The 140,135-nt window shown below is 46.6% G+C and overlaps 8 protein-coding genes and 1 long non-coding RNA gene across 12 annotated transcripts; 3 read left to right on the forward strand and 6 right to left on the reverse strand.

Annotated features, from left to right (window-relative positions):
• Positions 1-4,229: 4,229 nt before the first annotated feature.
• On the reverse strand, positions 4,230-32,324 carry USP39 (ubiquitin specific peptidase 39). The gene is made up of 13 exons (XM_045978947.1): positions 32,025-32,324; positions 29,837-29,906; positions 28,274-28,368; positions 26,765-26,901; positions 25,439-25,591; positions 20,198-20,423; positions 18,627-18,704; positions 17,404-17,471; positions 16,727-16,915; positions 11,535-11,677; positions 7,304-7,439; positions 6,055-6,141; positions 4,230-4,741 (listed from the first exon to the last, which is right to left on the reverse strand). The coding sequence occupies exons 1-13, from the start codon at positions 32,290-32,292 to the stop codon at positions 4,694-4,696; spliced, it is 1,698 nt and encodes a 565-aa protein (XP_045834903.1). The 5' UTR covers positions 32,293-32,324; the 3' UTR covers positions 4,230-4,693.
• Positions 32,325-33,976: 1,652 nt separating this feature from the next.
• On the forward strand, positions 33,977-39,427 carry C15H2orf68 (chromosome 15 C2orf68 homolog). Its single transcript, XM_045978977.1, has 4 exons — positions 33,977-34,172; positions 34,248-34,366; positions 35,261-35,412; positions 35,778-39,427. The coding sequence occupies exons 1-4, from the start codon at positions 34,066-34,068 to the stop codon at positions 35,898-35,900; spliced, it is 501 nt and encodes a 166-aa protein (XP_045834933.1). The 5' UTR covers positions 33,977-34,065; the 3' UTR covers positions 35,901-39,427.
• A 2,062-nt stretch (positions 39,428-41,489) lies between these two features.
• On the forward strand, positions 41,490-45,771 carry TMEM150A (transmembrane protein 150A). The gene is made up of 8 exons (XM_045978974.1): positions 41,490-41,629; positions 42,112-42,292; positions 42,750-42,797; positions 43,140-43,226; positions 43,824-43,891; positions 44,214-44,341; positions 44,548-44,725; positions 44,995-45,771. The coding sequence occupies exons 2-8, from the start codon at positions 42,228-42,230 to the stop codon at positions 45,234-45,236; spliced, it is 816 nt and encodes a 271-aa protein (XP_045834930.1). The 5' UTR covers positions 41,490-41,629; positions 42,112-42,227; the 3' UTR covers positions 45,237-45,771.
• Positions 45,772-46,447: 676 nt separating this feature from the next.
• On the reverse strand, positions 46,448-48,319 carry RNF181 (ring finger protein 181). Its single transcript, XM_045978979.1, has 5 exons — positions 48,168-48,319; positions 47,403-47,533; positions 47,114-47,223; positions 46,857-46,931; positions 46,448-46,583 (listed from the first exon to the last, which is right to left on the reverse strand). The coding sequence occupies exons 1-5, from the start codon at positions 48,251-48,253 to the stop codon at positions 46,524-46,526; spliced, it is 462 nt and encodes a 153-aa protein (XP_045834935.1). The 5' UTR covers positions 48,254-48,319; the 3' UTR covers positions 46,448-46,523.
• Positions 48,320-50,832: 2,513 nt separating this feature from the next.
• VAMP5 (vesicle associated membrane protein 5) lies at positions 50,833-58,612 on the reverse strand. The gene is made up of 3 exons (XM_045978975.1): positions 58,233-58,612; positions 51,746-51,883; positions 50,833-51,284 (listed from the first exon to the last, which is right to left on the reverse strand). Exons 1-3 carry the CDS (start codon positions 58,551-58,553, stop codon positions 51,075-51,077), a joined length of 669 nt encoding a protein of 222 aa, XP_045834931.1. The 5' UTR covers positions 58,554-58,612; the 3' UTR covers positions 50,833-51,074.
• A 1,802-nt stretch (positions 58,613-60,414) lies between these two features.
• VAMP8 (vesicle associated membrane protein 8) lies at positions 60,415-63,654 on the reverse strand. Its single transcript, XM_045978980.1, has 3 exons — positions 63,500-63,654; positions 61,994-62,152; positions 60,415-60,698 (listed from the first exon to the last, which is right to left on the reverse strand). Exons 1-3 carry the CDS (start codon positions 63,500-63,502, stop codon positions 60,555-60,557), a joined length of 306 nt encoding a protein of 101 aa, XP_045834936.1. The 5' UTR covers positions 63,503-63,654; the 3' UTR covers positions 60,415-60,554.
• A 9,192-nt stretch (positions 63,655-72,846) lies between these two features.
• Positions 72,847-85,247, forward strand: GGCX (gamma-glutamyl carboxylase). Its single transcript, XM_045978942.1, has 15 exons — positions 72,847-73,171; positions 73,568-73,738; positions 75,109-75,267; positions 75,593-75,758; positions 77,170-77,248; positions 77,687-77,793; positions 78,618-78,781; positions 79,104-79,369; positions 79,516-79,647; positions 80,028-80,179; positions 80,597-80,766; positions 80,982-81,112; positions 81,404-81,551; positions 81,712-81,907; positions 82,328-85,247. Exons 1-15 carry the CDS (start codon positions 72,847-72,849, stop codon positions 82,518-82,520), a joined length of 2,559 nt encoding a protein of 852 aa, XP_045834898.1. The 3' UTR covers positions 82,521-85,247.
• A 539-nt stretch (positions 85,248-85,786) lies between these two features.
• On the reverse strand, positions 85,787-93,108 carry MAT2A (methionine adenosyltransferase 2A). Its single transcript, XM_045978950.1, has 9 exons — positions 92,898-93,108; positions 90,313-90,390; positions 90,088-90,210; positions 89,475-89,587; positions 89,247-89,390; positions 88,860-89,078; positions 88,403-88,585; positions 88,118-88,251; positions 85,787-87,413 (listed from the first exon to the last, which is right to left on the reverse strand). The coding sequence occupies exons 1-9, from the start codon at positions 92,986-92,988 to the stop codon at positions 87,311-87,313; spliced, it is 1,188 nt and encodes a 395-aa protein (XP_045834906.1). The 5' UTR covers positions 92,989-93,108; the 3' UTR covers positions 85,787-87,310.
• An 11,781-nt stretch (positions 93,109-104,889) lies between these two features.
• On the reverse strand, positions 104,890-113,504 carry LOC123925605. 4 transcript variants are annotated; one of them, XR_006815047.1, is made up of 6 exons: positions 113,289-113,387; positions 109,780-110,284; positions 109,051-109,138; positions 108,267-108,454; positions 107,381-107,552; positions 104,890-104,943 (listed from the first exon to the last, which is right to left on the reverse strand). It is a non-coding gene; the product is annotated as an uncharacterized LOC123925605 (long non-coding RNA). The 4 variants fall into 4 exon arrangements; XR_006815046.1 differs by lacking the exon at positions 113,289-113,387 and adding an exon at positions 113,445-113,504 and having other exon boundaries at positions 107,381-108,454; XR_006815048.1 differs by having other exon boundaries at positions 107,381-108,454; positions 109,987-110,284.
• Positions 113,505-140,135: the final 26,631 nt, after the last annotated feature.

Below are 140,135 nucleotides of genomic sequence, written 5' to 3' on the forward strand. Positions count from 1 at the left end.
AGCCTGGGATCATGACCTGGGCTGAAGGCAGATGCTTAACTGACTGAGTCACCCTGCTTGTGAGCCCCAGGAGTATTCTCTTTTTTATCGATAAAAATATATTAGGTATATTCTTTACTGACCTATAAGTTGTAAACTCATCCTGTCATGTCTTTCACCTTTAGGTTATGTGTTCCATGTATCTCTCTTTCCCTTTGTGATTTCTGGCTAAGAAGATACAAATCTCACTTCTTTCTCATGTACGGGTCAGACCAGCCAGAGCCTGAGGTCTCCAAACCAGAAGCCTCCGCTGTGATCACAGCCATAGAGACATGTGACCCCGGTTCAGACAGCAGTGGTGGAAGCGCATGTCACTCACAAAGGCCCTAAAGCTTCTGCACACAGAGTCAGCTCCGAGCAGTGGTTCTAAACATTTCAGGCAATAGTGTCTATTGTCAATATCTTGGGTGGGTTTAAAGCAACAAAATCTGGGCACCTGGGTGGCTCAGTTAAGTGTCCGCCTTTGGCTCAGGTCATGATCTCAGGGGCCTGGGATCAAGCCCCACATTGGGCTCTGTGCTCAATAAGGAGTCTGCTTCTCCCTCTGCCCCTTCCCTCACTCATGTTCTCTCTTCCTCGCAAATAAATAGATGAATAAATAAATAAAATCTTAAAAAAAAATAGACAAAATCTGATCTTGGAGTCCCAGGATCAAGTCCAACATTGGGTACCCTACTCAGCAGGGAGCCTACTTCTCCCTTTGATGCTCCCCCCTTAAGGTTCCCCACTCTCTCAAATAATCTAAAAAAAAAAAAAAAGACAAAAAATCATTTGTGCAAAACAAGGCTACAGAGAACACAGACTTAGCACTACATAACTTGCCCCATGAACATTAAGTTAGCACCTGAGTTTTAAGCACTAAGCATTTATGTAGGGCTGGGCACAAAAAAACAGTTCCTGTCTGCCCTTTGGGAACTTAGAGCCTAGTTGGGAAGATAGACATCAATCACAGAATCACAGCAGGAAAAAAAAAGGAATACCTCAGGTATGATGTCACCACACAGAGACACACATGGTACTGAGGAGGTGTGAGAGGTCAGAGAGGCAAAGGAAGAGCAAGTTAAAAGGGAGAGAGCATCCCTAGCAGAGGAAGCAGATGGCAGAAAGGCCTGCATCTTATGGCCCATCTGAGCAATGGAAGGAAAGACAGGGAGCCTGGGACTGACGACCCACCAGGAGAAACTTCCCAAGTCCTGAGGCTGAGAGGCTAAGGATTTCTATCTAAGAGCCAACAAAGCGTCTTCAGTGGGAAATCAGGGTATGCGGGAGAAATAACTTGGTTAGGCGTGTGCTTTAAAGAATTGGTCTGGCCAAAGTGTGAATGAATAGGAAGAAGCGGGACACAAGAAGGGGCGGAGACCTGTTAGGAGACCATTGTAAACAGAAGTTAGTGATAGCTTAAACTAGGATGAGAGTGGCAGAGGGCCTGTGCTGAAGTCACATGGATCCTGGAGAATAGCATCAGACTATGGTAAATGTAATCAGATGGCGGCTCCAGCTGAAGCTGTTGTCCCAGATGTAGCGTCTTTACTGATGATACAGCACAGTCCTTGGTCCTTGGCCTGCAGCTTTAGCTCTTTTTTCTCCATATCAATTCATAAAGATCACAAGAAATAGTTAGCTTTTACCTGGCAGGACACCTTCACAGTGTTGTCTCAGGACAATGTCAATTCTCCCCCTACCATCATACTGTTCAGATATCTTGGTCATCCTGACATTCCACAAAACATCACACTTATCTGCTACACTGATGACAGTATGATGATGCTAGCCAATGAACAGGAAGTGATGAGTACTTTTTTTTTTAAGATTTTATTCGAGAGAGAGAGAGAGGGAAGAGCGAGCATGAGTGTGGGAAGAGCAGAGTGGGAGGGAGAGGGACAAGCAGACTCCTTGCTGAGTGTGGACTCCGATGTGGGGCTCGATCCCAGAATCCAAACCAAGTGTCAGTCAACAGTCACCCAGGCACCCCATGACAAGTACTTTAGATGTCTTAGTAAGACATAAGCAAACAAGAGGGTGGGATTTAACCCTGGAACAATTCAGAGGCCTGCCACCTTAGACGTTTCTGGGGATCTAGTGTGGTCTAGAGTACGTCAAAGTATCCCCTCCTTCGTGAAAGACAAGCTGCTATACCTCTTAACACTTACCACCTGCCCCACCTGCTTGGGCAGGTCCAAAGAAAAAGGGCACAGTGGATGGTAGTCTTTTTTAGCTTTTGGAGATACATATACGTTAGGGTGTGCTACTTTAACTCAGCTAGAGACTGCTGTAGAGCTACTAGTTTCAAAGGGAGGCCAGGACAAGAAGTTTCCAAAGCTCAAGCAGTAAGACCGCTCTACTCCTTGCACCTAAGGATCTAGGCTGGCCGACATTTTGAAGTGTCCTTGGCAAATGGGAACACTGAATGGAGCCTCTGGCAAGAACCACCAGGAGAATCACAGAGCAGAATTTCAGGATTTGGGGACAAGTCTATGCCCTCATCTTCTGAAGATACCTATTCTCCTTCTGAGAAACAGCTGCTGGCTAACTACTGGGCCATAACAGACTGTGCACCTAAACCCAGGCTAACAGGTGACCATGCACACTGCATCTCCTACACTCATGAACCTGCTGTGGTCTGACTCAATGAGCCCTAATGTTGGCCAAGTGCGGCTGCAAGCTACCATTAAATGGGTAGTCTATTGAACCGACCTCAGGCAGGGCCAAAAGGCACAAGTTACATGAGCAGGTGGCCCACATTCCTTTAAGACCAACTCCTGTTGCATTGCCTCCCCGGGCGTTCCTTAAGACCAGCTGACCAAGGAAGATGAAACGCAAGCCTGGTGTACAGATGGATTTGTACAAAATGCTGGTCCAGCCTGCAAGTGGACAGCTGCAGTACTTCGTCCCCACTCAGGGTGACAGTGAAGGACAGTGGTGAAGGGAAATCCTCTAGTGGGCTTAACTGCAAACAGTATACTGGGTTGCTTACTATGTTTGGAGCATGAGACAGCCAGAAGTTCAGACCTCAACTAATTCATGGGCAGTTGTCAACGGCTGAGTTGGATGGTCAGGGATTCAGAATGAGCAGGATTATAAAACTGGTGAAAAGGAAGTCTGGGGAAGAGGTGTAAGGACAGACTCCTTGAATATACTATATAGATCTCTTACACTACACTGTATATACTATATACCATATATATGCTACATGTATTACTATAGTAACATAATAAACATACTATGCAAGTACTTGTTTTGCATCTGAACGGCTCCAAAAGGCATCTGCTGCAGAGGAGACCCTTCATAATGAGGTTTACACGAGTGACGTGACCTGTGGAATGCCAGCCAACAGCCTTTCTCCGGTGCTTGCCCAGTGAGCTCCTGAGTCACTGTGGCAGCAACAGAGGCTCCACGTGGGCTCAACAACCTGGACTTCCCCATACCCTGACCTGAGCAGTACTTCTGCCGAACAGCTGATCTGCCAACAGCAGGAATGAACAGTGAGTGCCCAGTACGGCACTATTCCTTGTGAGCATCGGCCGGCTATGCGATGGAGGCAGATGACATCATCTATTCTGGAGGCAGAGATCTGACCTCAGAGGACACAGGCCTAGCACTGAGTCCTGAGGAATCTCAACTTTTAACAGCCAGAGAGAGGAAGAGGAGTCAGCAAGGGACATCCTGAAGCTGTCAAAGAGGTAAAAGCAAACAGCGACAGCACTGACTTCCAGAAGTCAAGGGTGGCAGCCACAGACATGCAGGGTTCCTACCTCCCTTTAAGAGACCTCGCTCTGGGTGACTGACTGCCACCGGCAGCTGTGTCTTTACATCGCCCACATTTTCAGCCCTGCCACAGTGCTTGGGCTGAGGCCACACTTTCTCCAGGCTGGTCCTCATCAACAGCTGAGCTTGAAGAAAGCCATTACTGCTTGATTCTTCTCATCAGCAAGCTTTGCTCTGTGCCCCCCACTGGTCTGGCTGAGACTCTCAGAATTGTGCTGCAGTCCAAGATCCCTCCTGCCTGCCTTCCCTCACACGGCCCTGCACCTCAGCCTGAAGCCGCCGCCCACCTCCACACTTGTAGTTAAGCACAGGAATTTATTGCTTTAGTCAGATATTTTGTTACCTGGAGACAAAATGCATCCCAAATGACACACCACCCACAAGCTGACAATAGCCTAAGAGAAGGATATAAAACAAGAGGCTGGTTTAAAAACAGGAAAACATTTAATCCACTCCAATACACATCAGAAAATGAAATGAACCACAGGAAAAATGCCTATGATGGAAGAAGGACATTACTGGCTTCATGCTTATTCCTAGAACCCTGAGGCTCTGATACGGAGAAGACATTATCTTGTCCTTCAGATACTCCCAGAAGCCCAGAAAGAAATTACACACATCTGTTACAGAGTTCTGGCCTACTGAAGCTAGAGGGGAGCTAGACAGGAAGGAGAAAGGATCATTAATCTATAATCAACTGATCAGAGAACAGCTGGGTGACGGTGCAGAGCCATCCCAGGCGTGTGGGCCCCTCTGATGCCCTAGGGTGAATCTGAACCCACAAAACGGGTTAGCTCAGGGAATGTGCCAGTCAGCCCATGGTCAGCTATAGTTTTGGTATTATTATACCTTCAGCCAAAGTCCTGGGGGAGCAAAACCCAAAACTCCTTCAAGCCCCCTGCTGGTTGGTTTCATCATTATCTCGCCTCTTCCAAATCTGTAAGAAATGAATACAACAGACTTGTAGGAGCTGGCACTCAAACCACACGCATTTACCACGTACCTGTTCTACCCTAGGCGAGGGACAGCCCCTTGCTCCACATCCATATTTTGGCTGTCCCCTGACAAGAACCCCAACCTCCTTCAGAAAATACCCCTTTATTTGATTTTTATCTTTCTACCCATCCCCCTCTCCTTACCTTCTATGCCAAACTAGCTTTCTAAAAAAGAACACCTAGTGAAGACTAGACATAGACAAATAGAAAAAGTCATAGGCCACAGACAAAGTCACTAGAGTTATCTCTAGAATGGGAAGTGTCTCCATTCGTTTTTATGAAGCTATAGCTTTTTGACACCAGGGAACAAGGTCGTGAAAAGAGCAGGACGTGGTGTGGCGCTGCCTTTTCTACCGTCTTGGATCTCTGTGCTTTTTGCAGAACTTCCAACAGCCCTTGGTTGGGACAGAGCAGCCCAAGGTGTGCAAGCTCTGTGCCCCGGAGGAGCCCCTGTGAAGAGGACCCAGGGATACAACTGCTATTTTCAGTGGAACGCAAGTGGCAGTTATTAATTATGATGACTGTACTTTGGATTTGCTGCAACTTTTTTTATAGTAAGATACCAAATGCTTAATAAGGATGTTTTATTTAACCCACTAAGCAGATATCAAAGGGAGCATTTTAAAGAGAATTCCGCCTCTTTGAAAAATGGATCAAATTCTTGAATTTGATTTTAAGTATTATTTATTGTAAGTAAACTTACGGTGTGACAAGACAAAACAAAGCTATAGGTTTTTCTTCATCTCTGTCTTCCTTCTTTGCCAGGTACCAGGGCAGTTACAAAGAGAAACAGAGATACTCTGCTCCACAAGCTCTCAATCCAATAGAGAGAACATTAAAATACTAAGGTTGGTGCTCTGGTAAAGGCATGCAGAAAGCACTCGGAGGTCACAAAGAGCGCTAACTTGGCCTGGGATGCTAGGGAAAGCTTCAGAGCCAACTCCTAGTTAGGGTCCTGATGATTCTGGGCTCTCCCTCCTTAAAACCTCTGCAAAAGTAACCTGGCCACACATATAACCTCCTTGCTCATCCATAAACCTTCCACACTTCCCAGCCCTTCTCTTTTCTAGCAATCACCCCTGGGCTCTCAGGGCCATATAATTTGGCCCCATCTCACTCCTCCGAGCATCCCAACAGGTACCCAGCCTAACCAAGGGTTTAACTCCATCCCACTTCCTGCCTTCACCCACATCATTCCTCTCACTGGCCCCATACCCTCTCTGTTCAGCGCACACCAAGTTCGTGGCTAACCCACCTGAATGTAAGCCTCTGAAAGCGTGATCATCTGGGGAAGGATGTCAGTCACCTGCAGGTCTTGTAATTCATACCATTTGCCCGTCCCCTGCAAAAAGTATGAAGGGATGGGTTAGTGTGCTCCCTAAAACCAAAAGGTGTAGGAGAGGACTGCAGCAAAAAATGAGAAAAATCAGAATAGCCATTAGACCACCACTCGACAAGAGTCATAATTAAGAGGGTGCATGGCTTCTGCTTGGCATTATTTGATTTAAAGAGCTTTTGGGGTGCTGACTCTTGGTTTCTGCTCAGGTCATGATCTCCCGATGATGAGATCAAGCCCTGTGTTGGGCTCTGCACTTAGCACATAGTCTGTTTAGGATTCTCTCTGCACCCCTCCTCATCTCTCAAATAAATACATTTTCTTAAAAAAGATACAAATGAGCTGAACACACATTAAGCAGTTGGCATACTTTCTAGCACACAGTGAAATGCTGGATAAACAGAACTAGTTATTACACAGTCCCAGAAGACTCGTCAAATTAAAACAATCTGTGCTAATAATCTGTGTGATACCAAATATAACTTAAGTACATGTTTCATCCATTTTTAGCTTGAGACAAATTCAGAAGTGTTTTTAGCTAAAAGAAACCTTTAGAGCAGTGCTTCATAAACTTTAATTATATACTGGAGGGTCTTGTTTAAAATGCGGATTCTGATTCAGGAGGTTTGGGTGGGGCCTAAGATTCTGCATTCCTGGCAAGTTCTCCTGTATCAATGCTGCTAGCTGGAGAATGCCACTTCAGGTGGTAAGGCTCTAGTCTGGGACAGCGGTGCTCAACCTTAGCTGCACAGTGGAATCTCCTGGATAATTTAACACTATGCTGCCTGCTTCCCACCTCCAGATAATCTAATGCAATCTCTCAAGTCTGACTGACACCTTGAGCCAGATAATTCTTCATTATGGGGCTGCCTGGGCACTACAGGATATTTAGCAGCAGCCCCAACCTCTATTCCAGGTGAAACCCAACAGGCACAAATTACACTGTTCTAACCTAACTGGCTTGGAATGGCCCAGGTGTCAGGATTTAAAAATCTCCCCAAGTGAGTATAACATGCAGCCGAAATTGAGAACCACTGCCTGAAACTAACCACTGACGACTGACAGCTGTATTACTTGAAGAACAGCAAAGTCAAGGCCAAGACCGGGCAAACTGAAGAGAGCTGCCCACTGAAATGGCAAAGGCACAAGCACCATTTCTGCCACTCACGTGATGAAGCACATGGATCCGGTAGGAGCCCTCCGAGGGCTTGCCGTCATGGACAATGTTGGCAATGAGGTCGTACGTGGTATTCTTGTGCACTGCTTGTACTTCCTCAGACAGGTACTCTCTCAGATCCACATTTCTAGTGATGACGACAATAAAGCCACAAGATCAGACAAAGGCTATGGAGGTCAGGGAAACAGTCCTACATCAATGGATCACAGAGCTACTGAACCCTATTTCAAGAGCCCAGATCTAGGTAGGCCTGCAGAGCCTTAGAAGCCCAGGCTGGTGGAAATTCACATCATTTACCACAAGCATGAGACAAACTAGAAAGACTGGCTCTATGGGGAAAGCACACTAAAAAAGGGCGTCTGGCCATCAAAGATGCGGGGCCTCACGTCATTCAGATTAGAAGTGGAATGAGGGCTTCTGCCGCTTCAGAGATACATGGGAATCTAAGCAGGTTACAAAGCCTAAGGCTCTTTGAGGATATGAAAAGAGTGTCACCATCTCCTCTAAGATGGTAAGGATTAAGGCAGACATGACTAACATGCTGCCCTCTCTCGGAATACCATGGCCACAGTGTTCATTTGATGCTGGGTCCCTAGCCTCTGGCTATGGAAGGTCTGACCGCACGATTCTGTGAGTTGCCACTGTATACAATCATTTTCACAATTTCAACATGGCAAAATGGGCAAACGAGTAGCTTCAGCACGGAAGGGGAATTTACTCAAGGTAAAGAAGAAAAGCAGCTAGAACCAGGCCCTGGAGAAGCAGCTAGATCCAAGGGACCTGCATGACCTCTTTTCTGTTTCTGACACTGATTTTGTTTTTCCCCCTCTTTTGACAGCCCCATTTTCTCTTCTTTAGGTGACCCGCCCTGGCTACTCTATAGCTTCCCAATTTTTCAGTTCTGGTTGCCAAAAGAAACTACTGACTACGTTCCTGCAACTGGGACTGCAAAATATCTATTTTATTTTGAATACCTTAACATTCCCTTTCAAATACAGAGAAGCACGCTTGAATTGGAATAAATCTCCTTTCGTGTTTTATGTGTTGGATTCTAACCATCAGTTGAAGCATAAACGTATATACCAGTTACTGCAAAAACAAGTGCTATAGTAAATGTCAACTATGAAAATGGGACAAAGACAATTGTGATGAAATTTCCTACAGTTAAAACTATACAACAGAAACAGAGTGACCGTGCACATGCATAAGAGAGTTTATCATATTTCTAATCTCTCTAGAACTGACATGCCATCTCATGTACTACCACTCAAGACATGAACTCCAATAATGTCATCCATGAAGGAGTCACAGGAAATGCTAACAGCAGTCATGGCCATGGTCACTTCCAGATGGATATCTCCCTCTGAATTATAGACTGTGAATACATTACCTGTCCAAAAATACAAAAACTCTTCTATGTAAACCATGTAGTAATAAACACGTAACTTTGTTCTAATTACATCAGGGAGATTTCTACGTGTTAGGAATAGCTATTTATTTCTGCAGATAACAGAGTACCATATAGATTGCAAGGCAACATTTATTGTTAAAGATAATCTGGACAGGAGTTGAAGGAAATCCATGTGAGTTCCAGAGTTCCCCTCTGCTTTAACAACAGCTGTCCAGACTTGTTTATTCGAACAAGTCCTAGAGAATCTTCAGGAGTATTAATACTCATGTTTTCATGACTAAACCAAAACCATTTAGTGATAAAAGGGAATGAATACATGTTAAATCATTTTGTTTTACAAAATAGCCAAAGGCTCCCACTACACTCTTCTCCCAATCAGAACAGTCCAATTCAGAGAACACCTACCTAGCTGAAAGTGCAGCTCTAATCCTGTGCTCCAGAAACCCTTCCCCCGGATGAGCAAAGGGCACCTAATCACTGCAAGTGCGATTAGTCTCTAATAAAAAGATGTATTATGAATAAAACACAGAAGAAAAATTATGTAGGAAAAGATTCCTTTTCGAAAAGTGGAGACTTCAGGGGCGCCTGGGTGGCTCAGTCGGTTGAGCATCTGACTCTTGGTTTTGGCTCAAGTCATGATCTCATGGGTCATGAGGAGCCCACATCAGGCTCCTTGCTCAGTGTGCAGTCTGCTTGGGATTCTTTCCCTCTTCCTCTCCCTCCCCCTCTGCCCCTCTTCCCGCTCGCACATGTGCTTGCTCAATCACTCTCTTTCTCGCCTATATACTCTCTCTCTAAAATAAATAAATCTTTAAAAAAAAAAAAAAAGAGAGAGTGGAGACTTTAGCTAATCTAGAACCATATTACTCCAAAAGTAATTATAGTGCACAAAGCATTTAAAATGCAGGTTTCCGGAATTCGTCTAGCTAGTCCGGATGACAAGCTAAGAATTAATCTTTTTCTCAACTTCTCCAAAGTCAGCTTTCCAAAGAACAAACTAATGAAGTCAGTTACCAAAACCTAAATGCAACAAGTAGCCCAAATAAACATACTCCAGGTGCAACATAAAAGAAACCAACGAGACTCACTGGGGTGCCTGGGTGGCTCAGTGGATTAAGCCGCTGCCTTCGGCTCAGGTCATGATCTCAGGGTCCTGAGATCGAGCCCCACGTCGGGCTCTCTGCTCTGCAGGGAGCCTGCTTCCTCCTCTCTCTCTGCCTGCCTCTCTGCCTACTTGTGATCTCCCTCTCTGTCAAATAAATAAAATCTTAAAAAAAAAAAAAAAGAAACCAACGAGAGAGGCCATTTCTGTGGTGACTGAGCAGGAACTATCATCGATGCATAGTCCTCCTTCCTCCGGAACTGCCCTCCAGTCAAGAGCACTCCCTCCTCCCAGGAACACACTAGTGACTGTGGCAATTCACAAGAGTCCAGTTCTGAAAGAGAACCCCACTACATGGACTTCCAAGGAAAGGTTCTCTGTGGTCTCACTCAAGGTAGCACAGAGCTGGCTTTCATGTCCCCTAATTTCACTCTGTTCCACAGACAAGATGCTAGTGAAGAACAGGAAAGAAAGTGTGGGAAAAGCAAGTAAGAGATTCTCCTGTAATGCTAACTACAAAGGTGTCCTCTCCTCACCCCCTCAACTGTTCTGATCATGAAAACAGGAAAAATAAAATGTTAATCTTGGAAGGACCCTGAGGGTTCCCTAGTCCAAGCCTCTCATTTTATCCATGTCAGAATAACTCCAGAAGATATGCCAACAACCTGCCCAAAGTCACACAGCTAGAATAGCACAGCACTCAGGCCTCTTTACTTTCAGATACCACCCTCTTAAACACTACCCAGAATTAAGAATGGGAACCATTCAAAGGAGAAAACTGGCAGTGCTGGTGTGGTTTGGGCAACTGAGAAATGGAGAGGGATGGAGAGAGAGGGGAAGGAAGGGATGAGCATTTACACATTACAGCTCCCAAACTACTCTGTGAGAGTTTAGGGGGAAAAAACACAACAGACAAAAAATCTTACTGAGCTAAACATCAAGTTAATCCCATCACAGATCCACCCAAATCCTTCTTGACAAGAAGCTGCCTTGGGGTTCCACTCTCACCTAAACGCCAGCAAAGAGACCATCACTCCTCCTGCCAGTCCTACCATCAGGTTTCTCCATGTTCTCAGAGACATCTTCTTCAGAGCATGAAAAACCGTGTCTCCTAAGAACTGAAAACCAACTGTCTACCCCCAAAAACAGGAGCTGAGTTAGAAAGTAGTAAAATGAAAGCATCTGGTACAACTCCTCCAAATTTACATTAAAACATTCATAGAAGTTCATAAATAGACAACTACATGATAAACTAAAAATAAGGCCATATATCAAAATTTATCTTTCTCACCAATAGGCAAGACAAAGATGGCAAGACAAATGTGGAACCTCCCCATTGTCTGTGCCTAACTACAGATGCAAAGACCGGCAAACAGACGAAAAGACCCTAACTGCTCGGGATCACCTTTGAAGCCAGGCAGAATCCTACCTGCTCTGCCCTACTTCCATCAACTGTTTTTCCTACAGTGAAAGACTACCCTGCCCAGCAAGCAACAGGAGAAAAGGTAAAAGGACTGCCTCAAGGTAAACTTCTAACTTTGAATCCCTGAAATATTTGTATCCCTCCAACAACCCTTAACTAACATAGTATAGGTAGGCTCTGTTCCCAGCAACCTCTAAGACAGTCCCAAATGATTAACAATACAAAAATATGAAAAGAGATTCAGGCTCACTCCCCCTAAGAGGAAGTGAAGCAGGTTAATACTCACGTAATGGGGAAGTTGACAATAGTTGGATTCTTCTCCACAAAGAAATTGTTTTTAGTGAATCTCTTAATACAGAAGATGAGATATGGAGGCAGCTTGGTAAGCTGGAAGCGTTTTAGAAAGTTCTCCTTGTAGGTCTTATATTCCTAGACAAAGTGAGAAGGAAATTATCAAATTAGTGCTGGAGTATTGAGGTAGGGGTGTGAGTTTTGTTTTGGTTGGATTTTTAAATATAATTCTGCCTTGCACTTAAGAATTCAGAAGACGGGGCACCTGGGTGGCTCAGATGGTTAAGCGTCTGCCTTCAGCTTGGGTCATGGTCCCGGGGTCCCATGATTGATCCCCTCTTGGGCTTCCAGCTCAGCAGGGAGTCTGCTTCCCCCTCTGTCATTCCCTGCTGCTCCTGTACTCTCTCTTGCTCTCACTCTCCCTCTCTCAAATAAATAAATAATCTTAAACAAACAAAAAAAAGAATTCAGAAGACACCTGGTCCCTGAAGCCATGTGAAGGCTTAGGGACAGCCATTAACACTGCCTAAAAGACAACCTGCAGGCCGTGTTTATGCCGGCACCTGAGCACACTGCTGAACTCCACCTACAGCAATGTGGTTATCTGTTTCTACAGGGAAAACAAAAATGTCAGATGAAAAAGAGGTTTGTTAAAAACTACAGAATTAAAACCACAAAAATCTTGGGATGCCCGGGTGGCCCAGTAGGCTAAGTGTCTGCTTTCAGCTCAGGTCATGCTCCCCAATATCGGGCTCCCTGCTCTGTGTGGACTCTGCTTCTCCCTCCCCCTCTGTCCCTTCCCCAACGCATGCTGTCACTCTACCTCTCTCTCAAATATACAAAGAAAATCTTTTCAAAAAATTAAAATGAAATAAAACCACAAAAGTCTCACTGAATTCAAAATAGGGAAGACCCTCCTGACCACAAGAGGTACACACCCACAGAACAAGTAATTCGTTTTTTGTTTTTTTTTTAAGATTTTATTTATTTGACAGAGAGAGATCACAAGTAGGCAGAGAGATGGGCAGAGAGAGGAGGAAGCAGGCTCCCTGCTGAGCAGACAGCCCGATTCGGGACTCGATCCCAGGACCCTGAGACCATGACCTGAGCTGGAAGCAGAGGATTAACCCACTGAGCCACCCAGGTGCCCCAGAATGAGTACTTCTGAAGCAGTGAGGGGCTCTGCACTACTGAGGGTACCCCAGCAGATGTAAGAGATAAAACTACAGAAGTCTTAGAAGAAAACATAAGGGTAAATTTTCACGATCTGGGATTTGACAATGGATTCTTACGTACGAAAACAAAAGCATACACTTCAAAAGAACATCTAGACAGTAATTCACCAAACTTAAAACTTCTGTGCTTCAAACGATACCATCAAGAGAGTGAAGATGCAGTCTACAGAAGAGGAGAAAATGTTTGCAAAATCAGATATCTGATAAAGGACTGGAATCTAGATTATATAAAGCACTCCTACAACTCAAAAATAAAAAGATAACCCAGTTAAAATATATCCAAAGGACCTGAACAGTTCTCTAAAGGTCCAACAAGCACATGAAAAGATACTTAACAGCATTAGTCACCAGGGAAATATAGCTCAAAAGCGCACTATGCTACTATGGCACACAGATTAGGGTGCCTCTCACCCAGAACACGAACAGTACCGAGTGACAGTGAAGACGCAGACAAAGTGGAACACGCATACACTGCTGACGGGGACACAACACGGTACAGCTGCCTCGGAAAACAGCCCGGCAGCTCCTCACTTGGCTAAATGGAAGAGTGACCACAGCCCAGCAATTCCGCTTCGTAATTACCACCCAAGAGAAATGAAAATGCATTCACAGAACAGCCTGTAGACTACTATCTATGGCAGCGTGATTCACAGTAGCCAAAAGGCAGCAACAATCCCCAATGTCTATCAGCTGATGACTGGATAAAAATACGGTGTGACCACACAATGGGGTATTATTCGGCCACAAAAATGAAGGAGTGACACATGCTACAACACGGATGAACACTGGAAACATTTCACTAAGTGAAAGAAGCAAATCACAGAAGACCACATATTACAAGCTTCCACTTAGATGAAACGTCCAGAATAGACAAATCCTGAAAGACAGAAAGTAGATTAGAAGCTGCCTACAGCTGGGGGAGATGGGGCTGAGAAGGTAACTAAAGGGCGATGAAAACATGAATGATGAAAGTGTTCTAAAACTGACTCTGTGGACAGAGTAAAAACCATCCAGTTATAAACTTTAAATGGGCTCACTGTCTGGTATGTGAGTTTTATCACAATAAAGTGGTTATTATCTTTTTTTAAATCAAGTTCCCCGTCACATGATGAGAAACCTAAGAACGGTGGAAAAATAAGCTTTCCATCTCTACTGCACACATCACAGGCACACCTTTCTGGTAAATTTTTGATCATCGATAGGTATAAGCACTACTGGAAAAAGTATCTTTTTGTTGGATCAAGTAACTTCTGTGTGGCTGAAATAACATACTGTACTGAAAGCAAAAAAAAATTTCCTTAAGGTTTTAATTTTTTTTTTTTAATTTATTCATTTGAGAGAGAGCATGAAAGAGTGAGCCAGAGCATGAGCGGGGCGGGGGGTGTCAGAGAGAAAAGCGGACTCCGCACTGAGCAGGGAGCCCAACTCAGAGCTCAATCCCAGGATCCTGAGATCACGACCTGGGCGGAAAGTAGACGCTTAACCGACTGAGCCACACAGATGCCCCTAAGGGTTTTTAAGTAAGCTCTACACCAAACATGGGGTTCACACTCACAACTCCGAGATCAAGAGTTGCATGTTCCCCTGCCTGAACCAGCCAGGCACCCTCCCTTCACCTCGGCCTCCCCCCGAAAATGTTTTTAATCAGGTAAATGCTAAGAAATTTCACTGCCTACATCTGAATCTGTAAACAAGGGGACACAAGAAGCATTCATTTTAATCATCTCAGACTACGGAAGGACTTAACAAATAAATGATTATCACAGCCTAACATTTTCTGGAGCTCAGAAGCTCCAGAAAACGGAGGGGAAGAATTTCACCATGGACAGCAGTACCACAATCAGACAGCAAGGAACAATTTAACTATACATCACATTGTAACAGCACTGCTGATCAATTTCATTAGTTTTAAAGTTTTGCTTGCATAACTTAGAAATGTGTTATAATTTCATACTTGCTTAAAAGCTATAGGTATAATGAGCTTATAGGTATAATGAGCTTACACCAAAGTTTACATTTATACCAATTCAAGTATTATTATAGTAAAAATAAATGCAAATCAATACTGACGACTCAAGGGAATCTTAATATTACTTAAGTTTGAACAAACAGAGATAACAGGGACCAAGAATGGCATGACTGAAAAAGCCAGATGAAAAATCAGAGTTTAGATTCTCAGCTCTGTCACTTTAAACCATAAAATATAGAAACTGAGCTACTCGAACCCTAAGGTCTCTCTTTCACCTCCCTAAAATGAAACAAGTCTAAATAGATTAGACATCTTAGGTATCACTGTACCAATCTCTGTGTGTGTGTGTGTGTGTGTGTGTGTGTGTGAGTGAGAGAGAGAGAGAGAGAGACAGGCAGCTGCCACTGTCCATGGATATCCAGGGCTTGTGCAAAATAAACTTGTTTACAGTACCTGACAATGGACTTGGACATTGGATGGAAACAGTGATAGAGGTCAGGGGAGGCATGTTTTAGAGTGCTGGAGTAGCTGCCTAGTTCACAATTCAGCCTTTTCAAGGAAAAGACCCTGTTCACCGGGTCCTTGAACAGAAAGGAAACCTGATTCAAGAGGGCCTTTCGACTCCCTCCAGGGAACCTAGAGTAGCATGGCAGACGCTGGGTCTTGGAAATAAGGTAACAGCAGTCTGTACAAGAGATAATCAACAGGCCGCCACTTCTGACAAGCCCCTCGCTCTCATTCCGTCCTTCCCAAGTCCTGCTCAGTTCAAGTCTCCCTAAGATCCTAAGGAGATGCTTACCAATAATGTTTTTCTTTTAATGAGCTTTTCATTGGTATTTAGTATCTGAAAACAAGAGACTCTTAGCTAATGAAGAGAAAAGGCAGAAAGGGTTTGGAAGGAGACATTAAGTTAAAAAAATTCTCCCAGTAAAAAACCAAAAGGATTAAAATTTGTCTAGCATGAAGAAAGGAATTAAACCAAGAAACAGTTAATTCAGTAGATAAAAAGACACTTTTAACTTCATAAGAAGTAATATTACAGGGGCGCCTGGTGGTCAGTCAGTTAAGTGACCAGGTCTTGATTTTGGCTCAGGTCATGATCTCAGGGTCCTAGGATTGAGCCCTGCACTGGGTTCCATGCTCAGCGAGCAGTCTGCTTTTCCCTCTCCCTCTGCCACTCCCCCAACCTGCTCATGCTCTAATAAATAAATATAACATAAAAAAAAAAAAAAAAAAGAGTCATGTACAGTTCTTAACAAGACTTACCATCTCCAGGAACCACTGTTCCCTCTGCTCCTCCCCACCCCTCACGCAGCTTGCGGGCCTGAATATACATGCGCACGCATGCGCGTGCGCTCTCTCTCTCTCAAATAAATAGTCAATCTTAAAAAAGAAAAGTAATGTGACAGTAAGAATAAATGATTTCATTTTATTTATATTTTAGCTCTATTTTTTCCACTTTAATACTGACACTACATTTTTTTAAAAGATTTTGACAGAGAGAGAGAGAGATCAAAAGTAGGCAGAGAGGCAGGCAGAGGGGTGGGGAAGCAGGCTCCCTACAGAGCAGAGAGCCCAATGTGGGGCTCGATCCCAGGACCCTGAGATCATGGCTTGAGCTGAACGCAAAGGCTTAACCCACTGAGCCACCCAGGCCCCCTTGACACTGTATTTTTTAAAAGATGGGAGTTTTTCCTACTTTTCTGAGTTTATACTGTCCTAAATGGCCTCTCCTTTCTCCAACCTACCCAGAGGCAGATGGTTTAAAGGAGCATAAGAGAAGTACAAGAGAGGGCAGAGCAAATCAAGTTAAGAGTTGGGGTGACCAGCTAGAAGCAACAACAGAGTCTGGGAGGCTCACGACAGACAATATGCTCTATGGTAAATGCATTCCACACATGTGATGACTTTAAAGTATAAAAAGAAACTCAGAACGTCAAGAGAGAAAGAAGCATCAGCAGGGGAGCTGTGCAAATGGGCTACCTTCTCTGTGATGCCGTTGAACTTGGCCAGGATATTGAAGAGCGGCACCTGAGGGATGATGAGCTGCTCCTTCTCGTCCTTGTAGAGGGGAGCAGTAGGGAGATCCAGCGTCAGGTACATGAAGGTGGACTCCACCATTGTCTCCTGGTACTCGTCATTATGCAGCAGCTGCTCTTTTTCTTCTGCTGGCTAGAGATGAGGGAGAGGAGAAAGGAGGGAAGGACTGTGAGCAGTACAGAGACTACCACACACACACACACACACACACACACACGGAAAGAAACCATGTTTTTTTATATTTACTTCATTTTGTTTGAACTGAATGAAGAGGGGGCCCGAGAGACTGGGCATTTCATGGGCGGCAGCAGCGTCACTTGCTCAGGGTAATGCAAAAACTGATGGGTTTCCATCTTCAGAGAGATTTTATTTAAATACCAGACTATTTAAAACGTTTTTAGATGACCTAGAAAGCTCACCTGAGCTTTCTGAAAAATCAGGCCAGCACCACCCAGTGCCCAGCACACCCTCCCGTAACTCCCACACTTTGCACACTGGCATAACAGGAGCCTAAGGAAACTGTCCCTTGGCCAGTGCTTCATAGCACCTCATCCTGGGGCAGAGGCCTTGATAGATCTCTAAGCCTCTCTTTGTCCAAGAGTCGGGTTTGACCCACTCACCAGATCAGGGTGAGGAAGCTTTTTAGTGAAGATCCTCATGGACCCCTGGAAAACATCAGTCACAATAGCTGTACAAACAGAGATCAAAATGTAAATTCTGTCAGATTGGAAAAGTGTTTCCAAAATACAGTCCTAACTTCTAAATTTCTGAAATAAACCAGCATCTTCCAGCATAAGACCCAAAGGTCTCACTAAACACAGAAATACCTTTATAACATATACTGCCACAGTACCTCCATTATTATTTGTGTAAATAATTATTTTATGTCTGTCTTCTCCAGAAGATGCCCTTTGACCCTCCAGCACAGGGCCTGGCCCATAAGAGAAAAATTAAGTGTGCCTGAAATGAATGAATGATTTATAAAGCCTAGAGACTTATGAATCACACAGAATTCACAAACAAGACAAGTCCAAAGAATTTCCGATAACCATATGCTATGTGCAAAGAGAGAGTCCACCTTGCGCTAGACATGACAGAAACAAGCAGACTGAGGGACGGAGCCAAAGAGAACCAAAGGAAAGAGAGAAAGCACAACAGGGTTCTAGAATCCTGAAAGGACATGAGTTACAGAACTCAGAGGCTGTGCACAGCTTGAAGACATCTGGTAGAGAACAGCACCAGCACACAATTCCACAGGAGTAAACACCAACACCAGCAGAACAGAGAAAAAGGACAAGAAAAAAACTGCATTCGGTCTCCAAAATCATTCATCTAGCTCAGCAGTCTCTAAGCTGAGAGTTTTTTCTGGCATTCGAGAAAACCAACTACTGATATGCAAACATGGATGTTAAGGGACACAGGACTTGAACCAAGAACCTGTATGGACCCAGCCTCTCAATTCCCCAAGTACAGGCCCAGGGGAACAAACTAGCTTTCACTCTGCTCGACCAGTTAACTGAGAAGCCAGGCGAACACTCAGTGAGCTCCTGCACTACCAGACCAGCAGCTCATAACATGCTGCCCAGACCCTCAGTGTGGAACTGGGTCAGGGTTTGCAGACCACAATTCTATCCATTTCCATGTATTAAGCGTGTCACTGGATTAACCATATCTAATTATTTTTAATGGGGAAGAATCTATTCAGGAATAGAATCTAGTTCGTGTGTACATAAACACTACCCTAACACAAAAAAATCAACAGTTAAGGATAGGAAGTTGCAGAGTACCTGTAAAAGGAAACAAACAAAAAAAGAGTTCTCTTTTATAAAAGAACATGACATACTTTTCTTTTTCTTCTTTGTGCCCCCCAGCGCTGAGTGTAGAGCATTCAGAAACCAGGACAGAAAGTCAACTCCATCCCCTGGAAAAGAAAGAACGGTGGAGCATGTCAAAGCTGGAAATCAGTTTAACCCAAACCATGCCCTGGTTGGTATGACGCCACACTCCTGGTTTTCCTCCTTCCTTTCAGGCCACACCATCTGGTCCCCGGGGCATCCTCTTCTATTTGGCCTTTAAATGCTGGCACTCCTCATGATCAAGCTCTTAGTCTTCCAATCTCTACTCTCTCCCTGGTCTCTCTGACCCAACCAGGACATTCGATTATCAGCTCACTTCAAACCTCTCAACATCCACCAAAAGCCAGTATTGAATGTCCTCTCTAAATCACTCCTCAGCTAGAATCATATTTTTTAAAACATGAGTCTGATGTCACATCTTGGCTTAAAAGCCTTCACTGACTCCCCACTGCTGTCAGGATATAACCCAACCTCCTTCTAGTGGCATAAACCCAATGATCCAGTCCCTCCCACCTCCGCCCTCACACTGTCCCCTGGACTCCAAGCGCCTGGCTACTGGCAGTCTTCCGTCTGTCCCAGGGACGTCTGCACTGCTGGCAGTATCCTCTCTACCTGGAGTGCCCAGCCCCAACCAATCTCCACAGTGCCTGAAACTCAACTAACTCTTCTTCCGTCCCGACCCCAGCCGACCACCAGTGTGCTCAGAGGGGGCTCCTTGTTCCACGCTCCCTCCCAGAGCATACTTCACTTCCTCTACCATAGCACTCACACCCTGCAGTCGCCTTTTTACACACTGATCTTCTCCACTAGAATGGGAGCTCCTGGAAGAAAACAACTGTGCTGCTTATCCCCGTAGCTCTAAAACCTACTAGAGCAGCAGGAAGCCGTGGTGAATACACGGACAGGAGGCAAGAGGACACTGCCTGAGATCCAGGTGCTAAGAGCTCCAAAGTGTCCACTGTACTCATATGGCAGTAACTACTGAGTGGGACTTAGAGGGATGAAAAGAGTCAGAATAAGTCATCAGAATATCTGGTCTGCAACATGACAAATTGAGAAGCAAAGGTAACAAGCCCTTCAGGATTAGTGCCTTTCCCAGCCTCCTAGTTTTTCCCAGAACCATATGGTTTAGTTTACCAAATAAGACAGCCTTTCTATCCAGCTGAGGTCTCAACTCTGAGCAGGGGAGGCTGATGAAAGAGGAGTGAGGAAATCAATCACACTATCAACTAAACACTCATCCAGTTAGTATAAGGTTCACTGCAAGCACAAGTAAATTTGTTCATCAAACTGGTTTTGTTGCCCTATCATAAGAAAAGATGAATGGGGGTGCCTGGGTGGCTCAGTTATTAAGTGTCTGCCTTTGGCTCAAGTCATGATCCCAGCGTCCTGGGGCTGAGCCCCATATCGGAATCCCCACTCAGCGGGGTGTCTGCTTCTCCCTCTCCAGCTCCCCTGTGCTTGTTTTCCCTCTCTCACGATTGGTCATAAAGAAATAAAATCTTAAAAAAAGAAAGAAAGAAAGAAAGAAAGAAAAGATAAATGACTCATTCCTTACCCTGCTTGGTGATTTGGAAGGTCTTCTTGCTGCAAAGGACAACAGCTTGCAGCATCTCATGGGGAGAGACATGTGCCTTGAAATTTCGAGGGTTCCAGAGCTTTCTCATCAGTTCTCCAAAACGCTGGACCAACAGGAACATGATATCCCCTGGAGGACGCTTTATGTTCTTATAATTGTCTTCTTCCAGGAAGTAGTTCCGGAGAGGAGGAACATTAGACAAAGCCTGGAAGTCAAATACTCCAATTAATCCAGAGCCCCTGGGCCTAACCCTGGGGACAAGCTCTTCTACTAGAACTGGGCCTGTAATGGCCTTCAGGAGTCAGAAGGAAATGCTCAGGATTAAAGTTCAAGTTATAGAAACATCCTCTGTACTAAGTTTCAAATAAAGTCCAGTTCTGCAGACACTATACTGACATAGACATGACGAACTTTTGTTTTAAGTTTTCTTTTTGAATCTGACCTTTTATTTTTTAAGATTTTATTTTTTATTTGTCAGAAAGGTGGGGAAGCACATAAGCAGCAGGAGTGGCAGGCAGAGGGAGAAGCAGACTCCCCAGTGAGCAAGGAACCTGCTGCAGGACTCAATCCCAGAACTCTGGGATCATGACCCGAGTCAAAGGCACTCAACTGACTGAGACACCCACACATCTCAAGATTTTACTTTTTTTTAAGCAATCTCAACCCCTAACATGGAACTCAAACTCACAATCCCAAGATCCAGGGTCACATGCTCCACCAATTAAGCCAGCCAGGTGCCTCAAGGAAGTTTAAAAAAAAAAAAAAGTATTCAAGTCCCTATCCACTGATCAACTTTTTTTTTTTTTTTTAAGATTTTAATTCCCAGACTCTTAATCGACTGGCCACCAAGGTGCCCACACTGACCAACTTTCTTAAAAATAGTATCTTTTATTTACTCTAATTAGGCCCGCAACTATGTTAAAATTTGGTGTTTTCCCCAAAATGTGGTATTTATGGAGAGAAGGATAATAAATATAAACAAAATGAAAGAAAAATGAATTATACATATAAATGACACAAAATGAATATGTATAAAAAAATGATTAATTCTATTAGGATTGAAGGGTGCTTGGGTGGCTCAGTCAGTTAAGCATCTGCCTTCAGCTCAGGTCATGATCCCGGGGTCCCAATATCAAGCCCCACATTGGGCTCCCTGCGCAGTGGGGAGCCAGCTTCTCCCTCTCTCTCTACTCCTCCCCCCAGCTAGATGCTTGCTCTCTCTCTCTCTCAAATAAATAAATCTTAAAAAAAAATTTTGTTAGGGTTGAAGTGGTCAAAAGATTTAGGAAAACAAAAATACATTTTACCTCACTAAGCAAAAAGATAGTCTAGCCATGTCGGTTCAGGAAGAAATATGTGCTCATTAGTGTGAGCTACAAAACTGGGAGAAACTATTTCTGACCACAGAACAGACCCTAAATAAATGCAGTTTCTCCACAGGCCCCTCCTGATGGGTTTGTGAATCCTTACCAACACTGTGCTTAATAGAAGCACCACTTTCTCTGGTGAGGTAATCCACTTAGAAAGGAGGATTGAGGTTTCTGCTAAACACAGTAAACCCAAGCATCTTCAAGGAAGGCAACTCAGGGCACAGGGAGCACCACAACAACAGACATGATTAGGAAAGCCCCTACAAGTTTAGCTCAGCTAAACAAGGACTTCATGCTTAAGAGAATAATTATTTAAAAAATGAGTTACTGGGGCACCTGGGTGGCTCAGTCGTTAAGCGTCTGCCTTCAGCTCATGTCATGATCCCAGGTTGCTGGGACTGAGCCCCACATCAGGCTCCTTGCTCAGCGGGAAGCCTGCTTCTCCCTCTCCCACTTCCCCTGCTGTGTTCCCTCTCTTGCTGTGTCTGTCAAATAAATAAATAAAATCTTAAAAAAAAAAAAAAAAAGAGAGAGTTACTATTTAAAGGAAAGGAGTATGGATGAAGTTCTTCCTGGTTCTCAGTCATCCAGCTGCTCTCGGGCTTCAGAAACAATACAAAAATTATCAGAGAGAAATTAGTCAGCCTCCAGATGGAGTACTTCATCCATTCAATCCCATTCTAGTGGCAATATCACAGAGAGTTTGTTCACCTACTTATTTTATAAATAAAAACTTCTTATGGAACTAACTAGAAGAAAATATTTACAACATACACCAAAAGAAGGCTGGTATGTATCTCTTAGAGCTCAGTGAAATAAAGCACCAATAGAAAAATGAGCACATACAGCGCAATACTGCATGAAAAAAATCTAAGTAATCAACTTCAGAAGTGAATTTAAAAAGGTACATTAAACATATCAAAATGGGGAAAAAATTAACAGGGTAACAGAGACAGTGCAAAGTGAAGAACCCTCTTTTGTTTTGTTGATGGGTTTGTGAGTTGCTACAAACACCCTACAGCCTAGAATCTAGGGCCTAGATACATTAAATCAAGAGGTGATGAATAAGTTGTAATTCATCCACTGAAGAGATTAACATTTAATGATTAACATCATTAAAGATGCTGCACAAGAACAGGTACAGGCCAATTTCAGAGGTATTACATGTTCAGATTCAAACCACCACAATAAAGCTAATGCTGCAAAAAAGAGTCAAATGAGTTTTGGGGGTGTCCCAATGCATTCATAAAGGTTATGTTTACACTATATGGTAGTCTATTAAGTATGCAATAGCTTATGTCTAAAAAAAACAACGTACAGACCTTAATTTAAAAATACTTTGTTGCTAAAAAATGATAACCAGCATCTGAGCTTTCAATGAGACTATCTTTTTGCTGGTGGAGGGTCTTGCCTCCATGCTGATGGTTACTGACAGATCCGTTGTTGAAGGCTACAGTGCCTGTGTCAGTTTATTAAAATAAGACAACAATGAACTCTGCTGTATCAATTGATTCTTCCTTTCATGAACAATTTCTCTGTGGCATGTGATGCTTTTGACAGCATTTTACCCACAGCACAACTTTCAAAATTGGAGTCAACCCTCTACAACCTTGCTACTGCTTCATCAACTAAGTTTATGTACTATACCAAATCCTTTGATGTCATTTTTATGATCCTCACAGCATCTTTTTTTTTTCTTTAAGATTTTTTTTATTTGACAGAGAGAGCCAGCACAAGTAGGGAAAGTGGCAGGGAGAGGGAGAAGCAGGCTCCCCGCTGGGCAAGGAGCCGATGTGGGGCAACATCCCAGGACCCTGGCATCATGCCCTGAGCCAAGGGCAGATGCTTAACCAACTGGCAGAGCCACCCAGGCGCCCCAGATCCTCACAGCATCTTCACCCTTCCATATCAGGAAACCACTTTCTTGGCTCATCCATAAGAAGCAACTTCTCATTCACTAACGTTTTATGAGACTGAAGCTATTCAAATATAATAATTAACTGAGGGAATTATCAAAATGTGACAACCATGAAGTGATCGGAAATTGGTGCTGAAGGACTTCCTCAACACAGGGTTGCCACAAACCTTCAATCTGTAAAAAGCGCAGTATTTGGGAGGTACAATAAAGTAAGAGCACAATAAAATGAAGTATGCTTGTAATGATTTCATAATATACCTTTGTAAGATTTTATTTTAGAGGGAGAAAAAGAGAGCAGGGCGGGGGGCGGGGGGCAGAGGGAGAGAGAGAATCCCAAGCAGACTCCGCACTGAGCAGCCAGCCTGAGGTGGGGCTCAATCTCACAACCTTAAGATCATGACCTGATCCAAAATCAAGACTTGGATGCTCAACCAACCAAGTTGAGCCATCCAGGCACCCCTTTCATATTATGCTTTAAAGCCAGCCCAGGACAGAGGACTAGAGAAAGGAGAGAATGACGCCTTCACTTTATACTTTCTACATCTCCCAACCACCCCATTAAGTGTTTATGTTTATAAATCTTTTTAATTTTGGGGGGGCAATCAAGCAAGATTATTAATTTTCTTAATTGTATTTACTAACATTTTCTACTTTTTCTATAATGTGTGTGTATTACTAATATTTATTTATTTATGTATTTATTTTTAAAGATTTTTTATGATTTTATTTACTTATTTGACAGACACAGATCACAAGTATGTGGAGACACAGGCAGAGAGAGAGGAAGCAGCAGGTTCCCTGCTGAGCAGAGTGCCTGATGTAGGGCCCGATCCCAGGACTCTGGGATCATGACCTGGGCCGAAGGCAGAGGCTTAACCCACTGAGCCACCCAGGTGCCCCTGTATTACTAGTATTTAAAAAAAAAACTTAATTGCAGGGGCACCTGGGTGGCTCAGTGGGTTAAGCCCCTGCCTTCAGCTCAGGTCATGATCTCAGGGTCCTGGGATCGAGCCCCACATTGGGCTCTCTGCTCAGCGGGAAGCCTGCTTCCTCCTCTCTCTCTGCCTGCCTCTGCTTACTCGTGATCTCTCTCTGTCAAATAAATAAATCTTAAAAAAAAAAAAAACTTAATTGCAAATAGGACAACTCTGGCTTTCTGCATTCACCACTTTGGGGCTTACACACAAGAGCAGGATCAAGACATGAGAAAACCAGCACAAGGAACATCTGCATTATTTAAAAAAAAAAAAAAAAAAAAAGAGGCCCCTGGGTGGCTCAGCTGGTTAAGCAACTACTTTCAGCTCAGGTCATGATCCTGGGGTCCTGGGATTGAGCCCCACATCGTGCTCCTTGCTCAGCGGGGATCCTGTTTCTCCCTTACTCTCTCCCTGCTACTCCGCCTGCTTGTGCATGCGCACGCTCTCTCTCTCTCAAATAAATAAATAAATAAGCATCATCTCCCACATGTGTTTCTTATTTGGTACTACCAGACCACACACACATTCTATCCCTCATTCCCTAAAAACTCGAGAGGCCATGAGTCCGGAGGCTAGGAAAGGCCTCACTATTTGGCAGCAGCCCTTGAGCAGACATAGGAATGTTGTTTGGTGAACAGTCAAGTACAAAGGTGCCTGGGTGGCTGAGTTGGTTAAGCATCTGCCTTCAGCTCAGCTCAGGATCTCAGGGCCCTAGAATCGAGCCCCACGTCAGGCTCTCTGCTCAGCAGGTAGTCTGCTTCTCCCTCTTCCTCACTAAATAAATCCCCTCTAATAAATAAAACCTTAAAAAAAAAAAAGAGAGTCAAATACAGTTCTCAGCAAGACTTGGTGTTTCCAAGAACCACTGACTATACCAGAAGGGAGTTATTTCTTAGCTCACCTTCGTAGTGTTCCCAGATTACCTCCTCCCCCGCTGTTCCCATCCTGATCCTACCTGAAGGACAGCGTTGGCATAGTCGTTGGCCTTTATGTTATTCAGGCCCACGATGCCTGGCAGGTAAGTGGTACCATCATACGCCCGCGACAACTTGGCTTGCTTGTCCAAGTTTGCAATCTGCTGCTTTGTGAAAGTGGGTTTCAACACATACTGTAAAACAAAAGAAAATTCCAAATTGTTGTAGGTCTGTCTACAGAGTTCATAAGATATATCTGAAATAGCAATTTCTGCCAAAAACAAAAAACACTGCTGATGAATGTCTCACCACACACAACAATAGGTATAAAGGCTGAGGTAACAAATAGGCCCAGTCCACATTACTAATCCAGAAGAGGATCTCTGTGTTTAACCCAAAATCACTGAATCCCAGGTCTTTCCTCAGACCTTAGGTCTGTCCAACTCCACGATAAAGGACTGTCAGAAACTGGAAGACACTCAAGTCTCTGCAGGTGAGTCTCAGGTGGGACCTCACACAGAGCCAGCACGGACGCAGCGTGGGCGCAGGAACGTCTCCCCGGCTCTGCAAACCTGAGATCTCACGAACTCCCTGTGGCTGGAGGGGCAGGAAGAGAGTTTTCCCCAGTCCTGGAGCTGCAAGGATCATCACATAAAGGATTGAACAGAGGTCTCTAACAACTCACTTTGAAACCTTGCATTTACTTCAGTTTCTCTCTCCAAATACTAGAACTACTTTAACCTCAACCATCCATAGGTCTATAAAACTTGAAAAAGCAACATAAATGTTCCAAACACTTGGAACACCAAATTTTCCTTAAGAATGAACAGAGCATTCAGCATGAATATATAAACACTTGCTAAGAAGGAAAATAACAATCAATAGTTCCAACATTAATGAAACCCAAGACTTTTCAAGCTCTCCACTGAAGTACTATGACTCTGGGCCCATATCATACACCAGAGAACGCAGCTGGGATGCACAAGCCACTCTGGCCACATCACAGCAAATGCAGCCAGGAGCTAGTATGCAGCCTGGCATCCACGGTCCTACACCAGGCCCAATTCACATCCCTACTCCAGAGTGTGCAAGGGAATATATTTCACAAAAATGCTTTCACCCCTATTTCTCTAGTCCTAACTCTCAACATTAAAAGCAAAAATAACAGCTAGGCTTCAGACCACAGACCACAATTACGAATCCTGACCTTCTTACTCACATCTCCCTGGTTCCTCCCAAAGGAGAAGCAGCCTCTCCAAGCCTAAAGGACTGAAATTCTTCCCTAACCTCATATGATGCAGGTCCCCAGGAGACCCGGGATGGCTCCCAAAAGAACTAGTTCCAAACCAGCCCTCCTGGACACATACTGTGATATCCTCCAGCGAGGAATCGATGATCTCGTAGTTGTCTGGAAGGCAGTAGAACTTGAGGGTGTGGAGGTTGAGGAAGACATGGTGGCTAAACTGGACGCTATGAATGTAGGCATGAGACTTCAAACCCCGGCCTGTAGGGAAGGATGAAAGGCTGTGAGAGTAGATGCCAGAGAGGCACAAATCAGATTTGATTTTCCTGTCAAAATTTTGTACTGGGAAATGTCAATACCAGCAAAAACAAAGTGCTGTGCCATCTGTGCAATGAGTCTCTCACATGGACTCTTCTTATCACAAAAATAAGCAAGGAAGAATAGCACATTAGTACTTTATTCCCTGGATGGCATAAAACATTGGTTACGGAAAAAAAATCTCATACACATAAATATGAAATGTGCGTGTGCATGTGGCTGTGTATGAGTTAGTTCCACGTTATCTAAAATTATCTATGCACACACCATGTATAACACATGCACACACATACACAGATATGCACATACACACATATAAATATCTCATGACAGTCCACCACCAATCAGTCCTGAATTTCCAAACACTCGCATTCAAGACAATCCTACACCTACACACCTTTGTTCACATTGCCACTCCTTTCTAGAATCTCTCTCCCTTACCTCGTTCAAACCCTCTATGTCCTGCCAGTTCAAGTCCCACCTGACCTCCTCTGTGAATGGAACGCAAACATTCCAGCTAACGCTGATCTTCGCATATTTCAATTCCTATAGTCCTTATCCATACTCAGTGCCACATAATCCAGCAGTAATCCCTACAGTCTTCTAGAGTCTGCTGTTTTATGTGTTAACCTTGACTATGAGCTCTTTGTAAGTGCAATGAATGTAGTTTACGTTTCTTTTCAATCCTCCAGTACACTGTGTACACAGTATTTGCTTGGTCTGAATGAATTAATAAACTTCCAGAGGAGAACAAAATGAAAAAGCCCTCAGAGCAAAAGGATTTTCAAAAAAAGACATGAGGGACGCCTGGGTGGCTCTGTCGTTAAGTGTCTGCCTTCGGCTCAGGTCATGATCCCAAGGTCCTGGGATCAAACCCCGCATCAGGGTCCCTGCTTGGTGGGAAGCCTGCTTCTCTCTCTCCCACCTACCCCGCTTGTGTTCCCTCTCTCACTGTCTCTATGTCAAAAAATAAACAAAATCTTAAAAAAAAAAAAAAAAAGACATGAGTACAGAAAACATCAGAGATTCAAAATCCCACAGACTTTGAGGTCTCTTACATAGCCTCAACTAGTTCTTTCTCCCTTTTATATGTATATAGACTCTAACCAGAGAATCTCCTATTGATTTCTTAAGAGTATCCCAATTTCCTGGGAACAGAAAGAGGGATTCTCAGATGTGACTCCTGACAGCAACTTACTTTCTTTAAAAGAGAAAAGAAAAAAGAAAAAAAAAAAAACCACAAAAAAACCTTCTGGAGCAGACCTGTAGCTGGCACTAAAATTTAGCAAGTTTATAATACACAACATTTACTTACCCTGAAAGTATTTGCCACACACAAGACAGGCATATGCATTGATATGTGAGAGGGAGATGGAACACAATTTCTCAAAGTCAAAGTCCAGCACACTCCTAAAAGAACCAAACAAAAGAAAAAACAATTAATAGGGAGAGATGCCTAGGAAAGCACCCAAGTGAAGCAGCACTGGCTCCACATCCCACAACGTCACATAGCATCCTTCAGAGACAGTTCAACGACTATACGTATATAAACTGTGGGAGACATTAACTATTCCTCCCCTAGACATTTAATGTCTAGCTTTAAAAGGGATAAAGATGTGCACCCCTACCCACCAAGCCCTAAAGCAGTGTCAAGGTATCTCTACCAGACACACAATGCTATGTCCCTCTCTTTTTAAAATTTACAACCAACAGAAAACCTTCCATTGCAGTTGCTTTCTCTGGAGGAAAAGCTAAAAGCAGGACTAACGTAACAGGACCAAAATGGCATTCCAGATTAAAAGACTGGGGATGAGGGCACCTGTTGGCTCAGTCAGTTAAGTGTCCAACTCTTGATTTTAGCTCAGGTCACGATCTCAGGGTTGTGAGATCTAACCCCATGTCAGGCTCTGTGCTGGGCATGGAACCTGCTCAAGACTCTCCCCCTCTCTAGGAAAAATAAGACAGGTAATGGAAGGAAATCAAAAGAGTGAACAAACCCTTTTATAAGAGAAAAATCTATTTTTGTCCATAAAAATAAATGGAAAGTCTGAATATTAGGCGAATACCTACAAATAGATTACTTATTCACTGCAAAGTAATGTTATGCGGGCAGGTTATGGGACAAAAAGCTTTACTTCCACTGAATCCACAAGTGACAAAGAGATTTCTCCTCAAATATTAACTATAATTAATTGGTAATGGTCCCGATAAAGATACAATATTCATTAAAGGACAAAATAGCTACATGTGGATACTGACATTTAAATTTAAAATAATTAAAATCTGAAACTGGGTTCCTCAAGCCATGTTTCAAGTCCTCTCTAGCCATAAATGGCTTGAGCCTGTCACAATGGATGCCTATATAAAGAGTAATTCCACTACTGAGAGAAGTTCTGTATCTAATCTATATACTGGACAGTACTATCTTAGAGCGTAAGTTGAAACGCATTCAAAGATGCCAACAGGGACCAGGGAAAAGAAACAAGGATGAGGTAGCTACTTCTGCTTTAGGACATATGTTTATCTTTCTCCTTTCTCTGTTGAATTCTGGCCATGTAAAGTAGTATCTAGTACATATGAATACTCAAAAGATATTTAAATTTGCTACTGTCATCTAAGAACACCATGTACCCTGTTATACTATCAAGAAAATTCAAGATAAACTAAAAGCTCTTTATGCACATGCCCACCCTAAAAAAAATTGGCCCTCTGACATTTTATATTAAAAAGCAAAGACTAATAAATATGACAAGAAATACAATTTTCTTGCAGAAAGCTTTAAAAGGGATAAAGATGTGAACCTGTCAATGTACAGTTTAAGAATTTTCTGCATAGATTCCATTGTGTTTTCTGCCCTCAGCATCCCTGTTCTACTAACCTGTTAATGGTATCCAGGTAGGGGCAATGGCGACTCCTCCGGTCCTCAGAATCCACACGGCCATTCTTTGCTGAAAGGAAAATCATCACAGGCTGTGAAAATGGGAAACGTACTCAGGGTCAACTACTAGTACAAACAAATGAGAAAAGCCCAACAGGATGGGCCCCTCCACAGGTGGCCAGAAATACACCAAACTGGAGAGCATATTTGAAACACATATAACCAACAAACGATTCATTTGCAGATTACATAAATCTGGTGAAGCGATAAGAAAAAGACAAACAACCCAACAGAATATTAGGACTATAACCCTCATCAACATTCAAGAAAATGCCAATTTCCTTGCACAACAATATACCACTTCACACCTACCACAGGAAAAAATAAAACCAGAAAACTCCGAGTGTTGACAAATACAGAGAGCAATGGAAATGCTCATGTACTGCTGGTGAGAGTGTAAACTGTTACAACCTTCTGGAAAATAGTACAGCAAGATCAAAGCTGAAAATATGCAGACCTCTGACCCAGCAATCTACTTATAAACCAGAGAGAAACTTCTGCACAGATACAATGGGAGTGCTTTACTAAAGATATTTATAGCAGCGATAGTTAAAAGGGCCAACATGGAAAGAAACCAAATATCCACCACAAATAAATGGATAAACAACATTCGGGTATACCATCAATACAACACTACACAGCCATAAACATCTATTTAGAGAAACCTCAAACATATGGCTAGCAAAAAAAAACCCAAAACAAAACCAACAGACAAATCAGAAGGTTACATATAGTATGATTCCATTTATAACAAACACAAAGTAAAACAGTACTACTTAGGGATACATATATGAGGTAAAACTAAAACTAAAAATAGACATGCTTAGAAAAAAAATTTCAAATTAGTGAATTCTTAAACAAGGAAGGAAAGTAGATACAACTGGGAAGGGGCCTATGGGAGCTTCTAAGGTACTGGTTATGTGCCACTTCTAATGCTGAATAGCATTAGGAGACGATCCTCCATGGGTGTCTCATATCTCTGCCCATATTGTGACCAGAGGCACTGTCTGCCTCCAGACTACCCTGACAAGGATATTTATACAGTAAACGGCAATGGGGTTGGGGGGGGGGGTCTCCCTACAGGCAAAGGGGAGTCAAGTTCACAGACCACAAAAAAGATCCACATTCTGTAAGCCCAGAGTTCCTCTCCTGGAAAGCCACCCACTGTGAGTTCTCTTTCAAACTGCACTGTGGAAAATGATGCTACAGGAACTTGTCCTGTCTTCATCAGCATCCAGAAAACTGGCAGGCTAACTAGGCAGCTTGCAAATAAAATCTTAAGCCCTTCACAGTTCTTAACAAGTGGTGTACTTCCACTCTTCTTTAAACTATACTTGTGCATTATATTCAGTCCATCTTAGTTCCTGTGATCTATTTCATCATAAAAATGAAAGGGAAAAAATAAACAGACAAAAGACAAGCCAGAGCAGCAAGTGGGATCCTAGTGTGTCTCAGAGGAAAAACCTCCTTATCACAATGACGCAAGATACCTAAGAAACAACTTCTCTTCCAAAGGGGAAACCTGAACCTGACAAGGTACTTAAGAAAAATAAAGAATACCCTGAAATTATCAATTATTCAAAGAATATTTATCAAACACTTTCTATGACCAAAGTGCTATCCTGGACTGTAATACAAAAAAATATGTCAGAGAACCCTAAGCAAGAAAATTTAATATTACAGTAAAATCATACACAGATAACCAGGACCAGAAACAAAATTATAAAGCCTCAGAGAATTAGTACTGTCCTCAGTACAATGCAGTCGAGTCTGGTCGCGGACACTAGGAGTGTGAATCCCCCAACCCCACGCCCACCTCCACTCCCAGGGAAAGTTTAAAAGAGAAAAAGGAGGGGCGCCTGGGTGGCTCAGTGGATTAAGCCGCTGCCTTCGGCTCAGGTCATGATCTCAGGGTCCTGGGATCGAGCCCCGCATCAGGCTCTCTGCTCTGCAGGGAGACTGCTTCCTCCTCTCTCTCTCTTTGCCTGCCTCTCTGCCTACTTGTGATCTCTCTCTCTGTCAAATAAATAAATAAAATCTTTAAATTAAAAAAAAAAGAGAGAAAAAGGAGAACGTGAAGAGTTGAGCTCGAGCCCGCCCCGGCCCGGCCCAGGCCAGCCCCGCGCACCTCGCACCTCCCGCTCAGGCTCAGAGTCCTCGTCAGCCTCGCGCTCCCGCTTCACCCGCACAGCTGGGACTACGGGCGCCGGGACCTCCCGCGCGCTCACCGGCTCGACCTCCCGCTTCACACGCACTGGGCTACCCCGGAAGCTCGGCGCCTCGGCCTCCCGCTCCCGGTCTCGCTCCCGCTTAACGCGACCCGAGCTGCCCCGCGACTCGGACACGCGCTTCCCGCGGGTAGAACCACGAGATTCACGCTTGGACCGGCCGGACATCGCCACTACGAGTCGAGTTGCTCTGCGCAGGCTCAAGGCACGCAGGAGCGCGCGGCAGATAGCCAATCAGGAGCGGAGCTGTTATGGAAAGCTGGGCTCTCTACGAGTCGGGGTGGAGGACACATTATGCCGCGAGAAACTTCTGGGAAGTACTGCGCCTCCTGTGGCCCCTTAGTGTCTGTCTGCGTGTACACCTGGGAAAAGACTGCGGGCCTACTGCCACCTTACCCATAATTTTCTGGATTAAAAGAAAGTTGTCTTTGGGCCCCTGATTTCTTTGTGCCCGGGAAACAGAATCGGGAGGTCGTCTCCACAGTCACCGGGCACCAGAGAACTAGGCTACATCCCCAAACCATCCCCCCATGGAGCGACCTGGCTACTCTATTCCGCATTTAGAGAATTGTTCTTGGCATCACAGGAAAATGCAAACGTCAGGCAGAGACAACCTTGACGCTAATAAAGCTCAGACTTCGGGGCCTGTGACCTTCACGACCCCGTCCACGGCCCTGAACTAGTTTGTTTGTATAGTTTTACCTAGAGGAAATTGACATGCAATCAAATGCATGATTGAAGTGTACAATTTGGGGCGCCTGGGTGGCTCAATGAGTTAAAGCCTCTGCCTTCGGCTCAGGTCATGATCTCAGGGTGGTGGGATCCAGCTCTGCATCGGGCTCTCTGCTCAGCAGAGAGCCTGCTTCCCCGTCTCCCTCTGCCTGCGTCTCTGCCTACTTGTGATCTCTGTCCCTCAAACAAATAAATAAACTCTTTAAAAAATGTGCAATTTGCTAAATACTGACGGATGGGTGTATACCCTCTGAAGTCATCACCACAATCAAGATAAGAAACCTACCCACCAGCCTCAAAATTGTCCTTCTTCAAACATCTGCCTTCTGTCACTCCAGAGCAATTTTATATAAATGGAAGCCCACGGCGTGTCCTCTTTTTTGCCTGGTGCCTTTGGCTAGGATAATTTATTTTGAGATTCCTCCACGCGCTTCCGTCTTATCAACAACTTGTTCCTTTTGATTGCTCAGCGGTATTCTATCGTGTGGATGTACCAGTATGTCGCTGTACTAACCACCAATTTCTAATTTTGTCATTTTTTAAAAGAGGACTCCCAAACTACACACTCAGATTCTGAAAAGCGCTGGGTCCTTCCGAGGGGACAGTTGAGATGTGGATCGGGTGGGCTCGGGCTCGGGCTCTGGACCGGCTAGAAGGGGCGCCCCAGTCGCCAGCAGCCTTCGCAGGGCTGTGCGGCCAGGGTGCTGCTGTGTGCCCTGCCCGAGCACTCGCCTCCTCACAACCTCTTTTGAGGCAAATGCACTCAATGGCCTCGTTTATGGATGAGGACAGTGAGGCTCCCCGGGCTTCAATGGTCAGCCGAGGTCACACAACCCGGGATGGGAGTTCTACAGCATTTTCTCACCACAAAAAGGAAAGGAAGACTCCACACCCATCGCTGAGTGGTGTAATGGGTGCTTTGTGTTTTTCTGAATTTTCTGATGTATCAGCTGTAAGCCTAAATCCTGTTTCTTAGTACTAACGTGACAAAGAAAAGCCCCGACGGGGAGTGAAAGCCGCGCATGCCCCATTCCAGGACCGGCGTCTGGAACTCCGGGCGCCGCGACGCTCGGCCCGGCAGGCTCTTTCGGGGCGGGACGTCAGGGCGCGGGGCCGGAAGTCGGACGAGGGGCGGTGCGGTACTCGTCCGGCGGGAGAGCGGCCGTTGGGGCTGCTGAGTTGGCGGAGGCTGCCAGCACAAGGCTCCAGATGGAAGCGGCGCCAGATCCCGGGCCGGGCCTCTGCTGCAAGCCTGGCGGGCGGCTGGACATGAGCCACGGCTTTGTGCACCACATCCGACGGAACCAGCTCGCCCGGTACCGCCCCTCCCCGCCGCCGCCCCCAGCCTAGCTTGGCCCGGCGGTCCCTGACTCCCGCTCGGCTCCCCGCAGGGACGACTATGACAAGAAGGTGAAGCAGGCGGCCAAGGAGAAGGCGAGGAGGCGGCACACGCCCGCGCCGACGCGGCCCCGAAAGCCCGACCTGCAGGTGTACCTGCCGCGACACAGAGGTGAGGCCGCCCACCCCGCCTACCTCCTCCATCCCTCGCGCTCTTTCAGCCCCCAGCTCTCTCTCTAGCGCTGCTTTCTCTACGTGGAAAAAGCCACTTATTAACCCCTAAGGCTCAGTTCATGTCGTTCCTTCCCGGAACCCCTACCTCGACGCTCCTCATTTGCTCACTGATTCTCTCTGAGAACAGAGAAGGCTCGTGGCCCCCAGTTAAGCATCACTATTAACAGGAAATACCTGGGAGCCGGCAAGTCGTGGTTTGTCTACTGGTTTGCCCACCATCCTGTGCTTTAGGGTTCTCACTAGCTGACGGAGAGCTTGGCAAAGCTATAGCTGACCAGAACATAGGTGTGGAATGAAACTCAAACTCAGTATTTAAAACGGCCTTTTCTCCAACTTCCCAGGGACATAGAGATCACAATAGCTAGGGTGACACTAAACTTGTTTGGTGTTACTTAAAAGTGTTTCAGATCTTGGGTATGTTAATTCATTTAATTTTCAATGGATCCCATAAGACGGAAATTCCTGTCACTTGTTTCATAGAAAACAGATACAGAGAGGTTAACTTGCCCAAGGTCTCTCATAGCTAATAAATGACAGCCTGGATTTGAACCCAGGTAGGACTCTGGCCACCTCTCCACTACCTTGCAAACTTATTCACTAGATGAAGGTGTATTGTGTATCTACCGCATGATAGGATTGTGCTGGCCCCAGAGCAGGGATACAAAGGTAAATGAAACTATTGATTGGCTGCGCACTTAACACATAACACACACGCACAGAGCCCGTGAGAAGATCGGGACTTTCTTTGTGCTATGTTTTCATGTGTTCTCCGTGTGGACAGGGGCTCCAGCAGCCTTCCCCTCTTCCCTCTCACTGTGATTCATCCTTCCAGATGGCTCGACCCACCTAAGCAACCCAGACTGTGAGGAGTCCAGTGAAAGCAGCAGTAGTGGCGGCTCCGAGCCAGAACCTTCTGGCCATCAGCTCTTCTGTTTAGAATATGAGGCAGACAGCGGAGAGGTCACCTCAGTTATCGTGTATCAGGTATGCCTCATGGAAACAGCTGCAGCCTGAAGGTCCTTGGCCGTGCTAGAAATCACTGCCAGAGCCTGAGCCACTGTTTTCCTCAGGGCCAGTGGGAAGTGTCGGCTCCACATAGGAGAATAGACTGCTGGGTGATGGTTTTGAGCACAACTCACCCCTGTCACACAGTGATCCTCCGCAGGCCCCTGGGAGGGCATGTGGCCCCCAGCTGAAAATCACTATCATGGGGGAAACCTGGGAAATGGCAGGCACTGGCAAGAAGCCGTGAATCAAATGGAGTTCTGTGAGAGTATTGTCTAGGGACAGGGCAGGTCGCCTTTCCAGAAGACGCTAGCCCTGAGCTTCTTGACTCTTCCTCCACGTAGGATGATGATCCAGGAAGGGTGAGTGAGGAGGTGTCCGCACACACACCTCTGGATCCACCAATGCGAGAGGCCCTCAAGTTGCGCATCCAGGAGGAGATCGCAAAGCGCCAGAGCCGACACTGACCAGGCTGAAGGCATTCTCACCAGGCTGGATTCACTGCCCAGGGAGCTTACTCCTAGTTTGGGGGTGTCAGGACCACTCTGAGCTGGTCTTCACACACACACACACACACCTCAACATCCATAGGAATCAAGTGTTACAGGGACAAACCTGCTTTGCAGGCCATTCTTTCTTGTATGTTGGCCCATTTGACCAGCTTAGTATTCTGGAATTTGAGAATTTTGTTTGGCTAACTTGGTGTTCTAGAAGCAGAGATTCCAGGGAGAGCTGAGGTTTATGAAACCCTATGCCAGCATGCTGCTTTCTTACTGAGGTCACATGCTGTGGGACAACTACCCACTGCTGCTCCTCCCAACTTAATGAACCATGTTTGTGTTTTACAGCTCCTTTGTTCCTTGCTTTTGCTCACTTCCACCCATGTTTTCCTAGACCTTTTTTTCAGCTGTTTCTTTGTTCTTTCCATTCCCTCATCTTTGTCTCAGAACCCATCAGTTCCACCCCACCTCCTGAGGTGACTGTGGACCTCCCAACTGCTCAGGACTTTGGAGGTGGGGAGTTCTGGGGGGTCTACCTTTCTGACAAGCTCTCCCAGTTATTCCGATACCAGTAACATGGGAGATTTTCATTTTTGAGACTGTCTTGCAAGCACGTCTCCCTATCCTTCCAAGGCTTTTGCAAGTTTCTCTCACATTGCTCTGCTTTGCACTGTCTAGATAGAGAGACCTAGGAAGATGATGCCAGAACTCAACTGCAAGGATTTCTTGCAGCAAAACCTCCCTTGGTTAGGGCTATAAAATTCCAGTTTCAACCTCATTCCTAGCTCTGAACATACCATCCTTTGCTCAGGTTAAAGGGGAATTATCAAAACAAGCTTGAAACTGACTCTCCAAATGTGATTTAACAGTCTCGAATGTACATACAAAGGGAAAGTCAACATGAGCAATAATTGCCTATTTGGAGCCCTAGTTGGGGAAAAAAAGAAAAAGGCCCATATAATGGGCTGTGAAATGAGCCTCTCTTATCTGCCCTGCCCCTGCCCCATTCTTTCTCCTTTCCTATCTACCAAGAGTATATAGATCCTAGGAATATCACTGTCTTCAACTCAGTGACCTGTTTCCCTAATGCAGGGCCAGGCTAAGGTCTGAGACATCCACAAGACATCCTATGCACCGCAGTTCCAACCCCCTGCAGATTTCCAGCAATTGACTTAACCTCAGTGACTTGAAGTATGGGGTTTAAATGAGCCCGTGGACACTAAGACTTCTTGAAACCAAAGTCCCTCTGCCCCAGGGTTTTTTCTACATCAGGGTCTCAAGATCAGTCTGGCTGTTTCCATCTCAGCGGCTTTTCTCTTAAAGGACACCTGAGGGCACTGTTGGTTTGTGCCCTACACCCCTGAAAATCTACCACCTCAGAAATGGGGCAAGGCAGCTACTTCAACTACATCATTAGAATCCATTAAGCCACAGCTTGCAGTGCCAGAGGAATTCTGGGAAAGTGAGTGAGGTAGATAAGTTGAGATGGGCCTGGTGGTGAAGGGAGCCAGGGACCAGAGTGTTCCTGACCCACAGAGCTGGCCCAAGGTTAAATGCCTTAAATTTGCCAGTCGTGGGCTCATTTCTACTTTCAGAGGAGAAAGTCTGCCCTCCACTTACTCAGCCAGGCTAGAAGTGCCTTTTGACTTGAAATGTTAACTACCCTCCAGAGTCTCCAGGTCAAGGAGGCTGTGCCATACTCTCTCCCCAAGCTTCCGGCATCTCAGAGGACTTGGGATTTTAGTTTTCCAGCTCTTCAACCGCTCTTCTGACTTGGACATAGGATTTCACTGGAACTCTTAGGCTTCCTAGTCTGGAAATACTTTTTTGAGTCTGTCTTCTCACAACTGGACGGCCTGTTTCGTGGACTTATTACAGGATTAGAAACAAGACCAGAAGAGGAGGTTGGGGGCATGGCACCTGAAATCTTAGCCTCCATTCCTTTTTTGTGAGAAGGAAGGTGTGTACCTAATACAACCTTTTCTGTCTGTCGTAACCCTCACACTCTCAGGTAAGAGACTGATAGAAACTCCTTATTGGTAAACTTTTTTTCTTGAGGCATTTTGCTTACCAAGTGCGTATAAAATATTTTCCACCCAGGAAAGCATCCTCATTCTTAGCTCATTTAAGCAGTAGGACTATAGAAAGCACTAGGCCTGGTACTTAAATGAGAGGTTGTCCTTCCGGGGAGGCCTGTTGGTGGTTTTGCTTCCACTACTCAGGATGTGCCTGAAATGCTTCTCTGGTGGTGGCCCTTGGCCAGCTGGCAGCCTTAGAGCTCAGGGTCACTGCTTATGGCCGCCCCTCCTCTGGGGTCCACGATGGTACTGCTACTGTTCAGTTTATTCACCAGATTTGCCTCCAGACATCTTCCAGCTGTTTTCAAAACTCAGTGCTTTGCCATCAAGGAGCATGTTACAGAGCATTACCCACAGGCTCTGGACATGTCACAGAGGACTGCCCCATGCTGTTGGGTACCGTGGAGACTTCAGGCAGGCTGCTTCAGAACCAACACTCATTTGACTAGATCTAGTCTTGGTGGTCCAAAAAAAAAAAAAAGAAAGAAAGAAAATTCTGGTAGTCTCGTAGACCTATCTCATGCCCATGAATGTTCTTCACTTACTGAGAGAAGGCCTTGGATTTTTAGACTTTCAGTTTCCTGGTTCTCCATGGGTGATACTATAAATAGAAGGAATCTGGGGGTTTTAGTGGCTTTGGGCTATGTAAACACTGAAGCTTGAATTCTAGCAGTTCACAAGCCTAGAAATCTTTGAAGAATGTAATGCAAGGAGAAAGAAGAATGTAAAGCTTTTTCTACTGAGGGTAGGAGTCTATGATGCATGGCCAGCTAATAGGGCCAACGTGGGTAGTAACAAATGCTTCGCCCTGTGGATGAGGCTCTAAAAGGGGCACTTCACCTCCACCGTCCACTCTGAGGGGTGCTGCCAACTAGAGATTAGGCCATGGGGCTGGAAGAAACCCTCTGGGTTGGTGAGTCTCCAGCCTGCTGTGCATTTGCTAGGATGCATGGATAGTAGGATAGTGGATCCCCAGCTGGTTCACAAGCATAAATGAGACCTTTGCATATAGAAAGAGGGATGAGGACAGATTGTTTTCCTACCTTCAAGGCTTTGGGGAGAATCAGCATGGAATGTTAACAATTATTTGGAACATTTTCAGCTCCCTCGTTGAATTTCCTATTTTATCCCTGAGGACTCAGATGGTCAAGAAGCCGTAGGCACCCACCCCAATCTCCAGTAGTTACAACCTTGAGTATATGGCTCCTTTGCCTTCCTAGAGCCTCCAGGATGAGAGTTTGGTTGCACTGGTTAAATTGTGTTAAATGTATAACAAGCCATATATTCTTACTGTTTTTTCATTTCCAATGTTTCTGCTATGTGAATGAATGAACTGTGCAAATTATTTGAAAATATTGGAAGGGGGTACTTTTCGAAAACAGTATTCTTTTTAAGCAATAAACTATTTTTACAGCACTGTTTTTGCCAAGGGTTTTGAAATCACTTGTGTACATAAGAAAAGTGAAGATTAAATGCCTGCCCTAAAGTCATTCAGCACCACAGAATCAGCACTTGAAATCTCATCTCTTGCTTTGCCTTGACTATTTTAAGAACCGTCCTGGTTAGAGCATAACAACTAGACTCACATAGCATTAGAGCTGGAAGGGACTATTAAAGATGTCTGCTCCCACTCATCTGATAAGTGACTCCACCCTACCAAGTACCATGAAGAGTCCTTCCGTATTAGGGAGTTTTATCCTGGGGTAATTCTACTTTAGGGACTGCTGAGATTATCCTATTAAACCAAATTTGCCTCTTCACTCTGGAGTGCCCATCTTACCCTCACTTTATGTTAGAATGGCTGGTTTCAGACCTAAGTAGCTTCTCAGGTCTTCCTCATGATAACATTGGGACAGGAACCCAAACCTAGTTCAGCAGGATATACTAAGTGCTGACTAAGACTTGCAAAGCTTCCAATGAGAGAGGAAATGCTGAGGGTTCACAACACCATTGGGCAGGTGAGGAAAAGGTGCCTGCTCCAAATGGGAACACCTGGGCAGAAAGATGGTGCTTCTCTGTGAATTAGAAAGCGACACCTCTGTGTCCTGGGACACAGAGCATGGCTGGCAAAAAGCGGACTGGATTTTATACCCAACTGATCCTTCAGCCAGGTATTGTACAGTGATCACTCTGCACGACCATCCTTTTTTTTTTTTTTTTTTTTAAGATTTTATTTGACAGAAATTGAGGGCACAGTTGGGGGGGGGGGTCAAGGAGAGGGAGAAGCAGGCGCCCCACTGAGCAAGGAGCCCTACACAGGGCTCAATCCCAGGACCCTGGGATCATGACCTGGGCTGAAGGCAGATGCTTATGTAACCAACTGAGCCCCCCAGGAGCCCCTGCTCAGCCATACTTCTTGGCCCTGCTTTATCTATTTGTCCTGAAGTGATTGAGGAAAGTGCTCTCCAAAAGATTTTTGGTTTCCGTTTTTACTTTCCATTGGGTCCAAAAAAAGGTTGCTCCTTCAAGCCCTTGTGCAGTTTATCTGCTCCATTTTTTCCTCACAATACATGGCCCCCTGATTCTGCACATTACCTCTGACTCTCCAATGCTGCCAGACCTAAGCTTCCCCTGCTCCTGGCTGTCTGGGTCCATGTTCCCTTCAGATAACCATCTGTCAGCCCAGGTGTTGTCTGACAGGGGTGCCAGCGCCTGCTGGGCTTCTTATAGTGCCAGACACACTTTTAGTATGTGAAGAGTATTCCCACCCTTTTTATCAATGCCCTAGGAGGCACCCTTGACCTGTACATTTGGGTGAAGCCGGTGGTAATTTATTCCCACACTATTCTGTTTCCTATTCCCAAATTACTCAGGATCTCCAATCTGCCTTTCCTCTCTTGCTTACCAATACCTGGCCATGTGTGACCATGGGTATCCATTGGTCTCTGTGGCCTTGAAGTGTTCATCAGCCAGGAAACATGTTTTGGACACTGACTTCTGGACAATATTCTGTGTCCTTGGACACTTGAAAATAAGTATCTGATGAAAGCAGCCCTCCTCCAGAGTTTGCCGAGCCTAGGGAAACATAAGCCAAATCCAGAGCGCCTGAATTTAACAGCCAAGGCTTTGTCCTCCCTTCTTCGCGGACCCGCCTCGCCTAGAACAGGCAGACACCGGGAGCCGCGTTGAGAGAGGTTCCCCCAAGTCTCACTGTCGGCCAGTCCCGACTGCAAAGATGTGCCCAGCGGCGGAGGGAGGCTTCCTCCAGGCTTGTGCGCCAATCACAGCCGCGCAGCCCCAGAGCTTCCCGCTCCCCCGAAGCTCCCACCTCAGAAACAAGGTAGGGGGACTCTGGGCACCTCGGAGTCGGAGCCTCCGCCCGAGTCCCAATCCACAGCGCTCAGGACCCCCGAGTCGGGGCGCCGCCCAGGCTTCCACCGTCCTCGGGCGCGGGGGCTCGGGAGTTGTAGTCTCCTGCCGAGCGCGGGTGCGGGGGCCGGGGCAGCGCGGACTCCACGTCCCGGCGGGCGGCGCGGCGCGGCTGGGGCGCTAGGGGCGGGGCCGCTCGGCCCTTTAAACCTTCCAGGGCCGCTCCGAGGGCCGCAGCCAGAGACGGCGCCACGAGGGGCAGAGCAGGGCGCGGCGGCGGCGGCGGCGGCGGCGGGGCGCTCCGGGGAGGTGCGTACTGGGCCCCTTCGTGTACCCGGCCCTTGGGGGTTCGCTGGGGAGGCTCCCGTCCCCAGCTCCCGGGGGGCCCCGTGCGCCCCGCCGGGCTGGGGTTCCTGCGCTAACGCGCCTCACCCCCGGCCACCGGCGGTCAGGTGGTTGCCTGCGCGCGGCCGCCGCTCCGCCGGGGCCGGCACCCGCCCGAAGGCTCTCCTTGGCGCGGCCCGCCGGGACTGCCTTGAGTGCAGTCCTTCCCCCGGCCCGGTCCCTCTGGCTTGGGAACGGGACACCCTCCCCAGATGTTACGGCCGGGCCGCACCGATGCCATGCGGGTGGAACGTGGATACCCACGGCGGAGGCCACAAGGTGTCCACGTTCTGGCGCGGGCTCAGCCCCAAATGTGGGCGCTGTGAATCCGGTGCTGGCCACCTTCTCCCCGCACCGGCTGCAGCCAGACACTGGACCCTGGACTTTGACCTGTCTCTCTCCACCAGGCCTGGGCCGCTGATGGTTTTGGTGAAGTATCTTAAGGCAGCTGGGCCGGCCCCCTCTTTCCCACCTACCTCTTGTACTTACCCCCACACCACCACCACCCTGGCTCCCCTCCCTCATGACCGCCTGGATCCTCCTTCCTGTCAGCTTGTCAGCATTCTCCATCACGGGCCTATGGACTGTGTGAGTAAAGAGGGGGAGGGGAAGGGAGAGAACAACCAAGGCACAAAACGGGCCGAGGCCGAGGAGGGCTGGGGTCCAGCCAGGACCCAACAGGAGCTCAATGGCACACACAGAGTCCCTTGTCCTGCTGTGGGCTCCAGGGTGGTACCCAGGATCACTCTAGCTGTCTCCAGAGCCTGGCCTGGTGCCTGGGCATACAGCCCCTCTGGACAAGCTGGCACCACTGCTGTCCAGTAGTGTGACCCTGACAGACCTGCTAGCCAGGGCCACTTCCAGAGGTCCTCGAGTTTGGACCATGCTGTGGGTTCTCGTGTGGTATCAAGCTTCAGGGCCGCCTCAACTTGAGTCCCCAGCCAGTACAAAGGCTGATAGGGGCCAGAATGGGGAGAAGAGAGTCTGTGGCGGAAAGCTGGGCTGGGAGGGCCATGGGTGTGAGGTGACAGCTCTGCTCCCGCAGGTATGCCATGGCCGTGATGAACCGCCACGCGTGCCCTGTGGAGAACTGGTATGGCGCACTCTGCAGACAGCCTCCCTCTAAAGCTCCCTTCATCTCTGTTTCCTCTCGGGTCAGGGCAGCTACAAGCCAGACGGAGACCGTGGGCCTCACTGCTCTTAACTGACACTGGCAACGCCTGCCCCTCCCCAGGCACGGCTCCAACGCTTGTCTCCCTGTTTCCCACTGCCCCTTCACCCCTTTGGTTTCTGCCTCAGGCCGGTTCTGGGGGGTGGGCTCTTCTGTCCCTGCCAGCAGAAGTCTGGGAGGGCGGTCCCCAAGAGGGCCCGAGGCTGCGGGCCCGAGAACCTGGAAGAGCCCCTTTTCCCCAGGCTACTCTGTCCTGCCTGCCAGGTCCTACAATGAATCCTGCTCTCCTGACCCTGCCGAACACGGGGGCCCCAAGACCTGCTGCACCTTGGACGACATCCCGCTCATCAGGTAGAGCCGGAAACCGGCAGGTCAGGGGGACCCAGGCCCTCGGGCAAGACCTGTACCACAGTCTCAGCAATAAGGAGAGGATTGAGATTACTTGTAACAGCCCTCCGTGCGGTCACTGTGTGCCAGAGGTGGTGCGGAACGCACTTGGTGCACAGTGCCATTCAGTCCTGCCCGCATCGGGGCAGCTACCATTCCTCGGTCTTGTAGGCAAGAGAACAGACTGAGGCATGTCCCCGTCCCGGTCACACAGCTGGGAAGTGGAGGCACCTGGACTGAAGCGCAAGCCCTCCAATTGCACAGCCGCAGTTCTGGCTCAAGGGAAGCCAGACTGGCTGCAGGCCCTGACAATCTCAGGGAGTCCAAGGAGTTCCTGAGGGTGAGAGAGGCATTCTCTCACCCATTGCACACATGAGCTCTGCTTTGGGGGAGGGCCTAGCCTGGGGGCAGCTGTGCGTGATACACAACTGGCCCATCTCATAAATCAGTGGCTTTGCCTGCTAAGGAACAGGCACAGATAAAGCAAGAGACAGATGGGCCAGAATGGGGGTGCTAGTGCTCCTGCCCCTCTCTCACTCTGTCCTTGCCCCCCACCCCCAGCAAGTGTGGCACATATCCCCCAGAGAGCTGCCTCTTCAGCCTCATTGGCAACATGGGTGCTTTCATGGGTGAGTTGTGCCCTCAGCCCCCGAGCCAGCCCAGTCCAACCCACTTCCCCACCCCCACCCCAGAAAGGCCCACGAAACTCTTGTTCAGTGTAGCCCACACCACCAAGGGCTAAAGCAAGAGGGACCATTTGTCTCCCGTTCCTTTAACAAGGGCCAAAGGCTCCCACACAGCCACCCTGCTGGCCAGAGCCTGAGGAAACCCAGTTCACTACCTGCCCTTTATTCCCTTTCAGCCCTCAAGAGTGTCTGGGGGGCGGGGGAGGTGGGTAGTTGGTGGGAGGAGGGCGCCAGCGCTGGCCCCACCTGTGCTCTCTTCCCCCAGTGGTCCTGATCTGTCTGCTGCTGTATGGGCAGCTCCTGGAGCAGAGTCGTCATTCCTGGGTTAACACCACGACACTCATCACAGGCTGCACCAATGCCGCGGGCCTCGTGGTGGTTGGCAACTTCCAGGTGTGCCCACCTGCCTGCCTCTTGAACTTTCACTAGCGGGGCCTGGCTGTCTGCAGCTGCTCTCAGTCCCCTGAAGACTGACACCAGGGGCAGAGCTAGCCCTTTGAAGCTGAGGGTGGGGAGAGAAGGGCTGGAGGGGGGATGGGGGTAAGAGGGGTGCTGGAGGTGGGGCTGCTTCACAGACCAGCCCCTCTCTCTGGGCCCAGGTGGATCACGCGAAGTCTCTGCACTACATCGGAACTGGTGTGGCTTTCCCCGCCGGGCTGCTCTTCGTCTGCCTGCACTGTGCCCTCTCCTACCATGGGGCCACTGCCCCCCAGGACCTGGCTATGGCCTACCTGCGGATTGTGCTGGCAGCCATCGCCTTTGTCACCCTAATCCTCAGTATCCTTCCAGGACAGCCGGGAATTCCTCTAACCCAGCCTTCCCCCCACCACACACACAAGCCCCAGGGGGTGGGGGTGGAGGGAGGGATGAGGGGTGGGGGAAGAGCTCGGCATACATATAGCCAGAAAATACTGCCCAGTGCGGTTTCCTTCTTCCCCTCCCAGGTTGTGAGAGGTGGCTCTTTGCCCCATCTTAGCTCACTGGGAAGATAGGAGTGTCACTAGCTCCCACGTGTCCTACCGAACACTTCCTTAGCCCCATTCCAGGTGGTGTCTTCTTTATGCACGAGAGCTCTCAGCTGCAACATGGGGCAGCCCTGTGCGAATGGGTGTTTGTGATTGACATCCTGATTTTCTACGGCACCTTCAGCTATGAGTTCGGGGCAGTGTCCTCAGAGACGCTGGTGGCGGCCCTGCAGCCTGCCCCTGGCCGGGCCTGCAAGTCCTCTGGGAGCAGCAGCACCTCCACTCGCCTCAACTGTGCTCCTGAAAGCATCGCCATGATCTGAGGTCTGGGGAGGGTGACTAGCCCAGCCTCAGCAGCTCCCCACCTCATTAACTTTGCATTTATTTTGTACCAAAAACGATTTTGAGAAAGTATTCTGCTGGGATATAGGGTTCCTTGCTGCTGAAGGAACTGTCATCCCACACCCACCTGTGCCACAGCGGAGCGGGCCAGGCAGCTGCGTGGGCTGCACACAAGCTACTCCCCGACTCTGCAGTGTTGTTTTTATGAAAGGTCACATATCCTCACTCACCCAGCCAGCCCTTCAGGTGCCTTCTACTCCCCAGTGCTGAGGCCACGCCACTGGGGTTTCCTGCTGCAGGAATTGGGGGCTGGGAACAGCAAGAGGGATAGAAGTCAGGGAGTGGAGGGGGGAGCACTAGTTAGTCTGTGGGAAGGCCCTCTTTCGGGCCCACTGAGCTGCACTGGAATTCTTCACTCTGCCCTTTACTTTCTTTTGAGCAAATAATACAGCAGAACCACATGGGTATTTTAGTACTTTTTTTTTTTTTTATCTATTAAAAGAATTCTAATTTGCATGTTTGTAGTCTGTTCAATAGAATCAAGCAAGGGCCTAAGCCAGGACAGCTTTCCCTAGGCAAAGGATAGGAGGAAACCCCTGCCCTCAGGGAGAGTCCTGGGTGCCCACTGCTCTTTTGAGAGCTGGGCTGCCAAGAATAAAGGATGCCTCGTGCCATCCAAATACCCCTCAAGGGCTTGAAACCCTTTCCAGACCTTTAAACAGTCTGAAGAACTGACGTGATCCTTCCCCCAATCAAAGTGTGGTTTGAAGTTTGCTTCCTTAGTAAGGGATATGGGAGGTGGCAGAGGGTACGGGTCACCCATAGAGCAACTTTAAAATGGTAGAAGCAATTTTCATAATGAAGCTGAAGAAAGCCTGTGGGATTCCAAGGTTGACTAAAAATTGCAGGGAAGAGAGATGTAGGCTAATTTTTCTTTATCACCTGTTAGTAGCCAGTGGATGCCAGACCCTGACATGATTTCTTTCCAACAATGAGCTCATAGGGCCAGCCAGCTCATGGCTCACTGGCTCCAGTGGCCAGGTTCTTAATCCAGGCTCCACTGCTCTCAGGCCAGTGGGCTGGCAGGAAGGGACACATAGCCTAGTGCTTTCTGTGGTTCAGGCCCATCTTCTCCAACAGCATTTAGGGGTACAGAGCCCCTACCCAGGCCTCTGAGCAATGCAATGCAGGGTGGGTAAAGAAATCTTTAATGAGGATTCAAGGTACAAGAGGAAGATGTGAAGGACGGGTGGTCAGCCCCAGGCAGCTCATGTGTACATGGCTCCATGAAGGTTCTCAAGTCGATGCTTTTGCTGCTGCTTGCGAGCCTGAAGGAAAGAGGGCACACTGGGCATGGGCCATACTTGTAGGCCTGTGGGCGATGGAACAACTATCATGGGGCTGCCTATCACTGTTTTCAGGCCCCTAGCAGGTACACTACCAAGGCTCCTGTCCCTTGCCAAAGTCACCAGGAAGACAACCAGAGCCAGCGGCCCTGAGGCTTACCCAGGTCTGCTAAGGTAGGGAATGAAAACACTAAGGACAGGGCCTGAGGGGGTCCCCATTACCACCCAACCTCTCCACTTACCACCAGCCCCTACCTTATCTCGTCTGTGCTCCTCATAAGTGTCATCATCAGTGGGCAGCTCATGGCGGCACAGGGGGCAGGAATTTGTCTGAGAAAAGGAGGGCAGTGTTTCAGCCCAGGTATGGTCTTCATAAGCTAACACCTGTCTCCTGCTCCCAGTTCCCACCCCTACCCCTGTCCCTTCCCTGATCCCCTAAAAGTCCATAAATAGGAAGAGGCTTGAGAACTGGGCTCAGGGCAGGGTGAGGGGTGAGAGAAAGGAAGCAGTACCTTGCTTAGCCATGGTAGAATGCAGTTGGAATGGAAGATGTGATGGCAAGGCATCTCAATGGCAGTCTCCTCCTCCTCAAATTCCAAAAGACACACGGGGCACTTGAGCTCTTTAGGAGGGAGTGCTGATCAGGAGAGCTGCTACAGGCCTTACCTCCCAGCTCCCACTCCTGAAGGACATTCTTGCCCCAACCTGACCTGGAAAACTGAAGGGCTAGACCAGTCTAGCTTGGGAGAGGGTGGGTCTGGAAAGCCTGCCCCGAACAGCAGCAAGAATGAATGTTCTTACCAGCCTGAGAGCCCCGGATGACTGTCCTGGGAAGGTTCTCAACCACAGTCTTGGCAGCAGGTGGAGGCAGGTGGTGATCCCAATCTACTACCAACCCCAAGTCTTCAAAGTCCATCCTATTGAAAAGTGACCTGGGAAGAACAACGCATGTTCAGAACCAAAGAAAACCATACTTTCTCTTTTCCCCCACAATCCACTAAGTATTAACAGATAAATATACCCTGAACAGCTACTACTAACAGTTACCCCGCAAATTGCTCGGTAGATAAAAAGCACAGTGAAAAATGGCTTCCAGTTGCTATAAGACACCCCAAGCATGCAAGCTGTTTAGTACCATTTTTACACATGAGGCAACAGGCTCAGAGAAGTTACTCGGGCCATGCAAAAATCACCTGGTAAAGCCAGATTCCAAGTGGCAGTGCTGACTTCCCTGCCTGCTCCTAACGAACGCACCTACTCACACTCACAAGGCCCCTCCCCTGGCCCCATGACCCGTCTTCTGCCGTACCTACTAGAACCGGCTGCCCTCCCGCTCCTGACTCCCCACAGTTCACCAGCTCCAGTCTTTCCTACAATCCCCTTGCCCGGCCCAACCACGGATGACCCAAATGATCGACTTTCGTCGAATCTCATCCCCGGACTAACTCTCCAGATTATTCATCCGTCCTCCCCAGACTCTCTGCCCCATGTAATCCGCATTCTCCAGTCAGCCCCAGACCAGAAACCTGCCACCTGGGCGCCCACCTCCTAGCATCCCGCACCCACCTTGCAAGCTCCAGCAGCATATTTGTTCGGGCCTCCTGCTCGGAATCCAACGGCTCGCAGTCGTGTTCATCAAAATAGGACGCCATGGCAGCCGGGGTGTCTAACACACCCCTCGAACCCTGATGGACTGCGGCCCCGCGGCACTGGCCAATAAGCTGCAGGTTTAGAGAGGAAGACCAATCAGAACATCCGAAAGGCGGGCACAGAGACTCATTAGGGGCCGAAAGCGGAAGTATTAATTCTGCTGCCTCTCGTTGGCTCAAATGAATCAGGTGACTAAACGCTAAAGCCAATGGCAGGGGATGAGGCTAGTCAGACAACTCGGTTTTGGACTCCGAACCTAGGGTAAGCGAGGTGGGAGTGACGTGAGATTTTCGTCCACAGCGTCCTGGAAAGCCAAGTGTCGGGGCTTTAGGAGTCGTCAGTCCGTTCTGCGGCTCAGAGGGGCTATGACGTGCAGGTGCTAGAGGCCCTCCAGAGAGCGAGGCGCTGGCTCAGGGGATCCGGATACTAAGAACCCGGAATCACAGCCTTTCTCGCTGCTCCGCCTGATGCCCGCCGAGTACTTCTGCACCTGCTGCTGCATTCTGGGTGGTTCAGGAGTCCGCTCTTGATTCCCCTCTGACCCACAAAACAAAAATGCTCTGCTTATCTCTTCTGTGTTAGGAACAATAAAGAGTGGGGCAAAACTCCCCCACCGAGAGAGGGAAGATCCCTGCTGGGGAATCTGGGGCCTTACCCGCAGGGGGAACTCTGTGTGTGACCTTCAGCCCATTGCGCAGCCTCTCCCCCTAGCTTCTGTGAAATTAGCGGCTTGAATTCAATAAGTAAATTAGTGGCTTGAATTCAAAAAGTTTGCATCCCTGACGACCCATGACTATCCTGGAGAAAGAACTGAGAGGTTGCAGCAGGGGGAAATAACCCTGCGTCAGATACTACCCTCAGAGTCTGATTTAACTGATCTAGTCCCCATAAGGCAGTTGTGTAGGCTTATGTAGGTTAATGTGTGGTGCCCAGGCATCCCGCAGAATTGGATTTAAATCTTAGCTTTGGTACTCACTGATCTAGGCCTGGGGCTGGTATTTTTAGAAGTTCTACTGATAATTCTAATGTGAGGCAGGGTTGAGAACTACTGCAGTAAATGATTTGGGTGATAGCTACCATTTATTTGGCATCTAGAACCATTACATCCATGGATGTTTTACACACAATATAAATAACCCTCACAATTGTTCTGGAAGTTAAGTATGTCCCTTTTTACATATGTGAAACCCAAGCCTCAGAAGTGGCTTGCCCAAATTCAGATGACCTCTAAATGATGTTGCTGACCAAGTAGGGCGCCAAGTGTTTTTCTCCATCTTTCCAAAATGAAGATGGTCATGAGCCCATTGGAAGTAACAAGCTCTATGAGAGGTAAAGCTCCACACAACTCTCAGCTTTCTTGTTTCTCTGTCAGTAGCCCTCACTTTACCTAACAAGGAGTTGCTTCTGTTACACACTTGACCCTGAATTCCTCTCCACCCACACTTGAGTTTGAGGTGCAGTCAAGTAGCCCAGGCAGAGACTACCCAGATCCTGCAGTCCTGGTAGGGCTTTCTTTCCTTCTTCCATGGCCTTACCCAGTCATCTTTCCTGTGACCCTGAAGCCCTGCCAGCTTAGCCCTGTGTGGCCCTGGAACTTTGAAAAGACCAAATTCTTTCCTACAGGGCAAGCTCCAGGCTATTCTTTGTGATGGTGCATTACAGGACCAGAGAAGTCCTTCCCATTTTCACTGCTATCTGCCTCATCTGTAATCAGGTGTAAAGCTTGAGGAAGAACGTAGGAGAGAAATTGAGGATGGAGTATAGAGAAAGGGAAAAGTCTATTCAAAAATGAGAGCCTTAAAAAAAAATGAAACCCTTGGGACACCTGGGTGGCTCAGTCATAGTTATGCATCTGCCTTCAGCTCAGGTCACGATCCCAGGGTCCTGGGATAGAGCCTGCACTGGGCCCCCTGAATCTCCCTCTCCCTTTGCCCCTCTCCCCTGCTTGTGCTTGCCCTCTCTCTCTTTTGCTCTCCCTTGAATAAATAAAATCTTTAAAAAGAAAAAAAAAAAGTAAGAGCATTATGAGATTAAAAACCTTTGAGGTGCTTTCCTCTTCTGGAGTCCTATTCTGAGCATTCTCAAGACATCAGAAAAAGAACAGATTTCATTCTGAGAGAAACAGGCTCAGAAGGCCCTGGTTGAAGGGTCTGGTTTGGGAGCCACTCTGTCTTTGCACCTGCACCCCAGAAGGATCTGTCTAGGTAGGTTTGGATCAAGTACAGAAGGAAGAGGAGGGATGCCTGGGTGGCTCAGTCGGTTAAGCGTCTGCCTTCGGCTCAGGTCATGATCCCAGACTCCTGGGATCAAGTCTCATGTAAGGCTCCCTGCTCAGTGGGGAGCCTGCTTCTCCCTCTACTTGCCAATCCCCCTGCTTGTTCTCTATCTCTCTCTCTCTCTCCTCTCTCTCTGGCAAATAAATAAATAAAATCTTTAAAAAAAAAAAAGAGAGAGAGAGAGGAGGAGAAGAGGAAAGGGGCCACCTTCCAGGGCTGAAGTTCTTCCACTGACTCTTTAAACAACCCCAGGAGTGGAGGCAGAGAAGGATGAACCAACTTGAAGAACTTTGCGAACACACACACTAGGTTTTAACCAAACAGCAGCTTTTACTGAGCTCCAGGTGGGGCTGGCCTGGCATGGCCAAGTGCAGCAGGCTGCCCTCAAGGGCCAGTCAGTGGGGTGATAGGAGATACACAGGTGCATACATCAGGGTTGCTCTTCGGCGCTCAGTTGGGTGGCTCAGATGTGAGCAAACACTGGGGTTTTCTGGAGACCAGGACCAGCCAGTGTGGCCACTTGGCCTCTCCTCCAGGCCCAGCTGGGTCAGTCCCCAGGCCCCGAGGCAGCACCTGTGTCCTGGGCCTGTGGGGCACTGCTGCCCTTACTGCTCTGTGGGAGAAAGATGGCCAGCAGCACGATCAGGAGGATGAGCAGGCAACCGCCCAACACCAGCCCCAAGTAGATCCGGCAACGCATGTTCTCCCAGCGCTTTTGCTGGGCCACGGTCTTGGTTGTCTTGCTGAAGGCAGAGCTCTGTGGACATCCCCAGACACAGGTTGGGAGTTAGTGGTTTCCCTGGAGCCCCAGGGCCAGATTCTCCCAATCCTCCTTCCCTCCCTGCCCCCCAGCAAGACCTAATCTCCAGCATCTTCCCAGCCTGTCTGCTCCCATTCTCTATACAGCCTGCCCTGGGACCCTCCCAGCTGGACTCCTGGTCACAGACGCTGGTGTAACCTTTGACTCACACCCCTATGGGCTCACACCCGGCTAACAATACCAACCCTCAGCCTTTAGGAAGGTCCACAGCTTCAAACCAAGGACTTCCTGCTTCATGAGGCCTGCCTGGAGCTTATCTAGGCTATAAACCTATAGGCCCCACACTGGCCCTCAGGCCCCTGCAAGGGCCTGGAGGCCCTGAGCACAGCCTGAGGACTCTCTCTGAGGATGCCCCGTGGCCTCTCCCACCCCCACCGCTGCTTCTCCAGGCCTCACACCATGTCCAGGAGTTGGTCCGAACGCTGCTCCAGCTCCGCCAGCTTCCCATCGCGCTCCAGGACCTTGTCGAAATTGTTGAGCATGATCTCTGTCACCTCATCCGCCTGCCGCTGGCACCGTTCCAACTCTGTCCCTGCCTGGGCACCAAGCCCAAGGAGAGAACTGCATGAGGCCCCCAGCTGGCCCTCCTCTGATCCTGAGAACTAGCGACTTCCTTGCCCCCACTGTGGGGGGGGGTATGGGGGGATAGGGGGAATAGCAGCTTTCAGGTAAGGGTATGACATGTATAGAGTGAAGGACTGGTCTCCTGAGTGTGTCTGGCTTGCCTCTGATCTCACAGGTTCCTCTTCAAGCCCATCAAGGCAGGTCCGAGGTCAGCCTTGGCTACAGCATCTCAGCTTCCTCTGAGATGCCCCAGGATGGAAACTTCCCAGGACCTCACCCTCCCACAAAGCAGAAACTCTGCTCACCTGCTCTCGGATGGCCTCTACCCAATATGGGCCCTGGGGCTTCCTACTGGCCTAAAGAAGCAGCGAAGAGCAGGGAACCGAGCTACATGGTTAGAAGTCAGACAGGGAGGAGATCCACCCCGTAGAACTAGAAAGGTAATTTTGGACCACCACATGTCATAACCTCTACCTAACCCCATAGACACACACACACACACAGAAACAAACTGAAAAGATCAGACCTCTCTCTGACTGACTAGGCCAGTTCTGCCTCCTGGCATGATCCTACTCTCGCATCAGTGCTCAGAATGATTCCCTGTCTGCCTGGAAACCTCAGCCTCCTTGGCCTCTGGCCTCAGCCTTCCAGCTACCCGGGATCTTCACTGGGGTCCAACTCACAGACACGAAACCAACTCTTCGACCTCTCAGCTTAAGCAGCAACCACCACCCGACAAAAGAACCCAGCTCATTTCAGAGGACTAAGCAGGGAGGTGCAGGGCTCAAACGTGGGAGTGCTGAGAGAACAGGGGAGAGAAGAGAGAGTGTGTCACAAGCAAGAAATGGGGCTGGGCTTTGGGCACATGCGACCAAGAGAGACCCAGGGTAGGAGGCCCCAGTAAGAGCTGAAGTCCAGGAGCAGGTCCAGGGTGTGTCAGGGAGCTGAATCCCAGCAGATTCACAAACCACAGCAGCTCCCTCCTGCCAGTCTAGTCCCCGACAGCCCATCCCTGTTCTCATCTCCTCTCCACAGAGCACTGGCCAAGCTCCCTTTCCTGCCAGACCACATTGCCCATTGTCTGCAACTGACATTTTGGCACTTGACTGAATTCCACTTAAAACCAGAGAAAGGAGAAGTATCTGGTGGTCACAGAGGGCCACTCCTACTCAGGCAAGAATTCACATTCAGGATCCTTGCAGCGGCCTTGCACATGACCTCCAAGCATTCCCAGTATATGAGTCCTATCTTCCCAAATGGACCACGAGCCGCAGAAGAAGGGACTACCTTTGTCTGCTCCCATCTCAATGGCCCAGAAGACCAGCACAGCACTGACCACTACAAAGACTCAATCACTACAAAGAGTGATCACATTATAGCGTCTCCAAAAGCAACTCTTATTTTTTTAAAGGATGTTATCCTAGTGTGTTTATCCAGCCCAGCAGGAGTTTAGAGGGACAGGCATCTGAACCCAAGTAGGTCAATATTTACCCATGAGCTAGAAAAGCAGCCTGCTTGGAGAGGGGGCAGGCAAACCATGCCAGAGGTGTGCCCTCACAGGCATGGGGAGCAGTGACTGGGGAAAAGGGAGCAATAATGCAGACAGCAGGGCGGCTGCCCACATCTATACCTCTTCCTTGGTCAGCCATCGTCGACACTATTCTTCCTACCATGGTAGTCAACAAGCTCACACAGCCCGTGTTCACACAGTCCCAGGCATCCCCACCTTCCTAACAGTCCAAGGCCAAAACCTGAGAATGGGCAAAGATTCAAAATGATAGTCACAGCTAGAGGTTATGTGCCTGCTGCATATTATGTTTTCCGCTATGAAAACTACAGCTGTTGTTCTCTGATGCTCCAACACAAGGTGATATTGGGTCACGTTCTCCAAGAGAGTGGGCTGTGCTTCCCACTGCAAAGCCAGGTCTGTCCGGGCCCAGGTGGGACCAGGCCTAAATGAACACATTTGCTCCGGGGAACACAGAGGCCTCAGGCTTAACTTCCTGGCCCTCCTTGGCCCTCCCCGAACCAGAGGAAAAAGGACACTGTATGCACAGGTCTCCCTTGCTGGCATGGGGAGAAATAAGGAACTACAGGATATGGATGGAGGTAAGGAACCAGGGGACAGGGCCACACTCCCTCCAGCCATGGTGCCAGGAACACACACAGTGGACACGGGGAGAAAACATTTCCGAATGAATCGTGCCTGTTCTTAAGAGGCTCACTATGCGCTGGGGGAAAGAGACATATGTGACCCCCTTAGGGAAGAGGTTGTGCTGTGAGGTACAAACACTAAGTGCTGGAGCCCCCTTCAGAGAGTGGACTCCTGCATACTGAGACAGCCCAGGTGGACAATGCCCCAGGTGGAGCTGGGGCATTCGGGCAGACACAGACCAGGCAGAGGGTAAGGGCGAGGGGCAGGGTGGGAGCAGAGAAGACACAGAGTGAAAGTCCAGAAGAGGACACTCACTTAGAGGGAAGACTGGAACCAGACCTAGTGTAGATTTCTGAGCCAAGGGGGAGGGAGGTTTCAGAGTAATGTCTCTAGGGGTGCCTGGGTGCCTCAGTCGGTTAGGCATCTGCCTTTGACTCAGGTCATGATCCCAGGGTCCTGGGATCAAGCCCGGGTCCAGCTTCCTGCTCAGTGGGGAGCCTGCTTCTCTCTCCCTCTGCTTCTCCCCCTGCCCATGCTCCCTCTCTCTTTCTCTCTGTGTCAAATAAATAAATAAACAAAGAAGAAGAAGGAAGAGGAGAAGGAGGAGGAGAAAGAAGAGGAAGAAGGAGGGGAAGGAGGAGAAGAAGGAGGAAAGGAGGAGGAAGAAGAAGAAGAAGAAGGAGAGGAGGAGGAGAAGAAGGAGGAGGAGGAAGAAGCAGCAGAAGGAAAAGAAGCAGAATGAGGAGGAGGAGGAGGAGGAAGAAAGAATAAGAATAAGAATAAGAATGGGGCGCCTGGTTGGCTCAGTGGGTTAAACCTCTGCCTTCAGCTCAGGTCATGATCTCAGGGTCCTGCGATCAATCCCCACATTGGGCTCTCTGCTCAGCAGGGAGCCTGCTTCCTCCCCTCTCTCTCTCTGCCTACTTGTGATCTCTCCCTCAAATAAATTTTTTAAAACTTTAAAAAAATAACAACAGGGGTGCCTGGGTGGCTCAGTGGGTTAAAGCCTCTGCCTTCGGCTCAGGTCATGATCCCAGGGTCCTGGAATCGAGCCCCACATCAGGCTCTCTACTCCGCGGGTTGCCTGCTTCCTCCTCTCTCTCTGCCTGCCTCTCTGCCTAGTTGTGATTTCTCTCTGTCAAATAAATAAAATATTTTTTAAAAAACAATATTTAGAAGAAGAAGAAGGAGAAGGAGAAGAAGGAAAAGAAGAAGACGACGACGAAGAAGGAGAAGAATTGGAATTTCTGCATTCGTGGTAGACTGGTATGGATGGCAGCGGGAAAACTCCGGGCTGGGGGTGGGGGGGGGTAGTCAGCCAGAAGGGGTGGAAACATGCCACCAGCAAGGGTGTGAAGGGTCGCCAGTCTCGTGGGGAGCAGAGAGTGTAGAAAGGAAGGGTGGGTGGGAGGGATGCTTCCCAGCCCTGCCGGGGTCTGCGTGGTTGGCAGACGGGGGGTGGCAGTTACACAGGAAATGTTCTCCACAGACTGTTACCCTCTGTACAGAATATCCTGCCTACAACCCTCAAATATCTCAGGTGTTTCAAAGGCCAAATACCCTTGGTTCCTTTCCAAACCCCCTGTTCTAACTCTCCTGTCTCCCTTCTCTCACAGTGAGTGCTGAAGAAACCCTATTCCAGCTGTCACCACTGTCCTTGTCAGAGGACCGGGGCAACGAAGGGCTGCAGCAGCACCTTCCTAGGTCAGCATGCCCCTGAGCTCAGAGCTAAGGGCCAGGGCTCTGCATCGCAGCCCTGGGTTCCCTCAAATCTTGCCTTTGCCCCTCACCCACTGTGCAAACTTGCCGACCCTCCACTTCCTCATCTGTAAAGTGGCGACAAGAATGGTATCTACCATGTCAGCTAACGCATGTGACATGTTACAAAGTGCTTATCACAATACTTGACACATTCTGAATGCTCGATAAATAATAGCAATTATTATGGACAGAGTCTGAGTTTCCCTCACTGATTTTTTTTTAAGCAGATCTCAAGAACTCTACCATACCTGTGGTCAATAAAATCTCTTAAATAATTTTACAAAATACAAAGCCAAGCAAGCTCGTCCTTGTTGCAAACGTGTGCACTTACTTGTCTCGCAACTAAATACAGAACATCACCTGGGTCTTCACTAACCTGCATGGAGTTCATTTCCACCAGGCCCTGTAGGCCATTGAGAAGGTTTTATGTCTTGACGGTGAAAACAGCCACTGTTCAACAGGCATGTACTCTGAGCTAATACGCACTTTTCTCACCTGATCTCATTTATTCCCTGCCACAATCCACTGAAGGCATACTATTATCCCAGTTTTGTAAGAAACTGAGGGTCAGAGGGGTGGAGTCCTCTGTCCAAGGTCATACAGCCAGTAAATAGACGATCCGGGAGTACAACCCATGTAGACTCCAAGAATCACATTTTTACCATGGTGCTAAAGTGAATGCAGGTAAAGCAGGGGCTCAAACACTTTAGCTGGCTGGCCAAAGACTCCCCAGAGTTCTTAATGCGGCCAAGTCAACCTGTGTGCCTATGAGGGAAGCCCGTGGCTCAAAACCCACATTCACTGGACCATGCCTGAGAGAGGACCATCTGTAGGATGAATGAATTCAAACGCTTACCCATTCAGATTTCATCTTTCCCATCACTGTTCTGCTCTGTTCCCTATATCTGTCACCACATATGGCACCAAGGAAATGCCCAAGAAGTGCTTGTTCACTGAATGAATCAGAGGAGAGGACAAAGAAGAAAAACCAGGCAGGGAAAGGGGTGGGAAGAAGAAAGGCAAAGAGCTGGGGCCAGAGAAAGGGAAAGGTGTGAAAGATACAGAGGGATGGGGCTAGGAGCTGGGAGGGGAGAAAGATCAAGGTATACACCCCCCTCCCCACCACCAGGCTCTGATCCACTGTTGGCCTCAGATGAACCTGTGAGAGGGCCAGAGTTTTCCAGTAACCCCCCCCCCCCCAATAAATTATCCTGGCCTCAGCCTTCATTTCAGGAGTTTCCTCTTCTCCCCAAGTGCTCAAGGCCAACTGGAAGCCCACCCCTAGCCCTGCCTGATCCCTTGCCCTGCATGCTGGGAAGTGGGCTCCAAGCTTTGTCCCATTCTTGGAGCCTCCTTCAGTTTCCTGGCGTGGCCTTAGAGCTCAGTGCAACCTTCCTGCCCAGCTTCCTCTTCCTGCCTCTGGTTCCCTAGAGATGAGGCCATCCAGACATCTCGACCCCCAGCCAGGCCACATCCCTCACACCTCTGCCAGCTTCACCAGGGCAGAAGCTTAAAGTCCCAAGCCTGCTTCCTGCCCAGCCCATCTTCCCAGGAGTCCAGGGGATGGAGGAAAGCTACCGGCACCACCTGTTCCTGACACCTTTGCCTTAGAGATGGCAAGTGGGGACACAGGCCAGAGTCTGCAGCAGGAGTGGGGTATGACTCACTTCAAGAATGTGTCCCTGGGTAGAGGTTAGGAGAGAGCCAGGACTGTGCCACAGTTTGCTAACTTCAGGGGAACCTTTAGGGTAAACATCTTCCTTTATCTTTCAGCAGAGGAAGGAGGGTGCCCTCCAGTACCCTGCCATGGGGCTGGCAAGCCCTCTCCCACCCTATCTGCTCAGGTTTCCAACTCCCGGGCCACACTTGGCTTCTCACAGCTCCAGGAAGGGTTGAAGAGGTCATCGCATTACCTACCACTCCTCAGGAGCGGGTTCTGAGCGCCAGGCACGGCTCTGGCACTGCCTCTCCCTTCACCTCGCAAAGACCCAGTAAGGCAGGCATTGCTGACCCCACTTCACAGATGCGGAAAAGAAGTCTCGGGAAGGTTAAGTGACTGGCCCAGGGTCACAGAGACAGCAAGTGGCCACCACCAGGATCTCAGCCCGGAGTCTGACTCCGAAGCCCGACGCCTAGGTTTGTAACCCCTTGGCTCAGGGAGGAGGGAAGCTGGAGTCCTGCACACTGCGCGCCGGCGGCCAAACTTTCCCTTCCCAGCCTGCGCGCCCCCAGTGGAGGCGCTGGCTCCCAGCCGGCTCCCGGCCACGGCCACCTCACTTTGGGGAGGGGGGTGGCGGCGCGGGTCCCGGACGACACCCCCACCCTCGGACTTCATCCTCCGGCCGCCCACCCCCATCGCCCTCTGCCCCCACGGCCCGCCGGCTCCGCCCCGCCCGGCCCCTCACCATAGCTGCAGCCGCCGCCTCGCCAGCTCGGGCTCCTCTGTCGCCCGGCGGCCGCGGTGCCAGATACCCGGGAGGAAGCGGAGGGGCGGGGCCGCGGCCGGCGGGGGCGGGGGGCGCGCCTGCCCGGAGCCCGGAGCCCGGAGCGGGACCGAGGGAAAGCGAAAGCTGCCCGCACCCGGCCCAGCCTCCGGAACTGGGGGCCTCGCGCCTGAGCAGCCTGGTGCTCGAGCTGCACGCTGGCCGCACGTCGGGGTCCCAAGCTGTGACCCGGGCACAGTGGAGTGGGCTCTGGAGCCGAGGTAGCGCTCGTTGCACAAGCATCTGTATCCGTGCCAAGGCTGGGCACGGCGCTAGAGACGCCTCCAACAGCTAGCCGGGCCGGGTCTCTGCCACCTTGGGTGAGTGCGTTCGCCCGTAACCAAAACCCGACTCCCGGAAAAGTTTAAAACGAAAGAAACTTTATTCACAATCAACATTGTGAATGCACTACCTGCAGCTGAACTGTGTATTTCAGAACGCTACCGCTGTCTGTTACAACTATATGCACACTTACACAACGCATGTTGTGCGAATTTCTCCTCAATTCAAAAAGAAAACAGATCCCCAGGGAGAAGGTGCTAGTTCTGGCGTTTCTGTATTTCCCTCTTCACCACAAGGGCAGCTGCTGCCCTGCCCTCATGTGACCCTGCTCCTCAGTGGGAGGGGGGATGGGCGAAGCCACCCTCCAGAATCTTCCTGAGCTGAATCTACCCTTTCTCCTTCTCTCCTTTCAAGGCTTGGGGGGGGGCGGGGGGGGGGGTCAGAGACACCTGCTCTCCTGCCCACCCCAGCCACCCCCAGCCTCTCAGCTGTGGCCCCTCTTGAGGAAGGGGGTTGAGCCTGCGTGAGTACAGCCCATATTCCCACCCTGGGCAATCTGGATCCCAAGGAAGAGGTTTCACCCCAGTTCTGTGGACTCTGAGTCCAGGAATGACCTGAGGAGAGAGGATGGCCACAGGTTTATCATAGGAGGGCAAAGACTGTCCTGAGGGCTTTTCTGTGCTTTTTTTTCCTCCCTGGTTTCCAGAGTACAATTCCAGAAGCTGATTTGGCAGGAGGAGTCCCAAATCCTGTCTCCCAACCCTGACCCTTCTACACTCCCTCCCCAAAACAGGTTGTTTTCAATACTGGAAAGTTGTAAAGTCCATGGGAGAAACAGGAACAGGGATGGCAAGAACCTTTCCCCAAACCAAGACAGAGGAAAGAGTGACAATGAGGTGGAACCTGGCGGGGAGGAGGGAAGGCCAAAGACAAAGAGGCCCATTGTACATGGAGGGGAAAGAGGGCCATAGGCCCTGTCCTGTGACACTGACTGGGTCCGGCCACGAGACATGGGGAGAGATGCTCGCCCCCTCAGCTGAGACCCGGAGGCCCTGCTAAGTCCCAAAAGGGCAGGGGCAGACAGAAGACAAATAGAACTTCACAGAACCATGGGCGCCTGGCTGGCTCAGTTGGAAGAGCACATGACTCTTCATTCCAGGGTCGTGAGTTCAAGGTCCATGTTGGGTTAAGAGATTACTTAATTAAAAACAAACAAACAAACAAACAAAAACAACTTTGCAGAACAAAAAAGAAGGAAAAGTGGCCCAGTTCCTCCAATCCCTTACTCTAGACTGCAATAGGGCCACACAAGAGATAGAAGGAGGCCCTCACCTGTCTCGGCTAATACTTCCAGCAAAGAAGTAATAAAAGGGACACGGCAAGACCCCAGGGGGACACACTTAGGAGTCTTGCATACCACCCTAAAGTGGTTTTGAATTTTCCACATGTGAAGAGCCTCAGAAAATTCTGGTTCTTGAGACCTTTGACCAAGAATGGAAATAAGAGAAGGACTGGAAGACTCCATCATTCTTCTCCAAACATACACTCTCTACCCCTCCAACCATGGGCCTCAGATAGGTGAATCTCAGGCAGAGGGTGTCCCCAGAGAGAAAAGAAATAGAAGAGCCAAAGGCAAAATGGAAGGGGAGAAATTACCTCAAATGTGTAGGGATACCGAAAGGTCTTTATTGCCCACCGGCCACCATCCGTTTCCCAGCCACAGGCTGGGCTTTCTGGGTGTCTCTCCAACCAACTCGGGGGCCTATGAAACACAGCCACAGTCCAGCTTTCTCCTTCTGGGGGGACAAGGAGCCTGGGGCAGACAGTGTGGTAGAGGGGCCCCTGAGTGAGGGGCGGGAGGACGCAGCAGCACTCCCTGCGGGCAAGGATGGGAGAGAGGACCCTTCTTGGCACCCGCTGTGGAGGGTTGCCCCGAAGAGGAGGGCGGGGGCGAGGGGCTCCCTAAGTTGGGATGGCATGGGTGGCAAAAAGCACGATGAAGAGGATGATGATAAAAACAATCACGCAGATAAGGACAATCATCTTCACGTTCTTCCACCAGAACTTCCGAGCCACCTTCTGCGATGTGGTCTTGAAGTGCTCCGACTGTTGGGGACAAGGCAGAGTGAACCAGGGCCTCCTTCCACCGGAACAAGAGGACAAACAGAGGCCCACAGGCTAGCCATCTAAATATTTACGTGAGCAGTGGATGGAACAGACTGTCACACAAAAAAAGTGCAGTCCTCCTACCTTGACAGATACACCTTCATGACACTCTGATGGACCAGGCTCAAATTTAGAATTCTTGGGCTCCCCTTGACCCCTGCCACCCCCCTTCTCTCCTTACCACTACACTGTCACACACATGGAGGGGTCTTTTACATATGCTCACACCCAGGGATGCGACACTGTCTGTACAATCTGCCTTGGGAGGGCACACATGGGCTGAGGGGTGCGAGCTCTAGGAGGCTCCACAACTCCTTGCCCCATGGGAACCGCTGAAGCTGGAGGACAGGGCCAGGGCAGCAGGGAGCTTGGAGGTGAGAGAAACTGTTCTTCCTCCTCAACACGAGTTGCAGAAATTACATTTCCCTGGGCCGTGCTCCCCAGACTAGGCTGTGGGAAGAAATACAAAGTCCGGGGAGACTAGACCCAAGACTACATTCTGGACTTGGAAAGCCACAGCCAGTCTCTCCCTGTGGACGTGGAACCTTAGACTCCAACCTTTGTTGCAGTATTTTGTTAGTTACTCCCTCCCTGAGCAGCTGGCTTCAGCCCCTGGCTAGAGAAAGAGACAGAGAGGAATGAGATCTAGCAAGATATGTGGGAGATATTATTCTAGCCTTCAGCTAGCAGAGGACCCTTGGATCAAAGAATTTCACTGCTTTTCCCAGCTTCCTTTTAAAGCAGACTCAGCAAAACCCTAGCAGTTTTCCGCCCCCTGCCTAGTAACTCCTAGAGAAGGCCAAAGGCCCTGGGAGGAATTTTCAAGAGCCAATATTTTTGCCCTGGGAAGGTCAGGCCCAAATGATTGTCAAGCGCAGCCTTCAAAGGGAAAAATCAGTTTCAAGGGAGAGAAGTCTAAGAATGCGAGGGCTGACTGGGCCATCTTATCTGTCTCAGAAAATGTCTCCAAGAGTCAACTCTACCCATTCCCCCCGACCACCACCAAGTAACTGGAGGCATTCCCTGGACCCCAGTACCAATCAGTGGAGTAGACCACAGTCAGAATTGGGGACTTGCTTGTCAATTCCCCCAAACAAGTGAAAAGGCAGACTTCCCTCATATTCATTTTGCCCCCAACACCACCAACCCCCCAAACGCAACAATCCTCCCTCCCTCTCTTCCTCTACCCTACCCTCCCCCCAACCCCCTCCCCGGGGGTGGGCTCCCCATCTCACTGTGGCTTCCAGATCCTCTGTCTTGTTGCGGAGATGTTCCAGGTTTTCTCCTCGGGCCAGGATCCGCTCCACATTCTGGGTCATAATATTCTTGACGCCCTCCACCTCACTCTGCAGGTTCCGCACATGATCATGTCCCCCACCTCCACTGGCCTCCTCCTGGGCAGCAACACAGGGGTTAATTAGACCAAGTGGTGGAGGAACTGAGAGTCAGCCTCAGAGGCCAGGGGAGGGGAAGGCCTGAAGTGGACTTTAGCTTTTTTTAATGCCTCAACTGTTTACAAAGAGAATGTTTTCATGTATTACTCATGTAATCAAAAACAAATGCATTTTGAAGCCCCAGAAGGTGAGCGCTGATGCTAGATAGACTAGATCGAGTTTCTTTTCAGGTTCTCAAGGCTCCTGACAAGGAAAAGAAACACAGCAATAAATCCCACTCCATGGTTGCCTTGCTCTTCTGATGTGGTCAGAGGACCTGGCATCTCATGACGGGGAAACCCACCACTATTTATCAAAGGGTCCTCATTAAAAAATATGTGTGCTGGCCGGCAGAATACCCTCAGGGGGCACAAACCCCCTCTCACTGCAAGACAGTAGCTGAAGAGGGGTTTGGGCCCCAGGCCACCCTGCAGCCTCCTTGCCACGACCCAGAGCAAGAGCAACCAGGCTCCAAGGCCCCCACCAGGCCGCCTGAGGGACAGCCATTGCGCCATGAACTTCTGCTTTGCCCACCGCATAGCACCATGTGCAGGCACCCAAGCCACCACCGCCTGCTTAAGCGGATATTAAATAAAAACAGCAGCCTGGGTGTTGAGGGAAATGGAGGGCAAGTCCTCCCCGGCTGATGATAAGGCTTTTTTGGACAGGGAGGGAAAAACAGTCTTAGGCTCCTCCCTCCCCGACCCACTCAACCTCTGAAACAGGCCGGGAAGCGGGAGTCCAAACTAGACGGGTTATCACAGAGAACCAATTTCTGGTTCTTTTAGAAACCCTTAGCTTTCTTCATCATGTTTAGAGAGAGGGGGCCGCCGATTCCTTAGACTCCGCAGGGGATACAGATTCTTGGAGTTTCTACATGGGGATAGGGTAAAAGGCAGCCGGGCAGAGCTCCCGCCGCGGGGCTGGAATCTAACCCCGAGAACTTCGGAGGTGCCGCCCGAGGCTGTCACAACCCCCGGCTGGCGGGCGGGCTGGAGGAGGAGATGCCGGGCCTCTCAGCAACTCCCCGCCTGGAATTCGGAACCCCCCCAACCCCCACCGAAACCCTGCTCCAGGCCAGCAGCGAGGTCAGGGCAGGGAGGGAGTGGACGAGGAGCAGGAATACCCGCCCAGGCGGCTGCGAGCTTTCCGCAGCCAAGTTGTCAAAGAAGAGCGGCCGCAGCCAGCGCTGGCCCGGCGCTCTGCCTTTGCCACCAGCTCCCCCGATCCCCGGGCCCCCCACCCCGCCCCCAGCCCACACTGGCTCCTTTTTGAATCAACCCCCTTTCTGGTTCCCAGCGCGCTCACCATGTCTCCCAGCGGCTCGGGCCTGTCCGCGACCGGACTCGCCTAGTCTGTTTCCTCCCGGGCGGCCCTCGCTTCACTTCCTGCTTGCTCCAACTTTCAGCCTGCCCCCGCCCGCCTCGCATCCCGAGACGCGCCAGCCTCACCTCGAGCAGGTTCCCCCAGGTAGGCGGGCACCCTCCGTCGCCCTCCCAGTCTCCTCCCAAACCAGGGCTCAGGCTTAAAGCCACAGGGCTCCCGGGCACCAGAGATTGTCTAACCCGCCAGGAGCAAGAGGAGAAAGATCAAGCAGCCCTCCTAGGTTTCTTGAGGCTGGCCTCCTGGTCTAGATAAGGAGACTGTCTCCTTTTTCTTTTTTCTTTTTGTTATGTCCTGAATATCTGATCCCAAATCTTAGAGACTGAAGTCAACCGTAAGTACCCCGCCAGGGGTAATTCACATGGAAACAGAACGCAGAAATGAAAATTTCTTCCTGGCAACTGCTGTTCCCATGTTGTTGCGTAGGCAGAGAGTATTAAAATCCCCCAAGTCTGGACTGCTGTGATCCTGGGCTATGGTGTCAGAAAGCTCTGGGTTACTAGTTGTGTGACCCTGAGTGAATCTCTTCACCTCTCTGGAGTTTGCAGGTGCTAATGCTGACCTCAGATGACAGTGGGGAGGTGTAAAAGGACAGCACAGGGGCGCCTGGGTGGCTCAGTGGATTAAGCCACTGCCTTCGGCTCAGGTCATGATCTCAGGGTCCTGGGATCGAGCCCCGCATCGGGCTCTCTGCTCCGCGGGGAGCCTGCTTCCTCCTCTCTCTCTCTGCCTGCCTCTCTGCCTGCTTGTGATCTCTCTCTGTCAAATAAATAAAAAAAAAAAAAAAAAAAAAAAAAAGGACAGCACAGGCAGCGTGCCCCACACGGTGTCCAGAAGGAAGACCTGTCCACTGTCAGAACCAGGAAATGCTGGCTTACCAATCCCTTCTTTCTTTCCAGAGTGCAACAGTCCCTTCAGGAGCCACAAAGAGGGGTTGGTGAGTCCCATCAGGAATGGTCAGAGGCCTGCCCTATGGACAGAGAAGGGCCCCAGGGCAAAGGATTTTTCCACCACCTGGTTCCACTCTAGCCTTCCTGGATGGTGTTTATCAAGACAGAACAATAAGAGGGACTATGCAAGAGGGAACAAACATTCCTGTCCCATCCCAGAAGTATCAGTGTCACTTCTAAGAGGGAAATTTCAGCTTCTCTAACACATACTTTTTTAAAGGAATTAACAAATTTTGGACCTCTGTTTTGAGATGCATTATTCTACTGTATAATGAAATTTTATCTCCAATTAGATGAGATTGTTGTATTTTGCAAATCTGAAATTTGGTGGATAGTACCAGCCTGCTTTCACAGAGAATGTGGCTGTCCCACTTCTCACTATCCTTAGAGGTAGGTCAGAATCCTTGATCTGTCCTTGCACTGCCCAGTACAGTGGCCACTGACCACATGTGGCTGGTGAGCACTTGAACTGTGGCTAGTCTGAATTGAGAAGTGACATAAGAGTACACACCATATTTCTTTTTTTTCCTTAGGATTTATTTATTTGAGAGAGAAAGTAAGAGAGCGCACACTTAAGGAGGGGAGGGGAAGAGGGAGAGATAATCTCAAGCAGACTCCCCTGTGAGTGCAGAGACCTACACCTAGGGGCTCAGTCTCCCTCCCAACCCTGAGATCAGGACCTGAGCCAAAATCAAGAGTAGGACACTTGACAGAGCCACCCAGGTGCCCCAAGTACTTCAAAGACTTATTACCCAAAGAAGAATGCAAATATCTCATCAGTAATTTTACATACTGATGACTGCTGAAATAATGCTGTAGGTATATTGAGTTAAATTTAAAAGTTGGTAACATTAAGTAACATTAATTTTGCCCGTTTCTTCTATGAATTTGGCCAGTAGAAAATGTAAAAGTACAAATGTGGCTCAATTTATATTTCTGTTAGACACACTGTTCTACACCTCAATATTTGTGTGACCTTGTACAGACTGATGGGACATCTGTGACCCTCAGTTACCTCACTGTCTGCTCCTGGTGCTGAAACAAGCCGCAGTACATGGTGGCTATTATAATTACTATGATTAAGAATTTCAGATGCTAATATGCGGTGGTTGGTAGGGAAACAAGAAAGGTGCCAAGTAACAAAGGACCAGAGTCAGATGGCTAAGGAGAGCAGAAACACATGGAGGAGAATTTCCAGGGTGGAAATCAGGGTTACAGCCGTTGAGGAATTACCAGAGTCTAGTATGCCACTGCCGGCCTGGGACATACATTGGTGTCCCTGAGGGAGCTGAGCCTTGGCCTAAACCCAGCACCCATTAGGGAGATTCTCCAGCACCCACAGTTGGGAATGCAGCCTGGTCACCCTCTTCACTGTGTGGAATTCCTGCGGGCTTGGCCTCACCTGTACACATCACAATGCTTCCCTTTGTCAAAAGACCACCTTGCTAGCGCCCTCACAAGATGAGCCATTCAGTAAGGCACGAAACAGTGCACTATGAGCAGAAATGGTAATATGGCCGGGAGGTGTGGGGAGTGGTGCCTGGCTGCCTCAGTCAGAGGAGCATGCAACTATTGATCTTCGGGTCATGAGTTCAAGCCATGTTGGGTTTAGAGCCTACTTTAAAAGAAAAGGAAAGGAAAGAGAAGAAAAAAGAAAAGAGAAGGTACTATGGGCAGGGTGCAAGAAGAGAAACAAGTCATTGATTCCTTTACAGACAGGGAAAGCTCTATTCCAGGAGATGTGGAGTGTAGGTCACTTTGCAAAGAAAAATGCTAGGTGGTGGGCATTGTAGCCAAGGAAGCAGTCATGGTGTGAATGAAGAGTGTTCTCGGTCCCTGTGTGATCAGAAGGTTTGGGTCTCAGCTCTACTACTCCCTGGCTGTGTAGTCTTGGGCAAGCCACTTCTCTCTTGGAACTCTAGATTCCTCATCTGCAAAATGGGAAGAAGTATGAAAGCTGTTTTGTGGGGTCATTATTAGGATTAAATAATCCGGATATATATTTCTGTATTTCTGTTAAAGCACTTTACAAAAGAAAAGGGAGACTAATAGAGGAAACAGAAAGAGAAAATAGTGAAAGAGGAACATTAACAGCCTGCAAAACAACGAGGCAGACTTCGGGGGTGCACTGACATCTATCCCAATTGTCTTATTTATGGCCCAAGTGGCAGTTTACACCTGTACCTCTCTGGGGAAAGGCTGGAAAACAAGGAAAAGGCACATTCAGGAGGTGTAACTGGCATTGTTCCCTGAAGGATCATAAAGCTCTCACCACCGCCAAGGCTCTTTTGTCTCCAAACTCCTTTGTAGGCTGTTACACTGCTGGCCACCCCATCTGTGACAGTCACCCCCATCACTCTCAATGTCTCTTCCCCCTTCTTACTGTGCTCTTAGAGCCAGAAGGTTCCACCCGTGGCCATCTTCCCTTTGGACGCCCCACTCTGCTGGAGCAATAGTCCTCTCTGAGGTGAGGCTGATTTTGCCCTCCAAGGGACATGTGACAACATGTGGAGGCATTTTCGGTTGTCACAGCTAGGGGGATGTGCTCCTGCTATCCAGTGGGTAGAGGCCAAGGGTGCTAAATTTCCTACGTCCAAAGGCAGCCCACCCCAAACAAAGAATTATTCAGACCAAAATATCAATAATGCCGAGGTTGAAACCCTGGTCCGTAGGGAAGTGCAATGCATTATGGTTTCGGCAGCCATTTATGGATGAGTCGCAAATCTATGGATGAGTTGCAAATCTGTGTCTCCAGCCCTGACCTTGCTCTCATTTGCCTCTCCAGTGCTCTCTCCACAGATGCCACCAACAGCCAAACCAAACCCTTTATCTTTTCCCCATGTTCCTCCTGCTGGGTAGTACTCCCGTTCCACCAGTTTCCCAAGCTAGGAATCCCTAAGCACTTTTTTTTTTTTTAAGATTTTATTTATTTATTTGACACAGAGAGAGATTACAAGTAGGCAGAGAGGCAGGCAGAGAGGGAGAGAGGAGGAAGCAGGCTCCCCACTGAGCAGAGAGCCCGATGCAGGGCTCAATTCCAGGACCCTGAGATCATGACCTGAGTCGAAGGCCGAGACTTTAACCCACTGAGCCACCCAGGCACCCCTCCCTAAGCACGTTTTATCTTTTATAGAATGTGTAATATGCTTTGCCATTAGCTGCATACACATTGACACCTTCGAGACTCTAACTTCTGTGAAGGCAGGGGCTATGTCTTTATTTTGGCACCGCTTGTTGAAAATGACATACACCATGTGCACAGTACTCAATCACTAAATGTTTGAGGTATTGAACTGAGAGATCTGAAAGAGGGCTTTTTTCTCTGCAGTGCAGATAAAAAGATAATTTTTATTTATTTATTTATTCGGCAGACAGAGATCACAAGTAGGAGAGAGGTAGGCAGAGAGAGAGGAAGGGAAACAGGCTCCCTGCTGAACAGAGAGCCCGATGTGGGGCTCGATCCTAGGACCCTGGGATCATGACCTGAGCCAAAGGCAGAGGCTTTTAACCCACTGAGGCACCCAGGTGCCCTAATAATTTTTTTTAGAAAAGACCCATGCATGGGGCACCTCATTGGCTCAGTCATTAAGACTTTGGCTTAAGTCATAATCTCAGTGTCCTGGGATCAAGCCCCACATTGGGTACCCCATTCAGTAGGGAGTCTGCTTCTCCTTCTCCCTCTCTCCCTGCCCCTCACCCCAACTCATGCTCTCTCTCTCAAATAAATAAATAAAATCTTTTAAAAAATAAAATGAAAGGAGCTATGAAGAAATCTCTTTCCTAAATATTAGACCATTTTATGGATAAATGAATACAAAGTGGTGTGGGTCTTTGTATGCTGGTCCTGAAAAGATAAACTGGAAATCAACCCCCTCAACAAAAACAAATTAAGTCATGGGGTGAAGAGGTGCTGAGTTAGCACAGTTCATTTTTACCAGCTGTACTTCTCTTACCCAGAATGCTCTCTGGTCACCCAAGACTATACTAATAATTTTTTTTTAAAGATTTTATTTATTTACTTGACAGAGAGAGACACAGCGAGCGAGAGAACACAAGCAGGGGGAGCGGGAGAGGGAGAAGTAGGCTTCCCGCTGAACAGGGAGCCTGATGCGTGGGCCCGATCCCAGGACCCCAGGATCACGACCCACCTGAGCCAAAGGCAGACGCTCATCCACTGAGCCACCCAGGCGCCCCTACTAAGAACTTTTGATTTCCCTCTCTCCTCTCAAAATGATACTCATCCTTCAAAGCCCAGTGCCAAGTTTTCAGAAAACCTTCCTGAATTCTCCAGTCGTGATTCATTTCCTCTTCAGTGCTCCCACAGCACTTTGAATCTCATTTAATACTTAGGATTTTGTACATTCTATTATCATTCTATTATTTCCATATTCTTTTATTATGTTTCCTTATCCTTTAACTCCTATAGGACGGAGGTGACAGCTTAATAATTTGTTTCTCTATAACCTGTCCAGTTCTGGCACATAACAGACTATAAATGCTTAATTTATTTTTTATATGTTTTTTAAAGATTTTATTTATTTGACAGAGACAGTGAGAGGGGAAGCACAAGCAGGGGGAGTGGGAAAGGGAGAAGAAGGCTTCCCACTGAGCAAGGAGACTGGGCTCCATCCCAGGACCCTGGGATCATGACCTGAACTGAAGGCAGACACTTAACGACTAAGCCACCCAGACACCCCATAAATGCTGAATTTAATGGAACCATCTAATTTTGAATGGTCTTAGAAGAGCTAGCCCAACGTTTCCAACCCATATTGGATTCATTTGGACTGGGGTTTGACAGCAGATTAAGACATTCATCCCCTAAATAGATCTATGGCTTCTACAGTGAGTTGGCCTACCTTGCCTGTTAGGATAACCTAGAAGAGGGCCAGACCTTCAGTAGCAGGAACACTGTTAACCCCACGATTCTACCTGCCAAACACATCTGTCCCTAGAAATCACTACTTTTACATCTACTCCAGACATTCTTTTCCTGTAGGATGGTGTTCTCAGCACATGAACCCCTGGGGTCTTCAAGAACAAAACTATTTCTATAATAAAACTGATATGTTATTCATCTTTTTAACTATGTTGCCATTTGCACTGATGATACAAAAGCAACTGTGGGTAATAAAATTACTGGCAAGTTAGCAGGAACGAGACAGTGGCACCAAATCACAGTAATAGTCCTTGTATTCCTCCTGGCTGCACATTTGCATTTTCAAAAAATGCCATTTTCAACATCCCTAATGAAGCAGTACAAATTATTAATTTTATTAATTCTTGACACGGAAGTACACACCCTTAACTATTATTTTTAAAGATTTTATTTTTTTATTTGACAGACAGAGATTACCAGTAGGCAGAGAGGCAGGCAGAGAGAGGCGGAAGTAGGCTCCCTGCTGAGCAGAGAGCCCGATGTAGGGCTCGATGCGGGGCTCGATGCGGGGACCCTGGGATCTTGACCTGAGCCAAAGGCAGAGGCTTTAACCCACTGAGCCACCCAGGTGCCTCCACCCCCTTAACTATTTTATGGGAAATACCCACACAGCACTTTGCATACCCAAGTATGATGGCTGTCTCCCAGTTGTTCCGAGAAAAAGCACTTGTGTAGTTAAACTGTGAGCTGAAGTATGTTTTTAGATTAACAGAATTTATTTTTTTGAGTACTACAGACTGTTCCCACATACCCCTTAGCACTCTCCCATTTTTCTCCCATTATTAACAGCTTGCACTGGTATGGCATATTTGCTTTACAACTGATGAGCTACGGTTGATGTGTTATTAATAACAAAGTCCATAGTTTACATTAGGGTTCATATTCAATGGGTTTTGGAAAATGTATAATTACATGTGTGCATCATGATGCCATTAGAGTATCATACAGGATAATTTCATCTCTCTAAAAATCCCCTTTGCTTCACCCATTCATCCCTCGCACCTTCCCCCCTCCCCTCCAGTTCCTGGCAAACACTGATCTTTCACCTTAAAACCACAGTTTTGCCTCTTTCAGGATATCAGTTTGGATAAGTGTGTAAGCTTTCCAGATTGGTTTCTTTCACTTAGGAATATGAGTTTAAGGTTCCCCACATCCTTTTGTGGCTTAATAGTTCGTTTTGCTTTATCACTGCATATTCCACTGTATGGATGTATCTGTTTGTTTATCCATTCACCTATTAAAGGATCTCTTGGTTGCCTCCAAGTTTGGGCAATTATGAATAATGCTGCTATGTATTTGTGTTGGCATAATTTTTCACCTCTTTGGGTCTTTACCAAGGAGCACAATTGCTGGATCATACAATAAAAGCATGTTTAGTTTTGTAAGAAACTGCCAGACTGTTTTCCAAAGTGAGTATACCATTTTGCATTCCTAACAGCAATGAAGTAGAGTTCCTGTAGCTCCAACCACTCTAATAGTTATCTCATTGTTGTTCTAATTTGTAACTCCCTAATAAAATAAGATGTGGAGTATCTTTGTTTCTTCCTTTCTTTTTAAAAAATGAAACATCATCTTACTTGTGGACATTGGACAAACTATGGTTATTCAAACTGGCACATTTGGCAGGTATTTTTTTTTTTCCCAAAAATGAAAGAAGTGTGGCTGTTCCTTGAAGGGAAACAATAGATAGTATTTGTTGCCAATGAATAAATTTGAACTTTCAGATGAAAATTAGAATTTTGGAAAACTTGTATCTGCTACTGTGACCTTGGCAGCTTCCCAACATTTAAGAGATTCTGCATTTAGAAGAGCAGCATAACTCACCAAACCAATGTTTTCCAAATGACTATATGCATGATTTTGTAAAAGGTCCAAAGTGGGAGATATACCAATGATTTCAATGTGGCAGAGCATGAAGTTCATTGAGATGGTTTCAGATTCTACATTTTAAAAAATATTTTATTTATTTATTTAACAGAGAGAGACAGAGAGATCACAAGTAGGCAGAGAGGCAGGCAGATAGAGGGGGAAGCAGGCTCCCCGCTGAGCAGAGAGCCTAATGTGAGGCTCGATCCCAAGACCCTAAGATCATGACCTGAGCTGAAGGCAGAGGTTTAACCCACTGAGCCACCCAGGTGCCCCTCAGATTTTACATTTGACTAACCTGTAAAAAACTACCACTTTTAAGTTTAGGTGTGTTATCAAACAAGGATACCCACAATTACCTAAATGTTACCTAAAATGTTACCTAAGTGTTACCTAAAAACGTTATCAAAATGCTTTTCCCAGGGGTGCCTGGGTGGCACAGTTGTTAAGCATCTGCCTTCTGTTCAGGTCAGGATCCTAGAGTCCTGGGATCCCAGAGTCCCTGCTCAGCAGGAAGCCTGCTTCTCCCTCTCCCACTGACCCTGCTTGTGTTCCCTTTCTCACTGCGTCTCTCTCTGTCAAAAAAAATTAATTAATTAATTAAATCTTTAAAAAAAAATGCTTTCCTTTTTCCAACTAAGTATCTGTGAGGCCAGATTTCCTTCACATACTTCAATCAGCAGCAGATCAAATGCAGAAGGAGATATGAGAATCCAGCTGTTTCCAATTAACCCAGACATTAGATTTGCATATGAAACAATATAGTACTACTTGTGCAATTTTTTGTGGAAATCAAACTTTTGCATGTAAGTTATTTATGTAAACGTTTTATTTGTAAACATGGCTTATTACTTTTTTTAAAAAGTGACTCAATACGTATTTTAAACATTTCTCAGTATAAATTTCCAGTACGGTAAATGTGGAAGAATATAACCCACATAAATAAACGCTCTTTAGGGCTCTCAGTAATGTGTAGCAGTGTAAAAGTGTCCTGACACCAAGAAAATGCGAGTACTGCTTTTCTAGGATGCCTTTCTGTGATCCTGCTGGCCAATCCCATGGCAGAAAATTAGATATTTTAAGTGCTATTCAAGACTTACCTCTAGGAATCCTCCCTGATCGAGCACGCTCTACGCGCTGCCCCTATTCTACATCTTCTAAATATACATCTACATCAACATCTGCAGCTGTGTCGTTCCGGTTTCCCCAGCTCATTTCAAACCTCTGGTTCTTGGCAGGTACTGGAAGAGAGAATAAAGCAACTCGCACCCTCTCTCTATGCCGGGACAGCCCTTCAGGTGCGTCCTCAACTCGGAGGTCAACATCTTGGGGGAAAAGTGACATTTGCACCCGCATGCTCACGTCAGGGAGCACCGCAGGAACCCTACAACCTGGACAGACCTAATGGGGGCGTGGGAGGTGGGCCAGGAAAGTTGTCAGGACTCTGAGACTTGTTAGGGCTGAAAGCGCCAAGGGCTTTGGGACGCTTCATGGTAAGACTGGTCTAGCGGCTGAAGATGGGCGTCTGGGGGGAATCCTGGCTCCTCCTCCGTCACCCAGTCAGGCGATACCAGCCGGAACTCCCTCTCCCCCCGCCCCAAGGCTCCTCGCTCCGCCCTTTGCCGCCAAGCAGGGAGCAAGCGACGCCGGCGAGAGATGTTCACGACAGTCCCATTTGGCGCTTTCCGGCCGGCCGCACGCGTGCTGATGTGTCGGGGAGGCGGGGCTTAGGGAAGTCGTTCCTCCCGTCGCTACCTGCTCGTCTGTCTGCGCTTTGGCTGTCTTGCCTCCGCGGAGCCATGGCGGTGTCTGTCCGGTCCGCGCGGGTCCAGCCGGACTCACGTAGGCTCAGAGTCCTCCCATGCGGCTGAGGGAGAGAGGGGCTCTGTCTCAGAGGGGTGGGATGGTAGGACTGCCCTGAGGGACCCCGGAAAAGGGATCTGTGTTTGGAAGGGGCTTGTAGAGAGAGATTGCAGTATGCGGCTTTGGGGTGATGGTGACACTCGGGGCGCTTTGCGGTTAGGGGGCCTATAGTCTGAGAGAGGTTGTGGGACATTGGGAGATCCAGAAGGATCTGGCACTGCGAGGGTGTTTCTAGTAGTCAGAAATCAATGGGAGGACCCTGTAGGGAGAAACCCTGGGGCTGTATGGGCTGTGGTTTCTGTGTTTTGGGGAGGAGCCGGTTTTAAAGCACTTCCGTCCCCACACCTGCAGATACACTTTTCTGTTTGCTTGCAGATAAAGTACAGAAAGACAAGGCTGGACAGTCTTCAGGGCCGAGCCAGGGCAGCGGAATGGGGAAACTCTTGGGGTTTGAGTGCACAGATGTTTCCAGCTGGGGAAGGCTGGTGACCCTGCTGAATCGACCAACGGATCCTGCCAGCCTGGCTGTCTTCCGTTTTCTCTTTGGTAAATGCGGTTTCTGGAACGACTAGTGTGATGATGGGTGGGAGAATAACCATCGTCCCTTGCGCACGTCTTGGTTACTTACTAGTGACTTGCGTCCCTTTTCTTCAGAGCTGAAAATACTGATTTCCTGGAAGAGATCTTTGTGGAGTTTAGGATCAAATCCACCTTTGTCTCCTCTGATTAGGGATTGAAGGGCAGAAATGCTTTGATCTGAGGCCATAGGAAATACAGAGGCAGATGACCAGAGACGCATCTTGCTTATGGCATGAAGTTGCCCAGTAACTATACTCAGGACCAGACCTCAGAGAAATAGCAGGGTGACAGGGCTGACATTTTGCCTGTGACTCCTTAATCCAGAGTTTCCTTACTCATAGGCCACAGCATGTATGTATGCTTGGAATGGGTTACAAATGTGCTAAGATATTAATTCTCTTAGCACAGTCTCAACTAGTGGCAATTGTGCTCTCTGGCGGACATTTGGCAATGACTGTAGACATTTTTATTTGTCACAACTTGGGGGGAAGGGGAATAGGTAGCTACTGGTATTTACTTAGGAGCCAGCGATGCTGTGGAGTGACCAGTGGTGCACAGGATAGCCCCTCCCAACAAATAATTAACCAGCCCAAAATGTGAGTAGTCCTGAGGTTGAGAAACCCTGCCTTAACTGGAACTGGCCTCCTGACCTGAGTAGCCCCTTCTGTTTGTTCTATGTGGTAAGCCAAATACTGTTTTCTGGGTGTGCTAAGAAGTGAAAAAAGTTAATACGCACCATCCTAGAACACTTTTTATGGCCTCGGAGGACAGAAGTTAATAACTTAAGGTTACCTGAACAGCTTTTATAGCATTTTGTACACTTATTTGATCCTCATTGTAACCCTGTAAAATTCTTTTTAAAGGTTTTTATTTATTTGAGAGAGAGACAGAAAGAGGCAGCGCACACAAGCAGGGGGAGGGGCAGAGGGAGAAGCAGGTTTCCTGCTGAGCAGAGAGCCTGATGCAGGGCTCCATCTCAGGACTCTGGGATCATGACCTGAGCCAAAGGCAGATGCTTAGCCAGCTGAGCCATCCAGGCGCCTCCTGTAACCCTGTAAGATATTATGAGTCCCTTTCTCAAATAGGGAAGGAGGAATTGGCTCAGGGAGGTGCAGTGGCTATCTGAGATCACATAGCTGGCATAATGCCTAGCACAGAGCAGACACTCAGTAATTATTATTGAATAATGAATAAATAAATGAATGACTTCATTTGTTGAATGAATGAATAAATGGCAGAGCCAGGGTTAGGTAAAAAGTCTGACCCTGGAGCTGGGCGCTGTATTCCACTGCTTCCTTTGCTGAGGCCTAAGGGTGCCTCCTCCACTGCCTTCCCAGGGCTGATGATGGTGTTGGACATTCCCCAAGAGCGGGGGCTCAGCTCCCTGGACCGAAGATACCTGGATGGGCTGGATGTGTGCCGCTTCCCCTTGCTGAACGCCCTGCAGCCACTACCACTTGACTGGATGTATCTTGTCTATACCATCATGTTTCTGGGTGAGGGAAAGTATGGGAGAGATGGGAGTATTGACTAGCCTCCCCAAACCACAGAAATACAAAGCATGCCGGCGAATGACCAAAGTCTTGGGTTTATTATTTCACTTCTGCTGTGACTCCTAATTTCATCCCGCTCCCTGTGTGTCACCTGAGCTGTTACCCCCTGAGTCTTTTTAAAATGCTAAAATAATATTTGGTTTTTCATTTGGCTTTGCGATTATAAAATGTCCAGTGACTTTTCTTAATCCCACCCACAGCCTGTCCTGGGGGAGCTGGGCCTCTGGTGACCCTTTGACCTCTTGATCCTCTCCCCCACAAATCCCAGGGGCACTGGGCATGATGCTGGGCCTGTGCTACCGGATAAGCTGTGTGTTATTCCTGCTGCCATACTGGTATGTGTTTCTCCTGGACAAGACGTCATGGAACAACCACTCCTATCTGTATGGTTTGTTGGCCTTTCAGCTGACATTCGTGGATGCAAACCGCTACTGGTATGATTCTAGGGGAAAGGGGAAAAGGGTTGGCTGGGTCAGGATGGTTACGAGTGGTAGAGGTCTGGTGAGGTCCTAGAATTTGCCCCAGCAAGCATATTTTCAACCATGCTTTGCCAAGTGTGGTTACAGGGTCACACTTTGGTCCAGATGAATTTGGGAAGGGGAGGGGTCAGTGAGGTTGGGGCACGTGGGATGACAAAAAGCAAAATGGCTCCATTCCCACCCCTTCACTCTTTCCATATCTCCCCAGGTGCCTTGATCTATCCACTTCCTGTAATCCACTTAGAAGAAGAGAAGACTAAAGCCAGACATAGATGTTTTCAGATACTTCAAGGGTGGTCATGTGGAAGAGGGAACAAACTTTCTCTGTGTGAGCCCAGAGGGGCAGAGTTAGAGCCAAGAGTAGAAGTTGCTGTGAGGCAGAGTCATGTCAGAAGGAGAGGGCCCACCAGGGCTGCTCAGCAGTGCTGTCCTGGGAGGAGGTAACCCTCCCCCACCTCTGGCTTAGGTGACCATCTCTCAGGGGAGGTGGTGAAGGGATTTGGAGACAGGGTGGCAGGGTAGATGACCTCTAGGGATTCTCCCCATTAAGCAAATAGGAGATGCCAGTAAGATGGGTATAGGGGAAAAAATCTCAGACAATGCCTTTGTTAGTGACATATCAGCCATTATACCTAGACATACCCCTTTGTAAACCTTAAAACTCATTCAGATGCACAGGTCTGATCATATAAAATTAAGAGACAGTTTTGACAGAATGTTCATGAAAAGTTCCATTAGGCACAGTACTAAACACTACATTTTTCCTCATTACAGTGCCATGAGGCTTTTAACCCCAAGTGTAAGCTGCCCCTTCCCAACCTCTGTGCTCATTCATTGTCTTCTTGAAACCTGCTTTGCTTCCGTCTCCCCAGAATACATCTTGTTTTAATAACTTGGGTTTATTGCTTCTCTCCCAAGGTACCCTCCAGCACTAGTTCCTGACATCTAGGTCTCTGAGATGTCAGTTTGGTTTGGATATTGAGATTTTTTTTTCTTAAATGTACTATATAGTTACATACACCTTTAACTTTTCAAACACTCCCTCAAATTCATTCTTTTTCAAATTCAGTCATATTATAAAGCATTGTTAATTCTTTTCCTGATTTGGTCCATTAAGACAGACTAGTTTACTCACTAATTAATGGTAGCCACTGAACGATGTGTTCTAATGCACTAGTAGTATTGCTATTATGATTGAAAATAATCACTGTTAAATTTGCTCCTATACTTCTAAAGAGCCTCAGAAGATCCCAGAGGACCAGAGAGAAGAGGGGAGATAGCCTGGGATAGATAATTACACTTAAAAAGAAAGGTGGAAATGTGCAGGATTAAGAAGCTCTCCTTAACCTTACTACTCTTGGTGTAGGTCTGTGGACGGCCTGCTGAATGCCCGCAAGCGGAATGCCCACGTGCCCCTTTGGAACTATGCTGTGCTGCGTGGCCAGGTATAGGATTTTAGGAAAGGGGGGTGGTGTTCTTCCACAGCCATTGTCAGCATGACCATCCTGCTACCAGGCGGCGCTGTACTCTGCCTCCCTGGAGCTTCCCTTTTTTTTCCCTTTTGCTGGAAAACAAGGCTGACTCTTGAGTTTCCAGTCCCCTAGTCTCTGGGTTCTCTTACCTCATCGTGGAAAGCACAGAGCTTTGTCCCTGCTAGCTGAGCGTCCTTACGAGAGATCTAGGCCTCACGACTCCCCTTGGGACCCAATACCGTGCCTGGCATTGGTAGAATGTCCATACGAGTGAAGATCTCAGATGAGTAAATGGAGTGAATGTAATCTTCTTTAGGGCCTGAACTCAGATCAGAACTTAGGTCATTTTAGACCTGCAGAAGAGCAGGTTCTTTTTTATTTGAACCTTCGCTTTGCATTTTGCGCTTGCAGATCTTCATTGTGTACTTCATCGCGGGTGTGAAAAAGCTGGACGCAGACTGGGTGGAAGGCTACTCCATGGAATATCTGTCCCGGCATTGGCTCTTCAGTCCCTTCAAGTGAGTGGCAGGCAGAGCAGGCGTCTCCTTGCGGCAGTGGTGCGCAGCGGGTGACTTGTCTCCCTTGGGGCTGTAGGAATGGCTGCTGTTCCTGCTTTGCCTGAATTTGCCACGTGCTTTCCTCTGTCCGCTCATCTTTCTCTTCAGCAGAAGGCAAAGTCAGTGATACCAAAACATCTAGGTCTTACCTGCCCCTGGGAGACGTATGGTAGGGGCAAGAACAAAGGGAAAAAACGAAAAAATGAAAGAATCAGAATAAGGTGACCTGGTGCATGAGTCTGAGCTCCCAGCTCACCAGGATTGCTCGGCCAGTGGACTTAGAAGATGGACAGTCCCTGACCTGACAAAACCATTGTTGCCACCTCTTAGAAAACTCTCAATTTTTCCCTTCCTCCTGTTTTTTCTTTCCTCGCTTTTTACTGTGTTCTTTTTCCTCTTGCCTGTTATTTCCCAGTTTCAAACCTTTGATTTTATTTTGTTAGTCAGGCATTCACCTTTTATAGTTTCTTCTCCTTTAGATCCTCTTGAAGAATCTACCACCCCCACCGCTCCCCACCACCACCGGATGCGCTCACTCCTCCATCAGATTTGCCCTAGGGAATCTGCCCTTGGTTAGCACATAGGGTACATTGAAAAAAATTTGAACACCTAAAAGGGGGTTGGAGGCTCTACCACAGGGTGTCTTTATGTAGAGTTCTACCCACCTGCTAGGGTACTTCCTTTGGCAAGGACGGGGTGAACAGAAGCACATTTGCTGTGAATGTGCTGTAAACGCTGGCTTCTCCAGTGCGCTGGTGGCTGACCTCTGTCTCCGGTGTCTGCAGACTAGTATTGTCCGAGGAGATGACCAGTCTACTGGTGGTGCACTGGTGCGGACTGCTGCTCGACCTCTCAGCTGGTTTCCTGCTCTTTTTTGATGCCTCGAGGTCCATCGGCCTCCTCTTCGTGTCCTACTTCCACTGCATGAATTCCCAGCTTTTCAGCATTGGTCAGTACCTGTGGTCTGGTAGGAGGTGGGAAGCCACCGGTGTGTGGGGAGCAGGAGACGGCGATGGCCAGGGGAGCTACACTGAGTCAGATGCAGTCACTGACATGGCAGTAAATGGGAGGAAAGGACTGGGGCCTCTGGGCTCAGCTCGTATGTTGCAGAGTAAGGCATCTCGGGGGAAATAAGAGTGCTTGAGTTACGAGCTGCTTTCATCACAGGTGGAATACCGGGGAGAGGCTTCCGAAAGGAGAGGGCTAGAGGGGAACCCATGTTCCCCCCCAGCCAAACTCCTGAAACACTTATTGCTTCCCTCCTTTTCTAGGTATGTTCCCCTACGTCATGCTGGCCAGCAGCCCTCTCTTCTGCTCCCCTGAGTGGCCCCGGAAGCTGGTATCTCGCTTCCCCGAAAGGCTGCAGGAACTACTGCCCCTCAAGGCTACCCCGCAACCCAGTGTGTCCTGCGTGTATAAGAGGAGCCGGGCCAAAGGTGGCCAAAAGCCAGGGCTGCGCCATCGGCTGGGTGCTGCCTTCACGCTGTTCTACCTCCTGGAGCAGCTTTTCCTGCCCTACTCCCATTTCCTCACCCAGGTATGTGCGACCTGGGGGCTAGCTAGGAGGTGGCAGGGAGCACGGTATTAGGGAAAGTGTGGGGCTGGTTTTGCAGCCCCTGTGTTGGTTGAGGATGGGGTTAATAGGAGGACAGCTGACTGACCGCCTCTGCCCTGCCTTCTCAGGGCTATAACAACTGGACAAATGGGCTGTATGGCTACTCCTGGGACATGATGGTCCACTCACGCTCCCACCAGCACGTGAAGATCACCTACCGTGACGGCCGCACCGGCGAGCTGGGCTACCTTAACCCTGGGGTGAGACACCTGATGTTGATGACCTCCAGTTCTTCAAGAGCTCCCTAGAGCATCAGGGTCTGATTTGGTCCTAAACATAATTGTAAAGTAAAACAATCTGGGTCCGTTCTGCCCTTTTCTCAGGAGCCAGGTTGACCCTTCTTTTGTTGAAATTAAAATTGGGCAGTGCCATTCACTTCTTTGAATTGAAATAAGGTTTAGGAAAGGTAAGTAGTAAAAAGCCCAGCAACGAAAAATTCTCCTCCAAAGACAAGTTCGGGTTTCCCCCCCCCTGGTCGAAACAGGTAATAGGCAGAGATCTCTTAGTGCTGTTGGTGGGGCATGACCTGTCTGGGAGGTTGATAACGACGAGGTGGGACTAATGTGGGGGTTTGGGGCAGGTATTCACACAGAGCCGGCGATGGAAGGATCACGCAGACATGCTGAAGCAATATGCCACTTGCCTGAGCCACCTGCTTCCCAAGTACAATGTCACTGATCCCCAGATCTACTTTGATATTTGGGTCTCCATCAATGACCGCTTCCAGCAGAGGTGGGCAAGGGGAGCAGAGAAGGGGAAAAATGAAGTTTCACTCCTTTTGCCGAGATGAATAGCCCATGTTCCCCAGTGTTGTCTTGCTTGAAAAGCTGTCCTCTGGTGCATGTCCCTGTTCACCTGGTTGTGGGCATAGCTGATTGCCTCCAGCAGGGGGCACCATCAACCAGAAGAAAAGGTAACTTTTTTTTTTTAAGAAGCTGTTAAGGCAATTCTCCTCAGGTGGCCACTAACCCCTTATTCTTCCCCCATGCTCCAGAATCTCTTGCCTCTTCTCTCTCTGCCCCAGAATGGCACTAACATGCTGACATAAGCCATTTCTTCTATTTGGGAACAGTGATGAAAGGAATAGAACCAGAAATTCCGGTGGGTTGGGGGCTGTGGTCTCCTTAGAATGTGGTTTTCTTTCCTAAGGATTTTTGACCCTCGTGTGGACATCGTGCAGGCTGCCTGGTCCCCCTTCCAACGTACACCTTGGCTGCAGCCACTGCTGATGGACCTGTCTCCCTGGAGGACCAAGTTACAGGAAATCAAGAGCAGCCTGGACAACTACACTGAGGTGGTCTTCATTGCAGATTTCCCAGGTAAGGAGGAAAGCAAAGAAAGCTTTGCTGTCTTTCCCTGTGGCTTCCTTGGCCAGGGACACTGCATGTGGTAGAAGGGGGAGGAGCATTCTTGCTGGGAGGAATGTTCTTGAAACCTGAGGGGTGCTAGTGGTAAACGTGTGATGTCTCTGTTCTGGCTGGGAGTGATTTCATCTTCCATAGGATGGGATGGGGAACTCTGTTGCCCCTGGCAGGGCTGCACCTGGAGAATTTTGTGAGTGAAGACCTGGGCAACACTAGCATTCAGCTGCTGCAGGGGGAGGTGACTGTCGAGCTGGTGGCAGAACAGAAGAATCAGACTCTTCAGGAGGGAGAAAAAATGCAGGTATTTTGCTGGAATTAACAATGGCGGAAAAGTTTAGATGAGTGGAGTTAATTTATCAGAGACTTAAAAGTTCAGGCTCCCCAAAAAAGCCTCTTTGCTTTTGATGAGGCTGTGGATAGCCTCATCCAGGATTCTAGAAGTTAGTTCCTTTGGACTCCAAAATGCAATGAGAAGAAAGTGCCTGGGTAAGGAACTGGGGTGGATTGGGGTACAGTGGGTAATGCACAAAGCACATAGGCTGCCGAGGGAAAGGTTAGGAAGTGAAATAATCCATTTCCTCCCCCTTGTCAGTTGCCTGCTGGTGAGTACCATAAGGTGTATACGATATCATCCAGTCCTTCCTGCTACATGTACATCTACGTCAATACTACAGAGCTGGCATTGGAGCAAGACCTGGCGTATCTGCAAGAATTAAAGGAGAAGGTAGAGAATGGAACTGGTGAGTATATGAAGATTTGGGCTGAGAAAGCACCTGGTTATGAGAAATCAGGGCTGTGAATGAGGATATAGCCATTAAAGAATGAACTTGAAGCTTCTGACTGGTGAGAGTTCTAAAGGACTAATCTCAGTGATTTCTCTTTTTGCCATCTTCTCGGCAGAAACAGGGCCTCTGCCTCCAGAGCTGCAGCCTCTGCTGGAAGGGGAAGTACAAGGGGGCCCTGAGCCAACACCACTCGTTCAGACCTTTCTTAGACGCCAGCGAAGGCTCCAAGAACTTGAACGCCGGAGAAATACCCCTTTCCATGAGCGGTTCTTGCGCTTCTTGCTGCGGAAGCTCTATATCTTTCGCCGCAGGTAAGTTTTCCACAACAGTACTGGTCAATGTCATCAGATGGTTGTGAGTTGGGTAACTTCTCTGGGGAAGCAGTAATGGCAGGGTGTGTGTGGGGGGGTGGTACTTTCCCAGGAAAGGACAGTTTAGTGCTAAGTATCTTTTTCTTTCTCCATTCTTTCCTTGACTTAATGGAAGAGTCAGTGACCTGTGTCTGGTGGTCTGCTGTCTTGTCCTGCCTCAGCTTATCACCAGACTCTGGAATCCTTTACCAGACCATATAAAGAGTGGGGTGCCCTTCCAGCTGGGATGGGTGGGTCACTGGGGGATATTTTCACTTATGCCTGAATGAGAGAAGGTAGGACCAGCTAGCCCTAAGGGCTTTGGCAGGAATTCCTATGTAGAAACAGTTTAGACTGGGTGAACTTTTTCCTCTTTTTCAGCTTCCTGATGACTTGTATCTCACTTCGAAATCTGGTACTAGGCCGCCCTTCCCTGGAGCAGCTGGCCCAAGAGGTGACTTACGCAAACTTGCGACCCTTTGAGCCAGTGGGAGAGTCGAGTCATTCAAACACAGATTCTTCAAATTCTAATCCTCCTGAGCCAAATTCTGACCATGTCCACTCAGAGTTCTGACTTGGGTACGGATGTGGAAGCAACCAGTCATAGGACCTTTAACCTGTATAGTGGGAATGTGAAGAAATTGATGTTTTATACATTTTTTTCCTTGTCTGTAGTTCTTTTAAATTCAGAGAGGATACCTTAGAGGAACCAAGGGAGTAAATCAAGGATAAACTTTATCATATCAAGGTTAAGGGGCTAAGAGGGGTTTAAAAGCAGTATGAAAATGCCCTTCTAGGATAAAGGGGTAAAAGTCAGGTTTAACGACTGGCTTCTTGGGGAAAGAGATTTAATGTACCATGATGACCTGTTTTCAAGTACTTGTTATATGCTAGGCACTGTGTGAAGTATTGTGCCTGTGTTACTATATTTAGTTCTCACTGGCTATTAGCCCCATTTTACAGTTGGGAAAAGTGAGGCTTAGAGACAGTATTAATTTGCTCAAAGACAACACCTAGTAAGAGATGTATAGATGATTTGACTCTCATCTATTTGACTTAAGGTCCCATACCCTGCCTCTTGTAATTCGCAGAATCACTGACACTAATAATGAAATAATGCAGCTTCAAATTTGCCTTCTTAGTTACAGGTAAGATTAGGATAGTGATCAAGTTCTAAATGCGCAGAGTAATTTTTTCTTCTCTACAGTTGTGATTTCTTCATTGTTACTATTATGTATACAGCCAGTAGTTTTTTCCCTAGCAGCTATGAGAATAGTTAGAATAGGACAAAGTCAAACTAATAAGGAAATTTAGAAGATTGGTAGTAGGTCCCTTGAGCTCAGTGTATTTAGCATTATTTAAGCCTTCAGTGAGAAGAGAGTGATGTAAAGTAGGAATTAACCAAACTTGGTTATGGATTAGGGTATGTTTGCAGTTATTCTGTAGGTCTGGATGTATGGGGTGATTGAGGAAGCACCTCAATTCCTTGAGAACTCAAAAACCTGGCACTGGGCTAGGAAGTAAGAATGCACAGAGAAAAAGGGGGGGGGGGGGGAAGAAAGCTCCTGCTCTGGATGCTCTTGGTCTCATAGCAAAGACCAGCAGTGAATTAGCAGTCCCAGCAACTTCGATAAAGGATGACATCTCTATTTTCAGGCTTCTCTTCCCATGCCCACCCCACCCCCGCCTCCTCAGTCAGTGGTTCTTTCCTCTGCAGCTGCCTTCTCACCGTACACACTTGGGATAACTGTGTCCACCTCATGGTTTCCAATGATGCTGCTTATTAGCTTTTTTTCCTGTGCTCTCCACCTGTACATCTAATTCGCTCCACCTGGGTATCCAACAAAGCTTTCAAACTTTGTCCTAAACAGAACTTTACATTCATCCCCAGCTCAGACCTGCTTCTCCTTTATGAGTGGCAGTTGCCTTTTTTTTTTTTTGGCCAAGCCATCTGAATCCTCGGTCTTGAATCTTCCTCTTTTCTCATTTCTCAAATTCTAAGTTGTATCAGTTCTACCTCTTCTTCAGTCTGTTCATCTCCAGTACTTCTATATTCTTTCACCCTTAGACCAGAGTAGGTGCAGTTATGCAGATTAGGCCTGAATTAAAGGCATCCCACTGAAGTCTGATTCCTACAAGATATTGTGTGGGTTAAGCTAGCAGTAGCTGTTTCACAGGGTATCTTGATCACTTTGGTAAGAATAGTATGGGGAAACACTGGTTTTCAATAGTTTTGCAGATCTCAATGACACAGTATACCGTGGCACAATGTCCTTTGCTAGTAAGTTCAGCTATCTTCTGTTCCCCTGCACTACCCGCCTACCCTCCCCTCCCCATGCCTATTATTTGGTAAGAAAAGTAGTTCTTTTGGGGAAGGGACTCTTAAGAGTAGTTTTAATATAGGCAAGGATGCTATCCTGAAACTGTTAGTATACCACCTCTCTTTTTCCCAGTGAAAATGTTGGGGTGGGATGGAGTGGAAAGGTAGTCATCTTAATACTGTTTATGAGAAAGCTATTCAATGGAATAAATCTGAGTTCAGATTTCAGGAGGAATCAGGCCCTGTGCAGCCATTATAGGAATGGACTATCAATGTCCTTTTAGCCAGGCTTTAAAAGTATTCCATTTCATTCTACTCCCAGCATTTAGATCTTTTGTCCTTCGCCAGGTCATCCCTTCAAAACTTTGTACAAAGTCGATTTCCTTCTAACCCAAACATTTGACCTTTCCTTCCACACATGGCCTGCACCATCACCCCAGCTGACATCTTTGGTTCTTCTCCCTGGGCTGCTTATATTTTTTCACCTTTAGAATCTTTTCCCCCATTAGGCAGAAGACAGGTCCTTTACAAAGATCCTTCCCCAAGCTCCTTAAGGTCCAGTTTATCTTCTTAGCAAGTACGGAACCTAACCTTAATTTCCCTGGCACTGTCCCACCAGCGTATAGGCACCCAACTCTTCCCGAATCATTCCCCTTATCTGACCAGCATGGTGGTTTGTTTTGACAGCAATGTGTTGTTCATTCTCTAAAAAAAACTTTTTGAAACTTTGTAAGCACAGACTTAACTTTGGCTCCATAAAATTTTAAAGCCTCCAAATAGGTGTGACTAAGCATTCCTTGGGTCTCACTCACATTTACAGGTCAGCAGTAAAAAGTTGAACCATTTGATTTTCATACATGCTTGTGTAAACATGCCAAATAGCTGTCTGTACTTTTCGCTCTTAGGCTTAAAAAGGGATGGTTGTAGTTCTTGTGTAGACCTCTCTGTACACAAACTCAAAATAAAGGTTTTAGAAACTTACAGCATCTTCACTATAATTTTGTTAAAATTTAAATCACTTTAGCTAGCTTATAAAATGGGCTAGAACCTGGCCCCCTCACCACTGTTCAAAAATTTTGCCAATTGTGTCACGTACTGAACATCTAACTTGCAGCCTTTAACATCTGTTTATAATAAAGGGATTAATACTTAAGGCATATTTAACACTCTTTCACACTGGAAAGCTAAATAATGGGTTTAAGCTTAAGAGTAAACATTACCATTCCATGTTTTGTCCTTGATCTTGGACAATTTTAAAACATTCCTGGTGGTTGAGTGGCTGCTGCAGTAAGGACACATGGATCTTGGCCATTGTTATCAGCCAAAAAGGTAGCGTTAGACAAACAGATCAAATCTTGATGCTAGGAATTGGCTTTACAAACCTATTAAAATGCTTGTAGTCATGGTTGAAGGGGTGTGAGGTGATTTCCCTGAACCATGAGAAGGTTTACAATTATTCAGGGATAAATATTCTCAGATGATATTCATACCAAAACACTTTTAAAGAATAATGGACACAGTTAAGGTAGAACCTAGCATTTTATTTAGATCTTCATTAAACTGTTGGAATTGAGAACCAGACATACGTAATAAACCTCCAAAAATAGATCCTGAAAGGCACTTTCTGCTTAGGGCAAGCAGTCATGGAATAAGCATGTAAACAAGCTGGCTTCTCTGTACCACACCAGCCAAGTCAGCTTTCTCCATGGCCAGCCGCACCAGCTCTGCCCTCCCTTCTGTTAACACCAGCCAGACCCCCTGTAGGTCTAACCCAAGGTTTTTCTGTAGGACACCTTGGCCTACCTGGGAATGCTGGAAACATGTTGTTAAAGGAATCATGGTGTTGAGGAAAAAAAAAAAAAAATCTTTTAAAAGCTGCCATCTGAGGTGATGGCTTCTCTGTACTTACGCCATACCCCAGAATACAATAAATAAGCAATTAGAAAATGTTCAAGTATGAAGGGATTTCCTCCTCCCCGCCAAAAGCACTGCTCTCTGAAGGAAGCTGGTTTCTCTGTAGCTACACCAGCTGTTCAGAAAGCTCATTGGACCTGGTTTTGAAAATAAAACAAAGTTAAAACCCTGGGAGGAATTATTGTGCAGTGTGGAGTACTCAGTCTTTCTTATAAAGAAAAAAAAAAGTTATCTGGTACCAAAGTGTGCAACCTACAGACCCTCAGGTACTGCCCTGTGACTTCTCTGTATGACATCACAAGGGTGCCAAGTGCCTGTTTTTCTAGAGCTAGGAGTTGGTGGTTTGGCTAGTGCTGAAACCATGCATAGGGTTGGTTTACTAAATAAAAACCTTATTACGTACGTCCTCCAAAAGACAGCTGAAAAGTGGAGAGATTTTGATTTGGTGCTATTTAAGAGATGGCAATTAAGAGCATAAGCACCAGGGAGATGGTTTAATGGTAACTGCCTTTTTTTTTTTTTTTTTGTCAGGCTAGAGCTCCAACTGGAACTTGCGTTACATGCAAGAGTGATTGGATAGGGAACACTCCCTGACAAAGAGCTACATAATTAGAAATGGATCAAGTTATAGGAAGATAAGGGAAGGCTTCACATTCATAATAGAGCTCAAGACATTACAAATTCATGCTGACAGGGCTATGGCATTGCCAGACAGAGGCTATAATGGAACTACAAGTACTTTACGTGCACATTACAGGACATTTTCAGCATTTGGTGGGAAAGTCAATGCAATTAGGATTTTAGAAGGTTGGGTGATAGGGCACAAAGGTTCAATTTCAAAAAGCATTATTTACTACAGTGTTGTTGGTTTTTTTCTAGGCAGTTACATGGATCACCTATGCTCACTAAATTCATTATAATGGTGAACAAAACACCTAGGGACAGAATAGCAAGCCCAACTTACAGTCCCCCACACAAGCTAAAATTCATGTCATTGACTAGGAGTGACTGCAACTGATCAGGAGCTGAAAGAGGACAGGAAAATTTAGGAAGAAGGGCCCTTTCCCTCAGAGCTTGAAGGCTTCTCTGTAGCCTACGCCAACAAGTCTGGGGAAAAAAGGCTAACACTTTCAATATTTAAGCTTTTTGGGCACTTCCCATGGGAAGCTGTCCCTACCAAAGTGGCCATAGGCTGCAGTCCTCTGATAAATTGGCTTCTTCAGATCCAGATCCCTGGAATATACAAGTCCGTAACTTAATATGTAGCATTCAATTAAAATAAAGCAAAACAATCAGCAAGACTCATTTTCAAGAGTTCTGGCAAATGAGTTCAGTTCTCTGGGGTTTGCTAGGAAAAAAGTTTGTGGCAGAAGTGTTTGTTACTTCTCTGGTGTCCAAACTCCTCGCACAGTCCTTATTAGTAACTACAGTTCTTGTTTTTCCATCCTTGGCTCAACAAATATGAAAACTTGTCATTATTCTGAGAAATTGCAAGTATCAAAAGCTCTTCTGAGATCATGGCATACTTACCAAGGTCCCATGCCCACACCCTGTTTATTTTCTTAACCCACTGAGCCACCCAGGCGCCCCCACCTGTTTATTTTCTTTATAGCAGCCTTGAAGCCCACTTATCTGTACTAATTTCTTATAAGTAAAATAAACATCCTTAGATAACACAAGCACAAATCCCCATTATCAAATGTGGAAGACTTTCTAGGGTGGTTAGTCTAAGCCATGGAGCACTGTAGTTTTAGATTGTTCTTAACGTAAGCCTTTACTAAAGGCAATTTAAAGATAACGTCAACAGTTCTAGGACTTAAAACATTTCCCCACTTGAGGAATCTTCAGACCTTCACCTTGATTTGAATATATCTCAAATATATGTACATACACCCACACCCTCATTTTTAACTAGCAATAGGCTTTACCATCTTTACCTGACAATGACCCCAGGGCGGAGGTCAAAATTCTTCTTCACAATCTCTAATAGCTCTCTCTCACTCTTCTGAGAGGTGCCATAATGGAAAATGGAGATAGACAATGGATGAGAAACTCCAATAGCATAAGAGACCTAAAAGGATTCAAATGTCATAAGAGTCAGTGATTAAAAGACCCACACACTTATGTAATACACTGGTATTTAAAAAAGACAAATACTATGCTAAATGCCCTCCCACTTGCATGCCTTCTAATCACTCCAGTTACACACAAAAAAAATATACCTGAACAAGAACCCTTCTGCACAGACCTCCTTTAACAAGGGATTTTGCCACCCAACGAGCAGCATAAGCAGCTGAACGGTCCACCTTGGTATAATCTTTTCCTGAAAAGGCACCTCCTCCATGAGCTCCCCAACCGCCATAAGTGTCCACAATGATCTTACGGCCAGTCAAACCAGCATCACCCTGAAATTACAGGATTTAAGTCACTTTATGCTTAGTGCTTTCCAATAAATGGTTCTGTACCAGGTTTGTTAAACATCTATTCTGTATCACTCAGCAAATATCCTCAGAAGAGGCAAATGCAAAAAAAACCAAACTATACTGTAGCTAATAAAATGTGAAAGCACGTGGCTGTTTTCTAACTGCGCCCCCTGGCCCAAAAAAGGTGACAGTAGTCAAATTTGCAAGTCAACATAACAGAAAATTCAAAAAAGTTGAATTGTATATAAGGCCTTACCTGAGGCCCACCAATAACAAATCTGCCACTTGGCTGTAGATGATAGATTGTATCCTCATCAAGATATTTTGCAGGTACAACTGCTTTGATGACTTTCTCCTTTAGGGCATCCCTCATCTCATCAAGGCAAACCTCTTCATCGTGCTGAACAGATATAACAATTGTGTGGACTCTGATGGGAAGTACAGCACCTCGATCCTGCATGTACTGCACAGTCACCTTGAAGACAAAGCAGATGATCAGAACACCAGTTTACTAGATATAGAGCCAAGACAAACCTAAATTATAATACGAAGGATAAATACTAGTCTTTTTCCAGTTAGCTTTAAACAAGTTTACTGATGTTCTGTGAAATATGTGTAATCCAGCTTTGTAATCATCACTTACTTGAGTTTTAGAATCTGGGCGTAACCAAGGCAAAGTGCCATTGCGGCGTAGTTCAGCCAGTTTTGCATTGAGCTTGTGTGCTAAGACAATAGTTAAAGGCATACATTCCTCAGTTTCATCAGTGGCATAACCAAACATCAAACCCTAAAAAAGGAAAAAGTCAATGTCATCAATCCAAGCTTTGGAATTTAATGTTAGAAGAGATACAGATAGTCTACACCAAGGTACCTGGTCCCCTGCACCAATGTCTTCCTCGTTCCGGTCAAGATGAACACCTTGAGCAATATCTGGTGACTGTTGCTCCAAGGCTACCAGCACATTACAAGTCTTGTAGTCAAACCCTACAAACAAAACAAGGCCTTAAGGAAAAAAAAGGGGGGGGGGGGGCACAAAGAAATACCAATGCCTTCTATTTACAACAAGTGTCTGGAATTTTAAATACTACTAAATCAAACACAGGTATCCCCTCCTTTTCTAAAGTATTTCACACCTTTAACAAAGACCTACACCAGTACTTGTTTTCATTGACTGAAAAAAATCTGCAGAGGATTTCTGCTTTTACCAAAAAAGCTATGTACTAATGTAGGTCTACTATAAAAATGAAGCCTTTGCATCATTTTGGCTTCCAGGTTGCATAGGAATGTCCCATTTTTGGATAGCAGGGGGAAACTTGTACACCTAAAACTTGGAACTTTAAGAGAATTAAATAGGGCTGGAACAACACAGATAGTAAAACTGTACAACTGGGATTAATGGTTTAGCAGGAACACTCTAAAGACAGAACTAGAGAGTTGAAAACGTGGAAAAATGAGCTTAGAAATGCCAACTCATTAAAACACACCTTTGGAAGAATCATCATATCCAATGTGTTTAATGGCTTCACGAACCACTTTCTGGTAGTCAACAGCAGCTCTGGATGTAATCTCCCCAGCAAGAAGGATCATTCCAGTTTTTGCAACAGTTTCTAATAAAAGATAAATTCACACTCAAATGTCACTCTTATGAAGTAATTTTCACGGTGTTACCTTTTCTTCAGTTGGTAAGCAAGCAAGTGTTTAGAACCTACCACAAGCCACTTTGGCATCAGGGTCCTGCTGAAGGTGGGCATCAAGCACAGCATCGCTGATCTGGTCACAAATCTTATCTGTGGAAAAAAAGAATCCCGGCTCAATCTCTTTCTCTTATGGTCAATGGAAGTATGTTGTTCCTCCTTAAAAGTACTGCTGTACAGATCTTTGGGAGACCTTTCTTTTAAAATCTGGTAAATGGGCACCTGAATGGCTCAGTCGTTAAGCAGCTGCCTCCGGCTCGGGTTGTGACCCCAGGGTCCTGGGACAGAGCCCCACATCAGACTCTCTGCTCACTAGGAAGCCTGTTTCTCCCTCTCCCACTTCCCCGCCACTTTTGTCTGGGTGGCTCAGTGGGTTGGGCCTCTGCCTTCGGCTCGGGTCATGATCCCAGGGTCCTGGGATTGAGCCCTGCAGCAGGATCTCTGCTCAGCAGGGAGCCTGCTTCTTCCTCTCTCTCTCTGCCTGCCTCTCTGCCTACTTGTGGTCTCTGTCAAATGAATAAATAAAATCTTAAAAAAAAAATAGTAACAATAATAAAAATTGTGGTAAAACCTACAGAACATAAAATTTACCATTTAACCATTTTCAAGCATGGAATTCAGTAGAATTTCAAATATGGAGATCTTAATTGCTGTCTAATTATAAGTACTGCTTTACCAGAAACCATTTGCCTGAAGAATAAATGCTGGGTATAATGCTGCATATTACTTGAAAACTTGACACCAATCTTAATATAGCTGCACCACAAGCTCACCAATTCAGATCAGCCAGCAGAATGCCAGCATGTTTAATACATTTAAATTCACTGTGATACACGCAATTTACACCTTAGAAGGATTTCATCCCATCTCTAAAGTATTTCAGACATTTTGAAAAATTAAGTTCCCAGGCAAAACAATTTCCACTGTTAAACAGAACAGCCAGATAATTGGAATTAATCAAGTTAAGGCAGAAAGTTTATCTTCAAACTGAAAGGCAAAGCTGGGAAACATTTTGCTTTACCGTATTATTTCTCAAGGACAATTATACTGACATTTTACCCCCAAATTTAAAGTCTTCATTATAAATCTAACCGAGAAAGGTGAACTGTTTTCTTCCCTTGTTATCAATTTCTCCCTGATCCTAAAGAACACTAATCAGAGCAACAGAAAATGTCAAAGAGTTAGTAAAAGCACACTTCATGAACAGAAAGAATATCTGAATCTGCCAGAGGTGTAGTCCAGGAAAATGAGCTGAACAGGCTGGAAAATGTCCAAATGTATTCCGAATCCTTGTTTCTTCCCCACTTCATTGCCTATTAAGTGGGAAAACAGAAATACCTCCCCTAGAGATTCCAGGGGAATTGAATTTTCTACAATTATCTGGAACAATTAAAGCAGAATGTGTATGGCAGTCAAGTCAGAAGCTCAAGACTTAATTTACAAACTGCTTTATGCGCCTATACCTTAAGTGTCTAAATTAATAAAAGGTGAATCAAATACATGTGAAGTTCTCAACACTTGAGGGAAGGTGGGTAACCCACACCAGAACACAGGACCTTCCCTCATCAGGATCTTGGCGTCTGTCCTCTCCCACACCGCTAGGTTGCTTGTGGATTTCATCAGAGGCACAGCAGACTTAATAGACAGAAATGAATTCTTAAGACCATTAAGACTTTAGATAACTACGTCACTGTGGTCATCCCAAGAAAAGGCAGAACCGTACAGCAAAATAGTTATGTCCACTAGGTGATGTTTTCAGGCTGAGATTGGAAAGTTCCTTGAAACAGCTTCATTCGTTCACGTGTAAATTGATCTCCATAATGGCGGACTAGTGGACAAAGCCCACAGAAGCAAATGTTGGGCAAAACCTTACCTAAGGGTAAAGCACCCAAGACTTTAAAGGGAAATCCAACGCAATTGCAGCTTACCCTTAATTCACGTTTCCTATCCTTTTCAAACGTAGTCCAAATAAGGAAGGCCTCCCCCAACCTGCGCTATATTTAGTTGGAGACTGTCACCTTGAAGGCAAGGCCATATATTGCCGAAGAACACGTCCGTCGTCTTCTGGGGGCCGTAATAGCCCAAGGCAAGGAATTAACAGAGACGGCACACGTCCCGAGGCCCGGGTCCCCCACTCCGCACACACGAGCGCGCCGGGAGCCCGACGGCTCCCCCTCGCCCAGATGCCACATGCGGCAAACACGTGGTTGCGGCTGCAATGCGGGGCGCGCGCTCCCGAGGACCGGCCGCGAGCACTCAGCGCCGGTCGCCCACTCGAGGGCTTTCAGACGGCGGGGCGGAGATGAAGAAATAGTGCCCTCCCCGAGTGGAGCACAGCTGCCCCGGCCCCCGCCCTTCTCGTTTTCTGGAATCTTCCGCATGCCGAAGCGCGCGGCCGGATGGGAGGAGAGGAGAGGAAGGGGGAGGGGAGTGGCGGCCACGCGCTCGGCACCGGCGGCGCCACGAGGAAGGCGCGCGGCCGCCGCTCTTCCCACCGCCCGCCCGGCGAGGGCAACCAGCGTGGGCACCGCCGCTGGCGGGTCCCGGCCGGCCCTGCCTACGCCCCGCCCCTCACTTCGCTCCAGGGCCCGTCACCTCACCTGGGTGGCCTTCCCCCACAGACTCCGAGGTGAAGAGGAACGTGCCCTCCTCGATGAATGCCTCGTGAAAGCCGTTGAGCTGCCCGTTCATGTTGGTCTTCGTAGCGGTAAGTGTAAGTGGCGTTGAGGGAAAAGGGAGCGGCGAGGCGACGACTGCGAAATGCACAAGCAGAAGACAGCGTTCTACTCAGCTCGGGCGGGCGGCGCGGAGCGAACGAGGCGGCGGGCGATGCGGCCCAGTATTTATACACAGCGCCCGCGCGCGCCCGACCCGGGCCCCGCCCCTCGGCGCCGCGCGCCAATGCGCCACTCGCGCGGGGGTAGGCCGAAGGGGAGGTGCGCGGAAGGGGAGCCCGGGCTGAACCACTCTGCGGGGTAGGGGGAGCGAGCGGAGCTAACGCGCCCTTCCTGCGAATATTTAGTTATACTAAGCACTTTTAACAAGGGCCAAGTGGAAGTGCGAGTATTTGGGGTCCTTGTACCCTTCCGTGCTCGAAGTGAAAGGAAAAGCGACGAAGACTTTATGGGCGCCTTCCCCTTGCTGTGACATGGCACTTCCCCTTCGACCGTTGACCGAGCTGTCTGTCCGCGAGGTCGCGTCCCCCAGCGGTGACTGAGAGAATCGGCCGAGGTTTTGTCCTCAGGCTCTGCCGGAGGGTCTTTCCGGCTGGCCCCGCCTTTAGATACCCTGGGGACGGTGAGCCAGTGGCCCTCGGCCATGTGAAAGTGGCCATCTTGGCTGGTCAGCGCACGATTCTTCGCACGGCCTTATTCATCCTCACCCGGCGCGCAGCTGGGGGCTGGAAATCCTGGAGTTTGCTAGTAATTTCTTGGTTAATGCCTCGGTGGTGAAAATGGCCGAAAAGCAGAATAACGGGCGTTCTGTCATCGATTGCCGTCTTACTTCCACCACAGCGCTAAAGTTTCTGACGGAGGCCTTTTCCCTTTGTTGCTCCTGCAGTGAGGGCCGTACTCCAGCCCCTTCTTCAGCTCAGGCCTTTTCTCCGTCCAAGAAAGGAGGCCCCTCACAAGGCTGACCTGGCACTTGCTGACTTTCCTATGTCTCTGACGGGAAAATAATCACTGTTCAGAGTGTCCTTTCAGTCCTCTTTTCAGGAGACTGTTGAATATTTTTCTTGGGGGGAAAGCCCTGTTATAGCCTTTGTATGTGATTAAGCAGATCTCTTGGTAAGATGAAATGGTCCATTTTATGAAGCTTTCACTTTAAAAGATCCACCTGCGTTTGTCCCAGTTTTGCCCATGAAGGGAATTATAGGGAGAGAAGAAAAAAAGAACAAAACAAAACTTGAGCCAACAAGGAGTAGGGAGTCGGGAACGGATTTCATGGAGTCCGCGTTTGGAAGAAGCCCACAAGTGGAAAGGAGGGCAGGTGTCACTTCCTATCGTCTGGGGGCTGAGACGCTGTGGGGGTCTGACGGGGGCTGCGGTTCTGGTGGTCCCGCGTGCATTAACATCGGGTTTAATGATGTTTTTAGGGAAAGGTCTGCTCCTAGGATAGGATGCATGTTTCCCTGGGGAGATGGAGGAGGACCCCCCCCCCCCCCTTGAAACAGCCTCCAGCTGCTTTAAGGCTCAGAGAATTAACTAAATTCTGAAGAATAGTCCTGTCAGCGCTGGAGAAAGGTGGGAGTTTGCCATTGGGAAACAATGGAAGCCCTTGGGCTGTGCTAGGGGCTTTGACAAAGGAGGTTAGGAAAGAACTCATGATCTCTTAGACTTTTCTGACCACATCCATGGTAGCTCAAAGCAGGCAGCGAGGTTAAATCATGGAAGAGACAACATGTATGTTTTTATTTTTAAAACTAACCACAGAAAAACAACTGTATAAGACTATTTCATAATTTTTCTTGTTTTAGTGTATTGCATTTTTTTTTAAAGCAGGATGCCAATTTATTAACTCACAGTGAGTAATAAAATTGCCAACTGGAACAAATTGCATGTGTAGGCTGGTCAGTGCATTATCTCCCAGCAGAAAAATCTATACGGGAAGCCAGAATATAATTAGAAGGTTATTTGGTTAATATGGAGTCAGAACAAGGGGATTAGTTAAATTTAATGATTAGCTCATTAAACCCGGATACCCTTATGCTACCAGCTCCACAGTGGGGCTGTTCCTGCCAAGGAGATTAGAATCAGCTGTTCGTACTTGCTTACCTACTTCTCTTTCTTGCTCATAGCATGTGTAATATAGTGGTTAAGAATAAGGGGTTTTGGAGTCAAGCCTCTGCCACTTACTGACAGTGCTGAGCAAACAGCCTCTACATTTCAGTGTCCTCAGACTGTAAAATTGGCATACTAATAGTACTATCATAGGATTGTTTCAAGGATTAAATGAAATCATGCAAGTAGTCTTTAGCTTTAGAACATAATAGGCATTTTTTTAAACATCAGCTGTAAAAAAATAACCTTTCCGTGGCTTCTAATGGCTGTTCGGATAGAGAATAAAATCCCTCCGTATCCTGAATATGATTTGACTGTTCATTTTGTGCCACTTTCTCCTTCTGTTTTTTTATTTTGGATATCTTTGAATTAGTAACAGTTACGTTCTTAATTTGTTTCAAAACAAAGTGGACACATTTTCATTGATTTTATATTTCTCTCATTGTCCCTTACTCCCACAAATATTTATGAGCACTTCTGGCAACCAGCCCTGGGGACTGGTGCTATGACAGTCCTGGTCTCTACCCACCCCCTACTCCCCAGCTCTAAATGGGAGGAGATGCCTAGCTAATTCTTCCTCCTCTGCCAGCTCAGCTGCCACTTCCTGGATGAAGCCTTCACCTACACTGATTTCTCACAGGGTCCTGTGTTTCCTACTAGGTGCTCTTTGAAATTACAGCATTTATTGGTGTAATTTGTAAGTTCTCTGACAATGAGAAGGTGGTCTGTTTTGATCAAGCTTTGTTACCGAGTGTCTGACACACAGAAGCTGATCAGGAATGCCTGAAGAGAGGGAGAGAGAAGAGCAGGAGAAAAGGAAGGAAACATAACGAAGGATTAAATATAAGAGCTAGTAGAAGGAAATGGGGAAATAAGAAATCCTGGGGATCAATGAAAAGAGCTACAGTTTTGTTTTAGTTGCAAGCATTATAATAAAATTGAGGGCCATTTACTACCAGGGAAGTTCAATGCCATCCTGGTCTGAGAAGAGATTTCTGTTTCCGCACATTAAGGGTAAAATAAACCAGGAGAAGTTATTGGTGTATTTCACATATTAATGAGATTTGTTGAATGTGCAATGTTGTAAAGCACAAGAAAAAAAAAATCTAATCACTGCCTAAAGGCTCCAGATTTCTCTACACAAAGAATATTAATGTTAGTAGTCTATGAAAGTGGCAAGGTTGGGATTGGATAAACTAGTGTTTGTGACTCATATAGCAAATATAACAACTCCAGGTCTTATCAGTTTGCCAGTGAAGAAGAGAGTTCCAGTAACTAAGAGAAAACATTTACCATGCAAGAAGTTGTTGAGTTGTTGATTGGGCAGGAGAAAAGAGGACAATAACAGTAGGTATATCAAAGAGCAATAGAGAAGCTGTGGAGATGTTGAGAAGAAAGCTGCTAGGCTGTGAATGTTAAGAGTACCTTAAATGTAGTGTGATGTGATGTGATGTGGTAATAGGCCAGAAAGAAGGAAATCTAGATGACATGTCTCCAAAATTGTTCCAGTCCTTTAGGGCCAAAGCTCAGACATCTCAGATGGCCTCAGACACAAGCTAGTTCTAGTGGGGTCTGAAACAAATACAATGTAAATCCTCTCATTTCTAGGCTCTTGAAATTTGTTTTTGTTTCTCTTTTTCTCTCCTGATTCTTAATCAAATCTTTTGACTGTTCCAATAAAAGTCAGGAGGGATGGAAGAATGGATAGAGTATAATGAAGACACTAAAAGAGACTATAATGATGACAATATAATTTATTGTGGCAGTCACTGTTCTCGTATCTATGCCTCCTGACACTTCTAACAGAGAAGTTACTAGTTCTCTTCCTGTTTTACAAATGAAGGCACTATCACATAAGTCATCCAGCTCACACATCAATTCAGTGATGGAGCTGGGACTTGAGCCTAGGTCTGAGCTCTAAATTCATGTTCCTTGTTATTAGTCAAGGAATAAATACTTCATACTCCCCGAGATCACTAGTGATATTTAGTTTGTATCCAGGGAACCTGGCTGGCTCTGTCGGTGGAAAATGTGACTTGTGATCTCAGGGTTCTGAATTTGAGCCCCATTTTGGGTATAGAGATTATTTTAAAATAATAAAATTTTTTACCAAAAAAAATTAGTTTGTATCCTTTCATACATTTTTCTATTAACACATATGCCCACACACTCTTTACATGAAACATGGGCTTTTCTCTTAAAAACTTTTATGGCCATTTCTCCAGGACACTCGAGGTAAATAATTCTATTTTTTCTTTTTCTTGCTGTAGTAAAATAAACATTACATTTATAATTTTACCATCTTTAAGTATACAGTCTGTGGCAGTAAGTTCTGCAAAATCATTTTCTTAACAGTAAAATATACTATAGTTTGACTCTGCCATCCAGTTTATTCAGCTGCTCCCTCACTACTTGGCATTTGAGTTGTTTCTCATTTTTGCCCCATACACAATGCTGACGAACTGAACATATTTGTACATAGACTTTTATGAACCAATGTTTTCATTTTTGTGGAAAAGATGTCCAAAAGTGGGATTGCTGAAACAAAGGAAATGTGCATTTTTACACATTATTAGTTAGAGCTGGATTACTTTCCAAATGGCTGCCAAAACTCACATTCCTACCAGCAGGGTATGACAAATCATTTCCCAGATCTCCCACCAATGCTGAGTGTTATCACTCTTTTTAATTTTTTCAGTATGACAAATGAAAAATGTGGAGAATATTTTTATACCCTTTGGAGACCTTTGCAAGAAAGATAGAATATGCCAAAGCCACAAAGGAAAAGGTTGAAAGACTTAACTACATTAAAAATGAAAAATTACTGTATCAGTAAAGTCCAAAGATAATAGGGGAAAACATTTGCAATATGTATGATGAAGGGTTAGTACCAATTGATAAGAAAATGACAACAGCCCCATGAAACGTAGGGAAAAGAATGTAATTTATCAAGGAGGAAATGCAAATTGTCAATAAATGTGAAAAGATTCTCAACCTCACTGATAGGTAAATGAATTAATTGATTTGTATGGTGAGTTTGAGAAAAACAAGGCACACGGAGGAGGGAAGATCAGGAGGAATCTAAATGATAGGATGTTCAGTCTTTAGCCCCCTATTATTTTGGCCTCTGGTGAAGATTTCATGATTCTGATGATACTTTCCAGAATGGTGCCATTCATGGGAGTGTACAGGGTCCAAGCACTAGGATTCAAATCTCTCTCCCACCCAAATATGGATGGGATCCTCAGGATTGAGCCAGGTCTACCTGACGCCAAAAGCTACAGCTCATCAATCAGGGACTCCTGTAAGGATTTATTCTCACCATTTCTGTTACAGCTTAGCCCAGCCACTGGTCTCTTGTCTACAGTGATGTCCACTTGACTCATCAGTATCTTTATTGGGGCAGACTGAGATGTTTTCACTATCGTGTAGATGTACTACTGGCCATCCTCAGCTTTTCTCTGAAAGCTAATGCCGTTTCCCACAGACAGGGTATCACTTAGGGATTTACCTCTTTGGACCTTACCCCACACTTCAGGAGGGAACATACCCATCTCTTGAGACTGGTCCTAGTTTAGACTTGCCTTGGATTCAGGGCCAAATGGGCACCTGGATGAATGGCAACTTTGCCCTATTCATAACCTACTTGCTTTTGCTTCCAGCTTTGTTTGCTTGGTACCTGGGCTTCCTTGACCTGCCTTTTCATCTCTTTTCCCCCCACGTTTTTTGTGGGGGGCATAGTGTTTTTGCTTGACCTCCCACTAACTGATGGCCTCAGGGTCCTTCCCTTGTGAACTGCCTCCACAGGCACCCAACGGAAGGACCTGCCCCATTCCCTTGGAGAACTAAGGATATTGAGGTAGAAGTAGGAAGGAACTCTTGTATTCTTTGTTGCCCAACTCTGCACTGTGGGAGGACACAACTGCCCCTGGGACAGAGAATGCTGGTATGATGGGGTAACTGTGAGCACTCAGCCCTGTCTTCAGTGGTGTTGCCTTCACAATTCACAAGACCTTACACGCTTGCTGAGGTTTTTGCCATACTTTGATAAATTTTCTGTCTTCCAGGCTATCCAGTTCTCTAGGAAGCCTGAATAGTTGATGTTCTTACAAATCCCAGTTAACTGAAAAAGGCAATCCACAAAGGAGAAATGTAATGAGACTTTGGTTAAACCGTATTCTGTGATTAAAGCCTGGCAGTGGAAGGGAGTACAAACCAGGCCATGGTCAGAATCTATGAGGTTGAGATCTTCTCAGATGCTGGGGAACAGAGTTCTGGTCTTGGTCCCCAAACACGGTTTGGAGTGATGTTACCCTTTACCTACAGTCTCAGAGGGTTCATGGCACTTATCACAAGGAAGATGATCTGGCAGAGTGATCATCCAGTGTGTTCTGCTGGAATGATGCTTTCCTCTGTAAAGGTTCTTAGTACCTTTCTTCCAGGCTTCCAGCTGGAAGACATCAACCCAACTGTCATGGATTAGTTTATATGCAGATTAGAACTAGCAGATCTGGTTTTGGAGTCCTTTGGCAACTGCAACAGCTGGGATTCAGAGTCATGGGCAACCTTTCTCAAATAGATAATTCAAAGAAACAGTGTTGCCATTTCAGCCCCGGCTATGCATTAGACTAAACTGGAGCACTTTAAATCAAGAGATGCCTAGACTCATAGATTATTAAATCAGAATCTCTGGGCTTGGGACAGGGAACAGGTAGGTTTTTAAAGCAAAAGGTGATTCTAATGAACAACCAGGGTTGACAATTATTGAGCTAGCCAATTGTTGGTTGCATCAATGGTAATAACCTTACATCTTCAAGAGGCCTGCAAGATCCATATTATATATATAATGAAAATGTTATTCTTCAGGACCACAGACGACTTTGTGGGAAGCAGTAAGTTCTCAGACTTTAATGTGCATACATATCCCCTGTTAAAATACAAATTTTAGCAAGATTCTGCATTTCTTTTTTAAGATTTTATTTATTTATTTGACAGAGAGAGAGAGCATACAAGTAAGGAGAGCAGGAGGCAGAGGGAGAAGGAGAAGCAGGTTCCCAGACAAGCAGGGAGCCGGATGTGGGGCATGATCCTGGGACCCTGGGATCATGACCTGAGCTGAAGGTAGACACCAACAAATGAGCCACCCAAGTACCCAAGGCTCTGCATTTCTAAAAAGCTTCCAGGGGATGCTGATCCTGCTGGACTACGAAGCACAATGAGTAGCAAGAATCTAGACTAGCAGTCTGCAAACTGGGATAGGGTACTCCTGAGATTACAGGAAACTTTCCAAGGTCTATCTAGACATTGATAGTTTTAACTGATCAATTTCCAGATCCCCAACTTCCATATGAACTATTTTCTAAGACTGATCTGCCAGAGAATAAGGTTTTTGGTATGTGTGTGTGTTAGAGAGAGCACGAACAGGGAGTGATAGAGGGAGAGGAAGAGGGAGAAAGAATCTGAAGCAGACTCCGAGCTGAGCTCAGAGCCCAAACTCATGACTGAGAGATCGTGACTGAGAGATCATGAGTGGAGTGGCAACCAAGAATCTGATACTTACCAACTGAGCCACTCAGGTGCCCCTGATCTGCCAGAGAGTAGACCTGAGATGAAAGAGTGGGTTCCCAACTCCCATGTTCCCTTTCACAAAGGCCTCTTTCTTAGGTGCATTAAAGAAAAGAAGACCTCTCATCCAACCAAGTCCCATGCTGGAGTGCTAAACAAGAGAACACACTAAGATACGGATGGAGGTATTGAGAAAATGAACGATTCTGATAACTAACAAATCTTTTTGCAAATTAAGTCTTATTTAGGGGCGCCTGGGTGACTCAGTGGGTTAAGGCCTCTGCTTTTGGCTCGGGTCATGGTCCCGGGGTCCTGGGATCGAGCCCCGCGTTGGGCTCTCTGCTAGGCAGGGAGCCTGCTTCCTCCTCCTCTCTGCCTGCCTCTCTGCCTACTTGTGATCTCTGTCAAGTGGATGAATGAAATCTTTAAGAAGAAAAAAAAAGAGTCTGTTTAAATTAAGTCTTATTTAATATTTTGTTTTCTGTACAACTGGATGACTTAATGACATTATTAGTTAACAGGTCATTACACATAATTTTGGATGGTAGATCATTATATGGTTTTGTTTGTTTTTTTGGCATTTAGAAAAATTAAAAAACATGTGGTGAAATTGCTCTAACAAAACTATTTATATGAACAAAGTTCCTTAGTGTTTATACCTGTAAAAATGAAAAATAGGATTAAAATCAATAATGAACCCTGCCTCTTCCTAGCAATATGTAATATTCTTCCATGGAATTTAAACTAATTAAGGGAGAAAAAACCCCATCCACTTCATCACACACACACACACACACACACACACACACGCACGCACACACACACACACACACACACATGCACATGCTTATATACTTTTCCTTTTTGACTGATAATTATAAAAGATTATAATATATTTATGATTTTGATGAATTGTGTACCTATTATTATATTGCTAAGCCAAGCCACAGGAAATTTGGCTCATTCTCAAAGAGTTATAATAAACATTTTCTAATGTATTTCAATTTATATGGATATTTTGGAACAGAGTAGGTGATAGGGCAATCAATAAAAGACTTTCAAGATAAAATATAAAATATATTACATAAGTAAAAAATTCTGTTGGGGGAAATAGATTGGAGTTCACAGAGAAAAAAGGAACAATACAGAATTTTTCCCTATTAAAGAGGAATTTGCTCATGTATTTTAGTTTTTACTTATGATTACCTTTTGTTCATGTTTTAAATGATTGATGGTGAGTATTAACTCTATGGTTTTTAGATTCCATTGGGCATATTTAAGAGTAATGGTTTATTGTGTTTTAAATGCCAATATTTATAATATGCTGAAAGTTATAACTTTTCAAATGTACTTGTGATGAAAAACTTCAGATATGTACTTAAAAATATGCTGGTAGTACGAGGACCTGGGAGGCTCAGTGAGTTGAGCATCTGAATCTTGGTTTTGGCTTAGGTCATGATCTCAAGGTCCTGGGATCAAGCCAAGCCCAGCACTGCAGAGTCTGTTTGTCCTTCTCCCTCCCCTTCTATCCTTTCCTCCCTTAAATAAATAAATAACATAAATCTTGTAAAAAAAAAATATGCTGGTAGCATATACTTCTTAAACATTACTTTGGAGTTAAAAAGCCACAAAAATGGAAAGACTATCTACCTAGACCTATTTGAGAGGAGAGAATACTCCAAAAATTGAGCCTCGAATCGATTAGAGCTTATGTAGAAGAGATTATAAAAGAAACAACTCAGACTGGTCCAGGCAGAAACTTCTTGGGAGCCAGATCCCAGTAGCACACAGAAATATTAGTAAAAGTGTGATCACTCCATAGTCCAAAATAGTACACAGATGTTATATTAATCAGATATTTTGCAGGGTTTCTCCAAGATTTGCAGTACTGACATTTTGTGCTGGATAATTCTGTATTATGGAGAGCTATTCTGTGCATTATAGGATATGTAGCAGCATCCCTGGCCTCTACCCATTGGATGCCAGTAGCATCTACCTACCCCCCAAGCTGTGACAACTGAAAATGGGCTCCCCATTTAAGAACCACTGAGCTATTGGAAACATTGAAGGACTGTTGTTGATGCTGGAGTTCATAAATCAGGATCCAAATTATTTGTACCATGTCTGCAAGTCAGCCTCGCCTTCATTCCCTTTGGGGATTGAAATGAAACGAGAAGTCCCTAAAAGTCATACTTGATGAAGCCCACAGCCCCACTGAGTCTAAGGCCCTCTCTGTGGACTGCTGTAGAGTTGAGTCTCTGGCTCTGACAAGGAATAGTCTCACTCGGCAGGGCTTATGGACATTGGATGTGGGAGCAACATGGGCAAAGAGGAGTTGTGAAGTAGACAGAGGCTGGCAACCTCCCTCACTGCCTGGAGGGAAACTATAGGCAGTGTGGAGATGCTTCCCAATCTGGGAGCAAAGAACACCAGCGACCGCACATACTGAGCCCTGGGATAGAAGTGAGGCACCACACAGATGCACACGTGGTGCCTCACTTTTACTCCTCTAGGGGCAAAACATACTAGTAAATGCCATTATCTGCTCTCCTTGCAGTCCAAGTTTTGGACTTGAACAGTAAGTGACCTGGCCCTTGCTGGAAAAGTACCTATTTGAGAAAAATTGCTCAAGACCTGCAAATTCACTACTGGTGGTCCAGAGCCACAGAGAAGTGCCACAGCTCCCTGTGGCTCAGTGGTGGTATCTATCTATTCCAGAGATACTGCCTTAGTCATTCCTTTGGAATGCGAATTTTACTTGGAGATTGGACCACATTCATGGTGTCTGAACTCTGGCTGGGCCCTGAGAACCATCTTTCACAAACTACCCTATGGATAGCCCTATTAGGTGTGGCCTGATATGTACAGAATCTGCTCTCTCCTTGGACTCTTGCCCATGCCCAGGCCACCAGCTGCCACCAGTGACACGGACAGACTCTAACCCTCTTCTCTTGGCCTCCTGCCATGCTTCCATCCTAAAGTTCCCTCAGATACACTTGGAAGCACTTGAAGTGAATAAAATGGGTGTTGAAAACTCTTGTACCACACTCAGTTTTGCTCTTATTCTAAGCAATCACATCACCAAAGATAATTTTTTAATAATAAATGGATTCCATGTAGGTTTTCCTCTTGGGTTTCCTCTTGGGAACTAGACAATGAATACAGATGTCCCTTCCTCCTTACAGTTATTTCTTTAAATATATATATATATTAAGTATATATATATTATATATATAATAAATATATATATAATATATAATATATATATTATATATATATTATAAGGGAATAATGTAATAAATATATATATAAATATATATATATATATAATATATATATACTCTCAATCCAATTCCTCCAAACTTTCTTTAATATGCTTTATATGCTTTATATATATATATATAAAAAATATATATAAAGCATATTAAAGAAAGTTTGGAGGAATTGGATTGAGAGTCCAGAAATATACCCAAGGTGTCAAGACCATTGAGTCGGGGAAAGAATAGTCTTTTCCACAAATGGTGTTAGAACAGCTGGATGGCCACATGCAAAAGAATGAAACTAGGTCCTTACCTCACACCATATAGGGTCTAGTATCTAGAATGTACAAAAAAAACTCTTACAAGTCAACAATAAGAAGATAAGAAATATAACTTTTAAATGGGCAAAGGATTTGAATAGACATTTCTCCAGAGAAGATATACAAATGTCCAATAAGCACATGAAAAGAGGTTCATATCATTAGTCATTAGAGAAGTGCAAATCAAATTCACAATAAGATACCACCTCATACCCGCTAGCATGGCCATAATAAAAAAGATAATGAAAAGTATTGGCAAGGATATGGAGAAATTAGAACACTGATACACTGCTGCTGGAAATGGAAAATGGAAAACTGTTTGGTAGTTTCTCACAAAGTTAAACAGTTACCATATGACCCAGCAATTCTATTCCTAGGTATATGTCCAAGAGAGTTGAAACATATTCACACAAAAACTTGTACACAAATGTTTATAGCAGTTTTTTCATGATAGTCAAAAGGTGAAAACAAACTGAATGTCCATCAACAGATGATTAGATAAACAATAATGTGGCATGGCCACACGATGGAATATTATTTGGCCATAAAAAGGAATGAAGTACAGGGGCGCCTGGGTGGCTCAGTGGGTTAAGCCTCTGTCTTCAGCTCAGGTCATGATCCCAGGGTCCTAGGATCGAGCCCTGGATCGGGCTCTCTGCTCATCAGGGAACCTGCTTCCTTCTCTCTCTCTGCCTGGTGCTCTGCCTAGTTGTGATCTCCCTGTCAAATAAACAAATAAAATATTTTTTAAAAAGGAATTAAGTATAGATATATACTACAACATGGATGAACATTGAAAGTACTATGCTAAGTGAAAGAACCCAGTCACAAGGGATTATGATATCCATTTATATGAGATGTCTGGAGTAGACAAATCTACAGACAGAAATGAGACTAGCAGTGGCCAGGAACTGAGAAGAAAAGGGAATAGAGAGTGATTGCTAATGAGTATGGGGTTTCTTTTGGGTGCAGTGGTTGCACAAGAAGTAGGGAGTGGTCAGCTGGTTGGGCCAACCATCAGTAGACAGAAAGCTCCAGAAAAAGCCCTTACCTGAACTTTCAGGGGCAACTCAATCCTCTGATTGCTTGAGGCTTATACATGGGCAAAGGTAAAATTCATGGAGTTCTATCAATCTATTAACTTCCCTGGGAGACTAAACAATGGTTCAAATACCCAGACTCATAAACTTAACTACCAAACAGGCAGAGGATATGAACAGTCTACAAGAAACACGAATAGCTAGTAGATATATGAAAAGTGTTTGATCTCTCTCATAGCTCAAAAAAAATGCATCACAAAACAATGAGATTCTATTTGTCATCAATCAACTCAGCAAACATATTAAGGTTTGGTAATGTCCAGTGTTCACAAGATTATGGGGCAATAGGCACCCTCATATACCGTTCCTGGGAGTGTAAACAGATTTAACTCTTCTGGAGGGCAATTTAGCAATGTCTGTCAACATTTTGAATGCTTGTTCTCATTGACTCAGCAATTCTACCCCTAGGAATTTGCCCTAGAGATAGACTGGCAAAATTATGCCAAAATCATGAGCAAAATCATGTTTGCTGCAACATAACATGTAATAACAAAAACCTGTAGAGTACATAGACATCCATCAGCAGGGGACCAGTTAAATACAGCCATGTAATCTAAAAGTATGCAATCATTAAAACATGAGGTAGAACATGGAAAGATCCTCTAAATGTGTTCTTAAAAAACAACAACAACAACAACAATGTGCATAGCAATACTATCTCATTTGTGTTAAGTTTTAAAATATAAACAGGTAGCTGTAGACTTTTTTTTTTTTTTTTTTTTTTTTTTCAGGAAGGATACATAAGAAGCATTGGTAACCTTTGGAGAATGGCTCTGGGGGGTTGGAGGGACAAAAAAATGACTTTGGCTTTTTATTTGATGCTTTTCTATAATATCTGATTTATTTATACCATGTGAATGTAAGACTTTTCTTAAAATAAATATTTTAGGGGCGCCTGGGTGGGGCAGTTTGTTAGGCATCTGCCTTTGGCTGGAGTCATGATCCCAGGGTCCTGGGATCGAGCCCTGCATTGGGCTCCCTGCTCTGCGGGGAGCCTGCTTCTTTTTCTCCCCGACTTGTGCTCTCTAGCTCTCTCTCTCTCTGTATCTCTCCGATAAAGGATAGAATCTTGAAAAAATAAATAAAATAAATGTTTTAAAAGCAGGTAAGAAACATGGAGGGATAAGAAATAGTAAAGAAAGAATAAGAAGAAGGATCTCTTTGGCAGGAAACTATGGTTTGTCCTGACACAGGACCAGCTTATTTTAGCTGCATTAATAAAAGCGTTATGACCAGATCATTAGGGTTTTGGGAAGACCACCAGGGCAGCAGCCTAGAGGATGGAGAGGAGATGTGAGACTAAAGTCAGGGCAACTGATCAGAGGTCTCTGCAACAGAGCGGGGCTCAATTTTAGTTGGTGATCGTGGGGGTAGAGAATGCCTCAGCTAGGAGAGTTATTAAAAAGGACAACTGACAGCCATGGTGCCTGGTTGGAGGAGGAGGCCCAGCCATCTGCCTTGGGCAGCTGAGTGGGTGGCGAAGGAAGGAAGGAGAAGGTTAGAGACCAGAAGAGGATGGGGAAGAAAATAATGAGTTCAGTTCTGAGTGCACTGAGTTGAGGAAAACATCGAATCTGATTATGGTGAACAGACATAGAAGTCTGGAGCTCAGCAGATTCTGAGTTGGGAGGCAGAACACATGAGATCAGGTGGGAATGGAAACGGGGTATAAGGAAGTTGCGTGATAAGAAAAAAAAAGGCCCAGTTCAAGGTGGCACTCTACAGATACCCAGTTTTGAGTGTTGAGTAGAGAAGAAGACCCAGAGTGAGGCCGAGGGGGGAGCGATCAGAGCTGTGAGGGGAACAGGAGGGACTGGGGTCACAGACAACAATTCCCTGCTCCTGGCGGGACACTGGCTGATCTTTTAAGCTACTCTGTCACCAGTGAAAATTGCCCTTCTTTTGCCACATCTGCCCAGTAAAATCCCAACCCTGGATTCTCTGGTTTTGCTCTGGAAAAGGGCCACCTACCCAGTGAGAATGGCCCCACTCCAAGTTCATGGTTTATACCTCTGTTCGGCTTTCTCTCTGCCACCCATCGATTTATTTTTACTTACCTTGGGTTGGCTCTGGCTCTCATCCCTGTTATTCTAAATTAGCGTCATGTTCACGTCTCACATCTTACTTCCACTCATCTTTGTGACCTCTCTTGTCTTCTTACTTCAAGGAACAAGCAAGACCCTCAGGATGAGTGCCTGGAACATCTCCGCTTTCTCTCTGTAAATATATCTAAAGCAACATTTGCCTTCTTTCGCAAGTATTCAGCCTCCGAGGATGAGGTTCAGCTCCCGTTTAGTGTTAGGGGCCCTCAAGGAAGCCTCACTGACCGCCCCCCATCCCCGAGTCTTAGCTATTGGTCCATCTTCTGTCTGTATCACTGTATCACACATTCTATCTTCCTCTTCACAGCATCTGCACTGAAGTTATCTCCCTGTCTCCTCTAATTACCTTGATCCTATGCATATCCCCCCCCTTAACTTCTTATGGATAATACGACATCCAAGCAGATAAAGGCACCTGTTGTAAATGTGTCACTCGCAGAATTTTTACCAACTAAACAGAGTCATGCAATCGGCACCCAGAGGAAGAAACCAAGCTTTACAGCACCCCCAGGGCCCTCCTTGTGCTCTCTTACACCCTCTATTTCCCCTCCCCAAGGCAACCACTATCGAGTCTTTCAAAAGCATTCATTAGTTTTGGTTGTTTTTTTAAATTTAAAAAAAAAAAAGCCCCAAATGGTGTGTACTCTTCTGTGTCTGGCTTTTCATTGACATCGTGTTTGTGAGTCACCCACATTGTCGTGTGTAGTCCTGGTGCATTTCCATTGCCCTATAATAGTCCATGGTGCGAAAGGACCGCGATGCAATGACCCATCCAGGTATGACGGATTGTAAATAGCAGCCACTATGTTGTATTCATCTTCCTATCTCCAGCCTTTCCCACCTGTCTGCATAATGGGTTGTGCATCAACAGGTGAGAGAACTCAAGGAGTGCTTTTCCACTGTATTCTTAGATGATTCGATATCTGCAATCTTAGATTCAATCCTGGGTCCCGTGATTAAAATGTTCCAAAAGGGCGATTGATAATTTAAATTGTCTATAGAGGGCAACGATGGTCCTGTGTCTGGAAGCTGTGCGGGACCGGAAAACATGAAGATGTTTATTACAGAAATGAAAACAGAGGAGATCAGACACGGGCCAGGTTGCTTTAGAAGAGAGCACTGGGCCAATGGGTCACTATTTGGGGGAGGCAGCTTTCTGCTTGATAATACTGATGATACTGGCTCATATTTAGAGAGCACTTAGCCACACACCAGCCCCTGACATGAGCTTAGGGCTTGCTGCCCATTAATTCAATACAAGAGTGACTTTTTAATGATTGAGGCTTGAACATGAGCTGCCTGGTGTAACTGTGATCAATCCCTTCACGGCTGCAGAGACTGGTGACTATGAGCCCTGGGAAGTGGCTCATGGTTTGTCTGAAAAGCCTTCCTCTGACTTGGCTCCCCGTCCCGCTCCCCTCCTGATAGAACTGCCTTCCTGCCCGAGAGCAGGCCCCTTCAGCACCTCCCTCGGTCCCATCACAGTAAGCAAAGTATAAAGTGTTTCTGCCAGGAGCTTCCTTCCGCCCAGGGGGCCTTTCTGTCCTGGCTGGGACCCTCTCCTCCCTACTCCAGGATGCCTGTCCAGCCCTGTTCTCTCCTTTCCGTGACCAAAAAAAATTCACCTGCAAGGATGTTGGACGGGGACTCTGACTGGGTTTGTGGCCACCGCAGGCTTGACTCTTCAGGGAGCCAAGGGTCCTTTAGGTTATCCTAGAGTTTGTTTGAGGAAAAAAAAAATGGGAAAGTTAGCAAGTGCCTGCTGGGGGCGGGGGGAGGGGGAAAGCTGGAGAAATCCTTCCCTAGATGTAACTATCCAGTGTAGGCCTCGGAAAGAAGAAAAGCCCAGACAAATAAATCTGGGTTGCTGAATGCAAAAGGCATTTGTTAGAAGCAGCAAAAATGCTGTCGTCCTCACAGGCTACGCTGTGCTGCTGGCCCTGGGACAAGATGCTTTATCTTGCCACTGGCGCCTGAAGCCAAGGCCTGGCGGCTGCAGAACCACCAGAAAAACACTAGCTTGAGTGAGACAAGCAGGCGTTGTGAAGTGCTGGCGGACTGTGTCCCCACCTGGGTCAGCCCTCCCTCTCACTTACTCGGCTCCATTCCCTGCCTCAGTCCCGGCTGTCACCTCACTCTTGGTTCTTCTCAGAGCTTTAATATTTTTTTTGTTCTGGAAGCAGCCAGAGGGAGTCCTAGATTTAGGAAGCTGGCCAGCAGAGGGGCAGATCCCAGAAGCCTCGCCCTCCCCACCCTCCCGCAGCCACAGTTAATGTCCTCTCTTTCTGTCTTCTGCTGGCCAAAGCCCAACACACACTAACAGTGTTAACACGATAAATATCAGCAGTTCTGACCTTTGTCTGTGGGTCCTGGAGTCGCCCTGACTCCCAAGCTCCGCCTTGCCTGTGCTTAAAGTGGATTAGCACTTACCGTAGGCTTGCAGGCCCTGCGCGAGGGCTTGATGGGAATCAAAATAGAGATTACCTTATTTGACTTAAAAAAAAAAATTTCCACTTGAAAGATAGAATCCCCCAGAGAAACACACTAGGGCTTACACATACACAACTTTAAATTGGATTTTAAAAATAGTTCGCCAGCTGTTTGCTAGGTCATGCCTTAGGTTCTTGTCCTTGATTGATGTTGGGTCCATTTGGGAAACAAGGCCAAGAAGGGACAGAGGGACTGCCAAAGCCACAGGATCCTGGATGCCTGGGGATTTTCCCAGGAGCCCTGGCAGTTGTTGCCATGGGCCTTTAGAAACCTTCGGAACCCTGGCACCAGGGTCTGCGTCTTGCCCAGAGCTCGAACTGCCTCCCCCAGACCGCACCTCATCCCTGCATTGCTTCTTCTAGGCCAAGTCTGGAAAGAGAAAGAGAGAGAGAGAGACAAGAGAAGAGAAGAGAAGAGAAGAGAAGAGAAGAAAAAAAGGAAGACTGTTCTCAGCTGGATGGTTCTTTCACATTTTTTTGTGGTTAAATATTTATTTTAGCTCCTTATAACACCTTCAAGTGATACATACACGGGCCCTCTGCCCAGAACTCCCATCGCCCTCCTCTCTACTGGCCTGACTGCTCTTCATCTCTCTGGTCTCAGCCAGAATACCACTTACTTAGGGAAGCAGGAGGGGCAGGAGAGCCACGGCACTTAAGAACACCAGGGTGCCCGGTTTGAAATCCTGGCTCAGCCCTTCCTAGCTGTGTGACCTTGGGCTAGTCACTCAGCTCCCCTGGGCTTCAGTTTCCTCAGCTGTAAAATGGGGATAATGATAGCACCTGTCTCATTAGGGTTGTTGTGAGGATTCAGTGCATTACTCTATGGTGTACAGAATATGTAAAGCTCTGAGGACATGGCCTGGCATGCAGTAAGCATGTCTTGTTACTCTAAAGTACGCTGGTGGTTGGTGACTCGGGGGTCAGTGGCCACCCTGTGCTCCCCTGGCCACCTGTCCTTCTGGGCATCACCTGTCCTCACGTATCTGTAATGCTTAATTATCTGTCTTCTGCATGAGGGCAGGAACCTATGTCTGTCTTGCTCTCCACTGTCCCTTCCTCACAACATAGAGCATGCCTCACTCAGGAGTTACTCAAAAAAAGTTTTTGAGTGCGATCATGAATGAGATAGAAAAAAGAAGAAATGTCAAAGGCAAATGCGACCCAGAAAGGGGGAGAAACTCGGGGCCCTTGGGTCATGCTCTGCCATCTACATTTGCTCCGTATATATACTTGGCCTTTTCGTTGTATTTGTGTGATGGTTAAACAAAGACAGGATTGATGAGTTTCAAGTTCCAGGATTATAAGGATTAGGCTTTGTAATCACATCTTTGGCAGGAGACTTCCGCCCCATCTAGGTTTTCAAAATTGAACTAAATATTAAATGCATACAAAAGAATAAATCACATGAACAGAGTATAAAAAACAAACATCCAACTACCTACAGCCCGGCTTAGACAGAGGCTACGGCCCACGCCACCAACCAAAGCCCCACTATGTACCTCTCCTCTGCACCCCGCCCCTCCCGGCACCCTCCTAAATTCATGTTGGTTGTTTCTATACTTTCTTCATAATTTTACCCTAAAAAAATACCCTTCCCTGAACAACATGCTGGGTTTGCATGCTTTTGAACTTTATATGAAATAAATCATACAGTACGCATGCTTTGATCTGCTTTTCTTGCCACTCAGTGTGCTGTTGGTGACATTTGTCCTTGCTGTGGCGTACAGCTATATGACCTCCTATATATGACTACTCTGCCATTTTCTTCTCCATTCTCCTCTCAACAGATGTTTGGGTTCTTTGGCATTTTTTGCTCTTACGGACAGTGCCACTGGGAACATTCCTGCAGGTGACTCTAGATTACACTGACTTGTTTTCCCCACGGGTTCCCAGCTTCCCACCTGGTCCCAAGCCTCATCCCCGTGATGTTCTTCTTCAGCTTCTATCAGACCTTCTGGAAAGAGGCTTTGAGGCAGGACCAGAGAGAAACCTGTACGTTCACACTGCCCTGCCTCCCACTTTGGGCACAAGAGGCAATGGCATGGCCTGGGAGATTTAGACCATCTCTCCTTGTGGCCCAAGTGGTTTCTCTCCAGCTCACATGCACCACTGGGGCCCCAGACAGGAGAGAACTCTGTTGACCCAAAGCCAGAAGCCCAGTGAAAATCAAACAGATATCTGGAAACAGCATTCTGACCCATTTCTTTTCTTTTCAAGATAATAAAAGTTTTACTATTTCTTCAACTCAGTGAAAGTGATATTAAAAAAACATTAATTTCCTTGTTGTAAATACCTTTCCCTTGCACTCATTGTTTTTAAATCCCAAAGACCCTTGATTGTAGTAGGCTTTCAATAAATACCGACTTTTGTTTTGGGGCATTTAGTAGGATTACTCAGGGATCTATATGCCAGAGCCAAAAATGGAAATCCTTTCTCCTGTTTTTTCTATTCTCTTCTTTGTTTTTATGTTGCCCATATAAAAATAATTTAAAAGAAAGCTGGACCAGGGAAACCTAATGAATCCCTAAGGCCTGTTGTGACTTCCTCCTGGAGACCCTTACTTATTTGCTCACTGTCAGCTCAATAGGGTCTCCTGAACCAGCTTCTCAGGCTGTGAAGGAGCCCAGAGCTTCTTGGTCCCTCATACATCCTTTTGAGAAGACCCACTGATGCTTCAAGAAAATGCTCCTCTCTGAGGTTTGCCGGGGGGAGGGGGGTTGGAAGAGGGTGGTGGGATTGTGGACATTGGGGAGGGTATGTGCTATGGTGAGTGCTGTGAAGTGTGTAAACCTGGTGATTCACAGACCTGTACCCCTGGGGCTAATAATATATTATATGTTAATTAAAAAATTAAAAAATTTTAAAAAAAGAAAAAAAAGAAAATGCTCCTCTGGCAATTGTAAGTGGGGCAGTCTGTAAGCAAAGTCTGCTGCTAAAAGCAATAAGTTATAGACATAAGCCAGGGCTGTGCATAAACCTAGTTACCGCTGGGCCTGGCTGAGGCCCCAGTCACTTTGACGCACGGCTATATTCCCTTCGCCCATCACGACGCTTGCCAATTCATCTTTTATAATATTTCTCCTGCCCATCCCATCATCTGTTTGGGCCTTTTTCACTAGATGCCTGAGCCACAAGGGCCTGAAAGCATCTCCCTGCTTGAGTTCCTCCTCATTCTAACCCATCACTGCTGGATTAATCTTTAAACCGTAAAAACCAAACAGTAGCAACCACAAAGACCCTGACACAGGACTGTTTGCCCCACCATACCCCTCTTTCTGGCCCCCAAACTCAGTGGCTTCCGCAGAATAAAATCCAGAACCAAGGCACGGCATACTGAGCTCTCCCCCAGCTCCTCGGACCTCTGTGGCCACCATAGCAGAAGCCGGCACAAGCTCCCCCCATTGTCAGACCTGTTTTCAGGACTCAGGACCCCTGAAGCCAGCCACGGAGGGGGAGTTCCAGGCCCTGGCCCTGGGACATGGGCCTGGCTTCTCAGAATTATCACCCCACCCCACCACAATACCCACACCTCTTCTCTGGCACACTGCCAACAGCCACTCCTTCAGGTCCACCAGCCTGCATTGGCCTCCTGAGCAGCATTGCTTGGCACTTCCCTGGGCCCACATGCCCCCAGCAGAGCCCTCATCTCCTCCATCCCTTCCCTGCCTCTCTTAACCTTTGACCCTTGCCCTCCTCCAGCTTGCTGTCCTGACTCAGGACAGATAGACTGTCCACCTGAACTGTAGACCCCAGAGGACGGGAACCTTGACGTTCGTGGAGGGCGGGGCCTCCCATATGTTCTGTGCCAACATACATCGCATTTTACAACATGATGGTGATTGCGATAGTGAGAGGGAGAAAATTAAAACTATAAAAACAAATGAAAGGGGGGGGAGGTGGGGTTGGGAGAGGGGGAGGGGGTTATGGACATTGGGGAGGGTATGTGCTATCGTGAGTGCTGTGAAGTGTGTAAACCTGGCGATTCACAGACCTGTACCCCTGGGGATAAAAATACATTATATGTTAATTAAAAAAAAAAAAAATGGAAGGGGAGGCGAACCATAAGAGACTATGGACTCTGAAAAACAACCTGAGGGTTTTGAAGGGTCACGGTGGGAGGTTGGGGAACCAGGTGGTGGGTAATAGGGAGGGCACGTTTTGCATGGAGCACTGGGTATTGTGCAAACAATGAATACTGTTACGCTGAAAAAATAAATTAATTAAAAAAAAAACCAAATGAAAGGGTAATTCCCTCTTTCTCTATGTCATAGTAGGCCCACAGTCTCCCTCCTTCCTCAAAATCTGCTAAAAAAAACAACAACAACGAGAAAGAAAATGCTGGGCCTGACTCCTTTGTCCTGTCATATGTAAAATAAGGAAGTAAAATTCTAGGGAATAGAGAATTGAAAAAGCAAACTAATACATTTCTTTTAATGACCCAAATAGCCCAGGAAAGATAAATAAACAACTTGGACCTGAGACAAAAGGTCGTTGGCCGCTGAGGGAGGCAAACCAGGTTCTTCTGAGAGCCAACCTGGGCCCCACAGCTGCTGGACCAAGACTGATAATAAAGGAAAGCTGATTACCAAAAATAAAAGGTGCTGAATGGACCCTCAGTGGTCATTTCTGAAATACCAATAGGTTAATATTGTGAAGGCCCCCATTTTTTTTTAAATGCCCATGCACCATCACAACCAGTCTGTGGTTGGAAACCTGCAAAACCTTGAGCAGAGAGACCCCATCTGACTTAGAACCTGCAGGGCCATGCCAGTCCCCTCACAGTAGAACAAAACTTCTTGTTTTGAAAGGTAAAGAAACTTCTGTAAAGGGAAAACAGGAGCCCCTGGCTGGCTCAGTCCACAGGGCAGGCGACTCTGGCTCTCTGGGGTGTGAGCCCCACACTGGGCCCAGACCCTACTTAGGAAAAAAATAAATAAACAGAAAACAAATATCAAAACCCTGTCTTTGGCAGGAAGCAGAACCACCCATCCTAATTCACAGGTTATAGTGCAAATACTTCGGTTTCTTTAAAAGAGAAAAAAAAAATATGTCTTTTTTCTGTGGTCTCTCCATCACTTTATCCGGCTCATCTCTACAAAACCCATCTTCCTTTTCTTTTTTTTTTTTTTAATTTATTTATTCGAGAGAGAGAGCACAAGTAGGCAGAGCAGCTGGCAGAGGGAGAAGGAGAAACAGACTCCCTGTTGAGCAAGGAGCTCAATGCCCGGCTCAGTCCCAGGACGCTGGGATCATGACCCAAGCAGAAGACAGATAAGCTTAAGTACTGAGCCACCCAAGCGCCCCCAAACCCTCTTCTTAAGGCTCCAGCCTTACCCCGGGACTCTCTGCTCAAAAATATGCAATGGTTTTCTGTTTCCTCAAGTGTACAATATAAATGTTATCAAGGCTGGCTCTGCGGCCCTAGAGGCCCTAGAAATCCAGGCCCTTTTTACCTTCCTAAAGTCACTTCCCCTCCCCACAGCCAGCCTCCCTGCTAGTGGGTGCGGGATGCCCGCGCCCCACCCCTGTCCCCAGGCTCCCCTGGAGGCCACTCTTCCTCCCAGCCTGACAGAGGTGCTCCGTGAGCTTGGAGCATCCTGTGAGCCGCACACTTGGGCAATTATAACCCGCTGTTAAATGATTTTCCATGGGTTACACTTAGCTCTCTGACTAAAGGATAAAGTTCTCGTGGGCAAGGACTGGTCTCATTCGCCGCTGAACTCATTTCTGAGTCTGGACTGCAGCCAGTCTTGGGTGGCTAAAATCTCTTCATTGCTGGACTAATCAGGACATCTGGCCCTCTTTTTGCTTTGTCCCCCGCTGTCTTCCCCAAGATCTACGCCATCTCCCCAAGTCTCAAATCAGAGCAGCCTTCGGTTGTCCCCTCTTATCTTAATCAGATGAGAAAAATGGGAGAGATGACGTATTTGAAGAAGCCCCGGGGGGGGGGGGGGGGGGAGCAATTGCAAATAGCCCAGCTTCATTTACGAAGGACTTTCACTGTTATCTCATTTATAAGTAAGGGAGGCAGCTCTCACCCTCTGGTTTATAGATCTGATAAAAACATTACAGGGCTAAAGGCTTTGCGTAAAGGGTATATCAGAACTGGCACTTAGGACCCATCTCTTAAGTCTGGCAATATCCTTTTTCCTACACCAGGTTGCCTGACAGCCGATGGTGATAACAAAGCTAGTTTTATTTATCCAAAATGAAAACTATGTTAATATTTATGCTTATACGTTCTAGTAAAATGCTAATCATTACTACTCTGATGGGCGCAAAATATTAAAAATGGTTTTGCTGTTTCGGTCTTCCTGAATTTGAGATCGATTTTCGGATTAAAGTATTATTGGTCACCTAACGTGTTTGGGTGCATCCCAGTGAAATCCACTTAGCCTTTGGGTACTCAACAAAACCCCACGTACAGTTTACAAAAACTATTTCAAGTGCCTGCTTATCAGTAGCAGTATCGTGCCATAGAAAAGACAGCAAGTTACTTTTAAGCATTCCTGGAATTTCGAAACTCAGAAAGCGCATTTATTTTGAAGACATGTTTATTTCATGCTTTGTATTCATTTTAAACCCTAGGACTACTCTGTGGAACAAGTGTATATGAACTGGTATTTTGGGGGCACCTGGGTGGCTCAGTGGGTTAAAGTCTCTGCCTTCGACTCAGGTCATGATCCCAGGGTCCTGGGATCCACCTGCTTCTCCTTCTGACCTCCTTTCCCCAGCTCTCCCCCACCCCTGCTTATGCTCTCTCTCTTGCTCTCTCTCTCTCAAATAAATAAAATCTTAAAAAAAAGAAAAAAAAAAGACGAGGAAACCAAGGCCGGAATGCCTAAGTGGTTGTGACCAGGGTCGCCCAGCTCATTTGTGGCTGCAGCACTCAGCCGCCTGGCAGGAAACCAAGGACACACTCTAACTGGGTGATTTCAGCAGAATTCAGGACTCCTTACAGAAGTGGGGGCAGAGCGTAGGGAAGCCACAAGGGGCAGCCCAGTGTTTGGGGGAGCTACCTGGCCCTGAGGAGAGAGGAGGGCACTGTTAGCAGAAGCAGGAGGGAGACCCAGGGTAGGGGAAGCCGGCCACAGCCTGCAGAGACCTAGGGAGAAGTCAGGGGAACTAACACCCAACCTGTCTCTCCTGCAGGGAGCCCCTCATTGGCTAGACTATAAAGCCAGATGGCAAGGGAGCCTAAGTCTGCAGAGGCCAGCCTCCTGGGATATAAGACAGGGCGGAGAAGAGCAGGGAGTGCCTCCAGGGTGGGTTAAACAAACAAAAGATAACCAGCACAGAGGTGAACAGTGGCTAACCCTCAGACTTCCTGTCTCCTGTTCTCCTATGCACTTTCCATAATGCTGTGGCCTCTACCCACTGGGACCTGGCAGAGAATTCCAGAGAAGATCCCTCCAGAGACCACCCTTCGGCCCACAACGACCCTCAGCATTAAACTTCAAGCTAGTTCTCTAAAACCTTATATGTGAGTATTAGCCTCTACATGAGGACAGACTACCAGTCCAATGGGAGCTGTGAATGAGATTGAGTCACGCAGCTGGTACGCAGACCAGGGCAAGCTGGTGGGGGCTGGCAGGTGCAGAGACCTCATTCTGAAGTCATCACTGGTTCTTGGCCTTCACCTCTTGCTAGTGATGTCCCAGGGTCTTTAATGCAGCTGCACTGGGCATTAGCCACAAGGATGGCGAAGTTGCAATAAGAGAAGATCCTACTATCTTTTGCATCTGACAATTAAAATATCTTGAGAGAAAGACTTCATTTCATAACATTGTCTATAATGATGTAATTTGCACTTGGCTACTGTGGCTTTATTTTTATGTAATTCCCCCGGCGTGAAACTTCGGTTTTTTTTTTTTTTTTTAAAGATTTTATTTATTTATTTGACAGAGAGAGATCACAAGTAGGCAGAGAGGCAGGCAGAGAGAGTGAGAGGGAAGCAGGCTCCCTGCCGAGCAGAGAGCCCGATGTGGGACTCGATCCCAGGACCCTGAGATCATGACCTGAGCCGAAGGCAGCGGCTTAAACCACTGAGCCACCCAGGCACCCCAAAACTTCGGGTTTTATTAAAAGAATCATCCTGGGCATTGAGAGTGTTCTGCTCACTTGGGTGAGCTCTTTATTCACCTTTGTCCTTGGCTGGATGGGAGTGAAAGTCATGAAAGAGTCTGACCATGGCCTCTTCCACTGCCGGGAGCTGTGAGAACAGTGTAATGAGAAATGCAAACCAATGTTCTCCCAGAACACCAAGAGGCCATAGAGAAAGAATTTTCAGTTCCTGCCCTAGCAGAATAGTTTCCAGAGAAATGAAGTTGTGGTCACATGCAACTCTTATGCCCTGAATGATCACATTCCCCCACGAAAGGTAACAGCTGTGTCTGTAGTGATTTTGCTGAGTGTATACAGCCAAGTCACTCCCCCAACTCCTCATCCAAATTAGACCCGATGCACTGTGTATCCCCTCTACCACACACACACACGCGCGCGCACACACACACACACACACACACACACACACACACACGACCCACCTCCCCAGGGGAGGTCTTTCCCAGCTCCGCTATTAAGCAGTTTCCCTGGTACCATTGCAATTGGCCGAAAAGGCACAGAGATAAACCAATGGAATCTCATGGCAATGGCTCTGCAGCCTCCTTGCTGTTTCTGCCTTGGGACTTTTGTACTTGCTAATCCCTCTGTTTGGATTACTCTAGCCCCAGATTTAGGCCTGGGGTGAGTATATACCCCGAAGTGGAATTGCTGGATCCAACGGTAATGCTCTGTTTCATTTCCTGAGGACCCACCGTACTGTTTGCCGCAGTGGCCGCACAATGCCACACCCTCACCAGCCCGCCTCACCTGCTTGCACTTCCATATCTTGCGTAGTGTCTGTCTGTCCCTACTCTTACTTGAAGTCAGCTCCACGAGGGGAGAGACTTGCTTCCCAAGTGCCCAGAACCTTGTTTGGCATGTGGTAGTTGGCAGTCAGTATTTTTTTTTTTTTTAAGATTTTTTTATTTGCCAGAGAGAGAGGGAGAGTGGCAGGCAGAGGGAGCTGAGCAAGGAGCCTGATGCGGGACTCGATTCCAGGGCTCTGGGATCATGACCCTCGCAGAAGGCAGATGCTTAAACAATTGAGCCACCCCAGCATCCCAGCAATCAGTACTTTTTAAATGGATGCAGCAGATTCAGTGCCACTGAGTTCATTTGCAAGGCCAACCCCTTCAAGCCAGCTTGATGCCCAGGGTGCCTCCCTTAGCCCACTTCATCAGAAGGCTCCTTCCTTTTGATTCTTCCTCCTTTCCACTTTGCCTTTCTGGTCATTTGGGAACTCGCCCCATCTCTCCCGCTAAATCCAGAGCAGAGCTCCTCAATGTTAGGGAGCATGGTTTGTTCTTGGCCTTTTGCCAACTTCCTGGCCTAGGGGATATGTGCTCAACACACACTTAGCAGAGGAAAGTTCTAATTACCCACGTTGAGGAGCGACACTATAGGGGCTGGGCTTGAGGTGCTCCAGAGCTCTGTAGAAAGAGTCCCCCAGTAAACCGTTGGCTGTGGGGCCAAGGCACATGTCTCATTCTCTGACCTGGTTCTCCTGGGTCTGATGAGGAGGTTGGATCACTGATTCCTCAGGTTCCTCTTAGGTATTCAGGTGTGCTGCAGGGCCACTCCTTTGGCAGGAAGACTTCAGTCTGCATCTCTGAGAGCCCATGGTCTGAGATGGAGAAAATAAACACGTGAGAAAATTTAAAGACGCAGAGAAAGCTGGTGCCCAGAGCAGTCCTTGCCTGGAAGGACAGGTGTATGGGGCCTCCCCCAATGCCATCCCCCACTGCTAGAGCTTCAGGGCACAAAACGTCAGGAAACTCAAGAGGAATGCATGACCTTTCCATTCTTGTTGAGAGAAGGGAAAAAATCTTTATAGCTCACGTGATTTCATTGGGTTATTTTAAACTGTTTATTTTTCTGTCCCATCCCCAGGGAATGAACATTTGCAGGCAAAAATGTACTTGCCTTTGCTCAGCTATTTGTGTATAAATATGACTTGAGCAAAGTCTCCAAAGGACGACCAATCCTGCCTACCCCAGTCCCCTTCCCACTTGTTTCCTAAGAAAGCCTTAATGAGTTTGTACCCAAGAGCGAAATGTTTCAGGGACACTTAAAGCCCCCTATACATTTTTAAAATCTTTTCAAATGCATAAACCATGCACTAACAACATTCACAGACTATTTGAACAAATCACTCATGACCTAACAACCCTAACATACAACTCTTTTTTTTTTATTTTTACCAATTACCTTTCAGGTTTACCCATTTGGTTACTTAGTTTAAACTGTAGTATCTGGACCATAATACAACCTTGGATTCTACGTTTTCCTCTTAACATCTGTAAAGAAATCACACATTTCCCCAGATGTATCTTTTTAAAAATATCCATAATCTGGGTCAAATCTACCATGGACTGAGTGCCCAGGGAGTTGGTGCTGGGCTATAGAGGCTACAGAAGATAAAAGTTGTGTCTGCCTCCAGGGGTTTCCATCCTTTTGGAGAGATGGTACACACGTACATCGAACACTCTTGGAGAGTCCTGATTTTTTAATAAAAGTTTACTTATTTATTTGACAGATAGAGATCACAAGTAGGGAGAGAGGCAGGCAGAGAGAGAGGGAGGCAGGTTTCCTGCTGAGCAGAGAGCCCGATGCGGGGCTTGATCCCAGGACCCTGGGATCATGACCGGAGCTGAAGGCAGAGGCTTTAACCCACTGAGCCACCCAGGTGCCCCTCAGAGAGTCCTGATTAATGGGAAGATTTGTGAGGCCAGTGGTGATGCACACATGGTGAGCAGGCATTCTAGGCAGTGGGGAGTTCATCGGGGGGAAGTCTGCCTCCCCTTGAAGATGAGAGAGTTGATTTATCCATGATGAGCAACAGAGACAGAAGGAAGGGAGGGAAGAGGCGGTTCAGATGGGGAAAACTGAAGGAGGACATGAATGTGTTGAACATGGGGCCATATAATCCATTTGGGAGATGCTGAGGCACTTAGCCCAACAATTGTAGAAGGTGGATGTGTGAGGGAATGGTGCGACCGAACATAGGCAGGTGGTCATGAGAGAGGGATTTGGAGTTTCCCCGAAAGCTGGACAGAAGTATAAAGCTGATATGACTGGGATGAGGAGGGGACATGGTGATACCAGCACTGTAGTCCCATTGGCCCAGCGGGGGCTGGGTGCTGTGTGTTGTCACCGTTGTTCTGTTCTGGAGGTGAAGGGAATCTATCCCTCTAGACATAGCTGGTAGATCAGGGGAGAGTTAAGGTACTAGAGGGCAGAAGGTTGAAGGAAAGCAAGTCCCAGGCCTTGGGAAAGGATGTGTTTACTTGTGTTTTCTTGTGACCAGAACTCACAAGTAAACACCCAGGACAAGCCAGGGCTTGCCCCTCTGCTCCATTCTTGCCTAGAACAGTGCCCGGCACAGAAGGGGTCCTCATAAGGACTGAACCAAGTTTACTTTTGCAAAATTTCTGTACAGAGTTCAGCAAATCTCTCGTCCTTTTGCAGGCCTCAGTGTCAACTGCCACAGATAGGCCTATTTTTTCAAGTCTGCCTCCTGGTCATTTAGGGCCAGGTCAGGCCAGGACGCCATGTGAGCCTCAACACTAGCCATCCGGAGCCTCGCTGAGGCCTGGAAGGATTGCCACTTGAGATCCTAGTTAGTCATCCTGGCAGCTGCTTCCTGTCGCCCTTCCCTGGGTGACTTCGCTTTGGGTCTCTCTGGGGTGGTAAGAGGATATTGTCTGGACTCATCAATTATTACCACGGGAAGGCAGCTTGCACAGAAGCACGTGTCCCCTTGCCACGTCATCAGCCGGATGAATGCAGTCAGGCTGGGAGGGAGGGGGGCTGACCTGAACCACATACTGCCCAACAGTAGCTCACGGTCTAGCCTCATTCACGTAGGAATCAATGTCTGGCACATTTTCACTGCTGGAAATACAGACAAAACTACTGAGGCAGGGGGACCAATCATTGAGATAAGCAAGGTAGGCAGTAAGAAGTGCCAAGGAAAAAGCAGAGGGGTGGGGAATGGAATGTGATGGGGGTTTACAGTGGTAGAGAGTGTGGTCAGGGAAGGTCTCAGGAAGAAAGTGACATTGGAACAATGGCCTGAGCAGAAAGCAGGAGGGAGCACTAGACTACCTGGGTGAAGAGTGGTGCAAAGGCCCTGTGGCAGGAGTGACCCTGGCATGTTGTAGGAACAGTGAAGAGTGATGTGAGAGGAGAGGAAGAGGAAGCGAACCCTGAGAGATCCAAGGGGCAGAGACTGTGCGAGTTCTCAGAGTGCCCCGTGGGAGGCCTTTGGCTTTTTTTCTTCCCACACACTGCTCATTGTTGAATTCGTGATCCTGCCTTTTCCTGTTGATTCTCAAGGGTGCTGAGACTTCTGTGGGCAGAGGGGAGAATAGGGCAGCCAACAGGATTCTTGAAAGAACATAGCTGTGGTGTGGGCAGCAGCCTGGGCCACCTGTGCTGGGCCCACCCCCATGCCCCTGCTCCAGGAGTCTTTCAGGCTGAGAGGACAATGTGGCCTCCCATTTCATGGTCAGGAGGGAGAGCACAGATGCAGAGCTAAGCCAAATTAATCCAGTACATAGAATCTGCAAAATGTCGCAGGGGAGCAAGTGCATAGCTGAAGCAAGAGCAAAGGGCTGAGTCCAAGGCCAGCAGTGCTGTGCATGGCTGTGCGAAGAGTAGAAGCAAGTACATTTATATAGCAGTGCCCGGCAAAACAGTGATGTCCTAATGGTGATCCATTTCATTCTAATTCCTAGTGTCCTATGCTCCCTGCCAGCTCTCTGTGCCCACGTGCATGAGGCCTCTGCTCAGACTGGTTTCGCAGGCATCACCATGGATGCCAGGTCCTGGGTGGGCAGCGAAAGCAAGTAGGCAGTGGGCACTGTTGTTTACAGCAAGCTCTTGCCTGCCGGGGCTCCCACCCCCCAGAAGGAACTGTTACACGTCCTGGGGCAGAGCCAGGTTGGCAGGTTTCCCCCGGGGAATCTCAGCTTCTCCTGGTGACCAGGCCCTTCTGCTCTGAGAGGGTGTGGGCAGAGCCCGGATGGTGGGCCAGACAGAGTTCAGTCAGTCTGGTCTTGAACTCTGGCTCTGGCCAGGATCTTCATCTGTGTGCCTTCTCTCTGTCCCCCAGGACAATCCGGTTCCGGAGTCCAGATCAACTCAATTTCACAATCTCTTATTAATTCCTAGCTGCCAGGCACTTTATCTCCTGCGGGGAATACTAAGATTGACAAGGCATGAATGTTCCCTGCAGAGACACTGAATCTATTGTAAGTGTGGGGTGCAGGCGTTCATGTGTGTGCACATGAACTCACATGTGCTCGTGGGAGGCAGCCTGGGATATTAGTGGGAAGAAGCCTGAGTTAGAGTGAACTGGTTTTGTCCCCAGTCACCCAGCTCAAGGAACAAGGCACCACCTCACAAAGGTGGGGAGATCCTGCCTGGTCTAGAACATAGGTATGATATGGTCTCTTCTTTATAACAAATAGAAAAATTAAAAGAAGCTTGCACATGTACATGTATACAAAAAGATCTGGAAGGACACCTGACAAGCAACCACTGTGGTTACCCCGCTCCGCCCTGCCCCACCCCGGGGGTGGAAGGAAGCAAGCAAGAGGAAGAGGCTCTTTTTGCCTTATGCATGTCCTTATTCTTTTTTCTCCAAGAAGCACACGCTACTATGTCATATTTTGTTCCAGTGAATAAGTGTAAAGTAAGCTAGCGAGGCAGAGTCAGGGTGTAAATCCAAGCAACCAGCTGCCCCTGGGGCTCATCTGGTGGAGAAGATAGCACACACACCCACAGAGAAGAACCACAGCCAAGGTCACTGGACAAGGACAGTGCAAGATGATTGGTTCAGAAGTCTGGGGGTGGGAATGACCACTGAGCCATGGTACTGATGAAAAAGAAGGACAAGGACCTTCCAGGCAAGGGAACTTTAGAGGGGAGAGAACAAAGCCCTGAAGGGTATTAGAGACAAATGCAGGGCTGGAAGGCTCCAGCAGGTGAGTGCTAGGGGCTGAGTGGAGATGTGAAGAGGAAGCAGCTGTAAGGACAAGGGACTGAAATTTGATGTGGAGGAATTGAGTAACTGGGACTTTGAGGAGAATCATCTAGTAGGCAGTTCCCAAAGTGTGGTTCCAGGCCACCCACGGGTTTTCAAGACCCTTCTGGGGGTCTGTGCATTTAAAACCATTTTCACGGTAATGCAAAGATATTATTTGCCTTCTCTACCCTCATGCTGAGTGTGCAGTGGAGTTTTCCAGAGGCTACATGATGCGTGCTGGCATCACCACTCTGATGTTAACACGTAATGGATTTTATTTTATTTTTATTTTATTTTATTTTATCTTATTTTGGGGGGGTGTTTCTTTTTAATAAAGTAATAAATATTTTTACAATTTCCCACTTAGACACGGAACGCAGTAACTACTGATAGATACAACCCATGTAAAGAAAACTCTTTGGGATCCTCAATAATTTTAGCACACTCCAATATAAAACTCCGTGTGCACAGCTCTGTGTATGTGCACATGCCTATGTGTATGTCAGTGAATAAATGGGCTTTTTTCCTGGGATGGGAATCCAAAGTGCTCATTCGATTCTCTAAGTGATGATACACCAAATGCAAAAGTGGGAAATGGTTTGCTTGAAGGGGCAGAAAAACCAAACACCAGGACTGAGCAATGGTCCACAGGAGGCGCGTTTTGTAGGCAATGGCATGGTTTTAGATGAGTACCATAATCCCTTTGTTTGTCCCCAATTTGGGAATAATAACAATGGTCTATCGACTTCAGCAGGAAGTTGTATGTGAACACACTTTGCACAACAGAGATGACTCAGAGACCATCAAAATCTATGCCAATGTTAGTTTCTAAAATCCATGGAATTCAGGTTTCTGAGACCTTTGCACTCTGATCTCTACCCTTGCTGCAGCAAAGAAAGAACATGTGAAGTCTTAGGTTGGTGTTTGCAGTTTCTCTTCCAGTTACATTCTGGGGGATAGAACCCAGAGAAAAGACTTAAAGATCTGGGCCCTTGATTGGGGTAATACCTGCACGTTCACACATCACTTGTTCTTACATTGTCTGGCTGAGGGCCTGCCTGGCAGCTTGGCTAGACTCCTGCCTAGAAGTGGGATGAGATGAGAATAGGCTGGGACTTGTTATTTACTCCCAAAGGAGCTGTTCCCAGAGACTTAACTTCCCTCTCTCGCCATAGGTAACTTGCACAATTGCTTCAATATCCTTCCTATGGGAAATGGTAATCTTATTTTCCTTTGCTTCTTTCACAGGCCTGGGAGTATTGAATATTTAATAGGGAGTGTGTGCCCTTGCGAGGCCAGGTGTGAAGAAGGGGCTGGAATCAGGACTCAGGCCTCCTTGGACAACCATTTGGGGCAAGCAAGGTAAGAATGAGGAATGCCAAGTGGCCCATGACAAGGGGAGCCCTCCTCCAATACAGGTTGCAGTTGAGCAAAAAAAGAGATATAAAACCATAATGATCTCTATTTCAATGAAAACACCCTCTTTATTGATAACGAGCTTAGGAAGATTTAGCTGAGCAAATTCCTAACAATACTTCCCCCAAGTTCTAAGCCAGCTTTTTGTTCTCAAATGTCAGGTATGAATTTCTCAATGTCATATCTTCATGAGACATTGCAAGTTTAAACATAACCATTCCACTGCTGCCCACCTCTGCATTCCACTTTATGTTCTGAAAATGGCTAAGACCTTTCAAAAGGTGTTAATTAATCTTTCAATAAGTTTCTATTTAATAGCTAGAAACTTGACCAAGCTACGTGGGCCTTATAAAACCTTAGACTATTTGGGAACTGCTAAGAAGATGGAGCCCAACAGATGTGAGTTTGGATTAGCTGGTGACCTAATAGTTGGTAAGCTATTTAACAATTCTAAGCCTTGGTGTCCTCACTTGCAAAAGAGGATCCAAAATGCATTCAATAAATCCATTTTGAATGTTCGATGCCTGCCAGGCACTCTTCATGTTTACAGGGGCAGGCATGACAGACGTGCCCCCCTGCTCCCATGGAACTTATCACAGGACTTGGATACTAAACAAAGATTACATAATGAAGTCATTAATTCCAATTGCAATAATGGCATCCACTTCTGCCAATGCTGTGAGGATAGGAGAGGCAAGAAAATTCAAAACTGATGTCCTAATACTACTTATTAGTTTTGCTAACAGTCCTAATTGGAATAGCTCCAAGCTGTGCCTTCGTTCCTCCCTTGTTTTTTGCCCGTACTTAAGTGGTTAGAAGCAACGGCAAGCATGTGCCTTAGATGTGTGTCCTTTCCAGCAGATGAGAAGGCAAGCATTCCTCCTATGTTGGGGACATGGGTTTAATTAACCTAAGGAAAGAAGATAGGGTACCTGGGTGGCTCAGTCAGCTGAGCGTCTGCCCTTCGGCTTAGGTCACGATCCCAGGGTCCTGGGATCAAGCCCCATGTCAGGCTCCCTGCTCAGCTCCCTACTCTCCTCACTCTGCCTGCTGCTCCCCCTGTTTGTGCTCTCTCTCTCTCTTTCTGTCTAATAAATAAATAAAATCTTAAAAAAAAAAAAAAACCTAAGGAGAGAAGCTGAAATTGTTGCTAATTGCTGGCAAGAACAGTTTAGTGTTAACATTAACTGGACTGGCCATGCTTACCCTGTGAGCCCCAAGCCTCAGGGGAGTGGAAGGTGTGGGTACAGAGCTTGGCAAAGGGTCTCTGAGCCATTTTATTATTATTATTTTTTTTTGCAAAGTGAAGTATGAAGCTTCCGAAGAGGGATGGGACCCAAGAGGGTTTCCTGAGGGTTTCTGAGTCCCGATGTGCGTCAGGACTTCCCTCTCCCACAGAGTGAAAGCATATTTTACCCACATATGGACATGATTATAATCAATGCAGATGCTGATGTGATTAATGCAGTATAGATTCCTTTAAATAAATTGTTGAATTCTTACCAGCATTTTTGTAATCACATGCTTTCTCCATCAAATCTTATCCTGTCTCTTCCTGGCTTACACCCTTTAACAGCCCTTCACTGCACAGGATAAAGTCCAAATCCCCTCCCAGGCACTGCCTGATTCCGCTGACCTCCCTTGGCATGCGTGCCACCCCTACCCCTGTCTATCCACCAAGTTCTAACATGAAGTCTCTTTTGGGCCATGGCTTTGAGCACTCACTGCTCAACTCAAGATTTGTTCTGGCATGAAGAGATCTAGAGCTCCTGAGTGGGGAAAAGTATCCACCCTTCCTGCAAGTGTCATGCCCTCTGAGGTGAGCATGTGGATCCACTCGGTTTTCTGCTCAAGTGGGTCTCACCTTGGGCCAATGACTGCTCACCTAGACCACCTGTCCCCCCCCCCCTTCTTTTTCTGGGAGTCAGAGGTGAAGTCCCCCTAGCTGCTGCTTCTGTAACTGTTGTAGCAATCCTGCCTTACTGTCCCTCCATACGAGTGCAAGAGCCATTTTCTGAATTAAAGCCATTTTCCTCTCAAGGGTTTCAGAAAGAAACAATCTTGGAAGTCACAAAACTTCTTGATGTCCATTTTCCATGGACTCTCTTCCTTCAGTGTTCCATAGAAAGCCAAACGCTATAATGGCCCTTATCTCTACATAGCTAGGCATGAGGATTATTCAAATCTCTGGAAAGAGTCATTGATAAAGATGGAGAGAGGCATTTTTTACTCCTCTCCCCACCCTAAAACCCTCCAAAAAATGAAAAAGGGAAACAACTCCATCTTTTAGAAGATGAGAAAAAAGGAACAATCATTCCATTTTTTTTATTATGAAATTTCATGCTAATAAAAGGATTACTTAATATATATGAACAATTTAACTAATCACAGTAAAATGAACACATGTACCTACCAACCTGCTTTTAGAAACCTGATTTAAGTAGTTCCTTAGACTGTCCTGTGTGGACTCGTCCTGTCACACCCCTTCCTCTCCCTCCAAGCAGTAACTACTATCCTGAATTGTGACTTAATCATTCCCCTCTCTTTCTTTTTTTTTTTTTAAGATTTTTATTTATTTATTTGACAGAGAGAGAGATCACAAGTAGGCAGAGAGGCAGGCAGAGAGAGAGGAGGAAGCAGGCTCCCTGCGGAGCAGAGAGCCCGATGCGGGGCTCGATCCCAGGACCCTGAGATCATGACCTGAGCCGAAGGCAGCGGCTTAATCCACTGAGCCATCCAGGCGCCCCTCCCCTCTCTTTCTTTAGAGATTTGTTCCTCATGTATATTTCCCTACACAATATATTTTCAATTGAGGAAGTTTTTGCATTTATGGAAATCATAGAGTATATTCTTCCATGACTTACTTTCCTTTTCACTCAACTGTATGTTTTTTTGTTTTTGTTTTTGTTTTTTTTTAAGATTTTATTTATTTATTTGACAGAGAGAGACCACAAGTAGACAGAGAGGCAGCCAGAGAGAGAGAGAGGGAAGCAGGCTCCCTGACAAGCAGAGAGCCCGATGCGGGACTCGATCCCAGGACCCCGAGATCATGACCTGAGCCGAAGGCAGCGGCTTAACCCACTGAGCCACCCAGGCGCCCTGTATGTTTTTTTTTAAAGATTTTATTTATTTATTTGACAGACAGAGATCAGACAGACAGAGAGTAGGCAGAGAGGCAGGCAGAGAGAGAGGAGGAAGCAGGCTCCCCGCTGAGCAGAGACCCCGATGTGGGGCTCGATCCCAGGACCCTGGGATCATGACCTGAGCCGAAGGCAAAGGCTTTAACCCACTGAGCCACCCAGGGGCCCCTCAACTGTATGTTTTTAAGACCCATCTATAGTTCACTCTTTTTTGTTTTTTAAGTTCATTTATCTATTTAAGAAATCTCTACATCCAACATGGTCCTTGAACTCATGACCCCACGATCAAGAGTCACAGGCTCTTCCAACTGAACCGGCCAGGCGCCCCAGTTCACTCACTCGTATTGATGAATTGCATTCCAGTGTATGAATATGTGACACTGTATTTACCCACCCTCCTGATAGCTCATGATAGAGCATTCCTTTCCAGCTTTTTGTTATCACAGTGTTGAACATTCTTGTACCCGTCTCCAACTTCAATGACACAAAGAAGCTGTAGACTGCCCAGTAAAGTTAAGGGCACTATTCTGGAAAGCCATTCTTTTTTTGTTCTTAAAAACTTACTTATCAGGGCACCTGGGTGGTTCAGTCAGTTAAGCATCTGCCTTCAGCTCAGATCATGATCCCAGGGTCCGGGGATTGAACCCCGAGTAGGGCTCCTTGCTCAGTGGGAAGCCTGCTTCTCCCTCTGCCTACCACTCCCCCTGCTTGTGCTAGCTCTCTCTGTCTCATACAAATAAATAAAATCTTTTAAAAAAACAAAGATTTATTTGAGAGAGAGAGAGCATGAGCTGGGGCAGAGGAAGAGAGAGAATCTCAAGCAGACTCCACTCTGATTGTAGAGCCTGACTCGGGGCTCGATTCACAACACTGAGATCACAACCTGAGCTGAAACCAAGAGTCAGATGCTTAACTGATTGTGCCACTCAGGGGCTCCAAGAAAGCCCATCTTACAATTCACTATTTGGAACCATAGCGCAAACATCTGGAATGACTCCAGAGAAGTAACTCCATCAAGGTGTGGCAGGATGTAGGCAGTAGGAAGGTGCAAATCGTGGAGAAGTCAGGTGTAAGTAACATATTCATTATCTATGTCCCAGCCTCCTACCTGAGGGAATCTGTTGGGAGTGAGGAGAGACAAAGGAGGGAGAAAGAGGGTACAGTAATTATCGGAAAGCCTGGTACACACTGAAGGTTTGTGTTCCCTCAAATTTCCTATGTTGAAACCTAATCCCCAAATTGAGGATATTTGGGGGGTGGAGCCTTTGGGAGGTAATCAGATGGTGAAGACGAAGCCCTCCTAATCGGGATTAGTGCCCTTTTAAAAGAGATCCCAGAGAACTCTCTCACCTTTTATACCACGTATGGATACAGCACAAAGATGTCCATCTACGAACCATGTGGGGTCTTCCCAGACACCGTATCTGCTGGCACCTTGATCTTGGACTTCCCAGCCTCGAGAACTGTGTGGAAATCAATGTTGTTTTTTTAAGCACCCAGTTGGTGATGTTTTCTGATAGCAGCCCAGACAAATTAAGACAAAGCCTGTCTTAGGGAGTGTTACCACACTGACTTTCTACATCCTGAAAACTGGAAGAATACGGCCCCAGACAAAGGCAAAAACAGATTTGGTGACAATGTTCAAGGAAAATCAACAATTTCAAGCTGTGGTCTGTCCAGATCACTGGCCTCATCTTTCTCAAAACTGATTTTTAACAGAGCTGGTCTCTTGGGGTGCCTGGGTGGCTCAGTGGGTTAAGCCTCTGCCTTCAGCTCAGGTCACGATCTCACAGTCCTGGGATCTAGCCTCACATCAGGCTCTTTGCTCAGCAGGGAGCCTGCTTCCTCCTCTCTCTCTGCCTGCCTCTCTGCCTACTTATGATCTCTCTCTGTCAAATAAATAAATAAAATCTAAAAAAAAAAAAAAAGCTGGTCTCTTTCAGAGATGAGCAATAATCAGAAAAACTTATGCATAATTAGTACAACTTCCAGTTAAACAAGCTGGTATGCATAACCTTTCCTCCCCAAAACTGTAATAAAATGACAATGAAGAAATATAACAGGGCCTCACCCCTGAAGGAGTGAGAGGCAACTAAATTAGCAAAATGGGGGAAGATACAGCTTAAAGTGTCTGCAGATCCCATGAAGGCATGAGATACTGTGTAAAGTGGGGGTGACGCATTGGGAGAAAACAGCTATTAGATCTTGGGCCTTTTCTTCCACCCCTTAAAGCAAGGTGACCACCATGCAAGCAGGAAACTGTACATTCAGTGTCTGTAGGAACTAAATCTGAAAGGCTCTTTACTTGGGGACACACATTGTAAAGGGACTGGTGATGTCTTGTAGATTTAGAAACACGGAAATCAAGAGTAAGTCTACCCCTCATATGACCCAGCAATTCCACGAGTGGGTATATACCTACAGGAATTAAAAATATAGGGGGCACCTGGGTGGCTCAGTGGGTTAAAAGCCTCTGACTTCGGCTCAGGTCATGATCTCAGGGTCCTGGGATCAAGCCCCACATCGGGCTCTCTGCTCAGCGGGGAGTCTGCTTCCCACCCCACCCCTGCCTGCCTCTCTGCCTGCTTATGATCTCTGTCGAATAAGTAAATAAAATCTTTTTAAAAAGAGTTAAAAATATAGGTCCACAAAAACTTATACACAAATGTTCATAGCTTTCTCATCATAATCAAAAGGTGTGAACAACCCAAATGTCCATCAACTGATGAATGGATAAAATGTGGTGTATTCATATAATGAAATATTATTTGCCCACAAAAAGGACTAAAGTACTGATACATGCTACAACATAAGCCAACCTTAAAAGCATTATGCTAAGTGAAAGTAGCCAATCACAAAGGAGAACTTATTTTATAATTACGTTTATATGAAGGGTCCTCATTAGGCAAATCCAGGAACAGAAAGTACATTAGAGGATGCCAGGAGCTAGGAGAGAGGAATGAGGGTGACTGCTAATGGATAGGGTGTTTCTTTTCATTTTTTTTAAAGATTTTATTTATTTATTTGACAGGCAGAGATCACAAGTAGACAGAGAGGCAGGCAGACAGAGAGAGAAGGTAGAAGCAGGCTCCCTGCTAAGCAGAGAGCACGATGCGGGGCTCGATCCCAGGACCCTGGGACCATGACCTGAGCTGAAGGCAGAGGCTTTAACCCACTGAGCCACCCAGGCGCCCCACGGATAGGGTGTTTCTTTTTGAGGTGATGAACATGTTCTGGAAACAGATAGTAGTAATGGTTACACAACTCTGAATATACTAAAGACCAGTGAGCTGTACACTTTGAAAAGATGGCTTTAATGGTAGTTGAACTGTATCTCCATTAAAAAAAAAAAAGAAGGATAAAGTGAAAACCTGTGAAATCCTCCACAATTTAGCTTTAAATCCAGAGTCAAAATAAGAGATTTTAAATCATGCATCAGTTTGGTTACAATAGTAAATTACTGGAAACAATGGAAATGCCTGCCAAGAGACTGGATTAAAAAAATATGCGATATCATGCCAAAGGAATGTGATGCAACTGCTTAAATAATGTGGGAGAAATATATCTCCTGACATAAAAACATATATGACATGAAGAAAACCGATTGCAAAAGAGAACATAGATTGTCATCTTATTTTGTAAGGAAAAATTATGTACATATCTCTCTGGAAGTGTACATACCAAAATGTTAACCATGGGGCAAAAGAAAAAAAAGAAGAAAGAAACGAACAGAGGAAGTCTGTCTCCTGAATGGTGGAAACTCCAGCCCCTTTCTCTCACTCTGCTCCTAGAGCATAAATGGCCTTCATCTCCCGAAATAAAGAAAAGAGAGCCATAAGCAAAAAGCAGATGAAAAACATACATCAGAAAAGGGATTACTTCAGGAAACAGAGTCCAACAAATAATTCTCCATGATCTTAAAGAATGTGAGATGAAACAGTCTCTCTTTGACAAGAGAGCTCAAAGAAAAGATACAAGAGTGTAAAGAAGAGATTCCAAGGCCACAGAAGAGGATGAAAAGTAAGCTGGCCTATTTCAGAAAGAAAGGAAGAAAAAGACAGTAATATCACAGAGATACATACACCAGCAGAAACAATAAGAACTGGAATAAATACAACTGAAAAAGTTTTCTGAATGAATACAGTTGATAACACAAATGAAAAGAAAGTGAAATGGAAGGAAAGCATTGTAAAAATATTTAGAGGAATGATGATTAATATGGAAGACATGTACAAAGGGTACAAACACAGATACAAAGGTTAAAATAAGTAAGATACACAGAGTACAAAAGCTGGATAGTTGGCGTTCCTAAAGCAGAAAATGGAACAGGAAAAAAAATAGTCACAGATGTTCTAGAAGCTTTCCTGAAATAAAGATTTGAAGCTACATATTGAAAAGACAGAACATACTCCAGGAAAGAACTGATACAGATTGATCATAGCAAAATTTTCTAGTTTTTCTCCAGTGTTCATTCTCCCTTTTTCCATTACAGTGGAATGTTTTTAGCTGGATATATAGTCACCCAGAATGAAGACTGTATTTTCAGTATTCCTGCAGTTAGGTAGGGTCATATGACCAAGTTCCGTCCAATGGGATGTGAGCAAAGGATTACTGTATGCAACTTCTGGATACATCCTTAAAGGGAAGGAATCTGATCTCTTTCTCTTTCCTCCTTCCTATTGGTTAGAGTATGGTCCCTGGACAAGGACAATACCCTAGGGATGGTAAAGCAACAAAATCGAAAGAGCCTGAACCCCTGACCATTTCATTAGAGAATTGCTACTGTATCAGTTTATATCATTAAGTGAGAAACACATTTCTCTCTTTTAAAGCCACTGTTATTTTGGGTTTGTGTCTGAATTTCTACCCTAAGCGATACACTGATTACAGTATATATTGGTAAAGTTGCTGAATTTTAGAGTGAAGGAAAGAATCTTAAATATATCCAAGGAGAAGAAGCAAGTCATACACAAGGAATAAAAGTTAGTTAGCCTTTGGCTTCCCCCAAAGCAACACTCAATGCCAAAAGACAAAGGAGCAATATCTGGAAAGATCTGAGGAAAAGAGATAACCCAGAAATTTTTAATCAGTGTGCCCTTTAAGTATAATGATGCAGACCTTTTGAAGCATGCAAGAATCTATGAGACCTGTAGGAAAACAGACTACTTGACGACAAAACCCCACCAATGAAGGGATGACTCCAAATGTAGGAATGGAGAAGTCATGTAAAAAGAACACTAATGAGCACCAGTTTCATTTAGACACAGAGCCAACCAGACAACTGTGGGAATTGTGGTAAAAGAATGGAATGTAAATATTATTAACCTTTCCTATGTGAAAATGATACAACCAAAAAAACCAGGGGGAAGCAAGGGAAGAGGAAATGGGGAAAAGTACAAGTGTGTTAATGTCCTCACATTTGTTGGCTGGAAGTCAACTGACGTTGTCTAAAGGTGAAACATCTTTTAAAAATGACTCAAAACTCTTAATGTCATCATTTTTCTTAATTTAACAGGCAATTTTTAGGAACCTGTATTTCTTGGTGTCAAGAAATATTTTCTGAAGTTCATGAATTCCCTCAAGTTTTTTCTCCTGATAAATGTCAAGCCTTTGTTGGAAAGAAAAATATGATCCCATGGGGGGGAGTAATGCTATTGTAGGTATTTCCATTCTCTGTAAAACTGTTTCTTTTTTTTCCCCTACACAGATGCAGACATACACTTTCTTTTATTCTCATTCCTATCTGCGTATTTGCAGATAGAAACATCTGGAACAATGGTCCCTACGTGTCAACAATTAATTGTCTCTGAGTGATGGAACTGGGACCAAATTTATTTTTGCTTTTTACTTTGCTTCTTACAATTTTTGGCACGCTTCAAATTCTGATAATACAGTAAAAGTTCAATAACCAAGCACAGATCTGACTTGGAACATGCCAAATAATTAGAAATTCTGGATTGTTGAATTTCCTGGGTATTCGTCCATTGCTAGTCCAAGGCATCACAATTTCACAAATGTATTTGTAATGTACTTCATTAATCTGTTTTTCACCTTAAAAGTATAATGACTTGGGGCACCTGAGTAGCTCAGCCAGTTGAGCGTCTGCTATGGGTTTGGGTCCTGATTTGGGTTCCTTGCTCAGCAAGGGAGTTTGCTTCTCCCTCTCCCTCTACCCCTGCCCCTGGTTGTGCTCTCCACCCTCCCATACATAGATAAAATCTTAAAAAAAAAAAAGTATAATGATTTAAGTATAATGATTTAACCCATATACTAAAATAATGTACTTCAGTTCAGTCATATTAGAAATATAATGGCTATAGGGGCACCTGGGTGGCCCAGTGGGTTAAAGGCTCTGCCTTTGGCTCAGGTCATGATCCCAGGGTCCTGGGATTGAGCCCTGCATCAGGATCTCTGCTCAGCAGGGAGCCTGCTTCCTTCTCTCTCTCTCTGCCTACCTCTCTGACTACTTGTGATCTCTGTCTGTCAAATAAATAAATAAAACATTTTAAAAAAAGAAATATAATGACTATAGTAAAAACACACTAATAATTCAGACCCTGAAAATACAATACACACTGCAGATTATAATTAAACATATTACAATAGATGCATTACCTGAGTGGAGTTGATTTGAAAAGTGAAATAAGGGACACCTGGGTGGCTCAGTCAGTAGAGCATGCAACTCAACTCTTAATCTCAAGGTTGTGAGTTCAATCCCCACCTTGGGTATAGAGATTACTTAAAGATAAACTCTCCAAAAAAGCCCCCCCCAAAACAAAAAAAACAAACCACAGTGGGTGTTAATAGCCAAATAGGATTCTATCAGATGATTCTACTTGGTAAATTCTCAGTTGTTAGACAGTAAGGTCATTTCCATTTTTTTGCTAATATAAACAGTTTGCTTACATCCTTAATTATTTCTCTGAGATAGATTCCTAGCAGAACCTCTGGGTCACAGGCATGTATATTTCACAGACATGTATATTTCACAGGCATGTATATTTCACAGGAATGTATATTGCCAGGCTGCCTTCCAGAAGGTCCTAGCTAGTTGCCCACCCCCACCTGCACTTCAGAAAAGAAAGTTCAGGCCTTCCCACGGGGTGTTATTCTAGGAGAGATGAACTCTGAGCTTTCTTCTCAGGTGCCTGGGGAAGTGCACTCACTAATTGAAGACTTAGACTCTAACGCATGCCTTAGAGACTGGAGAGTGGGGGCGGGGCTTTGGGCCATTTAAAGCGACCATGTAGTTACACCCCAGTGGACAGATCTAGCCCTAATTCCCATGCCTGCCTTGTCCTTCATCTCCCATTTCCCTCACACTGCTCTTCAGAAGCCAGCTCCACACAGACATGTTTGCTTGGCACCACAATATGTTTGAATTGCTCAGTTCATTGGTACCTCGCCCTCCCAGACAGGAGTTCCCTGAGGACCAGAAGCACAGCTGCCTGGTCTGCACTGATCCTGAGAGGAGAGCAGCGCCAGGCACCTTGTTTAATGTAGGAATAGGAGAGGCTGGGAATCGGAAGCCACTCACGGATCAACTAGACGCTACAGAGTCTTCTGATGGTCTCTGCCTCTTCCTCACTCTCCCTATAACCTGCAATAAGCCAACTTTTGCTCCTCACCCTTCCCTCTCCAAACCTCTGGGCTACCAGGCCTCGTTCAGGTCCTTAGGGCATATCACTTAAGCAATTAGCTTGCACCTTAGCTGATCGCCTTGCTTCTCACATCCTCCTGTTTTAGCTCATTAATTTTCACATTCCCTGGTTCTCTTTTGAACATAAAGATCTGGCCCCACCATACCCCTGCTCATAAACCTTCAGGGCTTCCCATTCCCTCTAGAATGCTTTCAGTGGAGGTTTTGGCCCCTTTCACCTTATTTTGGCCTTCTCTTCCCCCCAGAACTCTGATGACCCTATTTTAAAGAATACAAAATGAATCAAAATCCCCTCCCCTGTCCTGGGCCAAGAAGCCACCTGTTCTAATGCCTTCCTTTGTGCATGCTCTTTCCTGCACCTAGAACGCTTTCTCCTGTCTAAATTTCTGTTGAAGGCCCAACTCTGCGGTCACCTTCTCTATGAATCTTTCCCTGCCTCTCTAGACAGCTCATCACTTACCTCACTTCTCCTCCCAGAATTTTTTGTTCACATCTTTACAAAAAAAAATTTTTTTAATGGTAGAATATTCTGTTGATTATTAGCATTTTCCTAAAACATGTGAATTCCTAAAGGGCGAGGACTGTGTTGTCTTCATCTTTGTATTTCTTGAGCCCAGAATTACCTGCCACGGTCAGTATTTGTAGCAGAAGCTGCTTGTTGCCTACGTCAGCATTCCGTAGTGAGCCCATTTGGGGCAGCAAGCTGGTGGATTGACGTTTGTGGCCAGGTGTGCCCACGTGATTAAGTTCAGTACATTAAAATGTTAGTGGAGGGGCGCCTGGGTGGCTCAGTGGCTTAGGCCACTGCCTTCGGCTCAGGTCATGATCTCAGGGTCCAGGGATAGAGCCTGCATTGGGCTCTCTGCTCAGCGGGGAGCCTGCTTCGCCCCCTCTCTCTCTGCCTGCCTCTCTGCCTACTTGTGATCTCTCTCTCTGTCAAATAAATAAATAAAATCTTTTTAAAAAATGTTAGTGGAAATATTAGGTGGGACTTTCTGGAAGTGTCCTTAAAATAGAAGGGAAATAGGGATGCCTGGATGGCTCAGTCGGTTAAATGTCTGCCTTCAGCTCAGGTTATGATTCCAGGGTCCTCAGATCGAGTCCTGCATTGGGTTCCCTGCTCAGCAGAGAGCCTGCTTCTCCCCCTGCCTGCCGCCACCGCCCCCCTCCCCCCGCTTGTGCTCTCTCTCCCCCCCCCCCTCTCTCTCTCACACAAATCAGTAAAATCTTTAAAAATAAATAAATAAACAGAAGGTAAATACCTTTCTCACTATTCATCTTTCCTTCTTCCTCAAACGCAGTGGTGACAGCTGTGACTTGAAGAGCCATACTGAATGGTAAGGGATCTTGGTTTCCTGATGACCAGAAGAGCTCCCTACTAACCCGTTTCCCTACTTCCGGGCTTCTTTTACCTTCTTAAAAAAACGTGCCGTTAGGGACGCCTGGGTGGCTCAGTTGGTTAAGCGGTTGCCTTCGGCTCAGGTCATGATCCTAGCATCCTGGGATTGAGTCCCATATCGGGCTCCTTGCTCGGCGGGGAGCCTGCTTCTCCCTCTGCCTCTGCCTACTTGTGATCTTTCTCTCTCTGTCTCTCTCTCTGACAAATAAATAAATAAAATCTTAAAAAAAAAAACAAAAAAAATGTCGTTATTAGCTTTTCCCTCTGATATGTAGCCAAACATAAGCCCGACTGATTCAGTAGCCAATAAATGTTTTTTTGAATTTGGAGTAACTCTCCAATTATGTGACATTTATTTTGTCTTACCTACCAGTGAACTTGGAATAAGACTTAGCACTTCATTCTACCAATGTATCATCACACTTTCCTTGTGTCTGTCTTTATTTTTTTAATTGTCTTCACCTATATTTTATTAATTTTGTAAAGTTGATTCAAATTTGTCTAAAATTGTAAATAAGTCAACTTTCAATTTAAAATATAGACAATCAGAGTGCCTGGGTGGCTCAGTCAGTTAAGCATCTGCCTTCAGCGCAGGTCATGATCCTAGATTCCTGTGGTTGAGCCCCACATTGTGGGGGGGGGCATCCCTGCTCAGCGGGGAGCCTGCTTCTCCCTCTGCCCCTCCCCCTGCTTGTGCTCTCTTGCATTCTATCTGTCAAATAAAAAAATAAAATATTTTTTTATTTTTTTTATTTTTTTTAAAGATTTTATTTATTTATTTGACAGAGAGAAATCACAACTAGGCAGAGAGGCAGGCAGAGAGAGAGAGGGAAGCAGGCTCCCCGCTGAGCAGAGAACCCGATGTGGGACTCGATCCCAGGACCCTGAGATCATGACCTGAGCCGAAGGCAGCGGCTTAACCCACTGAGCCACCCAGGCGCCCCCAAAAAATAAAATATTTTTTTAAAAATAACATGTAGATGATCAAAGCTGAAAGTCCAGGATTGGGGAGCAGCGGAATCACACCCACATACTGGAAAGTCAGCTCTGTCGTCCTCCTGGCACTTCCCCCACGGATTGCCTCAGCAGGCTGTCTTCCAGGCAGGGTTTGTCAACATCTTTCTGTGTGACACAATGTGGGCCAGGGCATACACCCCCAAAGGAAGTTCGTTTTGGCAAGTGGATGTGGCAGATAGCTGGCAGAAAGGCTGACTAGGAGGAGAGGAGATGAAGAGGTTGACTGTTGAAAGGTGCACAGAATTGAAGAATAGGACCTTGCTCTATGGGCGGGGAGCTCCAGGCCTAGGGATAGAAGTGACAAGCAAAGATCCTGTGACTAATGTTTTAGCTGCAATTCTTTCAGACTCAAGCCATAAAAAACAACTCTGACACGTTTAAGCCAAAGAGAGAGCAAGGCTTCCATGGAAGAATTTCAGGTCCTCGGTATAGACATCTTAGGATGGGTGGTGAGGACTGACTTCCGGCAGACCACACCCTGTCATCCCCTCACACACACATACCAAGCCCTACTTCATCCCAGCGAATTATGTTCCCTTTCCTTCACAATTCTATCTTCCCTAGAGTAATGTCTTGCTTTTTCCTTTGCCTGGTTTTCTACATACTTCTTGTTAATCTGGTTTCAGTCTCCTCCCTCCCCCCAGAGTTGTATAAATCTCTCATCATGTTCAAGCAAGGAATGTTCCATCAGTTCAATCATCTTGAAGAAATCTCTCCAGTGTCTTTGACCTGATCTTGTCTTCTGTGGACCACTCTTTAGGACTGCTGTGTAGGGTGGTTTTGGGGTCTCACTAGACCATCACCCTGGGGATGTCTTAGATGCACACATATTTAAGAGTGGGGCACAGAAAAGTTCCTTTGAAACCCCATATACACATGTGGGGCTTGCCACCTGGGGACTTAAGTGCCGAGTAATCAGTCTGGGCCAGTTCATTGGGAAACCTCTGATGTCAGGATCTCTAGGTTTTTTTCCTTGGGTTTATTCAGACTTCCCAGAAAAGTTTCTGCCAGTCTCATGCTCAGAGGGAATAAGTCTGTCAGTGTTCTAATTGTGGAATGGGGAAAGAGGGGGGGTGGTCTCCTCGTTTAGTATCTAGGATGTCCCTGCTTAAGCCCCCTGTTTCCAGTATGCCACCCATGCCCTCAGCTGTGACTGATGTCTTCCACTCCAGAAAACCTGTTTTTATTCTTTCCTAGTGGAAGAGTCTAGTGTCTCCTGCTGGGGTAGAGGGGGGACGGCCACTCACCAAGGGCAGTGGAGGAGGGGTTAGGGGTCTAATTGCTTTTTAAATCAATACTTACTCAGTCTTCCTGTTTTTATGCTCAGCTCTACCCTTGATCCAAGTGAGTGGTACCTGCTGCCTCCTATTTCAAGCTCCTGGGGGTTCCGTGTATTAGGGAGAGTGTACTGCTTTTTGGGTTTTTTGGTCTTTTGGTTTAGGATTCTGCTTT

The sequence above is a fragment of the Meles meles genome, chromosome 15, assembly GCF_922984935.1.
Source record: "Meles meles chromosome 15, mMelMel3.1 paternal haplotype, whole genome shotgun sequence".
NCBI classification, from domain to species: Eukaryota; Metazoa; Chordata; class Mammalia; order Carnivora; family Mustelidae; genus Meles; species Meles meles.

Excerpts from the sequence above, each read along its gene's own strand:
- USP39 (XM_045978947.1), bottom strand. The coding sequence starts at position 32,292 with ATGTCCGGCCGGTCCAAGCGTGAATCTCGTGGTTCTACCCGCGGGAAG. Across the intron at positions 29,907-32,024 it reads GCCTGAGCGGGAGGTGCGAG|CAAAGAATGGCCGTGTGGAT; the intron begins GTGCGCGGGGCT and ends TTTTCCTTTCAG. Across the intron at positions 4,742-6,054 it reads TTTCAGAGGCTTACATTCAG|ATTTGGAAGAGGCGAGATAA; the intron begins GTGGGTTAGCCA and ends CATTTCTTACAG.
- C15H2orf68 (XM_045978977.1), top strand. The coding sequence starts at position 34,066 with ATGGAAGCGGCGCCAGATCCCGGGCCGGGCCTCTGCTGCAAGCCTGGC. Across the intron at positions 34,173-34,247 it reads CGACGGAACCAGCTCGCCCG|GGACGACTATGACAAGAAGG; the intron begins GTACCGCCCCTC and ends GGCTCCCCGCAG. Across the intron at positions 35,413-35,777 it reads CCTCAGTTATCGTGTATCAG|GATGATGATCCAGGAAGGGT; the intron begins GTATGCCTCATG and ends TCCTCCACGTAG.
- TMEM150A (XM_045978974.1), top strand. The coding sequence starts at position 42,228 with ATGACCGCCTGGATCCTCCTTCCTGTCAGCTTGTCAGCATTCTCCATC. Across the intron at positions 42,798-43,139 it reads GCGTGCCCTGTGGAGAACTG|GTCCTACAATGAATCCTGCT; the intron begins GTATGGCGCACT and ends CCTGCCTGCCAG. Across the intron at positions 43,892-44,213 it reads CAACATGGGTGCTTTCATGG|TGGTCCTGATCTGTCTGCTG; the intron begins GTGAGTTGTGCC and ends CTCTTCCCCCAG.
- RNF181 (XM_045978979.1), bottom strand. The coding sequence starts at position 48,253 with ATGGCGTCCTATTTTGATGAACACGACTGCGAGCCGTTGGATTCCGAG. Across the intron at positions 47,224-47,402 it reads CATCCGGGGCTCTCAGGCTG|AGCTCAAGTGCCCCGTGTGT; the intron begins GTAAGAACATTC and ends TCCCTCCTAAAG. Across the intron at positions 46,932-47,113 it reads TTCTACCATGGCTAAGCAAG|ACAAATTCCTGCCCCCTGTG; the intron begins GTACTGCTTCCT and ends TCCTTTTCTCAG.
- VAMP5 (XM_045978975.1), bottom strand. The coding sequence starts at position 58,553 with ATGCTTGTGCAACGAGCGCTACCTCGGCTCCAGAGCCCACTCCACTGT. Across the intron at positions 51,884-58,232 it reads AGGCGGCGGCTGCAGCTATG|GCAGGGACAGAGTTGGAACG; the intron begins GTGAGGGGCCGG and ends CTTGGTGCCCAG. Across the intron at positions 51,285-51,745 it reads CGGACCAACTCCTGGACATG|AGCTCTGCCTTCAGCAAGAC; the intron begins GTGTGAGGCCTG and ends GGATGTCCACAG.
- VAMP8 (XM_045978980.1), bottom strand. Across the intron at positions 60,699-61,993 it reads CAGAGGATCTGGAAGCCACA|TCGGAGCACTTCAAGACCAC; the intron begins GTGAGATGGGGA and ends TGTCCCCAACAG.
- GGCX (XM_045978942.1), top strand. The coding sequence starts at position 72,847 with ATGGGCGTCTGGGGGGAATCCTGGCTCCTCCTCCGTCACCCAGTCAGG. Across the intron at positions 77,249-77,686 it reads ATGCTGTGCTGCGTGGCCAG|ATCTTCATTGTGTACTTCAT; the intron begins GTATAGGATTTT and ends TTGCGCTTGCAG. Across the intron at positions 77,794-78,617 it reads TGGCTCTTCAGTCCCTTCAA|ACTAGTATTGTCCGAGGAGA; the intron begins GTGAGTGGCAGG and ends CGGTGTCTGCAG.
- MAT2A (XM_045978950.1), bottom strand. The coding sequence starts at position 92,988 with ATGAACGGGCAGCTCAACGGCTTTCACGAGGCATTCATCGAGGAGGGC. Across the intron at positions 89,079-89,246 it reads GCCCAGATTCTAAAACTCAA|GTGACTGTGCAGTACATGCA; the intron begins GTAAGTGATGAT and ends TTTGTCTTCAAG. Across the intron at positions 88,586-88,859 it reads TTGTTATTGGTGGGCCTCAG|GGTGATGCTGGTTTGACTGG; the intron begins GTAAGGCCTTAT and ends CTGTAATTTCAG.